General features: G+C 39.6%; 1 protein-coding gene across 1 annotated transcript; it reads left to right on the top strand.

Moving 5' to 3' along the window:
- Window positions 1–80,601: 80,601 nt before the first annotated feature.
- On the top strand, window positions 80,602–142,181 carry tusc3 (tumor suppressor candidate 3). The gene is made up of 10 exons (XM_026360549.1): window positions 80,602–80,736; window positions 103,885–104,054; window positions 109,839–109,956; window positions 113,337–113,477; window positions 116,285–116,425; window positions 116,696–116,785; window positions 129,031–129,094; window positions 132,174–132,248; window positions 139,578–139,668; window positions 140,994–142,181. Exons 1-10 carry the CDS (start codon window positions 80,632–80,634, stop codon window positions 141,007–141,009), a joined length of 1,011 nt encoding a protein of 336 aa, XP_026216334.1. The 5' UTR covers window positions 80,602–80,631; the 3' UTR covers window positions 141,010–142,181.
- The last annotated feature ends 1,998 nt before the right edge of the window (window positions 142,182–144,179 follow it).

The raw sequence follows: 144,179 nt of genomic DNA, 5'->3' as shown, positions 1-144,179 counted from the left end.
TTATTGTTTCTTTACTAATTAACTTTTGTGAGTTATCCAAAGAACAACAAAATCACTATGGGTCCCTTACCCAGAAGAAAGCATTTCCTGATTTGACACACCTATAAGCCGGATTGCATAATTTGTTTGCGTCTTCCCAAACAGTTCCAAACAACTCTGATGAAAAGAAAAAATGATGTAATAATGCTACAGTATGTTTGGTTAGGCTTGGTCACAAAATCTACATTCTCATTGTTACAGTACTAACCATGTGGTTAAAGTTATAGTTGTACATAATTGCATGTCATTAACTTTGTTTCTTCTTTCTCCCATACTTATGCTTCTTACTCTGTCTCCCTCTCTCTGTACCTTTCTGCAGGATCCCTGGAGCTGTATGTTTCCTATGTGTTACTGGCCCTACCAACCTGCACAGTGTTTTTATCTTCTACCCGTTGTTATTTTGTTGCCCGCTCTGTGCCAATCAGTGCCAACTCATATGATTATAGTTGACTGTATTGTACACTATAATAAGCATATTTATCAAAAGCCTATTGTAATGGGAACCAAAATAGAGAAAATAGCATTAATGCAATGCATGGGAATGACAATCTGACTGATTCAATAGCAGTACCCTAGTTTTAACCTCTTGCACATCTACTGGATTATTCTGTGTGCAAATTACAGCTATTTTTTTTGGAGTGCTTTACATGACCATGAGCAATTTAAATGTGTGTATAGCTGCAATAGCATATTATAGTGTGTGTGTGTGTGTGTGTGTGTGTGTGTGTGTGTGTGTGTGTGTGTGTGTGTGTGTGTGTGTGTGTGTGTGTGTGTGTGTGTGTGTGTGTGTTCAAAGTGACCATTTATATGTCTTTGGTTGTAGGTGGGTTGTTGGACGGGGACAGATGCTCCTGTGTGGATAAAATACAGAGGGACAGAGAGGCAGCTCGAGGTCACAATTGACAGAAGCAGAGAGAAAGAGCAAGTGAGAGAGGGACTAGGGATGAAGATGAAGTCATTAAGAAGCAGCTATACCAAGAAGCAAGGGTTCAACAGATCAACACTTAACTGCAAGTGTCAAGTATTAAGCCATCACCAGCAGCACCTTCACGGGTAATTGTTCTGTGTGTGTGTGTGTTTGAGTGTGTGAAATGAAGCAATTTAGCTGCCATTGCTGCTCATCCCTATTTCATATATTTTAAAGGGCTATTGAGGATATTTAGCTAGCAGACATCCAGCAGTGGCCAGAGATAAACACATAATTAAATGTCTAGATGGTGGAAAGAAAGAGCAAAACGGGTGAAAAAACAGTGGAGATCCTTTTGTAAAGCAGAGGAGAGAAATTGGTTGGTTGTTAAAGAGCCATAGAAACATAACTTGATAGTAGGCATGGGCTGCTAATAATAGTAACACTAATAATATTAATAAATAAAATAACCTAAAAAACACTTCCAAATAGAAGAAAATAGAATGAAGTCACTTTAATGAACTCTAACCTGCAACTCAACAAGGTGACATGTTCATTTTTCAGTCCTGCACAGAAAAGTTAAGATGCAGGAATGTGACCATATTCCCCTTACGTTTGGAGTCATGAGCTCGGAGGATGTGTCCACTAGAACTGAATAACATGCTGGTAGCTGGGATGCAGAGAATTGTTAGGGTATGGATCCACTGGAGGGGATTTTCAGCTGCCACAGCAGTGGATTAAAATTACATCAGAATAAATCTAGAGTATAGTACAAACAGACAGAATGGAGCAATAATAATAGTAACAAAAAACTATGAAGCATCATCAGGAAGGTGAGCAAGCCTTCAGTAGTGTTATAGCATGTTATTCTATGAGAGGCAACGCTAAATCAACAGGTGCCTCAAGCTCTGCTATCAGTTTGCAGTTGTCTGTGAAGGCCGAAGTCTAATCACTGCAGAATCAAAGGACCTGTGGTAGAATTCCTTGAGCAGCTTTGTTTGTCTGTCCGACCTCACCAACTGGAAACCATCCAGGTGAGCTGAGTTCTGAGGACTAAGTTCATTCTGGCATGTCCCATTCTGCTGCATGGGTGACTCCAGCGACTTTTTACTGTGGAGAGATCATCATTTTTTTCTCAGTGCTTTCTCTCCGGGTCTGCAGGCATGTGTTTTGCAGGGCTGGTGGCTAATAGCTGGCTCTTTCCTAGTATAAACAATGCTGTTTCTATGGTAACTTGTGCCTGCAGACACAGTCACAAAACGTCCTCAGACAAATAAACAGAGGGATCACAAAGATCCCAGTAAGTCCACATCTTCTGTCACCTCATAAAAACGAGCACAGTGAGTTGGCTGAAGACAGGCAGCAAAAACCTAACAAACTTCAGCTGGTTGCCACCCAACAGGCATCTTTCGAGAACTCTATTTATTTTTGATCTATTCTTTTTGATGGGAGCTGGAGGGATTCGGAGGGTCTCATTTGACCCTTTTTTGCTGATGTAATTTTTTCCAGCAAGCAAGACAGAGTTTTATCTTTCCTGCAGCATAAGGGGCAGTGATGTTGTTTCTGCCAGGTGTACACTTTCCAATAAAATAGACCTGATGGTGTTATCCTTGTTTTGAGAAAAGATGTCCTTCAGACAGGGATCATTGAAACAACCACCTTCTTGACTTTCTCAGAAGTGTAACTGTGTTGCAAATCTTCCATCATTATCTTTTTCATTTGTTCTGTCAGGGCATTATCTTCCTCCTTCGGGTTCATTGGGTCGGTGGTGTGTTTCAGGCTTGAAAGATAACAGGGTGGTCTTTGTTTCAGATCCCAGGAGATCTCTGATGTCATTTAGAGGCCCCATGAGCTGGCAGACTGTCTTTGGCATTAGATGCCACAAGCATTTTTACTACTATGAGCATTGTCTTATTTTTCTTCAACTCTCTCTTTTGTTTCCAGCTGTGTGAGAATCCCTGCACAAGGTGCCTACATCCTTGTTCAGCAGAGTCAGCTCTTTGAATTTTGAGCACTTTAGCTAGATTTGGGTTATCATACCAAAACAGACAAGCCAAAGACAGGGTAACCCTTCAAATGCTTTTTCATGTTAGTTGCATTGTCTGTTGCAATTCTAGTCAAACGCTCCTTCGCAGTGCTCCAGTCCTGCAGCATGTTTTCAAAGAATTCTAAGATGTTGTCAGCTGTTGTCCTCTGGGAAACAAAAAGACGTTTCGATGCAGAAGCAATTCAGTTCTCAATCTGGAGTGAGGTAATGCACTGTGAAGTAATTTATTGCTCTCCACTACTACTAGGGCTGATCCATACCTTAGTGGTTAGAGAAACCCACAGCCCTTCTTCCACTTGTGTCTGCACACGAGCCATAAACTCTGTGTATGTTGTGGGGATTGCATTTATTGAAAAATAACTTAACTGAAAGCACTTTGTAAACGGGCATCTTCATCAGTTTGACACACCAAGCTTTCTCTAGAACTTAAAAGGGCAACATACAGTATCTTTGCCAACAAAGTGTGCCACATCATTGTTCACTTTAGTAGAGATACAACTAATCATAATGGTATCACAGATCTTAAGTCACAGACTGGATACATTTTCAGATCAGACCGACCTCAATAAAATGTGAACTTTTTCCACAACTCAGTATTGCCTCATTTATATTTAAACAAATATTTTTGGTAAACAAGAATATATCATAAAAATAGGATACTGTATTTTTACAGCCTAAATATCTATATAAACATACTGAGTTGTGAGTTTATTAAGTACACATAGCTGATAATAATCTAGTCTAAGAAGTACTCACTTCAATAAAATACATAATGACATTTGGAATTGGGTGAATAAAGTACCGGTATAAAAACCAGTTATTATTACTCACTGATCGTCCTCTCTGCTGCTGATGGGATTTGCTGCAGAACAGCTAGCCTACACCTGGCAGAGGGAGGAGCTGCTGCCAGTCCACCAGAAAGTGCTCAGTTTTAGGTGGTGTGGTAGAAAAGGCTGCAATATCCTAAAATAGGCTCACAGCGATTAGCAAACAAGCTTGTTGTGGTTAATACGACAGTGGACAGAGACCACCATAGAGATCACATTAGCGTTATTCTAAAGGTTTATGCCTGTTTGGGTGTGAAGCAGAGGACGTGAGCAGAGTGGAAGGATGGGAATTTACGCTCTTCGCTCACAGAGCTGTTTGCCTTCTCCACTTCCCCGCTCCAAGCCCCACCAGGCCACTCCACTTAACATTGCTCAGCACTCTACTCAAATTGCATCCTGCTACATTCAAATTGCACCCATATAATCTAAGAAAGGGAACAAAATCTGCATGTAAGGTCAACTGTAGCCTTAAATCCAAAAAAATATAAAAAGACCAACAACTCGCAGTGGCTTATTTTTGGTTGCAAACATTCATATCGAGACAGCGTCACCTGGAATTTGTCAAAGAGGGACGGATTTTGGTTTTGAAGCTGTAATTTTGCCAAACCATTGAATACCTTCAACCTGAAATCTGGCCCATGTCAACTTGATAGTGAAGAAAGAGAGAAACAGGAATTAGAGAGATAGATGGAGTGAAAAGTGGAGGGCAAGATGATGAGATTAGACACAGGAAAGAGAGTGAAAAGGAGAGAGATAACGTTTGGATGCTTTTAGAGAGCACATTTAAGTCAATCGTATGACAACTATTGATTTTCCATTGACTTTAATGGACATTGTGGACCCTATATTTTCATCTATAGCCATTAAGCCGTTATCTGCTGGGACACACACACACCATTATTCAGGCATAAATAAATAAGTAGGATAACTTACTTTTTTATTTCTTCATTGTTGCCCCTTTTGCTATTGTGTAAATATGGACATTTATGATTATGTATTATGTGTTTCTCTGAGGTTTACTCTACGTCACTTTATATTCTTATCAGTGTGTTGTGTATGTATTTGCTGCTGCATATTCACTAACACACACACAATCACGCAAGCACCATGTATAGATCCAAAGACAGCAAATACTCACATAGATATACTGACACATCTCATATGCTTTCCCTATTTCTCTAACACACATTCACACACACAGACACTTCTATTCTGCTCTTGTCAAGTGTAATAGAAGACAAGGGGGAAAGACAACAGGATAATAGGATTATTATTCTCCTCTAATCTCTATGAGTCAGCACCACATTGTGTGTATGTGTGTGTACTGGCCTGGCTTTGTGTGTGTGTCTACATTTAACTACTGTGTGAGTTTGTTTCTGTGTGCACGCCTGTATATTTAGTGAATAAACTCAATTTCTAACCTTGAAGAATTATTAAAAAATAAACAGGGAATAAATAAGCAAGGGTATTTGCATCCTTTGCTTTAAGCAACAGATGCTTGTCATAATTAGAATTGAAAACAACTGCAATGTGTGGTTAAACTCTTAAACTTAATATTTGCATATTACAAAATTATACATGCATTAGTCCTACCAAAACATACATGAAATATATTGCATATTTTATCAACAGCACTGTGATGCAACATACATGGGCAGATTCCACACATGCTCAGTAAGTAGAAGTAGTGACAACAAGACTGCAGTGGTGGGAAAATTTAAATAAAGGGTACAGTGCTGCACACATGGACACAGAATGTATGAAATGACCTCAGCTAGAGCAGCAGAGGCCAGTCTGTGGTTTTACTGGGCAGCTTCAAGGTGTGAATATGCTTCTCTAAAATGATGCTGTTCGTTTTAGATGCGGTTATACTGATAAATCGGATTATTCCACAGGAGACTTAAGACAATATTAGCCGTCCCTACCTTTATTTGTATTATATTATGCAAGTTTACTAAAGTTTAGTTTTAGCTCAGTTTGAGTGAAGTTCATAAAGTTATTTATTTGTTATATTATTAATATAGCACAAAATCACATCAAAGGTCTTCTCAAGGTACTTTACATAAAAAGATCAAGTTTACAAACTGATATAGAACAACCCAACAAATCCCCCATGAGCAAGCACTAGGTGACAGTGGAGAGGAAAAATCTAATAGCTAATAAATTTGTACCATTTTAGTTGAAGAAATAATGTGAGCAGCTTTGGCCAAGTGAACACTCTTAAGGCCTAACAAATTAGTCCCATTTTATTGTAAGGAAACTCTGGCCAGGGGACTATTGAGGTCCTAATGAGTTCCACTTTTTTAACTGGAGAAGCCTCAAGACTGATTTGACCAAAGGACTGCTTAACTTACAAATTAGTCCTACTGTGAGAAAACACATACCCTAACCACGGACTATTGACTTCCTGATAAATTAGTCTTAGTTTAGTTTGAAAAAAAAAACAAAAAACACCACCTTTTGCTGAAGAACTATTGCACGAGGTCAAAATAAGTTACTAATATTTAAAAGTGAGGTGCTGCCTGTTGGAGCATGATATGTATGAGTCAGCATACCAGAGTTGGCGTTAGAATGAGTCACAATGGGTAATACTTTTATTAATAGAGGTAGCGTAGGAGGCGGCCGGTCACATACATATGCACACCCATGCATATATAGCAGTGCAAATACAATTCAAAAATATCTGCTTGTTCTATTGAGTTCAGTGTTTTCACTAACTGTGTACATATAATTTACATAAATTGGTACTTCAATGAATGCTCCCACATTGCATGTAGAGGAGCACTGAGTTAACAGTGCTCTTCTACTATTATGCAGAGTTCTTAATACATAATAACTATTTTATAATCATATAGCAGACTAGAGCAAAGAAAAAGAAACTGAACTGAAACTATTTATTCCCATAGTTTGTCCCTATGAACTACTTCTCCTCTGTTTTTGTTGAAACGTTCATTGTTTAAACCTAATACCCAATACATGTTTTCTAAGAAATTAAGTGAAAATATGATGTCTCTCAGCTGTTTTAGTTAATTTCCTGTTGCTGGGTTTTGTACAGGCCTTCTGTTGCTATTCCAGTGATACTGAGCCATAGTTGTTGCAACCTGCATTTTAGCCCACCATTTAGCAAAACCTATAAAAATGAAATCACACTCGAGATGAAGGTCACTTGACATTGTGCATGTTTTCACATGTACTGTAAACTTTGCACAATCTCTGGAAACTCAGGTCCTGATGTTGGTCAAAGTTGTGTATTGACACATGTAAAATTGTCTGAGTCTGATACATTCTCACATGGGGAGAAACTCCACTTGATTTCAGCAAAGTGTGGTGGCACCTGCGGAGAGTGTGTGGGAGACATGACACGACACCGCAGAGATTACCCCGATATGACAGCTTTGCACAGGAGAGTGGCTACGTGGACACATATGTAAGGAGTGACGTAGCTGCAGAAACAAGATGGAAGGGGCAAGGAGCAAAAGTGTGGCTAAAGTCTTGTTTTAGTTCAGAGTCGAACATGAAATTACTTATAGGGCCTTTAATTTCATTTTTTGTTTTAAGGGCAGTCGACTAGGACCCCAATGTTTGTGGGACAACTCCCAATTTCACTAAGTCCTAGCTCCAGTGTGTTCCTGGACAAGAGAGTGAACCTTGAGTCCTTGGCTTCCTGTTTACAAGAATTTAGAAGGCGATTAAGAAAGTATGAATTATTATTATATTATTATTGTATTAATGATAAATTATATATCATTCCATTACATCATGTGTATGTGTATTGTTCTTGATAATCAAGCAAGCAAATGCATTGTACCATTCGCTTACTATAGCTGCAACGGCAAATCACTTTTTCACCAAATCATGCAGCCCCAACAAAATGTCCTTCCAAAAACATGTAACAAATCATAGCATCAATACATACATGCATACATACAGAAACATAACACAGCTACAACTGCAGATCTCCGTATCTGCACTCGTTACAAGGCTCAACCCCAATGACGTCATCAAGGTGCTTTTTTAACTATGGAAAGCTGCATCCGGACCCACAGAAGATATACAATAATTTTCACAGGATGATGAATACTATGTCTGAACTGCGCGTGTGTCAAATCAGTAGGGATGCGTCTTAAAATCTGAGCAATCAAAGAACAACTAAACAGAACGATGAATCCAACTGGTCAGCTGATAGTGGCTTTGAGTAGCTGACAGATATTAATATTCACTGGAACACATTTTAATTGGTGCCAAACAGTGAGGTTCAACATCTAGCCCTGCTATTGCTTTTCCTCATTTTATTCATGAGAACTCCCCAGGAAATACACAACATGCATGCACATAACACACATTAGCTTTCAATCTGTGCCATTCCTTTGCCAAATGAACAAATGTAGGACACCCTCGGCAGCACATCAGTTTTGCAGGTCTCTCTATCTATTATTTGGGTATATTATCTATTATTTAGACCCCCTCTCGGTTTCATTCCTCTGTCCCTCCGCCTCTCTTGCTCATTGGCTACAATCCTCCTCATTTCTCTCTTCATTTCTCTCTCACATCTCATATCTCTTCGCCTTTTCCTCCAATTATCGCTCTCTCTCTCTCTCGTTATCTGCTGCAAAGCAGATATGCATCAGTTTTGAGCAGCGGGAGGAAAGGGAGAATAATACACAACATGATCGCGAGAGGTGGAGGGTAGCAGTTGAAGTCAAGGTCGAACTGCGTGTGGTGTGTGTGTGTGTGTGTGTGTGTGTGTGTGATTTACAACCCCATCTCTCCTGTCTTTATCTGTATCCCTATCCAAACCTTGGCACCATTTCCTCAGAGAGTAGACACAATATAAAAGGGTTCGCACAAACACACACACACACACACACACATACACACACACACACCACACTTGTCTGAGACAGCGGTAGATCATGAGCCGGTGAATACAGCATGATGCAGAGCAGCCCAGCTGACATGAATCACCGCTGCTGTTATTTTAGCGATTCCCTCTTTCTCATTTGTCTTTCTTCATCCACTCTTGTTTTGCCTCTCGCCGTCTCCCTCCTCACCTGTCGCTCCTGCTCTCTCGCTCCCTCATGTGTTTTAGATTCATTTCTCCATTAGTTTTATCTCTTCTTTGTTTTAGTTGGTTATTCTCTCCTCACTGTTGATTGTCACATCCCCCTTTACTGTTGTCATAAATACCCTTATAATGACTAATAATTAATAACCAATTAGTTACTTAAGACTTTTTCCCTGCAGGTAATGGACTAATTTAAACAAACTATCTTCCATAGCACATCGCATACTGCCAGCTTTTTCTTAACTTATTGTTTTCTCTCTCCACCATTATTTCATACAGGGAACGTGATTTGTGTGTTAGACTGGTTGTGTATATGTAAAGGTGTATTGACCTGGCCGCATTGTAGCTTATATAATAACAGACACTTCAAAGTAGCTGTGACTGCAACGTAAAATCTTGCCTTATTCTCACCAATGGATCAATGACGATCCATCTGTTTAGTTTCTCTAATAAATCATGAACGTAAACTGGTTGCAGGCATTAGCTTGCAGATTAGCCGAGCATCGATCACTCAGCCCCGCAAACTGCCTCACTGCACATTAAACCAGCAACAACATTAAAAATTAACACCAGATAAGACACTGAGCAGTCTCAACTTGAACAGATGTGTCTTATCTTCTCCTGTGCAAAAACATCCATCCAAATACCGCTTCTTTAGGGTTTTTGCAACTACAACAAGTTAAGCTGGTCGGGTTGGGAATGCGATTAGCTCGTTAAGATAAGGTAGCAAGTTTTTAAATAAAAACAAACTAATTTTCACTCACCAACTTGTTTGTCTTTAAAGTTTATCACAGCACAGTCATTCTCATTTTGGTTGATATAGTGTTCTGCGTCTTTCATAAATATAGTCTATGTTTTGTCTTGCAGCCTCTTAGTGTTACCCTCGTATGCTTTCTAATAGGATCAGTGGATGTTTTCCTACCTATTATCTATATACAGTTTCTTCGGATGTAGATTTTGTACATGTACTTTCATACTGTAGCTATTCTGTTATTGAAATTCTTTGCCAATACAAAGCATATAATATATATCCATTTTACTCAGGGGTACTGGCAGTGACTCTCAGTTCTTTCTTCTATTATCCACTTCTACTCTTCTCAACTTCTTCTTTCTTTATCTTTCAAACTTCCTCCTTCATTAGTTTCTTCACTTGGTGCAAATTAAACAAACGTATCCTTGAGTAATGATAAACACTCATGTTTATTTGAACATTACACAGTAGTTGTAAATTCTAGGCTATGAGTACATGCGACTCCTTTTCTTTTTTTTACATATAGTTACATTGTTCCCAGCGAGAACGTGTTCAATTGCAAAATGTCGGTGGTAATTTGGAACCAGGTTGTTTTTAGTCAGTGGGGGCAAGAAATAAAAACACTGGTTGGGAGCGTTCTGATAGAAGCACTCCAAAAGATAATGCTGATGAATACTGTAAAATTGTGAAGACCAAATTACAATCATTGCTTGGACAATCATATAAAATTATAGATATAAAGGTTATATGTAAGTGTGTTCAAAGAATAAGATAAAACACAAAAGCTTTTTTTTTTTTTTTTTTTTTTTTTTTTGTGAAGTGCCGCTGCCCAAGCTCATCTCTCAATTGCTTGGCATTTATTGAAACCATGGAAATTTCAATAAATGTCACTCATAAAGTGTAAATCCCTTGAAGTGTTAAATCTTACAGCTACTTTACTAGACAAATATAGCACACTAATGACAGCAAGGTTTCAAATTCTTAATATTCAGACAAATGTATCTATAAATGTCACTTGACTGAGAGCAAACCGTGGTATTTCTTCTGTTCATTGCTTCTATCTAGCAGGTTTTTCAAAGTACTCTGTTCAGTTTTATAGGAAAATCACTGTCGCACGTCACAATAGGTGAAAGAACTAAGACAGTATTTATCTCTCTTTTGCAGGCATTCATTGCAGAGTTGGTGACCCATATCTAAGTCCCCATGGTTTTAGAGGCATTGCAGTCCGTTTGTGTGTTTATCTGGGTGTTTGTGGGGTGAACACTGTGTTTTGAAACTGAGAAATGAAAAAGAAAACGAAAAAAAAAAAGGTTTTCACCAAGTGAGGAAATGAAAAGGGTAATGAGTGTGCATCTGTGTGTGTGTGTATGTGTGTGTTTTTATGTGTGAATCTGTGTGAAGGTATCCGTTTTTGCATATGCTGTGTGTAGAAAACTCACCACATGTTTACTCACTTTCTTATGTAATGGTGGGATTCTGGCCACACACACACACACACACACACACACACACAGTATCGGAGAGCTGCTTATTTAGTGATAAAAGGCGAGCCAGAGGGAACCCAGTAATTGAACTCCAGTGAGCGAAGCTTGGAAGCACCATGCCGTATCCAGGGTAATAAGAAAAAAGTTATTATTTACCTCAAAGACACACACACACACATATATATATAGATACACACTCACAGCAGAGTACATATATTGGAACATATACATGAGCAACACACCATTAACAGAACAAAACCTACAAGTGTGCAATCTATAGTTTTAGACGTATGGCCCTAAGGTACCGAGTTGGAGGGGTGATGAAGATCAGAGTATGGAGCTGTTTCATAAGCAAATCATTTTTGAAATTATTGACTTTCACACTCGCTACCTTGTGCTGTTCCACTGAATAAATTCGAATTCACTCTCTCTCACCCCCCTCTCGCTGGCTGCATCCAGTGCATTTGCAGAATGGAATCCACAATGTGTTCAGCTGCAGTACTGCAGTGCCGGTACAGCACGACAGCGAGGTGCTCGCTTAGGCTCAGCGTGCGTGTGCAGCAGGCTCGTGACCTCACTCTAATAACCAAACACACCAAACCAAAAAAATGTTCGGAGATGTCTCTTATCCTCTGCCCATTCTGCTCATCTTTTAATGTTTTACCTTATGTACTTGCACAGAATGCATACTTGTGTATGTCTTTTTTATGTCACTTAATGTCTGTTTATGTAAATAATTCTCTAACACTCCTGGTGGTGCATTTGTATCCCACTAAGATTGTTAGAAATGCAGCATAATGACTAATTTATTATATACTACTTTTTTATTTTCTTTTATTTTGCTTTACCTACCTACCTAGAGCTTTTTAAATGTAATGCTTTCCTATTATGTATTCTGTGGTTGTGTTCTGTGTTTACTTTTTTTGGTGGTATTCTCTTACAGTAAATGTTATTAGTTGTTTTTCAATTTAAACTTTTTATCTAACATCAGCATCTCTTCATAGTCACCCATACAAGCCATATTAATTTCTTTACTGTGTCATCCCATCTTCATCTACAGGCAATGTGAATAATATGTCTTCTTAGTCAGATAAGGAAGATTGTGTCCAGAAAGGGTTGTGGGGAAAAAGAGGATGAGAGAAAGAGGAAAAAGGAAGGGAAACTGAGAGAGGTCTCTTTTTGTTGTGAATCTACATCATCTCAACTCCCCTGTATTCATTCGTCTCACCTGCCTTCCCTTGGCACCCAGTGGCAACTGAAGTGGTCAACATACCACTTCAGGTGGCACACACACACACACACACACTAACATGTTACATGTCAATTGGAGCAAAACCTAATCCTTTCCCCAAGATGCAATCATCCACAGTCCACTTTAATCTCATTCCACCCCCACACACCAATACATAACAATCCCAGGTGTGATTATCCGATAGACTTATTGATCTTCCGTACTCAAACACCTTTGATCAATTACCCAAGACGGCTCCTATGTGTATCTGTTCATGGATGTTTCAACTTAATGATAAAAGGGAGAAAAAAACGTATCATAGCTGCCTGCTGTGTATGTTGACTCTCACAAATGAATTGTGTGTGCGTGAATCAAAAGCTACTGCATATTAACAAGGTCAACAAGTACAAGGCCTTTGAGTGATGAACACATGTAATCATGCACATGTGAGGGATATATGTGTGTACATGTGTATGCATGGTCATACATCAACAACACCAAATGACTATTTAAATAATATTTAATCTATTCAGGTATATTTCTCTCTCTCTCTCTCTCTCTCTCTCTCTCTCTCTCTCTGTATGTTTGTGACAGAGTGAAAGGCACTGAGTGACAGCATCCTTGTTTGGGATTCAAAAGGGTAACAGGCTTTCAGTATGCAGTGGGCCTCTTAGCAAGGAGGAAGCTGGAAGTGTGACATCAATTGCTGTTTAAAAGTACCATATAAAATAATTATACCCTGGTTCCAATTACATAACAACACTTGTTGCTACCTCATCCTCTCAGAGAGATGAAGGTTACATTTCCTTTTCTGTAGCCTGTAGGTGATTTCCCAAGCATAAATAAAATACTTAAGTATATTTTATAAGTATATATAAGTATAGTATATATAAGTATAGTTTATACACTTAATATACTTTCAAAAGTATAATTTACTTATAAAATACTTATAATTTGTGGTAAATTGTAACAACTTAAGTTGTACTTAATATACTTAAGATGTGCTTTAACACACTGAAGCTACATTTGATCACAATTCCATTATATTTCCACTTCCCACAATAGTACACTTATGTTAAAATATACTTGAAGCATCTCAAGTAAATTGGCCACTGCACATAATGCATATTACCAATAAACTTAGAGTGTATTAGAAATCCCTTCAAAATATGAAGCGATTTTACTTAAAAGATTATATTAACATACGCTGTTCGACTGTTGTTTTTAACAAATTGATTTCACCAAACATTTGAGTGCTTGATGTTATTTAAGAAATTAGAAGCTGCTCACTACAGAAGTTAGTGTTAAATAAGTTGTTGCCAACTGAAAAATAATCTTCAATGCAATAATTATCCAATAGGAGGCTCTGACCTATTTGCTTAGTTAAATCCAGATTGTGACTTTTATTTTTGAATGGGTAGTGTTTAAAATATTTTAATCTATACTAAACATGATTAAATAAGAATAAAAACAGAGAAAATTATAGTATACTTTATTTAGTCATGCACTAAAAATGTGCACTTCAGTGGTTTCACATTATTGCATTCTTATATGAAATGCAGTGGCAAGACCAAATGAGCCAACACATTAACTGAAGTCTGTTTATTTAAAATGTCTCCCAACAGATTTAACAAACACATTTTACCCCGACCAGGTTTGTGTTCAATGTAACCAGTTGTCAGGAAGGAAGTAGAATGTGTAGCTACAGAAAGTGACGTGTTACCTAAACTGTTGTTGTCCTAAACTGCAGCTGGGGTCTTTGTATTTAATCAGGGATCTTATTATCATTCTGTGAATGAAACAAAAATGTACCTTGTTCAGTGACTTTATGTTAAATGTTTATTAATCTGAAGCGTATTCAACAGATTGATTAATACTTTGTCAGAGGTCATTTAAACTCACTTAGTTTCTAGTATAACTTATCTGCAAAGCTGTTTCTTTTCTCTACCATGAAGCAGTGTACCTGAGTCAGTGTTGTACAGGTTTCCAGTCATCTCAGTAATGGTTTAAGTTACTTTTAAGAACTGTAGGGGTGCCTCTAAGCTGATACTGTACACCGTAACACCTCCATTGACATTTATTCCCATTAGGGAATTCCTCTGCTTTCCTTTATTAAAAGGTCATTTTTCAGCTACTGACTGACTGACTGACTACTGAGTCTTGCTCACTGACACTAGAGAGGGGTTGATGCTTTCTAACAAAGTTCCTTCAACATGAATCCTCTGAAGATAATTGCTCAGTAATCACTGGTCCACCCAGCTTCTTGTAACATCAGAAGGAGCATCAAATCCCATTTAGCTCTAAAGCTCTAATTTAATTATATTCATATTGAATTAGATGTGCTTAAAATAACATTTCTCAGTTTCTGCTTTATCTATCAAACCCTCTGTGTTTGCCATGGGCTCTTGGGTGATCCCACCGGGGCTTTCCTTCTCTTTTTTTTTTTCTGTGACATTAAAGAGCAATTAAAATTGAAGCTTACCTAAGAATGTTAGGACTTTGTCACACGCCGTCGCCACAGTAAGCACAACAAATAAGTTGAGTTCCACTGTGAACAGTCATCACTAAGGTCTTCAAGTGGGGGAAGTGTAATGGGTAAGCAGTCGAGGTTATACTGAACCGACTGCATTTGATGGAATGAAAATATGCTTAGACTTTTTTTTTTTCAATCAGTGAGAGCACCAGGGAAACATTACAAATGATATAGTGTCCGTTGCCACGTCAATGAAAGAGAGCTAGATTAAATGACACCGCATGCTGACAGCACGAAATGACAGAGACATTAGTAGAGCAAGTCATTAAAAGGGATGCGTTGAAAATGCAATCAATGCCTACGAGCTGACAGACCGAACTGACAACTGAAATATTGAAAAGGTAATTTCTGATGCAGGAAACACAACATGGAGCTATTTGGAGAAAATGTATGAGGAAATGAGAACACAAACAGGGATCTGGCGTGCTTGGAGACTGTTGGAAATGACTAATAGGCTTCGTTGCCGCAATCCTTCAGCTCACTATTTTTGGATATGCAGATAAAAGAGAAAACAGTGATTATCACTCCAGAGTTGACAACATGAAATTACAGGTGGTGGCAGATGAAAGGACAGATGATTAGTGGAAAGCATGTTCAGATGAATGGATGGATTGTAGCGCCATGTCTGCACAGAAAATGTAGCCCGCACAGAGTGTAGCGTGGCACTTACATTCGTGTCTACAGCAGGCAATACGTTCACCCAAGTATTTTGATTAGAAAGACCACACAGAGCTGCCTATTGGATGATTTACTGTACAAAGTGAGAAATCAATAGCCCACTGTCATTTTTGGGGAATGGACCACAGAAAGCCAAAGTGTTGCTCAGTATGATTATCAAGTGGGCTAAGGGCTCTTATGAATGATGCATTCACAGCTTAGTGGGATTCATGTGCTGTACATGTAACTGAAGATAGATGATTTGTTGCTGAGTCTGTGTTTCCAGGATAAATGTCACACGCCCAACACACAGCCACCAGTATGGTCATTGTGTCAGAAGCACATTTCTTGGCCTGCTTCTATGAACTTCCTGCATTTCCAGGCCCCACCATCCCCAACAAAAGAGTATTTAAGTAGTTTAGTTTGCTGTCATGCAACAGTTGCACAACATGGCTCTGAAGTGTGCCCGGATACGGTATTGAGCAGTCTATTTACTGTATGACAAAGAAAAAGTATAGTCAGCCTAATTATGGATACTGCTATGTTCGCATCCTTCGATCTCTGCTCAGTCTGGGAGGAAACAGCAAACATGTTCAATAAATCTGTAACCACAATGTGGACATAATGGAGACAGTGTGTCAGCTGAGGACCCTGTCCTGTCTCGACGCCAGTGGAGATGTTATGACAATTCTGAAGATTTATGCCGAGTATTCTCAATATATTGCAACTTTAGCAATATGATCTTACCTCTAATTGCCGTCCAGGAGCAAGCAGAGCGATGACTATTATGAGACGTTTAGTGCTGTCAGCGCTGACAAAGTGTAAAAAAGAGACGGCCCATATGGTCAGTTTCAGAAAGCTGTGCTCAAAGTGAAATAAAATGGACTGTAAAGTCACCTTTGAAAGCACTTCTAAAAGAAGTCAAGTGCATAATGCGGAAAGTACCATGTGTGCACGTATCTTGACATCTCTTGCTGTGTCAGGGGCCTCTGCTCTGATCCCTCTCCTCCTCCTTCGAGGGAGCGAGGGAAGGATCACTCCTTCTTCAAAGTCTCTCTTTCATCTCTACCCCATCACACCATCCTCCAGGGAAGGGCGAGGGGGAGCGGCAGAAACAGACAGGACTGGCTTTTTATACACCCATCTCCTCCCTCACTCCTCTCCTCCTTCTCATTCCCCTTCCCTCTGCATTTTTCCAGGGCACTGTTAGCCCTCTTTGACCTAAAAACTTATTTTTTCTATTTCAGTGGAGTTCTCTGTGTTTTTCTCCAGACTGTATTCATGTGTCTCATATGTTTGCTCTACTAACCCCACAATTTCCCCTCCCACTTCACACGATAGTTTAAAAAAGGAGCAGCACAAGCTCGAGGGCAGATATGATGTATTTATTAAGTATAAGAGGTTTATTATTTTCAGTGTGATTGGTTGCCATAATTACTTTTGTTATCTTTAGCAGCTATTTAGCATCCACCCGTATTGCTTTGAACTCAACACAAACAGTGAGTTTCATGAATTCCCAGTCTTGATTAAATTGTCTGTATACTGCTCAGCTATGGTCTCAGGTTAAAACCTAAAAGCTGAGAGGCACCCTTTTCAAATGTCAAACAGTGGACTACAAACTCTGGGTGGCAGGCTATTTTCTAGTGTCTCTTAACTTCCCAATTGAGCACCAACCCCACCTCATCCTCCTCCCTCCCTCGATTCTTTCTCTAGGGACAGGCTAAAATTTACTGCTTTTAGTTCCCAGGGGTTTGTGAAACGCTGTTCCAACAGACTAACACAACCTAGGGGATGGTTAACACTCAAGTCTGGGATTTACACTCTGCATGATCACTTTGCCGCTTTATCCCATGCAGACACACACTCATGCACACACACACACACACACACACACACACACACATGGCAGCGTGATAGTGCCAGTCTCATTGCTTTCCAAAGGGATTTGACTAGGATTAGTGTGTAAAAGCCAGTATCCACTTGATAATGGTGTATGCTTGTTTATGGTTCTGGTCTTCTGACAGTGTGTGTGTGTGTGTGAGAGAGAGAGACAGTGTGTTCATGCTTTCGTGAGCCTTTTTATTTTGGCCACCGGTCAAAGAGGACACTTCATTATCTGCAAGCAGCCTTTCATTTCATGAAAATCTCATTTACATCTCTCTGACTGTCTTTATTCCAGTATATTTCCTGTGATGCCGTTTCCTCTTTCTTAGATAAAGTAAAGTCACATTTTCTCTGCTTACGTTCTGCTGCTTGTGTTCATTCAACACACTTCTGATTTCCCCTTAGTCTCCATTAGAAGATTTAGAAGGGGTCAAATGCAACAAGTTCTAATTGTAATTGAATTGTATTTATTTGAGGTAATTAAGCACTAAGTGTTCATTAACATATTTTTCTGATAAATCCGGGTCAGCCAGAATTAAGACAAGCCTCAATATCCAGAGGATATCAAACATTACTTTGGGCACTTGAGACAATTTACTACAAATCACATCTATTCTTTAATGGATCTGAATCTAACTAATTAAAGGTAGTAAAAGTGTGGCTATGGCTGGCAGTTTTACCATTTGTAAAGCTTAACAGAACATAAACCCTATTCCATAATCCTCTTGAGTGATTTTATAGAGTGAACCATAAACACCACATCACTGTTACTGTACCATGAGCAAAAATTGTAGCTGTATACCCATTAGAAAGTTAGTGGTTTCCAGTAAAAGAAAGTGGAAACCAGTATTTTAGTGTAAAATTATTCCTACTTCTTTATTCAGAAATCACATTTTAAATATCATTGTGTGACGCTGTGGGATGAGAACAGTCTCTTTGACCTTCTTCACATGGGTCAAGAAGCAAACCACTTGTCCTACAATCATTACAGTAGCTTCAAGTAATAACAGAATAGGTGTACTCATCTTAAGTGTGTGCGTGAATGTGGAAATGCTTACGAATGGGCGCTCATCCAATAAAACCTGTATCCACCTGCATTTTATTAATGTCCTTCCTATTCTGGCAGTATCAGTACGAAATCTACACTAATACACTCATTAATCAAATATGTATCCTTACATAATGGTATTTATTGCTATTGGCTGCTACATAGAGGAGACCGGGGGTCAGTTGCTAGTGCAGTCACCTATAAACCCCAGAGTTGGTGGCTCGATTCAGAACAAGACACTGAACCTCAAATCCTTGGCACCTAAAATGCAGCTGCCTGTCCACAACAAATTCCCCCAAGGGGATTAATAAAGTATCAATTGCTATTTCAGTTTCTCAGTGATTAGTTGATTTACTAGCCATTTAATGCACATTACAATAATTTTAGATATTAAGAGAACCAGTGATTGGAAAAGCTTTATTAGAAATGTGCGCTAACACACTTGACTGAGTTATGATTAATTAATTCATAGAGAAAACATCCTCTAACTCCAACAGTACCAGGACAAATTAAAGGATCAGGTGTTTGTTTTTAGTGTTTAAGTGTTATTTGCTCAGTTTTAAAAAGTTTGAAGCAGATAGTAGCGCAATGACTGTGGTTTGAGGCCTCACACACCTGCTTGTCACCGAGCCAGTGAGCTCTCTTTTAAAAGCAAAGTGAAAAACGAGTGCCACGCAAGGAATTTAAGGGATCTAAAAGCTTGCTATATTTGAAATTGCTGATAAAAAATGTGCTTTCGTTTTTAACAGTGGATTGGTGACTGGATTTCTATTTTTTATAAATCAACAGAAGGTTGGCCACTCAAACCTTGCCATACCTTCTCCAACAATAGCATATCTAATGAATTAACTTCATTGCATCTCATCTTCATAGTGATCATGCCTTGTCTACATGACTCTGCATCAAACATAACAAAATAATTCTTGCCTCCAGGAAATGCTACACTGTGTCTACAGCCTTTTGTAGTGTAATTGGCAGATCATATTGTGTCACTTCCAACCAAGCCAAACAACTGAATCTCGCTGGATATTGTCAAAACATAAACAGTAATAGATGGAAGAGTCAACCTGATATTGTGTATTTTAACCGAGTTGTCATTTTAGCGATTCCAGGCTTCTGCGGGACAACACTGAAAAGCAAATATCAATCATTCCTTGGAGCATCTTGCAATGGAGAAAGGTTGCGTTTTATGAAATCTGCCAATTTACCCTCACACCAGCACAAGTTATTTTCATTTCCGCTATGATTTCTTGCCAAGGCACACAGTGTCTGTCTGCCTCTTTCATCGTCTGGGATTGTGCTTTCCACAGGTATGCCAAAGCCAAGGGCCGTGCTTTAAATTCATTATCAGCTGTCTTAAAGATGAGAAGCCAATCTGTCTGAGAGGTGTCTGGAAGGCTCTGTAACGCCGTCATGACAGAATGAGCTGTAGAGAAATGCCAACATACTCTCTGGAGTGGTGTGTGTGTGTGTGTGTGTGTGCAGACACAGACAGCATGAGTAAGAGGGCAAGTGCTTATTGTTTGACAATGTGTATCCGTGTGTGTTAGTGTGTGTGTGTGTGTGTGTGTGTATAAGATGGGTTTTTAATGCCAATGTTATGGCTTTAGCAATAAAGAGAATGGCAAAATTTTGCTGCCAATAAAAAATATAATTCAATAAAATAAAATAGCTAAACCCCGGATTATTATTATAATTACGTCCCGCAATGTACAGTAAATACAATTACTAATGGACCAGCTTGATAATAATAGCAACCTCCTTCCACTTTAGGAGGTTGTTTACATTCAGAAAACATTGTGGATTTATTTTCATGGATGGCTTATAATTTTTATTTATTTTTTTTACCAAAGTTATAGAGGTTTTCTTTGAGCACTTCTGCATGTATAAGCTCAGTGCTAAGGGAAAGTGATGACAACATGACTCCAAATGCTAATTCCATAGTTTTTTCTGGAAGCGTACAGTAGAAACTTAAAAGGTCAATGATACAGTAGAACAATGTTATGTTCACAACTTGCTTTCACTGACCCCACATGACCAAAACATTCTTGGACAATTTCTTTTAAATAGTGTTATAGCTTCATCTTTGTAGAAACACTTTGTGTCACACACCTGCTTTATTTTCATTCTGTTTATCACTCAGCATATTTACTCCTTCCACGTTCACGCTTTACCTCTGCTCAGCCCCTTCTTCTCTCATTTTTAACCTTCCATCGCTCTGTATGCAGTCACTCATTAGTCTTTCAGCAGGGAAACAAAAAGGGAGAGAGGGTGAGAGAGGCAGAGGAGCCGCACGAAATGACAACGGCTGACAAAATGACATTCACCAGGAACAAAGGGAGAAAGAGGGGGATTGAGAAGAGTACAGAAGGACAGGCGGGTATATTAGGAGATTGACGGGGCATGGAGGGAGGAGAAGAATATCGAGTAAAACAGAAAAGGCTAGAGAGAAAGAGGGACAGAGATAAAGAAACATAGACGGAGCGCTGTCAGCTAAGTTGTGCTTTCATTTTGTGAACAGGGATCCAAACTGCATTATGACACAGTAACAACAACCTGACAACAGCTTTTCACAGCGTGACAGCTGTGTGTCTGCGCCTGTGTCTGTCTGTGCGTTTCGCAATCAAACCCCCTGTATGTGTGTGTGTTCATTCTTATCCTACAGAGCAGACGATATTAACATCAGCATTGTTTTAAGTTTTTTTGGGAAGACACTAGCCTGCAGGAGTGCATTTGTTTGTGTGTGTGTGTGTGTGTGTGTGTCTGCGTCTGTGTCTGCATATCATGGAGTGTCTTTCTTGTACCTGTAGGGAGAAGACACAAGCAAAGATAAATCACTAAATCTAGTCAATGTAAAATAACTGCAGTAATCTGATTACTATAATTAGAAGGACTAATCCAGAAATCCCTAAACCGTCATCAAGTGTTCTATTATTTCTCTGAAATCATATTAAGTGAGTATACAGCATCATTTCCAGACAGAGAAGTGGGGATGCTAAAAATAGGATGTAGAAGACTGTAATCAGATTGGACTCACAAATCTTGTCAGTATGGCTGCCAAGACAGATTGGTATGCAAATCCGTTTATTTATTTAGCACCGAATCACAATTTTTCAAGGCACTTTGTATATAAAGGCCGAGACTTTACAGAGTTTTAGAGAGAGAAACTCAACAATCCCACTTGAGGAAGCACATTGGCGAGAAAAAAACTCTGAAGTGGAAATGGAAGTGGAAGAAAACCAAGCTCAGTGTGGTTGGCCATCTGCCTCGACCATTTGGGGTGAGTAGAAAGTAAAGGGAGAGAATAGCCAGTGACTTCCTGGTGCAGCCAACTAATAGGACCGTTTTCCTGCAGGTATCCTCGGCCCCTGAGCTGTGCAGTTACTGGCCCTACTGACCTGCTCACTGCTTTTGCTGCTTCTAGTTTTTTTCTTTTGTTGTCTGCTGTTCTATCCTCTCTCCTCCTCTCAACCAGTTGAGGCCGATGGCCGCCTCCCCCTTAGCCTAGTTCTGCTGATGGTTCCTTCTGGGAGTTTTTTCCTCTCCACTGTCGCCTAGTGCTGCTCAAGAATTGTTGTCTTCTATATAATTCTGTATGCAGTTATATTTTAGAAGGTCTTACACCTTAAACACTGTAAAAGGTCTTGAGAGGACTTCCTTCTGTCATTCTGCACTATATTTATAAAAATGAATTAGATTGAAATTCATTGACAGGCCTACTTAAACTATGCTGTAAAGAGGTTAGTAACTTAATTCAGCGACTGACCCAGCGACCAATGATTGGTAGCAAGTACAAACACTGCCACTAACTAAACGTTAGGGCATTGGAATTTGTTTTAAATTATTATTTAAATATGTACAGAATCAGAAGTGAACAATGTGCAATTCATGGCATAATGGACGGCATGATGGGCACATTATACATGGCAGGAAACTACAGAGTGAGTCAGAGTCGACATTCAACAGCACTACTGACGATAATGTCATGGCGGCTATCTGCAAGCTGAAGCTTAGAAGAAGGACAATGGCCCCAAACATCAATTAAATCCATTACAGTATGGCACAAAATTCACCTTTTATATTGGCGCAGTCAGAGCCTAGACCTAAATCCAATAGAGAAACTGTGGAATGCCATGAAGAGAGTCATTCACACGTGACGTGCTAAGACTACGGCTGAGCTGAGCTGGATGTTGTGCAGGTCTAATCCACAGCTGCACGAAGTGTTTGCTTGTGGTTATTACTGACTGACTGACTGTCCTAATTGCTGTGTAGGACTAGTTTAAACTGGAAAATGAAATCAGTTGAAACAGCTGCCTGGTGAGTGAAGCTAGTTTTACAACCAGCACCAAGAAAGCACTTGTATTTATAGGGAGTGTAAAACAAAAAGGTTTTTTTAATATTTAAGATTTGTGTAGTTTGTTTGTTTGAGGGGTGTTAAATTATCAGTGTATTGTAAAAGCTTGTGAGCTTGTGTGATACCTGTTCTGCTGCGATTGCTATCTTATATTTTATCCGACTGATGTAAACGGCCCCTGTTCACCGGACAATTACTCTAATAACGAGGAGCTGTTTACAAAAGCTTCGTTTCATTCAGAGTTTCATACAAATTTCAAGGTTACAATTTTATAGAGTATTCGTTCCTTCTCAGCAACTCTCAAGGTTTGAAGGCATTTTCACAGTGAGTCACATGAATTTCTCTGAATTTCAGAGCCTCTACAGTTACGAGGTTAGACAATCAGTCTTAAAGTCCAGTGGTACAGTAGTGATACAGTAGGCTGTATCTACTGATCACACACACACACACACACACAACTGAATCTCCTACCTTCACTAATGCAGCATGTGTGAGGGAGGAAACGCCCACTTTACTCTCTTTCACCCTAAGGTGGAGAGGACACAGTTGTCTGTCCCTCCACTTCTCGTACACAAACACACACACACACACACACACACACAGGCGCCTATATGGGCAGCTACACTCAAGACTTAAAATGGAGTGAGTGCAGAGTAGAGAGAGACCCCGTAATGTCAGGTTTCTTTGCTGAGAAGATGAAAGAAGGAAGATCAAACAAGTGGTGATACGTGATACAGGAAATGTCACCCCTCCACACACATACACACACACACACACACACACACACACACACACACACACACACACACACAGCAAATATAAACAGAGACGGACATCTGAATACCTTCAGGAGCGGATTGATGATGGAACACGTGTGGGTCCACTTGTTAGTAAATGTCAGCGTCTCTATCTGTTTGCATGTGTCGGCGTGTTTGTTTGTATGTGTGCGGCGTGTGTTTATCTACATGCGTGTGTTCGAGCATGCGAATGTTACTTTTACAAAGCAAAATCTATTGGAGTCTTTGGAGTAATTAATCACCTGCAGCTCGGAGCTCAGTCTTATTTTTTATGTACATATATATCTACTCCAGAGAGCACTGGGACCTAAAACAAGGTCACGATAATATTAAAACGAGTTCCTTAATTACAGTCACACCATCACACCCTAATGAAGACGAACTACTGCAGCCTTCACAAAAATGGGTGGTAAATATGACACTGGATGCACTTGACTATAATGCAAACTATAGATACAAATCTCTGTAGTGAATATTTTTAGAACTGAGTATGTATGATGAAGTTATGTCATGTAGCTACAGTGTACTGGCATCAGTACTGGAGTGAAGATTTGTAGAAGACCACTGATCATTGTAGTCTTACAAGCTACTTACAGGCTGATTCATCAGGTCCAGTCACCAAATCTCACCTGAAGCCCAACAGATCCTGCTTCACTTCAGCTGGGCGTAGGTGGGACTGGTGTCCATGGCGACACATGCTTACAGGTCAGCATGCGTCACTATTTGTTTAAATAAAATATACAAACAGATTAACAAAGGGCTGCTTTAAGGATACAAAGATATTCAGCCATCACTATCCCCCCCAAAAAAACAACCTCTTTTCCACCTTTCCACAGTGATGATGATGAACTTACAATAAAACTTCTCTTAGAATGATCTGAAGAAACTGCTTCATTTTTTGTTTTAGTTAAGAAAGACCTGTCGGATAGTTAAGGTAGCCCAGCTGTTATCCAACTAAGAATGATTTATTATTTTTCACTCCACAGCTTATTCCACAAGCCGGAGTGATGCCTACACTGAGTTGTACACAGCCCTGGAAAGCTAAAGACAGATTGCACTCAGATTTGTCATCTGGACAACAGAGACACATTTATTACATGGTATTTAATTAAACCTGTATTTTATGTGGCTATATGACCCTTTAAAGCACAGGTGGAAACTGAATCCAAGTGTTCTTAAGGTCTGTTGTTGCATATCTTACTTCTTTTCAACCACCTATCGAGGGTCATACAAACGTCTGTTGGTTAAATATAATACAACCATCCCTTTTCATAAATGTGGAGCACCTGTCTTGTTTAGTGAATATAACCCGCCCCCCCCCTGTTGCTGAATCTTACCCGAAGGCTTTGCTGAGTGAATGTCACCCGCCCACTTTATTTCACGAGTGAACCATATCTGCTTTCTTTCTTGAATATAACCTCTGTTGCTGTTTTTGGAGGATGTCTAGGATGAAGGGGTTTCCATCGCCACGTGCCCTCCACTGGGTAATCATCAGATCACACATGGGAATCCATGACAAATGGCCTGGGTTGGAAGTGGGGCAGGAAGGGTGTCAGGGTGCTACATCAGATCCCCCATAATCCACTTTAATGTGACTCTGTACATCAACATTCGGTGCGAACTGCTACGGGAACACATGCAGACACACGTCACTCAACACAATCCAGACGTTTTCTCAAGGTCAGACACTCACTGCTCAATATACAATAGCTATATCTTCTATTGAGTGTGTGTGCGTACGGGTTGGTGTGTGTGAGTGTGTGTTTGTGTGTGTATACAAATTGGATTGGCCTGTCAGGGTCAAGCAAACCCATTCAGCATATTCAATTTGCTTTCCCTGCTCACAGAGAAAGACACACAGCGAGAGAGGATGTTGACAGTTGATGAGCAAGACAATCCCCGCTTCGTCTTTTGTCTTCAAAACGTCTGGTGCTAATAACAATTATTCAATGCAGCCATACTACCATAGAAAATACTATACCATACATTTTAGCATTCGTTTATTCTCTTTGTTTCCTCCCTGTAACCAAATATCATTATAGAATAGAACTTATGTAGAATGAATGTGACTCAACACAATAAAAGAAGACATTGACAAAACTGGAAAAACGAAACTTCACTAATCCACATGTTCAACAGGAGCCTGTAAATAGTCCCTATGAAAACCGTTGACAGCGTACTCCAGCCATCTCAGAACCTAAACTTCACAGCTACATATCATTAGAAGTAAATTAACATGAGTGGAGGGACCCTTAAGTATAATGTGCGTTCGAGGACCGAGTTTAAAACAAAGAGAAACCCACAAATTGTCTAAGAGCACAGAGCATGACATTGCAAATGTGAAACTCAGGGCTACACTTTTCCAGCCTGATGCTGATCCATGTCATTTGAAAGTAGAGTCAGCAAAATATGACAAATGAGCATTCGATGGCGGCCGAGTCACGGCGGTTTGAAAAGGTCACCGTGTCTCTTCTACCTCAAGTACAGAGCTGTTCCGCTCGTCTCCTGCTTGTGAATTCTTCATCATCTGTCATTTGAATACCAAAACCCCCACTGTCTCCCGTAATGTCGGCAGCAGACATACCAGACAGACGTTTGGTGTCGCTCACTGTGAATTAACAAGGCGAGCTCCTTGCGTAACACATGCAAAACGCTCTGTGTGCTCAGCGTTGGCTCGGTTACTGAAATCATCAGCATGTTGTGTTGACCTTTGATTCTGCATCTGCGTGGAACATCGGAGTTCCACTTGCTCGACTCGGAGTAGAGCAGCGAAGTCACGTGTGACACTGCGAGACATGCGAACCCTCTTTTTCTTAGTGCCTGCGTGTGCGTGAGGTAGGGGATGCTGGTGTTTCTCAAATTTAATTACTCCGGTGGTTACAGCTGAGCTCACCCCACACACACACACACACACACACACACACACACACACACACACACATGCATCCCATTCCTTTATTACAAGAGTATAAAGTGTCAACTGCATCTGCTCTACATGACTAATGAGTTGAAGTGCTGGGCACAGTGTAGTCATTTTGAATGCGTGTGTTGGAGTGTGCAGTTCCCATCACTATGTGTGTGCTGCAAATTTCCATTTCCTTTTTGAATATGAGCACGTGTATTATACATACTGTATTGTAGTGTGTGTGTGTGTGTGTGTGTGTGTGTGTGTTTTACTGTTGCTGTGCAAAACGTCATCAGTCAAACAAAACTTTATATGAGGGATTCTGGGCTCATTGTCAAAATGTCTGTTCAGGAAATGTTTGACGGTGTATGACGAAGCTTTTGCCTTGACTGACTCATCACATGTTAGACATTCAATGCATGTATTATGAGAACATGACTAGAAATGATGCAGCCTCATCAGATGCAAGGCAAAGTTGCATGTTCGCATATTGTTACTTGAAATTACTTCATCGTGTTGCATCGTTCGTATTTTTCTGTGTGCATGGCAGAGAATAAGTAGGGAAAACCTCAATCTAACACTGTACGACTAAAACCCTGCAGTGAAGCCAGTGGTTATGAAAGTCCCAGCCTGCATTGTTCTTTTCTTGTTAGACTAAATTCACATCATTACATTTCTTTTTCATAATGTCCCCATAGAGCTGTATCCAATTAACTGTCACTTTTGATTAGGTATTACAGTCTGTACAATTTAGCTATTTTTGTACCCATTTATTAGCTTTGATTTTTATTTATGCCTTTGAAGGAGCTCCGTGTTGACAAATACTCTCATGACGGAGGCCAGAGTTAAAATAAGGACGTATCCATAGTGTCATTACATCACAGCTGGCACCCACTCCTAGCAGCCATCCATCATTTGGCATAGAGAGGGGGGTGAGGGGAGAAAGAAGGAAATGATGGAGAGAGGAGGGAGGGGGAGTTTATAGCTCTGTTTTATTAATTCTTCAGGCTAAAAGGATTGCAATGGTTGAAAAAAAAAAACAACAACTAAGAAGTAGCTGTGTGATGAAGTAGATTTATTCTAATGTAAATAGGCAAGCTTGGCTCGGTGGCAAGTACTTCTGGTAAGGAGGGAGAAGAGGGGAGGGAGGGAAGGAGAGAGGAAGAGAGTCATAGGAGGAGAGGGGGGTGTAGAAGAAGGAGAGGAGATAGTGTAGTGAGATGTGGTGGTGACAAAGGGAGATGGAGGGAACAGAGGGGCTGACATTGAGAGAATGAAGAAATCGATGAAGGAAAGGAGGGATGGGGAGAGAGGAGGAGTGAGGGGATAGTGTGATGGAGAAAAAAGGGAGTGGGGGGGGGAGTGACATTGTTAAATGAGCAGACAAAGCATAGGTGAGGAGAAAGTGAAGGTGAGAATGGGAAGGATGGAAGAAAAGAGGAAAGAAAGACAACAGAAAACAAGAAGGCAAAGCTCCGAACTGTTCATTAGAAGTCTGCAGCACAATGAGACTCATTCTTTTTCAGTCTCATTCATTAATACTTTAAAACTATGAAATTCAGTTAGATTAGATTCTTCAAAGTGTACTGTTTGCCTCGAGGGCAGCTTTGCACACTATTGGAATATCTAAACCAGCTCCATGTAGTCCCGATCGGAGGAGGAGGAGTTCACATCATGACAAGAACTGCTTAACTACGTCTAGAGAAATCATTACTTGAAGATATGCCATCTGGCGTGTGCTCGGTGAGGCCGTCATTTGTTTTTCAATGGGACAAACACACTTCTGGGCTACACAATGACAATTTGATGAAGAAGGAGCGTGAGTCAACAAATGAGCATTCGTGGGAACTCCATCAAGACCGTGGCAGAAGCGTTCCAGGTGACTACGAAGCTTGGGAAACTGGAAAAACATTAACAGGAGAAACAAAACTGAGAAGATGTGTCCAACCCTTTAGCTGCTACCGCACGTTAGGTGAATTGGGGCCTGAGAGAATCAAAGTTTCACCAGTAAAAAAGAAAGAGGATGAGTAAGCAAATTGGAAATGAGACTAGGAGAAAGGAGAAATGGCAAAAGGGAGTTAATGTCTAAACAAAATAACGAAACAAATGAAGTAAAGAAAACAAAGAGAGAACACAGAAGTAGTTTACAGACATCACTTTACATTTGACAGTGTGAAAACAGACCTCGTGTCCTCAGACACTAAATCCCAGTGCAGAAGAAGAAGAAGAAAAAAAAAAGGATTATCATGATCATCATTAATAAGCAAAATACCAGCAACCCTAAGCCTTCCACTATCTAATAAATCCTCCCTGATCCACACAGGAGCATAATTAATACAGACAGCGGGGGTACGAGGTTGGCGTCGACTGAGCATGAGTTAATAAAGAGGGAGTGATGGAGGTGTACAAGCCCGCTAACTCCAGATTGTGTCTTTTCCAATGCGGAAGAATGAAAGTTTACAAGGCGTAGCCCTGCGGAGCTCACTAACGGCGGGGTTTTTGCCATGTGGGTGGATTGGAACTGAACTTTCTGGAATGACTGTGAAAGCTTAGTTTTAGGTGACGGGAGAAATTCATCTTGAGGTCCACGGGAATAGCAACTTGTCTTTGGCACTGCAGAGTGGGATGAACCGGAGCGTGGAACGGGGCCATCTCAAAATGTTAATTGCACAAAACCAAAGTGGTGAAGAAAAAAAAAATAAAAAAAAAATAGCACAGCTTGCAAATTAGTCCTCTTGGCAACACTGATGGAAACACAATTGTATTTTGTGCATGTGAGTGCATATGCTTGGACGCTTCTGCGGTTGTACGCCCAAGTGTATGTGAATTATGAGAAGTCATTTGTGTTAACCGGCGTGGGATTTTTTTTCGCCGCTTGATTACAAACAGAATTAACATGTTGTTAACCTAACGTTTGGTAATAGATTTTGAACATTTGAATCATTTTTCTTTCAATATTGAATAATCAACGTGTAGAGGCTTGTAAAAATATAGAGTTCGACTCAATGCTTTTGTATTTAGTTATATATGACGTCCATTAAATAGCTGTGCACTGAGCTCATCAAAAAAATTAAAATATATAAATAAATAAAGTCGATTTTAGTGTTTTAGTCATTTAAAAGCATGGCTTTGAGTGTTTTTTCCTGTGTGCCCCATTAAATATTTGTTGAATTAAGGGTTCTTCTTATTTCGACTGGATACGCGGGTGTAGTGTAAACTTTGGAGGTATAAAGACACGATAAGCTCTGCACATTAAAACATGGAGCCCTTGAGTAAGAGCACTATGCTCGACACTCCCCGGAGAGAGATTAAAAAGGACTAAAATAAATCTGATAAAAATCCTCCCGGTAGAGTTGACCTTGACACGTTCTTTAATGAAAACAGATACTCTCTTTGGATGAAATCTCCTACTTCGCTCGGTAGGCCCACATTATCGGAGTAAGGTGAAAGATACGCCTAAACACAAGGGTCAAGGTGAACATCTGATCGAGGCTAAATGGAAGTAAAGATGAAACACGCGCTCCGTGACGTTGTGGGTTGATAATAGGGGTCACTTCTGTATGAACACAACCACACCTTTACAGTGAAAGACAACATTTAACAAAATGAATATCCCACAACTCAATTTATTTGGACCATTCATGTATTGGTTTAGTCCGTGACCTATTGTGAGCTACAGCGAGTGCATCAGCAGAATAAGCACGAATACCTCAGTGAGCCTACAGTAACTAGCGGTAGAGAGTATGAAGGCTGAGCTCTTCCTCCGTTTATCTTGAAACACGAGTGGAAACTTCAGCCTTTGTAGCTTTTCTTAAGGGCTGCAGGCGTTACTAAAGTTAAAACCCACAAAATCATGAAAATGATGCATTTTTATCAACAACCCCTCTAAAGACAATAATGTCTGAGTGTCAGAGCTGGAGTGCCCTGACAAAAAGGAACTCAAAGCACACTGGGAGAGAAGAGAGAAGGGTATGGAGAACTTGTAAAACTAAAACTTGGTTATGGTCTACTGTGGTGGTCGTGTCAGGTGTCCCCAAACATGCATATATCTTGTAACTATTAGAACTGGACCAGGCAGCAGCTGCAGTCAATTCTCTTCTCTTCAAGAAGTCGCTGTGGGGTCAGACGGAGCTATTTGCTTCTTTATCACTGGTGGGAGTAGTCTTAATGTTTCATCAACAATACCCGAGACAATTTCTAATATAGCCGTGCCCACCTGTGCGCGCACACACACAGGCAGTCACCTCCATCAGCCCACCAGGTTCGCTGAGAGCCTTGATTAAAATTTCCTCCGTGTTCTGCTTCAGCTGGTGGCGCGTTGAATGGTGTGTGTCCACACACAGATGGAGCGCTCTCAAAGCGGCACACATAAGACACACACACACACACACACACACACCTGTCACAAATCTTCCTGTGTGTCAAGCTCCTCATCTGCATGAGAAAATGGGAAAACACCTCCCAGTAAAAAAAAAAAAAAAAAAAATGCCATCCTGCATGTCCACTGAGCTGTAGAGAGGCTATGGAAATCAGCTCTTTTCTTCACAGGCCGCTGAACGGATAAAAGAAAGATGACTTTTGTCTTCTGCATGTATGGATGAGGTCAGGAAGGCGTCGCCGTGGACCAGAATAGCATGACGATACAAATGGTCCCCCTATCGTGAGTTTATAAAGAAGTTCCCGTGAATGAAAACATCACTGCGACGTATTTACACTATTTGCACGAATGCTGCGGGAAAAAATAGATGACGTTGATTAAATGAGACGTTTGGTTGTTACTACAGAGTCAAACCTCAGCGTGTCACTGATAAAAATTACCTTCCTGCAGTAAATATTTCTGGCTGCATACCATTACTCAACATACCAGACAGTTCCCCCCAAGGGCTTTCTATATTATATACAGTACAAGATACAGCAACTCCTCAGCTATTTAGATCCCCGAACTGATTCAATTCAACATCAACGCCGCGGCGAAAGCAAATTAACTGCCCCAAAAATGCCGTGCTAATTTGACTGTGGCCATGCAAGAGAGGATGGACCGAAATTACATTGGCACGGAGAGAAAGTGCTGAATGTGAGTTCATTTAATGAGCATTTAACAAGTTAAATGAAATAACTATCTGAGAAACACCAGTGTCACTTTTACAATTAATTATCAGCGCCCATCGTTCGAGCCGGTGGTGGGCAACCAGAGGAGCCACTGGAGAAGTGGAAGCGGCAGATAAGACACCCAGAGCTTGATTTTTAATAGGATTTATTGACAGTGAAGAGAAAGAAAAAAACTAAATTGATGATTGGCTGAGAGCGAGGACTGCGAGGTTATAGATGAGCTTCCTTCTCGCTTTCTGTGCGCGTTCCTGCCTCTCTATCTGTCTCTGTCTGCCACCGGGAAATGTTTCAGGGAATGTTTCTTTTAGAAATGAATGGCCGCCGCTCCAGTGGCCGCGTTGCGTTTTGCGTGGCGCTACGTTGTGGTGGAATTCATTTATTCTCTCAACCTGTGCGACTCGCTTCAGCCCGGGATAGGTCAGCATTGAACACAACCCACCGGAGATGCTCTCAGAGTATACGAGCGACACGTTGAAGTGACACTGTAATATTCTCAGCAGCTAGAAGACGTGTAATTAGTCAGATAATGTTCATATTTGCTGTAGATTGAACAGCTTATCATATGGCAACATGCGGTAACAGAGGCTGCAGTCATTAGATAAGGTTTCTGTTAATGGAGCTCCTCTACTACGCCTTCTCCTTTTCTTTCTCTGCCTTTGTCTGTTGTTACTAAGGGCGAGAGTCAAACTTCCCGCATCCCTCTGTCCCTTCACTCCCTTTTTTTTTTTAATTCTTCCTTTATTACGATTCAAATCACACCTCGTAGCTCCTGCATGCCTCTGATCTTTTTGCAGCTGGTCCTTTCTACAGTACTTATTTTTTCCCTCTTTCTTATCTGTACCTCTCTTCCGCTCCTTTTGTTCTTCTAAGTCATGGTTTCAGCACCATCACCCGCCCTTCGTCTGCGTTTGACCTTTACAGTCTCAGTTTCCTGGAAGAGATCGCGAAGGTGGAATCTGCTTTTATGAAACTTCCATTTCAAATAGGTCGATTTTGTTGAGCAGGCCGAAATGTTTCGAGTCCGGTGCTTGGTCGTCACATGCTGACTGTTCTGTTACAGTATCTTAACAAAATGAACCCCACAGATGAAAAGAAATATGAGCACAATAAATTATTAAAGAAATCAATAAGAGAGATCAGTGGTTATCTGCAGAAGGGACCATCCCTTCTATATGCAGCAACATTACACAACCTTTTGTCAAGTGACTCTCTCCATTCATCTCTTCCTCTTTTCATTTGTGATGATTATTAGCAGCTTCTCACAGTTCTTTTCCATAACATACAGTACCTGTTGCTGTTTCTCTCCTATTTGCCTTCGTAGTGTACTAAAGAAAAACATAGCAGCTGATGAAATACTGCTACACTATTTTCCTCTCTTTGTCTTTCCCTCTCTCCTCTTTTGTCTGTTTATACGGAGGTGGCGGTCAAGACTCTTTGTTCACAAGGTTTATTTTTCGCTGCAGAGATCTAACCGCAGATTCTTTCTGACCTTAAAACACCTGCTTTAAATAACCGTGGTTATAGCAGCCCACATGTTGGTATCGTGAGCCGCTCTGCATGAATTTCCTGTATTAACACATGCTAACAACAAAATAGACAAGGATAGAGTCTTGTTCGTGTTTATGAAGACACCATGTTGTGATGGGAAGACACCTAGTTCAACAGTTCTACTCTCTCCTCATATTAAAATGATGCTGGTTCACTTGACCAAGACACTTAACTCCCCACCTGCTGTGCTGCTTCTGAGTGGGTGTTTGGTTGTGTGCATTTAAACCTGCTCTACTTGTAAATGCATGAATACTTTATCTTGATAAGTATTCATGTATAAAAATAACCTATTGTTGTTTATTAACTTGCCAAACTAATGTTAATAGATCACAAGTTGCAGAAAAGCAGAGTTACTGTCTCATTACTGTTTTCATCAGTCCACGCCTTGTTGCCCTCCACTGACCATCTAAGCACACACATCCACCTGCATCGTGGTTTCAGATGAAAAAGACCGAGGTTACCTTAAAACAAACTGCACTTCATTGTTACTCATGATGCACACACACACACACACACACACGCGGTATGACTCATGGATTACAGCTTCACTGAGGCGTATAGGAACACATCTCTATCCTCCCACCCAGCAAGCTGACATACTGTTACACATCACAAGAGCCCATGTCAAAACCATAGAAAGGCCTCGAGCTGCCTCGTAGCGTGTAAATCGGTATCTGTGTGTTTGCAGATGCTTTAACTGTTTTCATTACTATTTTTTTTTTTTTTTTTGCTATTTGCTATTTTTCTTCACAGCTGTTTGTGCCCATCTCAGTTTGCAACCTGTGCTCTTTGTGTGTAGGACAGTAATTGCCCTTAAACACATGGTCCTCCCACTTCATCTGGATTTTAGTCTTTGTTTTTCTGGAACCATGTGGACCAAATGTTTTAGTTTTAGTTTGTACCCCACTAAGAAACAACACCGGTCAAAAAAAACAAGTGTGTGGATCCTGTATGTGGAAACTTCTACACTAAACATGGAGCCAGTTCAGCTCCTGAGGCTGATCTTGACCTTGGACCTCCTTACAGAGTCGTGCATGAGGAGGAAACAGAAATTGCTTAACAGTACCTGCACATAAAGAATCACATGAATGCATAGTAAGCCTCCATAATCCCTGACTATATACAAATAAAGTGCACACACATGTCCTCCTCTCTGTGCACAGGTGTTGCCATTTTATAGATTCACATTTTTACTGCACCCACTGCACACAGCAGTAAATCTGGGCAGCATGCGAGGACTTTTATTTCGTTTTTAACGGTGTCTTTTTAAACTTTTCAAGGGTACGTGTGGAACCGTGATCAACAATCAGAAGGTTGAACCACATGACACAGAAATTTAAAAAGGATTTGACTCTGTGTCTCCCATGAAGTAAATGGTCACAAAACTACGAAGGTTGTTTGACAATAGCTACACATTCCTTCTTGTTTTATTCTCTCCCTCTGTGTGTGGTGATGGTTTGCAGTAGCTCTTATTCAGAGGAAAGGATTTTAAAGTTATGCTTAACAGTTGCAACCAAGGTGCATAGCATGGCATACCTTATGAGTAAGTAAAGACAGGCTCATAACAGCTATGACAACAATTTCAAGATCATGACAGTCAACAAGACTGGTTCCTCTGACCTAAATGACAGCAAAAAACATATTCCAATGATAGAAGATGGTATGTACCAAAGAAGAGGGTGAAGTGTCAAAAAACATAATAAAGAAACATCCATTAGCAGAGCTATTATTGTGTCCAAGTCTATTATATCCCTTATATATACCTTATATATGCATACCCAAATGTTTCACTTATATTCAGAGAGCTGCTATACTCCGACCAGTATGATAGTTCATGGATGCTCATCTAGGTTAGCCTGAATGTGCCACTTGATTCAAAAACTCTAGTGGTTTAAAACAGATTTGGCAACATTCCTAAATGATGCTAGAACTCAAACTGGGCTCATCACACGTTTGCCAACAAGTTGTGTCTGCAGATGAAGTCTAATAGTTCACAGACCTTCCAGCCCACCCTGCTGCCAGTCCATCTACCCCACAGCTTCCATGTTGTCAGTGATTAGCACTGGCCATGTTTGTTGCCAGCTATAATAGCTGGTTACTATGGAGTCCAACAGAGAGAGACATCTGGCGCTGGGTCACCAGGGCAACATAGCAATATGGGTCAGGATTGCTGGGGCGATGGCCTCGATCGCAGACCTCAAAAGGAAGTGGGTTTGGCCCACGTTATGATGTTTCGTGTCCTAAAGTGGGGACGATGACATAAGCACTGATACCACCCCTCGTCTTTCACCTCCTGCCCACCCATAGATACCAAGTACCAGAACATAAGGTGACTGACTGAGGTCCAGCATGTGGAGAATGCTCATTAGTATGTTCATCAAAACATCACTTGAGCTGAGTGAAGATAATTGGTACTCAGACCTTTAAATGGGTGGATAGTGTCCTTCGGGTGTATTTTTGGAACAGAGAAGAAAGAAAGAAGTCAGCGCTAGACAAACACAGAGCACTGGAAGAGACAGAAAATGATAATGACAGATTTACAACACCACTGCAGAGAACTGTACATTTACTACCCTCAAATGGCCTCTCCACCATTTACACCTTACCACACAAACTTCAAGCACTGCATTAAGACATCTGAAGACTTTGCTTCTGGGAAGCTATAGCTCCAGCTCCTTTCCAGGAAGTCTTGATGCATTGATTTTTATTTTCAACTTAAGAGGGAAACCAGTATGAACACTTTCTGGAAGGCACACCTGGAGGACAGTCAGAGCGTTACTCCCCACTGCCACTTTAGCCACCGAGGGCATGCTCACTATGAAATCCTTAAAAGCTGCTGCTCTGCCCATCGCACCGTGTCCGATTAAAGCTTCCAATTTTCAGTCTTGCCAGGTTTAAATTCCTGATGGTTGACACAGATGCTCTTCCTCGTGTGGTGTATTTAATTAGTGTGAAATTAGAAAGCGCTCAGACAACATAAACCTCGGTAAACATGGCACAGATCTCCAAGTTGGTGTTACACCCGAAGACTTCAATCCGAGAATTTAGATCTTTAATGTGGATTGATATAGGATTTAGTGTGAAGCTGCTTTCCTTATTAGATCCACAATTACTGCTAAAAATCAATACCTAAATCCATGTCAGCATTACAGCTTTAATCAAAACATGTTTCCAACTGTTAAAAATATATTGAGACATCACACTGACAGAAAAATTATCAAAGACCTTTGACAGAAAGAAGAAGCTGATATTGGTTGATCTCAAGTGTATTGACTTACATAATCAATATCAATCCACAGACGATGGCTGAGTTTTGTTCAAACAATTCAAATTTATTAAAGTAATTAAACCGAGGAATATATTCTAGACTCGTTTCCACTGTCCCCCCCATCTCAAGTGTCTTGCTGTTGCGATGTCATTTTACGCTGATGAAAGCAACAGCAACAAATGCTATTTAGTTCAATTTGAGCGTTATCATCATTCCAGGTGACAAGAATGACAATTTATTGCAGTAATTGTTGCTCATTGAGAAGATTGCTTTATCACACAGCGCATATAAAAGAGACACCGGTGTATTGTGGGGCGAAGTTAGGTTAGTCCTGACTCCACCTGGTCACATCTAGTATGTATTTAGATACATATGAAGGTGTTTAACTTTCACATGCAGTTGGGTAAATATCCTATAGATCATATAAAACCCTAACCCATACCTCTTAAACGCAAAGCAGGTGTTTACACCTGTTCATGAAGAATCACACTAGTGATTCCAGCTAACATGATGCTAAACTAACATAAAGAAGCATCACCTATAGTATTTCCGACTGAGCTCTGTCCTCAATAAACCAATAATAGGGACATAGAAAATAAGATTGAGACTCTAACAAAACATATAATGATCACGTAGGAGTCATTATTTCAACACAAAACATTTATGACAGCGAGAATGTGGAGAAGATTCGTTTTCCGAGCCCCATTTATGTGATCGTGTCTGCTTATATATTCTTGCTGTTGCTGCAGCAAATCACTTTTCCCAGAGGAAGTACCATCTGATTAGTGTCAGTCCTAATAGGGATGTTGAGTGTGCAGAAAACCTAAAGGGCCCATATGGAATGATCAATTACAGGGCCGTTATTTTCTTAAAAGTGTCCCATAATGGAATACTTTACACTTTGTCCTGGGAACACCTATGGTACTCCTTAATAAATGAAGCACTTATGATGTACTTGAATGGCCTATTCAGACACAAAAAGAGCCTCTAAGGAGGACACTCCTCTCTCAATCCAGGATAAAGCCATCGCTGGTACTTTGCATTTGACATCTGCAGGTCAAACAAGGAGAAAGGCATGAGAGGAGGCAGTACCCAGACAGGAGGAGCGATGGAGATGAAAGTGAGGAGAGGAGGAGATTAGACAGCTTAAGGTCTTAAGACTGAGGAGGTGAGGTTTTCTCAAGAGTTGCAGGGCGAGGGGAGACAGAAAGAGTCAGTGGGAGGGGAGGGGAGTTTGAACGGGAATCCTTTATGGCATCCCATAAGCTGTCTCTCCTCACTCCTGTCTCCTGGACTCAACACCATGTCCCCTGACTCACACACACACACATACCCATCTAGACATACTCCCATATAGTAACTTTCCCTGAGGATTCAGCAGACCGATTCTCTGTATTGATTTTGATGGAGACCTGAGCAGCTGCTGAGAAAGACTCACTTAAGACTAAGTGGACCTAAGCTTTAACACAGAGAGACATGCTCTGTATGCGTGTGTGTGTGTGTCGAGAAAAGAGAAAAGGGAATAAAAAACAGGGCTATCACTGGCTTCTGTCATGCCTGTGCATGTGGATACATCTCGGTGTGTTTTCTCTCCTGACCCATGGCAACAATTGTATTAAAGCACATGTGGGACACAGCATTGTCTTGTGTTAAGCGAAGTCAGTGCCATTTAAACAGGCAGATGTGACATTTGATACGACGTGGGGAGAGAGGGCACTAGTAGGCAAACAGACACTCACTTGCAATCGTAGTATTTGCCCATTTACAAATGTGACATTTGAGCTGAGGTTGAGGAACAAACGGAAACGCTTCTACACTACAAGGGGAACATTTCTCCACAAAGGCAGGATATAAATAACTGTCACAAAATAGATTTGCATCTATTCTTGGATGTTTTAAAGCAGATATATAAACAGTTGAAAGGCGGTGGGACAGTTCGTCCGTCACTCTCCACGGCTGTGATGCGCTCAGACATGTGAGGTTTCCAGCTAATGGGCTGGTAAATAATGCAGACGCACAGCTTGTTCACTGGTTTCCACAACATACACCCCGAAGTAGTGAGCTTAAGTTGAACTTATTCATGTGTAAGGCAAAGCATTTCCAGCGAGGACAACACCGAGGTGGTGCAAAGACACGCTTGAATTCTTTGGTCTGTGTCTCTGTGCTTGATATTTCTCAGCCTTGTGGACATGGAAAGTTGTTTTAAGCGTTGTTATCCTGTACGTTACATGTGCATGTTGTCCTGCTGGTCGCCCTGTGTAGTCCGTTAATGCTGCTTGTCTTGGCAAGATGTGTCCTGTTCACTTACACGGTTTACTAACTTCCACGGGATCTACCTCGTAAACCGCAGGTTAAATTAATTCATTAAAGTGACGATAAACTGTGCGCCATGAAAGCATTTATTGAAAGCCACAACACTTTCACTCGCCATGGCCTCGCCTTGGATCATCCACTATTGCGACAACCCAGGCTTTGTGTTCTGCTCACGACACATGCAAAGAAGAGCAACAATGAACGCGTCCGTTGATTCAGCACAGTTTCTCTTTTCAAGCTGCTAGAGATAGAAAATATTGACCCTCGTACTTTCCTCCTCAGGGCCCCTCGGCTGATTCATACAGTGCTAACCCTGAGGTCTCAACAAATTTTTGCTGCTTGACAAAACAATGTAGTTTACCTTCCCTCGGAGGGCGAGAGACTGCCTCTTTACCTCATGCGCCGAAATGCTACAGCGCGGGAGACGAGTCACCTCTGCCTAAGCATGTCGCTTTCCATGCATTGTTACGTGTGATGTGCTTCAGTCAGGTGTTGATAGGTGTTAAGTGAGGATATCACTGGCTTATGTAATTATGCTATGAGTCATATTTAGTCATCGGCACGCATTTGCTTTTGGCATGAGTGACATGTCATTACGTCACTCTCTCCCTCGCACGCTCACACACCTGAGTGCCATATGGTGACACAGTGAGGATGGTGGTTACAGTGAGTTACATCAGACAGATAATCCAAACTAGTGAGCCAGCTGGACTGAAAACAAACACTGACTTCATAGTGTGAGACGCTGCCAAGTGATAAACTGAAATATACTATGAGTAACTTCAGCCGGGGGAACTGAACAGCGGGCGCAGTGTGGTAATATTTCAAACATACAGTACGATCAGCTCTCACACGTAAGCGTCAGTGCAGAACTGACCAGTGAACCACTCATTCAGTCCAGAGCAACACAAGTCATGATGGTGCCTGATCATGGAACAATTGTTTCTGAATGTCTAAACATTAGCATTGATCCTTGAAGCATTGTTTACGACGCCATTAACATTTGCAGCCAATGCATGTACCAGTGGTGCCAAACTGACTTCACGGTATCTCCCTTACACTCAATTTGTAATTTTATAACACACTTACTGCCAAACATTAAAACCGGACCCTACTTTCCTTCACTATACAGTAGTGGCATTTGACTGCACTCTGATGCTGAACTGATGAGTTCAACGACAAGTTTAAGTACAAACAGGCCACAGGGAAACAAGCACTTGGTGTGGACGGCGGTGGTCAATACTGGACAGAAAGGAAGAGGGTTGAGAACAACAGGAGAACGAGAAGGCAAAGAGGTGTTAAAAAATATATATTAGCACGCCATGCTAAGAATACACATCCAAACCTGGATCAGTTAACACAGAGAAATGCTGAATTCTTTGTCGTTTCAATACAGCAAAGAGGACAGATGGATGACAAACGGCTTAGCTCAGACTCTGGGAATAAAATAAAAACAGGTTTGCACTTCTCCTATTTTCAAATCGTACATCACCGCAGTTACTTTATGTGGCCTCTACATTGGCTCAGTGATTTTCAGTGTTGTTTCCAAATATTCCTTTATATGGGTCCATAAAAATAGCCATGTTTTTCACCACACCAGCTCTCTCGTTCTTTCTTTTCATTCTGTAGGACATTTTCCAGTTACCACCACTAGCCTGACTCCAGCGTTACAATATGAAGCCACAGGCAGGCAACTGTATTAATTTAACATTTGTAAACTGAAGAGGGGGTCAGTGACCAATTTAATCATTCAAAAAGCTGGTTTGGTAAAAGGAAGTTTCTCTCAACACAAAGTCACATTCAGTCGTAACCATCTAATGTGTGTCAGTGAGATATGGTGATAAAATCACTGTTTTATCGTATCTGTTCGCTCTGTGACTAGTTATATTCAGTCCTATAAACCCCTTCACAGGATATTTTGGCCAATGTGTTCTCTGATTCCAGCTTTTTTAGGCAGGTTTGGTGAAACTATAGTGTACTGCACAGTAAATAAACACTGGAATGAGGAAGTCTTGCAGCATCTTTTACCTGTCCTCAAGTAGCCCAATGGGGTCGCAGCAGCCGCTTTGCAAACCACTGCTAAAGTGTGTCTCCTGAGAGAGAGACGTGGGGCCATGATACTGCATGAGGTGAAAGGGCCAGGTGCATGCTGGTATTTTAAAATCAATTGGAAGTTAGTTATTATTGTTTGGCTTGCTGATGTGGCTCATTTTCCAACATAGTCAGCAGTTGTAGCAGCAGCAGCAGCAGCAGCAACGTCTGTGGCGCACGCCCCATGAGGCAATTAAGGTACTTTAAAACCTTTAGTGCCCAAATTGAATGCAGCATTAAAACGACCTCAACCCCCCCCCCCACCACCCATCCAGCGCGTCTCGTCTCAGCCGGGCGCCCTGAAGCAAGTGAGCAAGTAAGTGTGAGCTGACAGGTGAGGGCTGGCATTTATTTCCTGAGACACCCAACATTGATCATGGCAGCCAATGGATGTCCACCTTCACCTCTGGGACAACCTATCATATGTTCTCTCCCGAGATCACAAATGGGTGGGGGGGGGGGCGATGGGCTTGTAAAGTGCCAGGCATCAATAAAGTCATGAGGGGGCCTCTGGGTGAATGAGTTTAGTGGTGATTAATGAGATGGCCTCTTAATAGGACATTGACACATTATTGCCTGAGCGGCACAGGAATTCACCAATCACAGTACGGGGTTGTGTAAACAAAGTCTTACCCACCACACCATACCACACCCAGCCACCCCCCCCCCCCAACTCCTCCACAATAAGCATGTGAGTCAGAAAGATAGAGTGCTGGAGACGGGCAGAACAAAACTGAGGCTTCTGGGGAGGAAACAAGAGGAGAGAGGAAGCCATCGAAACATTAGGAGCCCGAGCTGCGAGCGTGGCACCAAACGAGGGTGAAGACTGCAGGAAAATAAACAAATCAAATGCACACAAGCTGATGAGACACATCCTCTCAACTGCTTCACTTTGTCTCTCAGCAACACGGCAAACACAAGCGGAATGTAACGCTGACAGCTGCAATGAAACCCTGAACAATAACATCTGGATTCCTCCACTTCTCGCTCTTCATTTATCTTATTTCTTCACACTTTTACTAATTTGACGTGAGAGAGCACGCCGAGTTCATGTTGCCATGCACGTGTGCGTGTGAACGCACTTGAACTGTACGTACAGTATGTGTCTATTTGTGTAATGTGCCTGTACTCCCAGTACAACCGGGCCGTGGTGTTTTATTCCATTTGAAGCTGCTCATGCTGCCTGGTTAAAGTTTGATGAGACCTCTGCAAGTAAATGAACACAGTTAGGAATTTGGAGAGAGACGCATTGCGGAAAATACATCGAATGTGTGTGTGTGTGTGTGTGTGTGTGTCTGTGTGTGTGGTAGAGAGGGGGGGGTCAAAATTTGCTCCCACCAAAACCACACTTAACACAGTTTGTTTGCTTGTTTGTGTGCAACGCGTGTGTATGAGCAGGCGTGGCTGTGCGAAACGTGTGTGTGCTTGTTTGCGCGTGTCGATGGCGGAAATGAGAGTGTGTGCGAGATTGGCATGTAATTATCAGAGTGTCAGCTCAGTGATACTCCGCCGGGTCGTTCATCCTCTGACTGTCATCACTCCACACCCTCTCGGACTCCACTATCCGGAGAGTAACAGTAGTGTTAAGCTCACTCATAAGAATAGCTGCGTGTCTCTGTGTGTGAGAGAGACTTGCCTTCACTGTAACACTCCGAGCGAGAGGGCGAATGGGCAGAAATCCTTGAGAAGAATGAAAAAGAATTAAAATCTAAACACGGGTGAAGTCCAGCGTTACTTCAAAGCCTTCTGCTGCCTCCGTACTGGGGCGAAAACTAACATTCGCTGCAGCCGCTCTTAAGTCGACTTAAATTCGACAAAGTCTGTGCAGTCGCATCACACTGAATAAGAAATGATGTAAAATCTTTAGGCAAACATGCACCAGCATAAAAGACGGATCAACTACAGTTAAAGAGGAGCACTGAGTTGTTTCATTTTTTAAGAAAGCCCATATTTTGACATATTTTACTTTAGTTTAATACGGATAATGTGGCATAATGAGTGCAAAGACAGAAAAGCTTCACTCCAATTAGCATACATGGAGGAGGGTGAACTGAATCTTGGTAGACTTCATACACATTCACCTACAGCTCTAAATAACCTACTAAACGTCTGTTCAAAGTCAACTTTGTCCTTGATTCCAGTCGTGTTTATCACTGCTGTGTAAAAAAAAGGACTTTTTGGTTTTAAGCCTCCGGCCTCAGACCATCACCGTAAATCGTAAAAACTAAAGTGGATGAAACTGGACGTAGCCCAAAAAACCTCCGACATTTTAGTCAAATGAAACCAAAAGTGGCTGCCAGAATGAATGCCACCTTATTAGTATTTAGAGTCCGACTTCCATTTCCGAAAGCCTCTTCATTGCTAAAAGTAATCGTTACTGTTGTTATGATTGGGTCAAAAGGACACGCAGTCGAATTCCATTGTAAAGGACGCGAGTTATGTGGCTTCATCATCTACATTTACAGAAGACACGCTCCCCTGCTGTAGCCGCCCTCTGTTTTCATTCTTCTTTTTTACCCCCTGACATTCCTCCTTTGTTTCACCTGACTCTTAAAACAGCCTATTATAGCCTCTTTTCACAGTTTAGGACTCCACAGTTGGCTGAGTTGACACACTACACCATATACTGCCCGAGCCGCCGTGCAGAACGCCGACAATCTCTCTCCATTTCCATCTTCTCTCTGCTGCCACTCTCCACTGAATACTGTGAAATAAAGCTAAAAGACCTTTTATGGAGGCCTTGTAAGTGAAAACCGCACTAAGTCACATTCTGTCATGCATACAATATAGAAAAAAAACCATATAAGTTTAGTGTTTTTCGCTTTATGTCTGATGCCTGATCTGAAAAGATGTGAACTTTAAGAGTGATATATACTTTATAACTGATGTTGAAAACTTTACCTGCTGAGAAAACAAGCCATAATCTTTAACTTGCCATAAAAATAATTGAATTATTTACCTGTCAATCATAAATAAAAATGAGTTTAATGTTGCCCGACGCCCGGCAAATGTCTGATACAGCAGTCTTTCTGGTAATAAAAACCTAAGCTCTTGCTCTTTGGTGCAAAGCTAATGAAAGCACCTGGCCAGCAACTCAAAAGTTCCTTATTGTCAGCATCAAGTATGCAAGAAAGCCGTAGAGCTGCATTAATAATTAAAACATATCAAGGTGCATTAGATTGGGAATCGGCTCCTTCTGTTTCTGACAGCTGCACAGTAATGACACAGTAATCACGCGGGGAGTCATGCATTAAACATGTAGCAAGAAGAAGTGGTTGGTACGTCCACGACACCTGTACAGAAGTTTTTAATTATGTCAATATAGCTAAACATGCAATTCACACATAAGCAGAAAGAGAAGAATAACGGGCTTTAAGGCTCACTGCGATGTGTTTTTTTATGTCGTGAACAATCAGCCAGCTCGCGCGCCCTCAGACTTTGTGAACCATGAAGAGTAAGTAATTACATAAAACAGAATCAGATCTTTATTGTTTGACTCGGAAGCATCCCTGTGGTCACGCCGGAGAGATGGATGTGTTTATTCATGTGTCAAACAAGTCTTATTAGAGCAGCAGGAACTCTATCAGGCATCGTGAAAAATAAATACAGGACAATTAAGCCGGAGTGAAACGAAAGGGTTTTCTCTTGTTGATGTGTCAGCAGCGCGGTGTATCTGGTCCTTCACAGCAGCGTGTGCAAGCAAATGCTCTGTCACACTTTGGAACAATCACGTGTAATTAATCAGAGCTTTTTAAAAAAGTGGGATGTTCTTTTATACTGTACAAAGTAGAGCGGCAACGCAAAAGTGATGGCTTTGCTCAATGTCTTCATTTGCATAAAAAAAATAAATCAATCTTCAAAAAAATGCTGCTGAGGTTCCTGAACAATACTGCACAATTAAGCAAAAAATGAAAAGCAATCAGCACTCTTTCTAAAAAAAAAATCATCTTTTTTCTTTTTTTAAAAAAGCTGATGCATTAACTGGTGTTTCAAACATCTATTAGTCACACAAAGCAAAGGTTGTTATCCTGCTCGATGAACAGCGAAACACAGCTAAGCACAAACGCAGCAAAGGAAAGAGTCGGTTGTTTAACCTCTTGGTCCTTTTGGTAGCCTTTGATTAGCCTTTGGTATCTGCTGTGCTGTTTTCTGTGTCAAATACGGCCATTGTGATAAATGAAACATATCACAGAGGGTGAACATAAGAGTCTGCGAGTCAATGAAACAGTGTTTTAAGTCATAGAATTCAGACTGTTCCCTCACATGAACCGGCGTCTCTGTCCATCTTTAAGAAACACCAATGATTTACACGGCTGGCTCTGATCCTGTTGATCTCCTAGTATACATACATATACAGTGAGGGAAAAAATTATTTGAACCCCAGCTGATTTTGTAAGTTTGCCCACTAACAAAGAAATGATCAGGCTATAATTTCAATGGTAGGTTTATTTGAACAGTGAGACACAACAATGACAAAAGAAATCCAGAAAAATGCGTTTCAAAAAGAGTTATAAATTAATTTGCATTTCCATGAAGGAAAGAAGTATTTGATCCCCTATCCGTCAGCAAGATCTCGAGCTCCCAGGTGGATCTTATACAGGTAACGAGCTGACATTGGCAGCCCTCTCAGCTCGTTACCTGTATAAAAGAGACCTGTCCACAGAAGCAATCAATCAATCCAGATTCCAAACTCTTCACCATGGCCAAGACCAAAGAGCTTTCCAAGGATGTCAGGGACAAGATTGTGGACCTACACAAGGCTGGAATGGGCTACAAGACCATCGCCAAGCAGCTGGGTGAGAAGGTGACAACAGTTGGTGCAATTATTCGCAAATGGAAGAAACATAAATTAACTGCCAATCTCCCTTGGTCTGGAGCTCCATGCAAGATCTCACCTCGTGGAGTTTCAATGATAATGAGAACGGTGAGGAATCAGCCAAGAACCACTCGGGAGGAACTTGTCAATGATCTCAAGGCAGCTGGGACCATAATCACCAAAAAAACAGTTGGTAACACACTACGCCGTGAAGGACTGAAATCCTGCTGTGCCCGCAAGGTCCCCCTGCTCAAGAAAGCCCATCTACAGGCCCGTTTGAAGTTTGCCACTGAACATCTGACTGATTCAGAGGAAGACTGGGTGAAAGTGTTGTGGTCAGATAAGACCAAAATCGAGCTCTTTGGCATCAACTCAACTCGCTGTGTTTGGAGGAGGAGGAAGGCTGCCTATGACTCCAAAAACACCATCCCCACTGTCAAATATGGAGGTGGAAACATTATGCTTTGGGGGTGTTTTTCTGCCAAGGGGACAGGACAATTGCACCGCATCAAAGGGAGGATGGATGGGGCCATGTACCGTCAAATGTTGGGTGAGAACCTCCTTCCCTCAGTCAGGGCATTGAAAAGGGTCGTGGTTGGGTACTCCAGCATGACAATGATCCAAAACACACGGCTAAGGCAACAAATCACTGGCTCAAGAAGAAGCATATTAAGGTCATGGAGTGGCCTAGTCAGTCTCCAGACCTTAATCCCATAGAAAATCTGTGGAGGGAGCTGAAGGTTCGAGTTGCCAAACATTGGAGAGGATCTGCAAAGAGGAGTGGGCCAAAATCCCCCCTGAGATGTGTGCCAACCTTGTGGCCAACTACAAGAAACGGCTGACCTCTGTGATTGCCAACAAAGGTTTTGCCACCAAGTACTAAAGCACGTTTTTCGAAGGGATCAAATACTTCTTTCAATATATATATATATATATATATTCTTCACAGATTTCACGTGTGAGCTTGAATGAACTTTCTAATTAGAACCAATAACTGTGGAAGTGGAGAAAGGTTTTACTGTGACAGAGATTTTTCAATCTGCAAGCAACCTTCATTGTGTGGCCTCATTGCTATTGGATGTAACCTTAAGGTGCTTTCAAAAGCTCTAAACGTCACGGCATGTCGGAGAAAGCACAGGGGGAAGGACGCTCACGGAAAATGTGGCGTAAATGTGAGTTTGAAAAAAAAAAAAAACGGCGTCAATAATTTATCTGTTAACTGGCCTGTAGCAACGGTAACGCCTCTGAAAGAAGCTACAAACTGTTTTCACTGAGGTCTCATTTGTTCAGAGTAATTATAGCAAGGTATCACAGATAATTAGACAATATGATGTTCAGAAAAGCTTCGAAAATCGGGTTAATGCTCCCTGTGGTGCAGCATTTCTGGCATCGGCAATACATTACTGATGATTTGGCTCCGTCTCCCGGGGCGCTGAAGGATGCTGCAGACACGAGAGATCATTTCAGCCGTACGTTACACGCAATACATTAGGAATTCATAACATAAAGAGAGAGGAAAGTGATACATAAAGAACAGAGACAATTCAACAGCAGTGGGACAGTGAATACACCCAGTTGTTTTTTTTTTTACCACACACGCATGGTAGTGTTATAAAGATCAGAAATATTGAACACATTTTGACTTGATACTAAACATGTCATCCACCATAATTTAAATATCTGAATTTTAGAGCGGTGGTGGTTCTAGTATTTTGATACAGCAGTAAAGAAGTAGCATTTTCAAAACTATTAATCCCATTTACTAGATATAATATCCAGGTCATAGAGCCTGAAGGGCTATGTGATAAAACTGGAAGTTTACAATAACGGAAAGACAAGAAAATAATTTCAGACTCTTTTCTGTGCATGGTACTGAGCAAACGTATTCACACTACCTTCTTACACAGCCATCAACAAGAAAACTTGAGATAGGAAGACGTTAGCTTAGTGATTTATACTAATTATCTCATGGAGTGCTGTGAATGCTGAACTGATGGCGATCAATATGAAACAAAAAGGGAAAAAGGGGGCTCTGAAAGAGATAACTGTCACTGGAAGCCAACTGAAAGTAGTTCACACACACACACACACACACACCCTCAATGAGAAATAATGTTTATGGCGAACGTGCATGAGCAGAACTGACTAATCACTCCATTACACACCGCCACATAGGTAGCAAGGCCATTTGCAGTGCGTTCATTAAAGCACGTATTCATGACATCGAATCACCTGTTGGAGAAGTGGCAGCAGGTGAAGGGAAAGTAGAGAACAGAGAAAAGTAGACGGACGACAAAGAGCAGGCGGAGGATGGTGGAGGAAGGACGGACGGAGGATGAGAAAAAGATGCTCTCACGCCCCTTCTTTTAAAATTTCTCCCACCGCGTCCTCTCTCTCCTCTAACCTCCACCTCTGCATCCTGTCTCCCTCTCAATTAACATTACTGCTGCAGTTGTTCTCACTCCGTCGGCTCGCTCGCCCTCCTCTTCCTTCCTGCTTCCTCTGCTCTATTCTTCCCTCTTCATGGCCTTTTTTTTTTTTTTTTTTTTACTTCTCTTCGATTCTTCTCTCTCTTCCCGGTTGGTCTAATCCAATCTCCTTTCATCCCTCCTCTCCTCTCCTTCTCCCCCCAATTCACTGCACGTAATGACAAGCTTGGCGGGAGGTTTTTATTTTGTATCCGGATTAATCAACCTGACTTCGGGATATTTTTAGTCAAATTACCTTTCTGTAGCAGTAGATCATTTTGCTAATCTGAATGAATTAAACATGGCGTGTGTCAGCAGAATTAACAAGGAAACAAACATTTGTTTGAACTGTTGGATGCGTTCGCATTCATACAGGAAGGAGCAGATACACAACTTGGCAGGAATTCACAACATTTTATTTGTAAGGAAGTTAATCAATCTGGCAACACTGAGGTCACAGCAGTGTGTCTTTTGTGCATTTCTAAATAAACGAACGAGTCTTTAGAATGATTTTTTTTTTTTTTTATCCTCTCATTCTTAACATGCCACTGCAAAATATCTTTGTATTTGGAAGACTTTCATCGTCAGTGGACCTGGTTTTCACCACTACACATGCAGAAGTAGATGATGGTAGCTTGGGGAGGGTTCATCATTGACCCTTAAAGGTACATTTTTTGATACTGGATCAGAGTGACATATGCTACCATCCGGTCCTCAAACTCCTCCAACCTTCCTTCCTTTTTCTTACGTCGGATTTCTCCTCTCCCTCTATCAAATCTAATCTCCTCCTCCCATCACTCTTTGTGCCTTCATGGCTTGTTCTACTTTCTCCACCTTTTCCCTCTCTTAAACATTTAAGGTGTTAAAAACACATTTGTCCAGAGGATGCGGTGTGCTTACCTAGCCATCTGAAAAGCAGACATAGGCTTTACCTATGCTTGAGAGTCTGACATCCCTCTAACTCATGACATTTAACATTGAAACACTTTAAACCACGAGTGAGACAAAAGCTGAGTGCTGGTATAACTACGGAAACTACGCTTTATTTTCATTTTATTATTCATTACAGCTAGTTTCCCCCGTGAACCAAAGGCCTGGAGCCCAGAGAGAAGTCTTGGAGACAGCCATACACTTGCTTGTACTTATCTGATAACCAGATTTTGGCCAGTATCAGACTAATAGCGATACTAAATATTGGGTTGGTGCAGCCCTAAAAAATTTGGTGGCAAAAAGGCCAATTCTGTCTGGCTTCCTGCTCAGAAATTAAAAATGGACAGAAAAGAATTGTTACTTGAAGTGGAGTCATGCTCTAGTCTCCTCCAGGCTCAGTCCATCCACCTGACTTCTTTCACTGTCTTCCATTTCCCTCCAATCTTGTTCAGCAACCCTCTCATCCAGGCTGTTTAATCGATAGAAGAGTTCTTCCTTGAGATCTTATTGACGTACTGAGACTCACCGTGCTCATCAATAGAAACAATGATCACAGGGGGAGAGCGAGTTGGAGTGTGAGAAAAAAAAAAAAAAAAAAGGGAGAACGTTCTTTGCTACCTTCATGTTTCTTCACTTCATCCTGTATCTGCTTTTGCCTTGAGTTATGCAGTATTGAAATACTATTTTGACTTACTATGATACTGCACCAAGGCCGGGTTGTAAGTTTTAAATTGGCTCCAACACAGAGGCAGAAACGTAATCGTTCAGTGTCTCTGATGCTGGAGCAACAGAGATGGTTCAGGAAGATTATAACGACTAAAAGTTAGCTACTAGTACAAATCAAATCTTCAGCAATGATATGTAATGCTAACACATCACACTGATAATAGTACTACTTATGTTGCAGTATTCTGGTATTTCATTCAATATAAATCTGTTTTTCCAAAATGGCTATTTCATATCACTTTGATCTCCCGAGCCTAAGGCGGTCTAACAGACAACCGTTATAAGCTGCCGTATGGTAGACACCTGTGAAGGAGGTCATTATTTTTATTCCCTTGGTCAACCATTTACATAAAATGAATGTGCTGAATTGCCCACAAACACCATACAGTTGTGATCCGATGCTGCTTGTGCTCAGAACAAAGACCCCGTGTCTACCTACAGCGCCGTGTCTACAACTTCACCGCCTGTCAATTATTTCCCAACAAGTGTGTTTAATCAAGCACGGCTCCAACAAGCTCGAACGTTTCCTCGTTAATTCAACACTTAACATTCTGTAACCACCAAATGTGCTGTTTGAAGGCAACTTGGAGGACACGCATTTGGATGTGTTACAGTTTTTTCTCAATAACTTTTGGCTTTCGCTCTCACTCTCAAAGCTTAATATGCACAATACTAGAGTTTGTCTGCAAAAAAAAAAAAAGACTGGCAAAAGGAAATCACTGTGTCAAAATGAAATGATATGAGTTAATGAGTTGTTTGTATCAATATATGCATATTTATTTATATATAACATGTATCACACACACAGTGTCTATACAATGTAGCGAGCTGTCACCAGCAGACTGTAAATAATAGGCTGAAGATGAAACTGTTTCCAAACGAAACTCACATGGCTTTGTGTGTATGTGTTGTGAGTTTGTGTACTGTATATCTGAATACCCTGTAGAGGCCAAGGCATTTGCTCAGTCCACTGCTCTTTCTTCCAGTCTGGCAGGCAGACAAGGGGAAGTGAAAGAGATCAGGTGAAAGAAGTTCCAGGAGTCCGCGTACGGCCAGGATATGGTTTGATTGAGATAGACACTGACTGATTGCTATTTGGAGCCTGCTTACATCATCAAGTCGTCCTCTGTCTCCACCAGGTCTGGGGTCAGTTCAATCAATTTAAAATGAAAATCAATTTAAAGTGAACATAGGAACAAATGACACCTTTCCAGTCTAATAGAAACTGGGTTTGACTGTGTGGTTCGTGAAGTATTCTGATGTTGCTAAAACTTTTTTTTTTTTATTTAGCTCATTTTAAAACAACAATCCATATTCTTATCAGGTGTATTTTATATTTACTGTTGGACAATCAATTTGATACAGTATTGATTCAACCACCAGGCTGATTATGTAGGTTGCTGAATGAATGAAGTCTTGATTTGGGGACTAGTTGGCACATTACAGCACAGTGGAGATAACCGTGACCAGGATCACTGAGGATCTTCACAAATACCCTCTCCCCTTACTTGATGTGTGTGATGTGTCTTACTAGTACCCGCAGCACGAGAGCCACTTCAACTGATGCAGGTTGCCAGGTTTTCATACCTTAACCCAGAAATCACTAAATTATGTTTTTAAAAAGCACCCCTTAAGTTCCCAGTAACTACAACATGTTTTTTGTCCGTATTTAACACAATTTGCTAAACGATGGACGCACAGAACGTGCAGATGTGCAGCTCTCTTCCTCGTTATTACTGAGTTTTAAGTGAGTCAGTGAAAAAAAGCTAACAAGGCTCTTAGTGTGGGATTTTATCATGTATGTGCTAATTACTCTCTGTGAGTACTGTGAACCAGGGATTCAGGTTGGGATTCAAGCATCATTTTCACACATTTAATGGGCATCTGTTGCCAGGTGAATAACTGAAACTAATGAAGCGAGTAATTCGCTCTTAAGTTCCCACATGAAGTCAGGTTTGTATACTTTACAGTAAAACATGTCTGTTACCTTAAGAGCAGTTTCTGATCCAGGAATATGAGTTTATCAAGGTAGTAATGTGTCTTCTCACGTTACACCTGCTGATAGTTATTATAGTTATTATAGACATCTGAGCTGAATTTACATCATTTAAGAGTCAATCTACAATTGATTTATGTGTTAGCTAACTAATATCAAAATAATTGTTATCCTAATATTTCTATAAACACAGTGGAAACCTTTTCTTAGTTAAAAGTTTTACCTGCTGTAAATTTCCTAGTGATGTTTTAGATGGCGGCATAAATGGCACCTGGGAGCTCTTTAACGCTCAAAGATGTTTGTTACTCGCAACTGAGCGTCACGTCCAGGTGCAAAATCAATCAGTTTGAAAACCTTTGTATGAGATGTGAATGAGTGTGTGTGTGTGTGTGTGTGTGTGACTTGTAGGTTTTGCTACTGTAAGCTAAGTATTGACAGAACAGGCAACTGTGGTGCGTTGTTACCAGCTACACTGTGAAAATGAACCAGGATGCGTAACTGAGCCCACGGGTGCTGTGTGCTCAGCGGAGGGTGAAAGACGATAATCTGCTACACACACACACACACACACACACACACACACACACACAGACACGTGCACAGCTATAGAAAGATTCCCTACATTTGAGCACAATGTGCAAGTGCACAAACAAACACTGTGTCACGATGCTGTTATAATGCCAGACACGGTCGATATAAAAGAGTTTATTATCACTAGATAATTTGTAGGATGATACAGGAAATAGACATGGGAAGCTAGGAACTCTGGGAGTTGAAATCATGGTTAACAAAATGGCGGTTGCCAAGATGGCATTCACCACGAGGCAGGGTGCTGAGTACAAAACACGTGACAGGGCACTAGATACACAAGTAACAAGGAAACATAAGCACAGCAGTGAGCTCAGTGCAAAAGGGAAGTAACAAGAATTCATGACAATATGGAAACCGTCAAGGAAACATCAGAAAGACATGGAGTGTGTTCACAAACAAACAAACACAAACACACCTCAATGGCATAAAGATATGAATAAAGTACACAAAACATATTCACACATACAACAGGGGCTCACACATGTGTGGAGGAACAACAGCGACCAGCAGGACAGTGCACACACACTGTGCGGCGCCAGCATACAACCTCACACACGCAAGCGCAGGTATATTGACATACACGCACAAGGACTCCCACACAGGAAGGCGTAGTGCTGCGGGGGGGTGGGCAGGTTTTGCCTGTGTGCTGTTCCCCTACAGAGCAAATCAATGGTCAGCTTCAATGTCTTTCATCAGCTTTGACAAAAACAAAAACCCACCTCAAGTCAAGTGACACTACAGGGAAGAGAGCGGCAAGGAGAGAGCGAGAGAACAGCACAGTGGCAGCGGAGGAAAGAAGAGAACTGTGGGTCAACTGCTTCAGATTCATCTCATTTTCTGCTTTGTCACTTTTGTTGCTCATTTACCGACCTGCGTCTTACAAAGACGGTAAGAGACAAGCGAAAACCCACATAAAAGGGGAATTACATCAATTTAGTCATTACTGCATATGTGAAAAAAAAGTATAGTGTATAAAGCCTTTTGCGGCTTCACACAGAGCCGCATGAAAACTGACAAACTGCAATAAAGCGTTGAAAAAACTTGTTTTTCTATTTTTCGGACGACTTTTCCCGTCCTTGAAACATATTTTTCTGTGACATTTATGTAGAAGTGCTTTGTTTCTGGGAGTCAAATTGTGCCAGTCAGTGATGTGGTTTGTTTGAGATGCGACCACCTACAGCCACTCATATCAACCCATAGAAAATCAAAATTAAACGATGTCACAGTGCGAAAAAAAAAAAAAACAGGATTTGATTGATGCCGCTGACGCACATAAGCTCCTGCTCCGCCTTCTCTCGTTTCCCTGTCTTCATCTTGATCTTTGTCTCCCTCAACTTCTCTCCTTTCTAAAACATATGCGTGTGGGAAGCGGGCCTCGCTACTATTGGGTGATGGAGAGAGATGGAATATGGAGATTGTACAGGAGGGATGGAAGGAGGTTTCCAATAGAAAACAAGATGTAGAGAGTCAAGAGACAGCTGTCTGAGATTGTTGATTAATTTTAATGTAGCCGAGCATCGCGGCATGAAGTGTGCCTGCTGGAGAGTGACTACTTCCTCCCAGTACAGAGAGCTGTAATGTTAACTATTAAGTATTAATATTGAACAGTCGTTTCAAGACACATCCTAATTCCTTACTGCTCCAATTGAGCTCGTTTTCGCCCCAAACAAACCGATGTTGAAGCGCTTGATATTCCTTTGACAATACAGAAAAAAAGAAGCGAAGAAGAGTTGTTGCTCGGCTTACTTTTCCTGTTACAAAACAGGACAGGACTCGGGCCCGCGTTTGATAATCTAGCAACCGGAAACAAAGGCGTGCTGACGTGCAGTTTGTACAGCTAATTAAAAAGAATACAAGTGCATTTTGTGATGAATGTCCTCACCTCCCCGTGAAGTACAGCTTGAAGGAGCCGGAATTAATGCGTCTTCCAAAACAGCTCCTTAGAGGCAAAGTGCCTTAGTCAGCAGCGGAGTGATACTGTTCCCCTGTGTCCCTTTTTTACACCACAGATTCAGCTGTCTTAATCAGGTGAAGACCGGGGAGGATGCAGCCTGCACCTGCCATGTCAGCTTACGGTGTCTAATGAAAATCAAGTTGGACCGCATCCCGGTGTCAGTACAAAGTAGTTCACCACATCCAAATGAATAATATCTTTCTTAGCATTAGTCTTTGCCATGTACAGTATGTCCTACTTGAGAATTATCAGTGAGACACAGATTCTCAGTACGAGGCTCGGGCTGATCTAGAAAAGCTCCAATCACATCTGCCGGTGAAACTTTTTTTCTTCATTCCACTGGCACAATTAGATTTCCCGCCGTGCATATAGATACATCCGTTATCTTCACCGCTTGTCTTCTTGAGGGTTGGACAGGTTGGACAGGGCCCACCTTGTATGTGAAGTACTTAAAATACAGCTGATGTCCCCTCGATGATGTTTCTGAACATCCAGCGTTGAAAACCAGCCTTGCTCGTGCCTTTCATTAAATTTGTCTTCAACAAAGATTTGATATAATGTGATCAGGAAAGTAGTAACACAGCTCTGTCTAGTGTGTGTGTGTGTGTGTGTGTGTGTGTGTGTGTGTGCGCGTGCCGTGCGGCCAGCTAGCTGCTCGTGTTGGTAGTTGGAGTGTCTATACTGTGAGTGGAGGTTGCTGGGTGTGTTTTGTAGCTGAGGTGAGCAGAATATTAATCAGGGTGGAGGACTGAAGACAAGACCAAGATGACTGAGAGTCCTGGATTCATTACTTCAGTGCGTCTGCTGGAATTTTCTTAGTCGGTGTAAAGAAACACTCGATAACCTGCAGGCAAAGACAGACATGCAAGACCCCGAGGCATTTGTATATGAGTAGAAATACTGTATTTAAAATGCAAATACTCTCTGGCTAATGTCAGTGGCCTAAAAGTAGAGTTTGTTTTATTATGAACAAAACAAAAACCATATATATATTGAACAACATGCTTCTTCAAGGGACAGTAGCTTTCTCCATGTTGCATGTCAAAAAGACGAATAAATTCCGAAAACATTGCCTGGGGCTTATTGGAATTCAAAAGCATAATTAAAGAAATGAGAGGTGGAAGCTGTGTCCCTCAGGAATAGAAAGAGAGAGACGAGAAGGAGCCGAGGAGCGAGATGAAAGCCAAAATGGATGAGAGTCGAGCCCCGGAGATGCCAGATTTCAGACTGGATGATCGCGGCCTCGTGTGACAAACACACTGCGGGCGTCAAAGGTACGCGCACGTGTGTGTTAAGCAGGGACTTGTGTGTGTCAGATTCTCCGAGCGCGGAGCCACATCATCATATTGTTGTGTCATTGAGAAAGATGGGAAGAGAGAGAGAGAGGAGGAGAAGGGAGGGGATAGAGGGAGGGAGTCTGGGTTGGTGAAAGAGAGAAAATGCCTTGGGCTAATCTTTGAATCTTCCCCCATCAAAAAAAAAAAAAAAAAAGGGGGGGGGATGTGAGACGTGAAAGTGTGTGTTAATGCTTTCTACTTTGTGTGTGTATGGACCAGTCGTCAGTGATTGGGGTTGTCATGTCTTATCCAAACAAGTGCTTTGATCAAACATCTTTTCATTTTCACTCATCCCTCAAAAGCACTTTAAATGGAGGACAGAGGCAAAAAGGGGAGCAGAGAGAGCAGTGAGGAACGAATGGAGGGAGCAAATGAGGTGAAATAACAGAGGGAAGAGTGTTAGTGGGGGTTTTCTAGCATGCAAATCCTATTTTATGAACTGAACGCGCCGGAGAAATGCAAACAAAATAAACACAAATGAACAGATGATGATGATAATTTCAGCGCTCGTGGGCACAGAAAGATAATATTTCAACTCACCTGAGTCTGTTAGACTTTATCTATATGATGCACCGTGTAAAAGACTCCCAACAAACTACTGACTCTGTGCTCTTTCACTTGACAGGTCACTGTTTTAGATGAAGAAGCCTCTGTCTGCCCCATGCAGCTGTTCCTGTCAAGTTTACAGTCTGTTAGCGTCAGCACGGAGGGGTGAGTTTGTTTTAATCACCACTTAGCACAAGTGGGTGGCAGGTTGAGAGCTTCTCAGTATTAACAGGACACAGTCGCCCTCAAGTGAGAAGGTAGCGGTCCCCCCCAAAAAATAGAGCGATCCAAGGATCTGTAAATAACAAGTAAAGTAAGTAAATAACTGCTGCGACAGGCTGTAACAGACTGCAGCTACGACCACCTGTTGAAGAGCTGTATAGTCTGAATAATGTCTGGTAACAGATATATTCCTGCAATATCCTTCATACTGACAGTGGGTGGGAGTTAAAACTCTAATCAGCAACTTTATAATCTTATTTTAGTAGAAATATGTTCTAAAGCTCATCTTAAGGTGGAGATTCGCCTCTAAACGTATTGAGGCTCAGAGCGCAGGAGAGTTGTGCAGAGAGCATCAGGTTTGAGTTAAGTTTGTGTTGCTTCACTTTGTGTCGCACTGCTCTCTTTAATCCTTGTCTCATGTTTTAATTTATGGTCTTCTTAACTTAAGAGCACCCATCAATTACGATGTTTGTCAACGCTCTCCTATGCAATGCATGATTTATCGGACACCGTAAGGAGCTGTAGAACATGAGACCGTTGTTTGAACCCGCGTCCAATGAAATCGTTTCAGTCTTGACAGTCTTGAGGAGATAACAAATTTTGCAGTTATGATAGCTCAGCCCATTTTGGAAAACCGCAGGCACAAATGAAGTCCCTGTAGACATGCTATAAGAATAATGTGGCAATGCTGTTGGACCATTTAATGAAGGCGAGAGAGGGAAGACGAGCAGAGACGGAGCGTTTATTTGCATTTCGCACTCTTCTTACAAAATGCTGAGTCTATTGAACAGCCGTGCCAATGAAGTTATAGAAGGGAATCAAGAAAGAGAAAAGTAGATTGTGTCTTTTTGTCGGAGGGCAGCCATGACAGATTAGTAATGCACAGAAATAGACTCCTGCCTTCAAGACAGAGAGAGGGGGAGCGGTGAGAAGAGAGGGAGGCTGTCTATCTCAGAGGAAAGAGAGAGAGAGGCTAGTGGAGGGGGCGAGGAGGTGATGAAGACAGTGATTTAAACCTAAAAAAAAAAAAAACTAGATTTATGGAATGGCAAGTGGCTATGGGAGAAGGATGTGGGGAAGGAAGCTGGCACCAAAGAGAGATAAGTAAAGGAGAAGAATAAGAGACAGGAGAGAGGGGAATGATTTACAGAAGGAGAGTGGGATTTGAAAAATGACAGCAGAGATCAAGGGTGGAAGGACAGAGAAAGTGTGAGGAGAAAGAGGGAATTCAAATGAGGGAGCAGGTGTGACGCAAAAAAGAGAGGAAGATGGAGAAGGAGAGAGAAACGGTGGGACGAGGCAGCGATGGCGCACGGAGGGAGAGAGACAGAGAACAACTGTGCACTGCTGACATATTGATCCACATAGTGAGCACCCTCCCACGTCCTCCTCCAGCCCCCAGCATGGATTACTGCTACAGGCCTCAAACCACATAGGTCACTGGTCACACGACACACAAGCACACAGTCACGCACACACACACACACACACACACATGTGGACACGTACGCAGTAAAAAAAAAAAAAAACACGACGACAGCTCTGACTACCACAGTGTTGACAGGAAATATGTTAGATATACTAGTTTGGGTTCAATCCAAGTTCAATTCAAACAAGAAGTGCACACACACACACACACACACAGATTCCTAGGGGCAGTGTGGGACACCATTCTTTGTGTTCATTGATCCAGAGCAAGAAAAGTCAGACCACTCAAGCTGTGACAGAATCTTGGCTCACACACATTTATACGTACACAGTCACACACACACGCGCGCACGCGCGCACGCACCTGACCTTCTTGTCACACTCTAGTGTGTGTGTGTGTGTGTGTGTGTGTAGGGTGCGAGGGTAAAGAAAAATATATGGCAAGAATGCAGAAAGGTGTAAGAGAGGGAAGAGAAAGAAGAAAGGGGGAAAGGAAGGAAGGCAGGCAGACATTTTTTTTTTTTATTCCCTTCGGATGGACGGAGTGAGGGATGTGAGATGGAGAGAGACAGAGAGAGGGGACCACTGACATGTTTACAGGACAAGACAAAATAGTGGGTCTCATTTAAATGCATGTTATATTAAAGCGGGACCCGCTGTAGATGTGTGTGTGTGTGTGTGTGTGTGTGTGTGTGTGTGTGTGTGTGTGTGTGTGTGTGTGCAGTCTAACCAGACAGCAATTCCTGCTCAAGGCCAAACCTATATAGATCATATCCGTATCATTGTATTATTGCCTTCAGCTGGAGCTGGAAGAGAGAGAGAGCGAGATGAACACAACAGTTTAACTGTCTCTCTCTCCCTCTCTCTCTCTCTCTCAGATAAAAAAACTACCTCCTTCTTCCTTAAATTCTTCCTTTGCACTCCTTGTTACCTGCCTTCACCTTTCCCTCCCTCCTTGCCTTCTCCCTCCCATTTTCTCTCCTTTTCCATTTTTGTCTTTCCCTCCTACATTCCCCTTTTTCTATCACCCACTTTAAATACAAATGAACCATGTTAATCCATATAAAGAATGTAAACTTACATTCACCCTGTCCATTAGTTTCCTATAACTATAGTGACAAGAGCAAATGGCAGCGGGTTGACTGAAGCAGGAGTTCAAAGACATGGTCCTTTGGGTGGTGCCTGAACAGGAACAAGGGAGTTGCTCCCGTATAAGTCTTAGATGATAGTAGACATATGTGCATATGCAGCTAACTAATAATAATAATGACATTGTTTTAATGGAAAGCCGATGACCTGTCCAGGATGTACCCCACATCGCACCCAGTATAAGCTGGGATCACCTCTGTGACCATGAACAGAATGGGTGTACAGCTTATGGATGAGCACATTATTTATTCAGTGTTCATACTGATATATATGTTTCTCTGTTATTTTATGTGCAGTCATGCTGCCTCTAGGATTTGAATCAGGGCAGAACCTACTTTTATGGAAAACTGACATAAAATCAATCATTTCTGTCAATTTACTATATTTTTCTGGAGCTTCCATCATACAGTTTCAAAATAGGTGTAAATCAAGTGTAAAATAAAACCTCGCAAATCTGGTGAAACCTTGGCCATTGGGCAACACACTCTGCAAATGAACGTCTGTTTAAGCCCACACATGTTGACGAGGGGTAGCTGCTGTACGCTGCATCCTTAACATTTTCTATCGGTGTGTCGCTTTGTTTTTTCCTCTCATGGTGTGTTATGATTCTTCTCTTCCACTTTTCTAATGTCACGTTGCTTCTGCCCATGTCTGCCTGCTTCGTCCTGGCATCTCCTCCTCTGCTTTGTCTTCTTCTTCCTACTTTCACAGTTGTTTGTCTGATGCTTTGTGTTAATAAGGAAAAGCACTGGGTTTGGGTCACAGTACTAAGTGATAAAGCATATACAGTAGAGTGCATGTCATACAGCATGTAAATGAATATAAAAACAAGTTAACAGGGACGGAAAGATAAAAGTGACATGTTGGTGTCAGGGCTCTGCAGCATAGATGACAGTCGGGTTTTAGTCTGCAGCTGAACTGCTCCTGTTCTTTCTGTCTGTCATTGTACCATTTTATTGTGCGTAAGAGTAAACAGCTTATCTTAAACACCATGTTTACTGAATTTTAATTGTAAACTTGTAACCCAGTCTAGGCCTCCAGTGAGAATCGTGCCGTGATGCTCCAAAAAGTGTAGAGCTGGCCCTGCCAAACGTCTCTCTCTCTCTCACTCACTCTCTCTCTCTCTCGCCCCCTCTGGTGAGACCAGCTGTCTCATAGCAACAGGATGACACTGTTCCTGACTGCCTGACCACCTCCACACAGATATGCAAAGAGAGAGAGAGAGATGCATATATACTTTATGTATATCCCACAGAAATGTGTTTAATTATTTTCATGCGGTGTCTGTTTTCTTAGATTTAGCAGAACTACTTCTACATATTGCTGTGATTAGTTCGCTCCACTTAACTACTTCACGTACTACTTCCTAAACACAGTGCCTGTGCAGGTATTGTGCAGAGTGGTGAGTCAACAGCATCCATGTATCCATGTTCAGTACGTGTGTTTGTGTTTTTACCGTAAGAAAAACAGATCAATAGACACTGCACAAAATTACAAGGTCCTTTTCAACCAATGCTAGCAGGATGGAGCAGTCTAGTGTTCTGCTTTTTATTTGTTCTGAGAGTTAAAGACCCTCCACTACCCTCCCAGACGCATCTAAAGTCATCTGTACTATTTTGTTCCAAGAACTTGCTTCTGAAAGGCGTGTAAAGTGTGCCGCTGCAATCGATGCCCCTTCACGACTGCAAAGGTTAAAAAAAAAAAAAGAAACCTCGTTAGGCTTTTTCAAAGGAGCCACTTCCTTTCTTGTGACATCGCTTTCAAATGGAAGGAAGAAGGTAAAGACAGCCTCTTCTTGGTAAAATTACAAAGGTTGTATGCATGATGCCCTTGAAAGGAGTCTGGCAGAAGTGTGTTTATTCAAGACACACACACACACACACAGATGCAAACTGAAAGTCTAAGACGCGTACACTGTATATAGAGACACAGACGCATCAAACCCGTCCAACAGTGATGCTCACTGCCCCCTCTTTCATGTCTGTGGAAAAATCTATACAGACAAAAAAGTATGCAAGGGGGAAGACAAGAAAGGACCGAAGAAAGCAAGAATAAAAAAAAGTGCCATTTCTTCAGAGGTGCCCCTCACAAGGAATAGTAGAGTATCTATTACACATCAAAGCCATTTCACTCATTTTTTCTTTCTTTGCTCTGTTTGCCTCCAATAACGAGAAAAGGTTTGAAAGTGGCAATGAAAGAAATGAGAGATGGGAAAACACGGTGCACAGAGTCATGGTGGGAAGAGGGTGAAACACACAGCGGAGCACTTACACCGCTCTCTGATGGCTCGCATACATCCGAAGGCATGCAGATACACGTACACACACGCCAGCACGCGCTCAAGGGGGGGTGGTGGAAAAGAGGAATTATGTTTCTGCATAAGTACATCATGCATCATGAGTAAATGTCTATGTAGACCTACGCAGAGAAAGGCATTGTGGGTAACCATAGGTCACACAGGTGGAGATGCTCACAGAAATCTGAACAGGGCTGTGTGAACTGCAAACTTTCATGAATCCATCCATAAATGAAATTAAAACACACACACACATATATATATATATGTGTGTGTGTTTGTGTTTTAATTTACCATTATGCCAATGCAAATCAGGCTTGGCGTGTATAAGTACACTTATGGCAGTTTGTCGACACAATCACTGCAGCTGAAAGTATTGTTCAACTGTAAACCTTGATAGATGCTTGGGTTTTTCAAGTGGCTGCCATTTGCCGCTCAGAGGGGAAAAAAATCACCATCTTAAGGTTCTTTCTTAGTTGAGTGCTCAGAGTGACTTTAGGACAAAGAAGTAGTCTGAGCGCCGAACACTCAAAGATGATGGTGGAGATTTTGATTTACAAGTTCAAATGTGTTTGGGGCATGCTGGGAAAGCCTTGAGAGGCTAGAAAAAGCTAAACCCATACAAAGAGAACAAACAACTAACATCAAACTATTCAGATGCAGGCATATGCCCACAAATTCACTAACGCGCACGCTCGCGCGCTCGTAGTCTGACGATGCCGCACATGCACAGACAAATGCACACAAAGCCTCAAAAGCAGGTATAAGGACGAGATCAAGAGCAGATCCACATAAAAAAGGAATAACACAATATCAAAATAACTCTCTTTCATGTCAAGAAGAAAAGAGAATAAGTTATTTTCCCACAAAGCACTCAATTTCAAGAATGATGGACACATGAGTTGCCCATCCTCTTGTGTGGCGCCGTCGGTATGTAAAGCCATAAGTGCACGAGTAAGTCAGCTCGGGCCGCAGCACAACACACGCGGTGACCCACATGTTTAACAAGCATCTCCAAGCGCCGCGGCCATTCGGCTGTGATGTGCGCGCCGCTGCTTTGCTAAATGGTTTTATGACATTTCTGTGTACGCACACATGCAGTGCACACCTAACAGTGAGGGGGGAGAACATGAGATCAGCTCGATTAGAGCTGTGGTGGACAGTCAAACACGCGTCTGCCGCGTCATCATTCTTCTCGTAAATATAAATACAGATGCAAAATATGTGAATTCCTCTAAACCACAGGGTTATGAACTTTTCATCTCGTTGTTTTACCTAAATAAATAGATAAATAATATGAAAACCTAATGTGTGAACAAACACGGCTCCGTCTACAGTCCAAATGTGAAGGCATCTAATGCCGAACATCCTCAGTAGGTGGTCTGATATCAGCCAGGAGTGTGTACACTCAGTACTCTGTGTTCTCAGCTGAGAAAGTCCTGCCTTTTAGGTAGAGGCCCTCACTCTGAAGTTTGCCAACCGCTCGCTGAGGAGCTTCTGCACAGTCTGTTCCTACCACTCCTGTGCTCTATCCTTGATGAGGAAACCGTGGCAGTCCTCATCATTTGATTTACGTTCTGGATTTTAGTTGCGAATTTAAACCAGGCCTAGGTATCGGTATGTTCATACCCTACACTTTGCATTCACACAAGCTTGCTCCTGTTCTAAATGGTGCAAAGGCAAATAAATACCAGCAGCAAATACAAATGCTGTGCTCAGACTGTTTATTAATCAAATAACAGATGCAGAAACAGATTGAATTGTCATAATAGTAATGAAGTGGGCTTCAAACTAGATACAAGATGTGGTAGTTGTCATTTTACCATGTTTCCATCAATCATCCTGATAACATCCACGTTTTGTTTTTATTATTTCAGACTGCTCGTGTTGCCTACCTATCAGAACCTTTGGACACACTATAGTTTCCTCCTCCTTTCTCTCTTCTCTCGTCTTCACATCCCTCTCTCTTCCTCTCTCTGTCTTTTGTCTGTTGCTGCACTATCATCACTCTCTATCTGTGGTTCTCTGAAGCGAAACTCCGCCCTGCTCTCCATCACACCATCTTGCTTTATCCTTCACTCCCTCACTCTTCAATGATGGTGACAAGGACCTTGTTCTATTCTGCTTCATTTCTACACATTCACGATGCTGTTAGGATTATTTTTGACAGTTTATATTTTCACTTCTTGCCCTGTCCACATCCCCATTTATAATTAAACTGTGCTATGGGTGATCAAAGTGTAATTATAGTAAATTCAGAGCAGGTATGCAGCCCAAACAACATCTGGACGTAATCAGATTAACAAGTGTTAGCATAGCTTATCCACCTATTCCTCGCGTGAATAAATATTAACCTTTATGTACATATTCAACCAAATCACTAATGCATCAGGCAGTCAAGGACAATGTTCAGGATATTGACACATACACAAACCAGATTAAGGGTCTGCACTTTCACAGGATGGGAATATTATAAAGACGTGGCCTCTGCATTTCAGCAAAGAGCAGAGAAACCCAATTTATGTATCAAAAATATGCCTTTTGTATACTTGTGTATGCAAGAGGGGCATTTCAATATCAGGTATGAATGTAATACAAGTGAATTAAAGAAGACACCAGATGTGCAAAGCATGTTACGATCATCCCATGTTTCTCTCGATCTCACATACATACAGTATAAAATGACTTTATGCGCTAATTTCTGTTTCACTCAATTCCCCTCTCATCTCATCAATTAAAGTTAAACTCAGCTTGAAAGCAACATGAAATACTCGCAAATTGCTGCAAAGGCAAATTAAATTACTGCCCTGCAAGTTGTATGTATGTCTCTACTAATCATTCATTCACCAGGCATTCCTGCTATGTTGTGTTTAAGAGAATGGGACAGACGTGAGTTCACACTGACCTCGACCTTTCGCCACCAAAAATCTAATCAGTTTATCTTTGATTCCAAGGATCCATCTTCAATGCACTTGGAGATGGATAACCCAAATATACAGTGCCTTTTGCTGGCTCAGAGGAATAAAAACTAATTAAAAATGGTTTTTAAATGTCACACGAAGGGATCACATGATCAATTACAGTTCACTTTACCATTACCAAGTAGGCATTTCTGTATTGAACGGCTGCTGGTGTTGAGGCACTGGATGCTTATTCATACAGCTGAGTTGAAATTACATGTGCAGCACTAGCCTTTTCTCTCTATGTCTCTCTATATGAACATCTCAGCATATAAAATTTGCATGTTTAATATTATAAACTTGGATTTTCAGGTAGAAAATCTTGCCACACCCTCTTTAAATGTGCTGTACCAGTAACAGTTAAGGAAAAGTTCATTACCTATTTTTAGAAGTCGCACAGACAACTTTCTCTTTTTGTTCTGCACTTTTTAATGTACCCTCCCACCCTCACTTGTTCTCTTCCTGTGCCTCCACATTTCCCTGAGTCTATTTCATGCCCCTCAAATCTGACGCCGGTTTCCTCACTGGCATATAGCTCCACTCATACCCTCCATATTTCTCCATTGTTCCGCACCATCCATCCCTCCATCTCTCCTTTTTTCCTCCTCCTCTCCTTGACACTCTTGCTTCATTTGGCTCATGATGAGGTGTCACCGCTCTGCCCTTGAGCAGGCGAGAATCCCCACTGACAAAAAGCGTATGTGTGTGCATGTGTGTAATGTGATTGCCACTACCTGCTTGGTGCTATATATGTGTGTGAGTACTGTATGTTTTCTATGTGTGTGGCCCAGCTTGGCCTGTAGAAGTGACAGACATCAGGACTGTGCTGTCACAGCAGGAAAAGAGATGATTTACTTGTCAGGGGGCTGTGGGAGAGGAAGGCAGATACAGCGCACAGATAAATGCACTGTGCTGCTGGTAGGATAATGTAAAGATGCTACGCTACACTTCTGGGACATATACAGTACAACTTCAAGTGCCATTGATTCAGAGTGAGGTTGGGCACATGTCGTCTATCTGCTGCAGGGAATGTTTTGTTTCTAATCATGATTCACATTATTTCACACCCTGTCCTTCTGGTCAGTCTGGCAGCTCTTACCCAGCAACGTAACCAGCAAAGATTATGTGTAACGGCTTAAAAATTATTCATATTAAATCGAATGTACAGGTAAAATGTGAGAAAGAAAAAAAAACTTAAATTAAATTAAAGGGACACTTTTTAAAACATCTATATTACCATAATTTTATCATGTCTAAAATACATTCCTTTATTGAGCACCTGACTGACAGCAATTGGAAGATAAGTCATGTTGTATGTTAACCCAGGTTTGACTCAGTTCTTAAAAGTTTAGATCACGTCTTGATCTTGTGTCAAGATAATTATTGGTAATCGGTCAGTCCCATCAGCCTCTATGGTACTATTTACAAAATTAGACCCATGTGGGACAACTTCCATCCTGAAGAGGTATATTTTCCTGTGATTATATGGTAGCTTAAAGTTTAGTCAAATAAGCTGATGTAAACGTACTAAACTAAAACTATCAGACATAGACACTAGACACTAAACCTATGTTTAACAATCATCTACCAAACTACAATAACCTGACTGAGCAAGTCTGGATTAGACTGAACCAAACTGATTTTGGACTGTTCTTGAATCAATACAGCTAAAATGAATGTAGTTTGGCTGAATTAGACTGAACTGACTTGTGTTCGTGGGTGACGGTTGAAAAGACGTTAACTATCATCCACGTTAAAAATCATCGCAGTCCAGCGTTCCCTTTGACTGTGATCCTGAGCACAGTTCATGTCATGAGTTACAGCAGAGACTGTGGTTTAGGAGGTGACAGACAGGACAAGACTGTGTCTGAGAAAATGAATAATAGCCACCTTAGTATCACTTCCACAGGCTGCGGCACATGATAGCTAGCTTGTGGCAGAGAAATGACAAACTAAATGTTATCAGGTAATAAAGGTTATGCCATGTGTGAGTTGCAGGTTATGGAGACAGGAAAGGAAAATGGTGCAACATGGCCTTTATCTGCTTACAACTATACTACATCTCCCATGTCATGAACAGCATTTTCTGCAGAATCTTTGGCTCAAAATGAGTAAAATACTGTGTGTAGTCTGTATAATGGTGTTCAAATGACAATATTTTCTTTGGGTTTAATTTATGAAATGTTCCTATCTTCTCTTTTGGTAAACAAAAGCTCCCAAAATATATATACGCTTGTATTTTAAGTTGAAATACAATGAGAATTGATGAATGTTAGTGGAAATATGCTGCTGCATCTAAAAAACAACTTTCATTTATAATTCCTGTAAAAGATGTTACATTAGCCTTTGTGTTTCTACTAAAGCCAAAATAAAGAGGCATTGATTTGTGTAACTGACACACTTACACAGGTGATCATTAGCATGTCATAGCTGGATCAGGTAATAATTACCAGATCATGATTACCTTGTCATTGTAATATAATTCAATGTTAAATTATAAGGTTTTTGACAAAGTAAGTCATATCGCAATAATCTCAAAATGATCAGGACAATTTGGGGAGAATTAAATGACTGAGATAAATAATGGATGTGAATCCCTGTTTAGCCCCACGGTGCAAAGCAGTCTATTAACTTGTCATTGCTGGACATGGGAACATAGCCTTCAGCAGGGCACATAATGACAAAGTGTCCCTTCATGGTGGGATACACCTCATATTAAAGTTTGCTACTAATACCAAACACAGGCCTGCAACAGGGGCAGAGATTGAGGCTCCAGATAAATATGGATAGGGAGATAATTATCAATTAGACTATATCAAAAAGACTGTAAGTAGAAAAGGTAGGAAAGAAGGTAAAAAGGCATATTTCTATGTTAATGTTGAAATGCTACAGGATTTACTGAATCAGCACACAAATACTGGTAATGGTTTTGAAGCATTTCCTCCTACTAATCAACGATCAAAGAGGATTTTCTACATTCCTTTGTGAAGTGAATGTTGAGGTACTAGAAATGGCATCAACATCTGACTCTTTCACCAACAATATCTAAATTAAACATCTCAACAACAACTTGGATTGATTGCCACTAAACTCACGTCACCATCCTTGAATCCTTTGAATTGCAATAACTTTGGTTACTGAGGTTACAATTAAACATTTTGTTTCTATCTTCTCTTTTGGTGAAATGATTGGATTTCAACCTGTAAATGAATTCCATTTCCCTCACTTGTATATTGTGTTTAGTTGCTCATTTCAGCACTCTAAGACATGATCTAAACTATTTGTGAACATGGTAAACATGATACAGATTAACAATAGCATGATGCTTTGGTATTATTAGAATCCTGCCCTGCTGGTTTTAGCATTTAGTTCAAATGCAAACTAGCACAATCGTACAATTTCTGAATTTACTTCGAGTGAACATTTATGGTAACAGGTGAATCATTCGATCGCTGAGCATTTACGGCATCTGGATTTAAGGTGTCTCGAGGCTCCGAGGCTTGTGCAGCTTTTTTGAAACTATCCAGGGGACTGATCTCACTAAACTTCACACGAGCAAGAACACCAAAGAATTAGAGAAACAGATTTAGTGCTGCTGAGCTGTGTTTTCTCTGTCTGGAGTGCTCACTCACTGCTGTGAGAACAGTGACAGCTTGTATATTACACTCAAGTTTTTTATTCATTCAGCTATTCTTTGTCGCAGTGCTACATTATGATTTAGGCGGGTAAGGTGGCTGTAATTGTACATCAAAATTTTGCCTACTGCAGCTGGAACCACGGTTTCAAAATGCCAAGCTAAAATGACAGATTTGGGTAACGGGTTTATTAAAGGAATAATACACACAGACACACACACAGACACACACCAGTCAGCACTTCAGGAGACAGTTCACCCAGGCCATGGATGGAAACTCATATTCTCCTAAAGTGTATCAACTGGTTTATTATTGTTGTTGTTGTTTTGCTATTGCTAGGACAGGGAGTATGGATAAACCACTCAAAGGGCTGATGCTATGAGACCACCCACATAAATACACACACTGCCTGGAGTGGAAAAAAACCCCAGCATAACTAAGTGGCAGCAGTAAATGTCAAAACAGGACTGTGGTGCAGATAACAAGTAGAAAAATCATCGTGTGAAAATATGACAAATGGAACATGCATTATATAGGCTCTGATTTGCTGCAGAGAAAGTTTAGTGCTAGATGATTTGCATTCGAACTACTACGCATAGGCAGGAACACACTCACACGTCAGCTCTGGAAACACACACATTTGCCTGCACTCATTCACACGTGCGAGTATCCGAATGACTGCAGTGCAAGAGGGACCATGTAGCCGCAGCAGTACGTCGGAAAACACGAGGCGGACAAAGCGTTTCCTCACATCGGGGTTGGCTAACATGGGAAATAAAAGTCCCACATACACAGACGTACATAAACACAGAGTGACACACACCCCGAGGCTTACAGAGGAAAGGCTGCCACTCAGCTGCCAGAAGGTAGTGAGGTGAGGCATCAGTCACTGTTAAGACTGAGTGCTCGTTTGGGAGCTGTAGGCTCCATGGGTATGTGTGTGTGTGTGCGTGTGTGTGTGTGTGTGTGTGTGTATCTGCGAGCACATGTGAGAGTGCACCATGTATTACTTGCATTGTGAGGACTAAAACCTGTATACACACTCACATCGCAGGGACTCAACTACCTTGTTGGGGACCGGATACTTATGCACATAATTTCATTTTAGGTGAACTACTTGATTTAAAATTAGGGCTAGGTCAGGTTTTTAGATTAAGGTTATAAAAAGAGTTGGGGTTAAGCAAGTAGTAATTAGGGTCAAGGTCAAGCTTCAGGAAAGTCCCCACAAGTAATGAAAGCAAACTTGTGTGATTATTGCCATGAGTGGTGTGCTAGAGCGCAGGTGCACAGTAAACACGCCTGAGGTTTAGTATTGGCATGTGAATGCAGAGGTTACATATGTTAATGCATCCACACACACTTTCCCCCACAAGGTATTATTAGCAATAAGTGATAGTCTGCAAGACTTTGTGTGTGTATAATTACTACCACAGTGCAGCGATGTGGACCCTGGAGCCTCCCCGGGGCCAAGTTCAACATCATCATGTTTTCTCTTGGCTTACAAATCACCTCTGCAGTCCACTCTGCCTTCACTTCCCCAGGTACACGTCTACTTTGGGCCACTGCATCCCTGCACACACCTTTCCTATCTATAATTTCTTCCCTGTAGGAAAGGCCTTTATATCAGTAATTGTGACTCTGAGGGTGCTGCCCGTGTCCCTGAAACATCTCGGATGCTTGAGTAAACTTGACTTGAATGTAGTAAAGCATTCGGTGTGTAATTTCACGCAGAGTGTGTTTAGCTTCCAACACCATTTACTTGCAGAGCACACAGCCTAACTGGCAACACTTACTGGTTTTTGTAAAACACTGGCTTGGCAGTGCCAGTCTTAAAATTAATTCAATTTGCCCATACCTCATTAACCTCTGGTTTTCCCCACAAAATCTATTTGATGCTATGCTAATATTTGTAATAGGTGGCATGTAGGTTTGTGGTCTTCAGCAGGGCATCTACTTACACCTGCTGCACCATGCACCACCTGCCTGCCCCCACTGCACTTTCAGAGCACCCATCTGGTCCATAACTGCACCAGGCCCTCCTGTTAGCTGGCAGTCGGTATTCTGTGCCACCTCTCTAAGAGTTTTGAATACAAACTGTACATTGAAACCAGCACAAGTTCAATTCACAATGAAAACCCCTTCTAGAGTTCATATGAGCTATGCAGATTAAAAGCAACCGCAGACCATGGTAGGGAATATGCTATCAAATGCAGATATATATCCAACAAAACTTTCAGTAAAACACACACATACACACTCACAGACTCGCATTTAATATAGTACTGGCTTCAGGCAAGATCCAAGAAGTAATGGAGCCCCTGGACGCACAGGCCCTTAAACAAAAAAATACTGGAAGTGCTTTTCGTGAGATTACACTAATTGTTGGAAATGTACTGACTGACAGATGGAAAGGAATGCATGCACCAGTTTAACACTTAATTGATGTACGTTTTGTTCTGCTTTTGTGCTGCCATGGAGCTGGGGTAAACACAACCCAGAGACACTTCTGCAGGAAACACAGAGAATAAAAACTGATCTCAAACTTACTCCAAGGAAGAAAGTCATTAAGTGTGCAGCACAGCCCAAAATGTTGGGATGCTCGTCTACACTAAATGTTGTGCAGCACAGCTGATTAATTTTATCATCAGCCACTTCATTATGTGGAGTGGTGGATATCCCGTGCACAGACAGGAAAAGCACACACACTCACACGATTGCGAGCAATGACAAGGTGAGGGGTTCCACAGTGCAAATTACTCCATTCTGTTTCACTGCAAACAGAACTAAATTGCTCTCACACACATTAATATGTATGCACTCACACACAGTGTAAAGACTGCAAGTTAACCTTTAGAAGGCCAACAGTAGCCCGTTAGCTATTAGACCTTTAAACACTGCTACTTGAACAGAACACATACACAAAAAACACATATATACTGTATGTACACAGAAATCCAGGGAGGAATTGCAACAACTACTTAAGTGTAAAATATACTAATATGTACAAAAAGATGCAAATAAGTAATCCTACGAATCAGACATGTTTAATTCAAACTAGGTTTGAATGACATTGATTTCAGGGTGTAGAAATCTAAAATATGTACTTCAGAAGATGCTTCTGAAATATACATTTGAAGTTGTAACTGCAGAATAGTACCAACTATATGCAGTATGTTTTGTTTTGTTCTTACATCATAACACAAACTAATACCAACTAAACTACTACTAACAAAGTTTGGGCCAGTCTAGAGAGTCAGAATATATGTCTCACACAAAATGAATTATAGATAACGACATTTCTGACCTATCTTATTTATTTGTTGTTGTAAATTACCTGATCATTAAAACATGTTTTAAAAACAGATTGGGTATAAATATGGACATTTATGGAAGCTGCACCATTACAGGAACAGGTTTTTTTTTTTTTTTTTTTTTTTTGGCTCTGACTGAGGCACCAACTCCTCAAACTGTGCAGCTGTCACACTGGCAGCTTCAACAAACACTGTGACCAAAATATAATGTATTTCACACTGGAGTACATTAAGTCATCACTTCACACATGCTTATGCTTGTGTTTGTAACATGGTTAAACTGAACTGGGGCGTCCTAATACACACATGAGGAATGAGGTGCTTGCCTGAAGGTTAAAGATGCAGACTTGCAGCTGGCTGGCTTAAATGAATGACTAATGTTCTCCCATCCCTCAGCAGCTACTGTTGAAGTGCCCTTGGAAAAGGCATTGAACCCCCAATTGCTCCAATTGAGCTGCTCGGTGGCCAGAAATGCAAAACTGTGGCTGCACTGGGTGATTACCAAATGGGGTTGAGTGAAAGAGTGCAACCAGGGTGGGAAAGCAGCCACCATGAGAATGCTGGCTCATTCTAACTAGGGCTTAGATCATACGTCGGCTTACTTTGCCAGCCACTTTGGCAGGTAACTAACCATCATTTGGAGGTTCTGCTTTGTTCTGAAATCTAGTTGGCCCTTAAAACTGAGGAAGTATTGGTAAATATGTCCAGACTAGTATCCACAATGTCTACTAGCCACAGTCCCGGCTCCAGAAGAAAGCATCAAGCTGGGCACTTTATTTTCACATCTAAATCAACAAATTTGACTTTTTAATGAATCAAAGGAGCTGAATAGTTTTATCTTGTGTCTGAAGTCTGAAATATTATATTTGATATTATTATTTTATTTACAAAGTGACACTATGATCCAGTCCTTTGTTATTTTGTGAGACACATTTCCAGTGTCTGACATCTTTTATTAAATGATAAATCACATAATGCACGATGCCTTTCCTGTGAATAGTCGGCCTGGAAAAATGTCCAGAAGCACATCTGTAGGTTTATCCACTCTTGTTCATCTGGAGCTTCGCAGCTCCACCAGTATGTGGGTTGGGGGAAGAAAGATAACAGATGCACAATTGCCACCAGAGAAAGTGGGAGAGACGGCACAGTGCCAGCTGTGTTTGTTCGGTTGCTAGCCTTGCAACAACATTAGCACTAGGTCCCATTGTATTAGAATCTACAGAACTGCTACGACATCTGCAAGAACAATAGGAGCCTAATGTTAGTAATAAAAAAATAAATGTGCATAATGTCAATAATAAATGAATGCTGGTTCTGGGCGGCCAGGCCTGGCCCATAATGCCGGGCCTGAATAGCCGACAACATTTTAGAGGTCCTAGTCCAATTGTCCAATCTTTAATTTTAGTTGGCAAGAAAAACAATTATTTAAAAAGTTGTTTTATGTTTTTTAAAATGTTGCCAGTTCCCAGCTCACAGCTCTGTGACTCTGTAACACGCTGATCGCTACAGTGACTTGTGAGCATAGTAGCAGCACTCTTCAGGTCTTCAATTGTCTGTGTGTTCAAAAAGTATTTTCTTTTGTGGGACCATATAGATTTGATGGGGACAGGTTACATGGAGGATAAATTAGAATTTTGAGCACTAGCAAACCCCCCCCCCCCTTTTTTATTTTTTGCTTTCCTGTTACAAGTTGAGAGCGTCTGGTTTAGAGGATGAAATTCCATCTGACTGCCTTTATTATACTGCATATAATTTATGGTGCAGCTATTACTAAAGATCAATAGCACTTAAACTGCTCCACTGATATTGAAACCTCCACTGATTTATAAGCAGATATGTCTTTGGTCAAATCCAAACGCACACAAACACAAACACACACACACACATACCAATTGTATATTTGATATAATGCAGTGTTGTCCTTGTTCACTGTTCATTTCTCGTGATTGCTCTTTGAGGCACACACACACACACACACACACACACAGAGAGAGAAAGACAGACACACATACTTGACTGAAAAAAAACTTTCACTAAATTGGATTACTGTGTGTGTGTGTGTGTGTGCGTGTGCGTGTGTGTGTGTGCGTGTGTGCGTGTGTGTTTGTCTCCAGTTTACTTTCAAAGTTTGAAAGGCCAGCTGGCCAAAAAAACCTGCACGCACACACACACACCAACAGAGTTTTTCTGTACTTGACGGGATGCTGTATTGATTTAGATTCTCTATATTCCACAACCAATTTAAGATTTTAAGGATTGGTCCTCACACACACACACACACACACATTACCAACCATCGCTACAAATAGAGCACACTGGAGAAGGCACTGTGTTTGTGTGGGTACATTTGAGTGCCAACTACAGATGCACTAGGACTCTGGGATTATCAGCACTGCCAAGGATATGACACCAGCTCTGCGCAAAAGCAACCAGCAGATGGACAGATTGACGGACTGCTGGAAAAGGATGGAAATCCTTTAAAGTCATCGGGCAGAGCAGTGCACTACCACTGCTTGTGAGATGACAGGTTGATCCTGGGTCCCACAGCAGACTGTGGGACAACATGAATTTGAATTTGAGCTTGCTTGGAGTTTATTTATGTAGGAGTTTAGGCTTGTGCTGGAGACGGTGAGTTTAAAGTTAGCTTTACCTGTGCTCAGGTTGACTACAAATATAAGGGTAGCAAACAAGATTTACTTTACCTGTGTTGCATGTTAACATTCAAATGAATGCAAACTAAAAAGCTCACAATATATTATTCATGGATATGCTAAACACAAGCTAATCAATGTAGGTGAACTTTTTCATCACAGCAGAAAAATAAAACCAATACATGACGCAAGCAGGTTATACCAAACACGAGGAAAGAACAGACAGTACATGAGACCAAAACATCAATACTACACACAGATCTGCAAGGCAAGCTCACTGGCTGATAGTTCAAATCATTTTCCATCTTCGGATTCTGCAACCAGCTGAATCAAAGCCACTTTGAAGGACTGCATCGGTGTGGAATAGAGGTCTTCTCTCTTAGGAATGTGAGCACCTAAAATGCTACTTGAATAGTCCAACCTGTGGGAAATCCCATTGATTTGCCCAATCGCCGGTTATCAGTGAGTGCAACAGCACATTGAAAATGAACGTTCCCTCATGAAAACTCAGTGTGATATGACACATGCCATTTGATGTCTGGCACAATAGGGACCTGCCTGAACATCTTGGCTTACTACGGCTAAGGGTAACACTGCGGTACTTCTTCAGCGTGTATTCTTGAAGTTTGTATTTCTGCACGGCTGTCTAGTTTCGCTATGGCAAACTGATGGGGTTATGTCAATTAGATGGTAAATCTCTCAGCTTGTGGATGGCTTCAAGTACACACACACACACACACACACACATACACACACATTCACACAAATGCCAGCATGCAAGGAAAATGTGAGCATAAATTTCCATTTGTCATTTCCCTACTGACATCCACATAATGCTGGCCATATGGGAACACACATAAACATAGCAGGAGGATGGCAGAAGCAGTTCACACAGACACAATTGCAGGCACAAGTGCCCGCTGGTAGGATTTCTATTTCTCTTGACTGTTAGGAATCGTGGACTTCACTCTAAAGCACTGACCTGGGAAATTAAGGCAGGGTTAGAATAATAGGAGGCTGAGAGAGATGTGGTAACAGGCTGGCATCTCCCCTCACTCTCTGCCCATTGAGGAGCGTCCCACGGACGTTCACAACAGCTCTGCAACAACTCTCTGTGCAGGCAGAGCATACTGAAATTCACCCCAAGTGTGTGGACACACACACAAACACACACACACCACCCTCACCATCATAGGAGTGTGGCACTGTGCGTGTGTATAAGGAGGAGAGATATGCTCCAGATACCGTTGCAACAACCCAGAGCTCATACATACAGCAGCTCGTTTATTGCGCCCTCCTGACGTCCCCAGCACCCTAAAGCCACCCATCACCCAACTAACCCAAACTAAGCACCCGGTCATCACCCATTCACCCACCCGATCATCCACACAGTCACTCGGTTGAATCCAGGGAGCCATCCATGAGCACCAGCCGTCCCACCAACCACCAGCCATGCCCAGTGGATCAACAGGCCGTCCAGTCACCCATACATCCACCCATCGAGGTGCGGATCGCAACTCTCTCCCCGGGAAATAGCAGATGATACCCCGGCGGGCTGCGAGCGTCTTACCTTTAGCGCTTCTATGTCCAAAGACGTCGAGCGGTCCATGGCAGGAGAGAGAGAAGCGCAGCGAATCAGTCACGAAAATACAAGTCCCACGGGCAAAAGAGAAAAAACAAAAAGAAAAATAAAAAAAAAAGGAAAGAGAAAAAGGAAACAAGAAAGGAGGAGAGCTGAAAAACGGAGACCACAAAAAGTTGGGATGCTCTCTAGAGTCTCAAACTCTGCTGCAACATCCTCTGGATTATTGGCAGGATGCTCTTATTAATATTCCAGCACGGCGACGGCTTCTCTCAGTTTCATTCCTCCCGGTGGGTCGCTTGGTAAAATCAAGTCTCCATGCCGTGGAAGAACCCCCCCCCCCACACCCCACCACCTCCGGTCCCCGGTTCGTCTGGACAGGGGGACAGAGGGGATGGAAAAGAAATAGACAGACACAATTCGCCGTGTGCGGTGTTTGAAGCTGCGTCTTTTTACGCGCCTTGGCGATCTAGTTTGGCTTGTGAAGTGTTACATTTGAATGAGGATTATTCCCCCCCCCCTTCCTCTGCTGGAATGAAGCCGGGATCTAGACTCTGCTGTCAGTCGGTCAGCGGATAAATGCCGTGATATCCCGTTGAATCCCGGTAAACGGGAGTGTGATGCTCTGTCTGCCTGTGCAGAGGTCGGCAACTGGAGAGAAGGAGTCCGGATCAGACAGATGATATTCTGCCTTTCCTAGGCGACTTCCATGCGGCAAACCGCCAGAGATATCAGGTCTCCACGAGAAAAGGGGGGAGAAGAGGGAGAGAGAGAGAGAGAGAGAGGAGAGAGAGAGGGGGAGTCTGTGAGAGAGAGATCTGATGGGAGCAGGGCTGAAGAGAGATGAGGAGAGAAGGAAGGTTTCTGCTGTATATTCTGACTGACGCACCGGTGTGTGTGTGTGTGTGTGTGTGTGTGTGTGTGTGTGTGTGTGTGTGTGTGTGTGTGTGTGTGGCACAGAGTGAGAGGGGGGGGGGGGGGGGGGAGAAGGAAAGCAGGGTTCTTTCTAATCAAGTAGATGAATCGAAACTGCTGCTTTGCTACTGAAGACAAGAAATAGATTTAAATGCAGGGGATGCTGGCTGTTGTTGAAAGTGTGGAGTAGCTGTGCTGCCCCCTCTCTCTCTCTCTCCCTCTCTCTCTCTCTGTCTTTCAGTGGTTGTGTGGACAAAGTTTTGTTCCAAACCCGGGGGCAGTTTGAGGGTTAAGAACTGGTTTAAGGTTTGGATTAACTTCATTGTAGAGTACATTCTTGGTCTAGGCATTTGGTTGTGATGGTTAAGGTTGGGAAATGTGTCTCTTATAGATATATCTTTTACAATGTGTGACTGTGGACAGGTCATATTTATTCAGGCGGACGAAAATGTTCCCCCTTCTTTCCAAATTGTCTCATCTTCATCCTGCATAATAAAGTGTCGCCGCCTGCCGACCACCAGGGCTTTTTAACATTTGTCACACTCCTTTTAAATAAGGAGAAGAGAGCAGAGCATGGAGAGAAGAGAGGAGGGAAATGTCAAAGGGAAAAGAGAGAAAGACAGAGGAGCAGAGGAGGAGTGGTGACTTGAGATGAGATTGGAGGAGAAGAGCGAAGGAAAAGAGACTGGGACGAAGGCAGGAGGTGATCTCAGCTCTTTTTGTTCACAAAAAAGACGAGATGAGATAAAACAAGTGGAGAGGACAGGAGACGCAAGGTTAGGTGAAAAAGGATGAGCGGTGAAGTGGGGAGAGGAGTACCCTCTATGTCCACCTCTACGGTGTTACTCTGTTAGCGACCTGACCAGCAATTCATCTGTATCTCATTTCATGACAGAGTCTTCTTCAGGGTGCATGGTAAATGTCCAAAATGCAGAATATAGTGAAGAACAATTAGCTGAATTACCTTGAAAACAAGTTGCACGTTGGACAGCGGACTGTCCTTAAATCATTGACTTACGCATTATTTTTTTGTGAGCCTGAATCACTTTTTTTGATGAAATATTGATTGCAGGGTTCAAATGTGCAGACCTCTGCTATGATCAGCAGTCGCATTTTACTCAATAAAAGTTTTACTATTATCTGCCTAATGTATAGTAATAGACACGATGACTGCAGGCGAGGCGAGACCCGTAGGATATGCTGAATAATGTTCTCTCGTAGACTCAGGCCTTCTCGGGGTAGCCAGGCGGAAAACACCTTGCCGTGCTGTAACAAGGAGGTATGTGATTATCACTTCACCCAATCCTGAGGGTTTGAATGGCCAAAATGATCCATTTCACCGTGTATTGACGTTCTCCATAGGCCAAACATTGTTGTAGTTACTTGCACTTCCACCAACACTGTATAATGAGCAGACGACAGGACATCCTAACGCTAACGGCTGCATAACTTCAACAAACAGAATTAGCTTCTGAGAGAATAGCATGCTGTATCCCGCCGATATACCTGCTCAACACGTACACATATACACAAATACACAGAGGAACGTTTGTTGAGGGAGCCGGTCAGAGATAACAAACATCGCATTAATGAATACCTCCCTCATTCTCTCTGCTGCTCTCTCTCTCTCTCTCTCTCTCTATCTTTGTGTTTGCCCGACTCCTTTCTTTCTGCACTCTTGAAACATGCGCCCTCCTCCACCTCCACTTCCCATATTCATCTCTATCTCTCTCTCTCTCTGCCTCTAATCCCACTCTACCCCCAAGATGTCTCTCTCTTACTTTCTCTCTCCTTCCCCTTTGACGTTGCACTCCTACAACCTCTCTCTTTTGTGCTCTCTTGCTATTTCCCGCTTCTCTGTAACTCAGAGACCCATGCCACCTCCCAAACACCATCTCTCTTTCTTTCCTATAAACTTTGTGCTGTCGGGCAATTAATCATTTTTCTGTGCACTCGTTATTTTCTATAAGGGAGCAGCTGACCTCGGGTTTGGGCACTCAGCCCATGCGCCAGCTGGAAATGACATCACCTATCTCTCCCCTCCTCTCTGTCTCTCTCTCTGCCTTCCTGTGCATTTTAAAGCACCATGCTCATTTACTTGTCTCCACTGTTGACTCAAATCCAAACATACAGAGTAAACTAAATGTCAGATATTTTTCACATACTGTATATGTAGTTTGCATATTTGAAAATGTGCATTTCACAGTTGCTGCTCTTTTTTCTATGTATTTTCTTGTTCCTTTATAACTGTATTGAGGACACTGAGGGACATTTCCTCAGTAAACCTTAAAATTGTTTATTCCATTGACTCCAACTCCACTCATACCCTAAATGCTCTTAGTTAATGAACTTAATTGCTTTAGGTTTTCTACAAAACAAGTAATTTGGCTTTTTGTATTGGTACATTTAAAATTATCTATACCTATAAAACTCTTAATAAAGAATAAGAACAAGTTAAATGAAAAACTAACCCGTCAGCAGTGCTGCTTTTTAAATGATTCAACATTCAAAGATTCAACATAAAAAACAAACTAAAACTGCAGCCCTATGAAAAACCACGTGAGGGAATAATTTGGCAAATTTAGCAACCAAGCCCAGCAAATCCGGGAGTGTTTCCATGATTGAGCTGCAATAGAGTGAATGAACTGTGGTTTAACAAGACTGCAACACGAACGAATTATTTCACGGTGCATTGGCTTTAATATTGCAACATGTGTTTCGTTTCAGTTCTGTGTGTGTATGTGTGAGTGGATGTGTTGAGTGTAAAAAATTTAAAATTCATACATATATAATTTAATTTGTCCTTCACTAATTTATACATTATGCATTCATTTATTTGCTTGTCTGATTTGTTTGATTTTGTGATTGGCCATGCAGTCTCACTTTAAAATTAAAGCTTTCACTTCTACTCGACAAAAGATTACAGAACACTGGATTTCTTTAAGTTTCTCATAGCAAGTCAGGCCTCTTACACATCTATTACTGGGCCATTAACATCTTACACCACCCCCTACTTGCTGGATGGATCCATTCTCACAAGTAGGTTTATACATTACCTGCATTAGTGGCATTGTCCTGCACTATGTTTATACCCTTTTGTATTCCAGCTGTGTGCATAATAGTAAGAAATTCTGAGACAAAGTAGTCATTGATCTATAAGAATGGCTTTTGGTACATTTTCAACATATATATATATATATTTACCTAAATAAGTCAATAGAGGTTGTCGAGCCAAATTTTTATTTCAAATTTTAGTCACAAATAACAAATTTGCCTGAATGGGCTTTCTAATATGTAACATAGTAGAGTTATACAATGACAACACCATCATTTGTAAACATATATGAAGAATGGCATATAGGAAGATTACAAGCAGTTTCAAGGTTTCGCCACGAGTGGTGTACCTAATACTGTGGCTAGTGAGTACTTACAAGAACCATGTGATTAGACATTTGATCTAAAAGACACACAGAAAGCTTTTTTTGCACTGGGGAGAGACAGAGAGAGTGCAGCGAAATAAACTAGATTAGCCACTTCCTCTTCCCCTTCACTCCGTGCCATAAAGCCAGGGAATAATGCCAAATGGCCAGAAAAGTAGCAAACTATGTCCAGTGCAATGCAATCCAGTACAATATCCTTTGTGATACTTACAGGCCTAATGGTCATATTTTGCTGAGAGTGTGTTAAGATAATAAAGGCTGTTTCTTGTAGTCATGCATTTTACTACATTACTTTGACATGTGCATATCATTTACATACATATGTGGTGCATTATATTTCAAGCATAAAAAAGACATCTCCAAGTAGCGCGGGTAGATTCTGTGCCAGATTTGATCAATTGAGCCTATTTATTCAACTACTTAATAAAAAAAAGGCAATTGAGTCAAACATCAGTGAGAAAACTATTTGTTGCAGCTTATTGTTGCTGCTTTGCTTCTGTTCCTCTATGTTGCAATCAGAATTAGATCTGTACTTTTCTCAACACACTGTTCAGGTCAAGATAAAATGTCAAGTGATACAGTATTATGTAGATAGAATACGTTATGTGTGTACGTTAATAGTTTCCAGCGGTCTGCCTTGCCCTCAAAATGTGAAAATGAATTATTCATGCGGTCGAACTACACTTGAAACGCTGACAGCCTAAAAAAAAACTACACAACCCAGAGGGCTCTGCGCGTCACACGTCTTTCTGCTGATTGGTCGACTCGTGGTCCAATCGTTTGGCGGAGACGTGTCTCGCAGTCAGAGCATCTTTCCGTCATGGCGTCTGTTTGGGCTAAATCCTTCGCTAACCTGTCTGTCCCGACTCTTTTCTTCCTCCTATTGATATGTCTGCCACCCGGAGGAGGCCAAAAGAAGAAGGAGGTAACGCTTCAGCCGTTTTTAATGCAATTTTCGGCGAATATTATCGTGTCTAATGAAAGGGGTGTGCAGGTTGAAACTGCCGGTGTGTCTGTGAAGCTAGTCAGGGTTAGTTAGAAAAGACAGGAAGTTAGTCAGGGCTAAGCTCGGGTCGTGTGGTCTTTGGAGGATAATCATTGCTACTCGTATGATGTACGTAATAGAAACACTACTTACAAGTTGTTATTTATGTTTTGCGGTGGTGCTTTTCTCACTTTCCCCGTATGACAAACGTAAACAAAGGCTCAGACACAGCGAGCTAACTAACGTTAGCTAATACAGGCCTACTGTACGTTACCTCCAGTCTAACGTTACTGTAAAATGTCCACAGCAACTTATCCAGTGTGTACATAAATATTCTTACACTGCTATGAGATTAGCCTCACTGCTTTGAGACTTGCATCACTGTCGTCAATATGTATTTTATTTTGATAATCGTGAATACAGGAAGTGTTTTACTTTTTTTTTTTTTAGCTTTATTGTGTCGTTAGACGATGCTGACGAGAATGTCACAATAATAATAACCACAGCTCTGTGGCTGCTAGCTGCATATAGGGTTTTGTGCAGCTCCAGATTAGCCGCATGCCACTTCTGCTGTGTCAGTGTAAAATTAGAGTGAATGTGGTTATTTCATTTAGATCATCAAAGATCTGTTGAGCTACACGGAGAGTGAAGAGGAAGCTGATTGGCTTGCTCGCTCAATCTTTGTCAGTGAACGGAAATGGTTTGTTAATCTACTTAAATCAAGTGGGATGACTTAATATTATGGACATTTTAGTAATGCAATACCCCTTTTACTCTTCTTTTATTCTTCCACATCTGACGTATTAATAGATCAAGTACTATTGTACAATATTTGTTTGGGTGGGAAAGTGTGATCAGGAGATCTCTGCCGCCTGTCTAATTTCACCACACTTGCATAGCTGCTGTCTCATTTAACAACTTACTTACAAAGTTCTACATGTGACACATTATGATCATTTGAATGGGTTATCATTTTTATGGGACAAACTATGGTAAAATACCAAGTCAGAGTCTAAAAGTCAAAATGTTGACTTTTTATCTCATAATTTTGACTTTATACTTTGGACCTTTAACTTTCCATTTCAGAATTTGACTTACCATTAGTATTATTTTTACAACATTACAAACTTTACAAACTCTTATGAGTTTTTTGTGTTGACCTACCATACTTTTTAATAGTTCCACATAGGAAATGAAAATCTGTGCATGCTGAACATGTTTAGTTTTGCAGATAAGTAAACAATTTTTCAAATGACAGCCAACAATTTCAATTTCAGGCTGTTTATTTGTTGCCATTTAAATAAACATTATGTAAAACTGAGAAGGCTCTCTGTAACATTACAGAGAGCGGTGGCCACTGGGGCTGCTATTGGATATTAAATATGTTATTTTCACATAGTCAAAAGAGATAAGAAATGTGTGTCCACACTGTTGGACACCTATCCTGCATTATTTGTGACAGTACTGTTAGCGGAATGGCACCCCTCTGTGTTCAGCTGGATCTCAAATCATCAATGTTTAGAGGTTAGCCTTTGAAAATCTTGTTTTGGACCATGTACTTTGTAAAAGGGAGCTGATGTAACTATACTGTTGAATTACATCGTCAGCACTTTTTTATCAGCCAACTTTGCATATGAATAGAAAATGGATTGAATTGACAAATTGTGGCATGAATAAATAAAGCATAAATAATAGTAATGTGTAGACAAATGCATGGCAGATGAACAAATATTTGAATGAATGATTAAAGAATTGAATATGCAAATCAGTGGATGAACAAAGAGCTGACTGAGTGGAAGTGATGAATAAATGGACAGATTAACCACTGGATGGAAAAGCATTTGAATGATGAAGGGAATGACTGCATAATTGAGACATAATTGAACTTGTAGTTTACTGTTGATGGCGTGCAAGGTGTATGTGTAATTAATGTACCATTATTATAATCATTATTTTACATCTTGTCATTTTAATATTTATGGGATGAACAGTAACTTCACCCTCCACCTTCAATCTCCAAATCAGTTTCATTGATTGGACGCAGTCATATACTGCCAAGACTTCCACATGTCATGGATCAAAGCATCTGCCAAATGACTAAATGTAAATATCATGAAAAACTTGAAATTTGTTACTAATGGAAAGTGAAAAAAATATTTTAAATAGTATAACATTATCTCATGCTGAAAAATGACTTTGACATTACCTCTATTTTCCTCTTCCTCCTTGAAAGGACTGACTATAATTTTTTAAAATGTATGTAATTGATATGGATAAGAATAATACAGTGATCTATGCACGATGAATACTCTCTTAAATTCCTATTTTAACGTTTTTTACCCAGGAATAGTGTCCTGACATCGGTGCTTATTTTCAGCAATGCCTTGCTTCACATTCAGAAAAGTACACAAGGGAACTGCCCATTATAGCCACAGTCTGCTGTTAGGGAACAAGCAGCTCAAGGACACCTCTACATTATCTCCTGAGTGACACAAAAAGCATTTCTGTCACTTACCTAGCTAATATTAGTTTGCTTCTCTGACATTAAGGTACCTGTTTAGAAAACCTTATTTTTTAAATCTTATTAAGTTTATTGTGAGTATTTTGTCTGCCAGCATTTAACTTTGGTCCATCCTGTCTGAATGACCTGACTCTGTACCAAGTATTAGGCAGGCACAAGCGTGCACACACAAATATGTTTCAGTGAGTCACAGGAGAGATATTGAAGGCTTATAATGTACTTTCCCAGTTGCCAGCCTGGGGCCATGGCAGATGAGGTGGAGGAAGAACTTATTTAGCTGGAAATGGACATAACGGTGAAGCAGCATTTTGTCTTGCCCAGGGCACTGTATGCTTTAACTCTAAACATGTGCTAAAAATGATAAATAATGCTGGCCCTAAACATGTTTGTTAAATTAATGTTTAAGCCCTAAGTTAGTTTTCAAAGCTTTGTTTGCCCTTTTTGTGTTCCTTCTCTCTGCTTCGCTTGCTACTAAATTATAATGGTTAGCATACAGTAGTACAGTAAATTATAATGTTATGATTGCTAAAGGGTTTTCTAATCAGTTATCTTTTTAAATGAAAAAACTTTCATTAGCAAACACAACATGCAATTGGAAGACAGTACAAATGTTAGCTAAAGATAGGCCTCAGTGCATGTATGTAAACATTCCTTACAAAACTGCTGTTTCCAGTTACAATAGTAGTATTAACATGTCTACACTGTAGTTATCATTGACCTTTGACTTGTAATGTTGGAACTGTTTTTTAACATTTGTATAATCTTTTTTACTTTAATATTATTATCATAGATGGGAGCCTAACAGTTTATTTCTCACACCTTTTTGGAAGCATATTTTAATACTTTTGTCAAGCAAAGAGTTAATAGTCTAAATATACTACATTACTACAACTATTATTTGATGTTCACTAAAATCTAATAGGATCAAAACACTGCTGGGATTCTAATGAAATTTTACAAAGGTGTAAAGTTGTAACACTAAAAACCTTCTACATCACGAATAAGCAAGGAAAGGTTTCACTACGGTTCAGGGTCACAGGCTTTCAGACTTTTCTCTGTGAAATCAGAAACAAAGGGAAGAAAAAGAACAGCACTGTTGACATGTTGGTCCTTTAACTAACAGTTAAACATCCTTCTTTAAATAACCTCTCATGTTGTGTACAAGTTGACTTACAGTAGAGTTCAGGTGAGAGTGGGTACTGCAGCAAAGTTTATTTTTTATGAAAGCACTTAAAATGTTCCTTTTCTTCTTTTAGAGCCAATCTGCATGTGTCTATGGGTGGGTGGAGGATAAAGATAAAATGAAGTCTTAAAGAGGAAAATGAGATGTTAAGGAGAAAGTTAAGAATCAAGACACATGGTGAGAAAGAAATAAATTAAAGAAAAGACGTTAGGGCAGCAGTGCTGGACCCCATCCTTCTTAAATCTTGCTATATGCCCCTAAGGGAGAGGAAGAAATAGTAAATGAGAGAGAGAGAGAATATTTATATCCCTTCAATACTTCCTCGTTCATCACCCTCTGCTAGATATTATATCTAGCCTATGTTGTGTTTCTGTCTTAAGGCTGACGACAGCACAAAGAAAGAACCAATGTAAGCACTTCCTGTACTAGGTATATAGAGTCAGGGGAGGTAAAGATAGGAAAAAAAGTCCAGAGCAGGGAGTCTGAGGCAAAGAGAATTATATATCTAGAGAGTTATACATCTATGGAGAGATAGAGATTGCAAACTAGTGGGCTTGCTACTGCAGCCGGGGACCAGTCTAATAAGTGGATCGGAATAATAAGAGCTTGCTACCTCTGCACACAGAGGTGCAATAAACTACAGATAGGCCCTTCAGGGCATAACCCAAGCCACTTGCTGAATTTAGACTGAAGCTGGACATTGTGTAAGCACTATTGACTCTTGGTTCTGTGTCTGACCTGTTCATGTTAAAATAAACTATAGTGTAGTGTTTATGCATTCTGCATTGTACCTTCCTGCTCCATTTTATAGTACAGTTAAGTTTCTATAAACATAACTTTTTGGCTCAGATTCACTCAATTAATGCATAATTATGTATGAGCTTATGTTTAAATGCATACGTTGTGCAAGAGTGACATTATAAGTAGACACTGGCATAGTAGAAATACCACCATACACACAAGTTCACACTTTTCAATACTGTATGAAATACTATCTGGCTCTGGCACTCTGGTTTGTGCTGGGTGGGTGGCTGTCCTCAACTAAGAAAGATAATGGCTAAGTAAAATTTAACCAGCTGTCTTCACCTGTGCAGGTTTTTACCTATAGCATATTATTTGAAAGTAAATAACAGTGCTATTTTCAACACCACTTCTTTTCTTGTATGTCGATGTACATTTTGTAAGAAAACATGCATCTTGATTATCACGTAGATATACTCTTGTCATGGAGTCTTGAATTCAGCTTACTAATACATATGTGTGGTGTAGGTGCAGGTATTTGCTACTCAGCTCTATACACATTTCTTTACCTTGTTCGAGGGAGCATATGAAATGCCACACAGCAAAGATCCAGGATTTTAATCTGGGACATCGTGGTATAGTATGTGTAGTATACCACAGGGCACAGTCAACATTGACACCACACTGGAATACAGTATTTAGGATGGATTAACATGATAATTGAGTAAGAGCATAACGTTAACATTGAAATTTCATGCCAGTACACCCATTTAAGGCAAATGCATTTTGATTCTTAGTTATTTGTAATTCCTACCTGTATACTTGCTCCTATTGAGTTGGCAGATGGTGTCCTACAAAATCTCCTTCCAGACCTGGATCAGGACAGTGAGTGTTGGATGCACTGATACCTAATATCCCTTAGGTGCTCCATTGGATTTAGGCCAGGGGAACATGACAGCCAGTCAGTGGAATATATGCTTTCTTCATCCAGGAACTGTCCTAAACACTGACCATATAAGGCTGGGCATTGTCCTGCATGAAGGGGAACCCAGGTCCCACTGTGTCAGCGTAAGCTCTGACAGTCGCTGTGAGGATCATCCTGATACCTCACAGCAGTTTGGGTACCTTTGGCTATGACATGGAGGTGTGTGTGGCCATCTGGGGATTTGCCTCTCCAGAACATTACTCATCCATCACCAAACTGGTCATACTCCATGATGTAACAGGCAGGATATTGTTCACAAAATCATCTCCAGACTCTTTCACTCCTGTCACATGTTCTCAGTGTGAATCTGCTCTCATTTGTGAAGAAAATGGAGTGCCAGTGGCAGACCCGCAGATTCTGGTAGTCTCTTGTGGATGACAGTTATGCTGCATAGTACTGGGCTGTGAGCACAGGTCATGTTAGAAGCTGTTGGGCCAACCCTCCATGCCATCCTCATGGTGTCTATTTCTGTCAGCTTGGACAGGAACATGCACACAAGTGTCCTCCTTAAGGCCGTTCTATAGGGATCTCACAGGTTTAATTCACTTGGTGTTAAGTCATCATAGTATAACACCAAGTGAGTTAAACCTCATTAATCTCATGTCAATTGTGATAATTTAGTCAATATAGTTATTACAGTTTATAGTAGCAGTAGTTCCAATGCATGATCACTGAACTACTGATCTCCAGTATTAGCAAATGGAGTTCAGGCATACTTCGGTGTGGTATCTATTTAGCAGCCACACTCTATAAATAAGAGCCAGTTTTCCTGCTGTGTTGGAAACATGGATTTTATTTTCAATCTTGTCCCCATGCTGCGTAGGTGCTGTGTCACTGTGTGTAGTTATGATAAACTAAGTTGTTTAGTGTTTGTTCCTGCATATGTGCAAACGTGTGCATTAGTTACAATCATTTGTCTAATGCCAGACACCATACTGAGTTTGATTTAGATTTAGTGTTGCCAAAAAGCACTAATTGGTTTTGTTTTTACTCTTATGTCTGCTGTACTACAGCCATTTCCACGTCTCACTAAGATGACAAATTCTTCTGTTGTTGATTCTTTTTCTCTTTTTACTCTTCTATTTTTTTTTTGCTCCTCCTTTATTTGAGCCTTATTTTTGACTTGAGTCTCTTGTTAATCAGATATTTCCTTTGGTTGGTCATTGCTTTCCTTCAAACTAAATATGAATATTTTAGGCTTCAAGAGAGATGAATATTTTCTCCAACTCTCTTTCCCTTGTGTGTTGCCGATACAGCCCAACTGCAGCTAAAAAGCAGCCATAACGGCACCATATGTTGTGCACTGAAATGTTTCAATGTTCTCCCAGTGAATTTAGGGGTGATTTGTTTGGATCTCGCTCATTAGCCATAGTCATCTGAATTATTGATGCAGTAGTGTCAGGCCTGCTTTCCCAATGACTGATGGCCTGTGTTCCCAAGTCATTTTCCTCCTCTGTTATTCCTTCCTCTTCTCCTCTCGCCTCCCCTCTTTCCAACATAACTAATTTTCTGAGTGGCAAAAGAATTTCCCTCTCTTACTCTCAATCCCCTTATCCACCCCTTTACCCTCCCATGCCACCTTCCTTTATTTTTTCCTTCTGTCAGGCTTCACTGTACACCTCTTTGACATTTCTGTAATTATGTGGTGTTGTTAAATTATCTGTTTTCTTTTACCACATTCTGTAGTTTTGTCTTTCATCGGGTCCTCCCCTTGTCCTCTGCTTTCTTCTTCCCTCCCTTTGTCCCTCCCTCCTCGCTCTATTGCCATTTTCCTGACATTTTTGAGGCTAATTTCTTGGCCAGCCTCGTCAAATCTGAAAGGAGTGCAGGGCGTTTCTTTGTTGTTGTGAACATTAATTCCACAGTGCCATTCATCAGAGGTGGAGGAACGTGCTCCTTCTGAAATGTCTTTCTCTCTTTTACTTAGTTTGCTATTGAGTCAATTATTTACTGAATCAGGTAGTAATTTACTTCCTCAGTAAAGTCTCCAGTCATTTGCACTGTAAGTCATTCAATCACTAACTTACTCGTCCACCATTCAGTCAGTCAGTCATTTACCTTGACCATAACCCTGAATATCACTTGATTAGATACAGTGGTTAAGTGAAATTCAACCAGTCTCTGTGCAGATTTTGGTGAGGTTTTGATCTATGGCATATTATTGATGATTTGCAAGTATATAACAGTGTCATTTTCAACACCACTTCTACCAATTCAGCATACTACAATGCTTATGTGTGGTGTATGTGCAGGAATTTGCTATTCAGCTCTATACACAATTTCTTACCTTGTCAGGAAACACAGGAAGATAAGAGATGCCACACAGCAAAGATCCAGGATGTAAATCTGGGAGATTATGATATGGTATGTGTAGTATACCACAGGGCACAGCGCTGCCCCTTGATTAATGAGGCACCTATTTCAGTCAACATGTCAAAGTAATGTTAAAGACTCTAGTAAGAGTAAAGAATAAAATAAAGAGTAGAGTGAAGACTCTTAAGTTCTAGTATGTGGCTGTCTTCACTTATAAAAAGATATTGGTGACTCAGTAGCCAACTTTCATTGAGTTAGTCTGTGAAACACTACATTAATATTTTTCCAATAGTGCCCAATAAATATCGAATAGCATTTTAGCCTGAAATGCATACCCCTAATTTCGGTTGTTTATTGTTCCTACAGATACAGTAGTACAATACTAACAATATAAAAGGAAAAAAATATATATGGAAAGAGACTGATTATCTACAGCACAAGAAACAAGCATAATATTTATGCAAGCTAAGGTTTTCAAGTAGTAAAATGTAAAATTGTTGGTTCTCTAGTAAATGCTGCTCCACATTTTAATGTACGTTAATGTTATCCTTCAGTTTTGTAAGCCATGTCTCCAATCAGTGTTTTTATCATTGCTTTGAACCTGTCATATGCTATGCATAGTGAATTGCACTGCATCCATAATGTTGCTCCAACAAATGCATCTTTAAGTGATTCCTTTGGCTACACTGTGCTTCACATCCGACCATTTTTGGTCTTCCAACATGTTTTCTATTGATGTGATAGAGTAAGATGATAGTGTTATTACTACTGAAGTATTCTAGCTGTTGATTCAGCTGCAGTATGTGCCAGTAAGGTGGTATATAGACAAATCATAGCGAATGAGATATTACAACCCAACAATCTATCCCATCTCAGTTGTACAGCCCATGTGATGTGGCCATGGCCATGGGTATGGGTAAGTCCACAAGTTAGTGACTGAATTGCTTATTTTCTTCTGTCTGACTTACCAAATCATGCTACAACCCCAATGTTGGTTACTGGAGAGTGTAACTGCTAATGACTGCCCTACCTGTTCTATGATTATTATAGGAATTATTATTATCCCCACCTTTCTTCATCACTGTTTATCTCCATAGGGAATTACAGTCACTCTCTTTCCTAACTCCCTCTGACTTTATCTTTCTCTTCTTTGTCACTTCTTTTCTTTTCTCATGTCATTATGCATTTTCCTTCTTTATCCCTAAATTTTCCTCACTTATCTTCCATGTCTATGTCTATGTCTACGCCATCCCTCCTTTGCTCCCAACAACAGTGACAGGCCTTGCTGTATAGCTGATATGAGGTGGCATATTATCCCACTATGTGTGTGCGTGTCTGTCTGAGAATGTGTGTTTACGTGTTTGTCTGGCTTGTGGCTGATAAGACATCACAGACTTATCCTCCCAGGCAGACCTGTGTCGCCATGATGGTTCACAGGCCACACACACATTGGCATACCTACACACAGAAACACACAAGTGAACACGTTAACACATGAGCACTTACATAGTTTTGACTGTGAACTGGCCTGTAAGATTGAAAGACTAATAGTGGCACTTTTCTTAAAGCTGTGTATTCTAGCTGTGTGCATGTGTGTTTCACAGTGTGCATGCACGTCTCCTGTCACAGATATCTGATGATTCTCTTTTATTAAACCCTTAGTCTTTGAGATTCACAGAAAGAAAGCCTGTTAACACTGTGCATGGGGCTAAAGACTGTGTGTGTGTGTGTGTGCACATGTTCTTTTGTATTTCTCTGTATGGTGAAGAGGCTGTTATAAAATTGCCTTATTGAAAGCACTTGTCATGAGAAAGTAACTACAGATGAGAATTAGGAGGAAGAGGGGGGGGGAAAGTGAGATTTCTTTCATATTACCTTGTTTGACCTGAGGATAGTGTTCTTGTGGCTGTAGTAAATCCTTGTCAGGTAAAGCTACACCTAGACATGATCAAACTTGTTATGAATTATTGAATTATGTTAACATAGCCTTTTGAAAGCATTTAGTTGTCCAGGGAATGTCAAGTAATCACTACGGCATGTCTAGCTCTTCTCCTGCTTGTCATCTGCTCAAACCTCACACCTGGGAGACTGTGAAGCAGTGTAATAGATGGAACTGGTAGAAAGTGTGGTGCAGGGGGCGGGGCTGCAATCTTTAACCTCTAGGCTAGGCGGTGGTTATTAGGGTAGAAAAATACATGTGAAAGTCAAAGTCCTGAGAGAAAAAGTTAGAGAAGTGCTCATCCTTCTCCACTTGGAAATGTATTAGTAATTACAGTTCTGTCTAAGTTTGCTTGTCTAACTGACAGGTTATTTATGGCCCCCAGATAAGTTATTTAACACACGCTACATACACACTCACCCTGATACGCACGCACGAAGCAATGCAGTAATGTAATGTGATGAACTGAAACAGTTTAGCATAAAGCTGTAGTCAGGATAAATGCTAAATGCCATTTAGTGTCAGACCCGATCTCTTCTCCCTCCTTCCCAGTTTCTTACTTTTACTATTTTTCCACTCTTCTCATTCATTCTCAACCCTTGTTTTGTCTATACTATTTTAACTATCTTGGAAAGTCACTTGATGACAATGCAACCTGAATGATAGCAAACATTAAGAACATAGCAACATTAGGGTGTTTTCACAAAAGCTGTTTTTGTGGGCTATTTTAAAGATAAGCATAAGAAAATTTTTACGCTTTTATTTAATTAAAATGATTAATTCAGACAAGTATATGGATGTCTCTGGGAATTTTGGATTTGTTGAGCAAACAGACTTGTTTTTTAATCAGGTGTTAACATAAATCCTTTGTGGTTACATAAAAATCAACACAAGTATGCATTCTCATTTATGAACACAAAGCATGTGCTCACATCATCAGCTCAGTAAGGTGCTTAAAGTATCAGATCTCAGCATCTTCAACAAGCCGCACTTATCACTGCAGAATAAGGGTGTGAACCATGGACTGCGACGGGAACACTACAAAAACATCCCCTTATCTAGAAAAAAAAAAAGAAATGTTTTTTGCATCATGGCTGACAGATCGTGTCTGTAATGAGGAGCTTGATTTGTGATGATTGTTTCAGCCTTTGCTTCAACTTAACAACTGGTGGTCACTCCCCTTCTCAGCTGTTCAGATTATTGAACTGCCAATTAGTTTACTGACTGAACTCAGAGATCCATATTATAAGTGCAACTGGTTCACTGTCTCCTTTGTAAAATTGACACCACTTTGCAGTAAGACAGCTGTAGCTTGACTGGGCTAGAAGATGTTACATTACTGTTATCACAGACTGTGGGCAAAGCTATAATGCATGTTTTTTTTTTTCCCAGAGGAAATAAGACAAATAAGGTTCTGGACACTAACCCTTTACTAATGGTTTCATTGCCATCTTAACAATAAAGAACTTTGAAATGAGTTCTTTATTCAGTGCACCAGCCCATAGAGGTCCCGCTACTTTATCAGACCAATGTCAGTGCACTATTGGCCATTATATAAGATGTTTACCCAATGACATGTGGTAAAGTGTCTTCTCTCAGTTTTTATTTTATGAATTAACAGAATTTAGCATTCTCTGCTATGCTAAATTCTTATAGGCATATCCATCCATATAGCAGTAGTCTTCATGTTAGTCTTCTTTATGTCAAATTTAACAAATTATTCCTAGTGAAAAATAACTACGTGCTATTAACTATAAATGTACGGTAACATTCTACTTAACCCATATGAGGAGTTAGTGTTTGTTGGACAGTAAAGAAATTCCTATCAGAGTTGGACTGAAAAGCTGGTTCTCTTCCATGTGTGGTGAGATTTAATGCTTACCTAAGCAGTAGCCAAAAAAAAAAGATGTGAGGGGCTTATAGAGGTAATTAGGAGCACATTAAGCTCACAGTTATTAGGCACTAATACTAGTGTTAGCTTTCAGAGGCTAATGAGGTAGCATACTAGGCCAATTACACTTGTGATTCTAATATGCTTATATGTGCATTGTGTGTTTGGCCCTGACTTTCACTATTAAAATGATTACTGCAGGCTGATTGGCACAATCTGTAGGCAGGTGCATACACTCAAAAGCTGCTTTCAGACATAGAGAATACAAATGTTTGATTCAGATGGCCTGGAGACTACCTAAACTTTATCCTGCGAGCCCCCAGTACAAAGTTTGGGCAATGTCAGAGTGTGATATCTGCTGAATCACATCTTGCCTCCCTCATGTTTTACACAGGTACCCCCACGCCAATCTGAAATCAACCAGAGTTTCTAATCCAATGTGTGAACGTGCTTGACAATCTTGTGCTGTGTCCTCTATGTGTGAAAATACAACTCTGCAGATAATTTGGACTTGATTCTCCCAACATTGTCCAGAGTTTATATGCGAAAAGTTCATATAGAAGTGTGACGCAGTACATCTGGGAAGCTAAAAGGAGGAAGGTAACTTACTTATTAAGCAGAGGTTTATAACTGTGACCTTTAGTGAGTCCAAACTCCTTACTTTTTTATTTTCCGTGTGTTTTGTCTCTGTCTTATAAACCAGCATTTTATAGTGCCCTTCAAGAAAATGAAATAAAAAAATGAAATGACAATTTTTGTTGGTAAAGTGTACATTAAAAGTTTTATAATACATACAAACATTTTTTAAAATAACTATTGTATTATAAGATGTCGTCAGGGCAGCCATAAGGCTTATATTATCAACACAGGTTCTCACCTGCTGAAACAGAGACAGTGATGAGCAATGACCTCATTTTACAGAGATGTGAATAATAAGGTTATGTTTAAATCCCATTGTGAATATGGTTAAAATGAGATATTGTAGAACAGGAACTAGTGTACTCATGATAATTAAGAATGTTGGTGGCCTGACACAGAACAGTAGTTGAAACAATTACATCTTAAATAAGAACGTATTATACAATATATTAAATATAAGTGGCCTAAAATATTGTTATGAAAAACTCAGATCCATCATTGACTTCAGACGTTGTCTCACCTAGGGCATCAAAATGTCCAGAAATGGTCCTGATTGTGAGGCATGCACAGGAATTATAATTTGCACTGACAAACACTTAACTTTAGCTGAGAGAGAACACTGGCTTTGCTACCTGATTGCTAATGGAGATTAGTGGCTGCGCTGTCAAGATCAGTTGAGTACTTATTTCTTTCTAATTTTATGTAAAATAGATTCAGAAGGATCTGGTTGTGCATCAAGCTGTGCCTCTCTTTCTGTTTTCTTTGCAGTGCTTCATTAAACCTTAAGACCACCCACAGTGGACCCATGCAACTAAAATCACTAAGCGAGCAGAATGCAAAATTTGCACTCTTTCTGTCTGACTCATTTGGTCGTATAACGCACATGCATAAATGTTTGAAAGGAATAACTTAACACACTTTGCAAACAGACAGCCACAATGAGTCCCACTCATGCAGAGCCTTAAATTTGTGTGAATACACAGGAACACTCAAAGATAATTCTGCCCAGAGCATCAACTTGATAAAATGTTCTTTTTCTTCTTTTACTTTGGCCCACTTCAGAGTAAGAGGGAGAGTGAGCTGAAGTAAAGATAATAAAGCATGGAAAGGTTTGATGGTAACATGCCCTCTCTATCACTCTGAATTAATCATGTGCTGGTGAGATGAAGGAACCATCCTATTCATTTTGTTTTTCTTTCAAATTCAAGAGAATAACTTTCTAGTGCTCCATTCTTCTTTTTTAAAGATTCCCAGTAGTTTTCAAACTTGTTCCAATTCTTTTTCTATATTTCTGTCTTTAATCTGCAGTTAATTTTGATAGTTTGGTTCTTTCTTTTTATTAAGAGTAGAAAAGTTTAATATTTGCTAGACTTTGGGTGTTTACTTTCTTTTGACCTGAATTAGAATGATTCTAGACCATAAAGGCCTAGAAATGCTCAGCTTAGACTCAGTGATGGTACTGTTTAGATTTACAGCAACCTCATGTATATCCCAATCTTGTGTCTCAATTCTACCATAACTTTCTTTTGGTTATAACTTAACAATAACTTTTTGAGTGCAAAAATCATAAAGGAGCTGTTCATTTTTATCATAAACCTTTGTTTGGATCTTATTTTCTGCAATAAGAGAGCCAGGCGTGAGCCAATTGGAGTCAATTTTCTGGGACAAAGAAGAAAATTTTCTTTTACTATGCTATAGTGAGGTATTTTGTAACACAGTGGAGAAGAAACACATTATCAGTCTCTGGTTTCTTAATTCTGTATATAATCTTTACCAAGACAAAAGTAGAGTATACAAAAAGCTCAGTGTGTAGTATGGCATATACATCAGAAGGCATCTGTCCAGTCATAGCATAACAGATAAATTATAAGCTTAACACAACACACCCTTTTCTTTGGTAATAGGATTTTGACCACTAAAGAGAATAAGCAAAGGAATTTAGTTTGATTTCATGTCATTACAGAAATGTAATGGCTAAGCATATCCAGTTGTTGATGCCAGTACAACCACTGGGTTTGTGACAGAGCTCAAGGTGTAGACACTATTGTAATGATCGATTCTCCCTTCAACTGTCTTGTTTAAAATACTAGTAGGATAGTTAAGAATTTTGAGTATTAACCAGACACTAATAACATTTTGCCCAGTACCTCCTAGCAAAATGTGCTCTAAACTTCTTTTGATTTGTTCGACCAATTTGCAGCTATAATTATGTTCAGTCATTTTAGTAGCATGAGACATTGTTAGGTACATTTAAAATTCCCAACCTTAAACAGTATCATTAGCTGCATGTCTGGCTGCTATTATATATTCTGTCTTTAATATCAATATTACTACTGTCTCCTTTTGTTCTCTCTGACCCTTATTTTTCTTATCTAAGTATTTCCCTCCCATTTTTTTCATTTATTTCCTTCCCTCTATCTCTTACCTTTATTGCTGGGAGCAGTAAAGTGACCATATGCTCCCTGAGTGCTTGCGTTGACTCCTTATTATTTTTACACTAGGACTGTCCCCCTGCCCTGTGTGTCCATCCCGTTTTTATTGGGAAGCTTTTATAACAAAGTCAAACGGCACTGATGGCCCATAAACCCAATTGGACCTCTTTGCTTTCCCTTGAGAAATGATACCTGCTAAGACAGGAAAAAAATAAAAATAAAGGGAGATAGAAGGGGTGAGCAGGGATCAAGTGACTAAACAATTCGCTTCAGCATTCTGCTTGTGACTAATAAAGTGAAACTACAGCTAGAATATTTACACATGCTAGTTTAGTGGTGATGCTTGGGCCTTCAATGCTATTAAAATATTTTTGAATGATGTGACTGAGAAAGAGGAATGATTTTATGATCTAATTATATGATTCTATATTATAACAAGCCATTGAGAATGGCAAATAAAGAGAAACTCTTCCTAAAATTGACCTTGTTGAAACCTGCAGGCACCCCAAACCAACAAACACAAAAAACTTGGGAACCCTGGCAAAGGAAGTGATAGAAGATTTAAAATGTCACACATATGCTTGGATGCTATGGGAGATACTGCAATCTGTAAGCAAAATGAAGAAAGCAGAACAATCTAGATATAGATTGATATTATTTAAATATCACAAAGAGAGAGGTGTAAGAGAGTAAAAATAAAACAAAACATCACACAAGAGTGATGGACAGGAAGGATTTGGACAAAAGGAAAGTGGAAAATGCATTTATTTCAAGTGTGTGTGTGTGTGTGTGTCAACAAATTGAGGCAAAAAGCATGCTTGTACCATGGCTGTTAGTGTGGAAAGAACTCATTGTGTTCCTCTGCTCACTTGTCCATCATCATCACTTCTCTCTATCATCTTCATTTTGCCTTCCTCTCTTACCTCATTGTTTTTTCAACATTTCCTGTCTCATCATGTATCAGTTCTTCAGATGCTGTTTTTTTTTTTCCAACACTATTTGTTTCAAAATTCAGTACTTTCTTTTAACTCCCCCCCTTCCCCTCTTTCTCATTTAATTCTCCCCCTGTATTCCTTTAGAATACTGATAGAAATGTAATAAAAACATTAGACTTATGAATAATATTGCTTTTTTTCTCCATCCTTCCTCATTTGTTCTGTCCTATTGAGTTCCCTTTGTGCCTTCTAATGAGTGGTGTTTTTAGTTTAACTAAACACAGAAAGTCTTAGAGACATCATAAGCACACTATTATTACCAAAAGTTCACTTGCAAAACGTATTTGTTGGTTTTACTCAAAGGGCACTGTAAAAACAAGAGAGATGGGACTTTGATACCCTTTCATACAAAGACAGTTTCTAGTATTCCCTTTTCAATGAGAGAATTAGATCAACCTGTATAGGAACCTGATGAGGACCCTTTCACCTCTAGACCAATGTTACAGTATATGTTGTGTCAAAGTTATTTGTTAGAAACACCTTGATTGATGGGGACGCAGCATGACACTGTTAGCCTTGCACCCTCACCCTGGACACTGTACAATGTAATAATATTCATCAATTAGTTTGGAAACTATATCTTGAAGATTTTATTTACAATTTCCTAGGTGGCTCTTGAAGACAGCTTAATAAACCGTTTTCTCTTCAGTGAAATTGAAATGTCAAAAGATTTCATATGCAGTCTTTCTCTTGTAAAGTCAGTGAAAATGAATTCAAGTAATTCAAATGGTGGTAAAATAGTAGTGATAGCTCTAGTATCTCTGAAACAGATTGAACTGAGAGTCAAGTACTCCCATTTAAAATATCTTGACTTACACCAGCTCAGTTAATGGATACTGGATACATTGGAATACATCTCATGATCTCTGTGTCACTGAAAGAAATACCTAAATTGTAAGACGTCTTCTTTACCCTACTTTATATCAAAGATTTGCAGCACTGTTTTAAATGTCTATTTTTGATGGCTGACAAGCTTTTGGTTAGTTTGTCCTGTATTAAATGGTGTGTTAACTCGAACATATCTACCGTATTTTCCGCACTATAAGCGCACCGCATTATAAGGCGCACCTTTAATGAAAGGCCTACTTTAAAACTTTTTTCATATATAAGGCGCACCGCATTATAAGGCGCATAGAATAGACGCTACAGTAGAGGCTGGCGTTACGTTATGCAACATTAGATGGAGCTGCGCTTAAGGAAATGTCAACAAAACAGAGTGTCAGAAGTTAGTTGGACCAATAATAAGGCCGAAGCAATCTACTCAGTTCAGTGCGTTCATTGCGGCACACAAACAAAACTACAGCGCAAGCATCAGCTGAGCAGTCTTTTCTTTAGGAACACAAAAGGTGTCAATATTAATACCTGGTGAAATCAAAGTCCTTGAAACATAGATAATCCAAATCCAATAGGAAATCCAAAATAATCCAACGAAAAACACCGGCATTCAACAAAACACAAACCGGGAAAAATAATCACAGTCCGTACTCCAAAACAATAATCCATGTAGCAGAATCCTCAGCCATCGAGTACTTTAAGTCCTCCACACTAGTTTGTCATGAGTTCGTCCGGTGCACAACAGGTGCAATCAATCGGTTTAATGAATGTCAAGCTGCTGCATGAACACCACTCCGCCCGGAAACGGGACCTTCAAAATAAGAGGTCAGCCTGAAAGGTAGTCGGCGGATCCTCACACAGAGAGGTCGGTCAAACTTTATTAATAGATTGCCATCATGCCTTTCAGTTCAAGTGATAAATGAATGAATAAATGATTTGACGTATTTTCTCCGTCGGTAAATTAAGCTAGTTTAGTTTCCACAGTAAAACCAACTGGTTCATGTATATGCTGAGTGTGCTTTATACGTTTGTGCCTTGGAAAACATTTGTCTTTGTAAGTATTAACATGTTTATTGTCATTAGAAGTTTGTTAGTTTTTACCTGTTACATGTGATAAATTACGTGTGCGTGTTATTGTAATTAGCTTCATTCAAGTCAAGCTAGCGTGTGCGAGTGTAACATACGAAATGTGTAACGATGTGTATTATTTGTTAATTTAGTTTCTTTCAGTTACATAAAGAAAAGATAGGAGTTTGTCCTCCAACTGTAGCCATCTCCCTTTGTTATAAGGCGCACTGTCGGCTTTTGAGAAAATTTAAGACTTTTAGGTGCGCCTTATAGTGCGGAAAATATCTGCTTATTTTTAGACTCCATAGTAGATATCTCTTAAAATGCCATGTGTCATTCTTTAGGAAGATGTTAAATAATGTCAACTTTAATCCTCAGTGGCAGTGGGTAAATGTTAAGTCAAATGCAAAATGTTGTATGTACTTTAGCACTGCAGATAGGTTGTGGTGTTGCATTTGCAGATATGTTTATTTACTACTGAGTGAACTATATTTTTCAGAAGGGATAGAAGAAGACTGACCTAAAGCAGGCAGGACAGCGTCTCTCTTGTAGGGCTGAACAAAAATATTTTAAGCAATATTGCAATTGCAATTTAATATGTAATTGCAAAAGTTGCCTCTGTATTATTTCCTGCAGATAAAAAATTTTGAAAACACTTCAGATCTTGATGGGGAAAGAATTCTGCTGTATATCTATACTGATGTGTAAGGTACAAAAGGACGCCACAACATTTGATGGAAACTACAGTAAAATCATCAACCTACACAGGACTGAATTTAAAGACACTCTGAGAGTCAAAGTAAAAAAATGGTACCCAGTCATTTGTATGTCCCCCAGATGCTTGTATACATGCCTGACAACAACAATCGGATGATGCCCAGACCTGGACCAGGACATCACTAAGCTCCCATTCAGTCTGAGGTGAAACCATCAGATGGAGCAAAACATAATGTCCCGCCTGGGGGCCAGTCAACGGTATTAATTCCTTTATCCTGCAGGAACTGCCAGCATACTTTCATAACATGAGGCCAGGCATTGTCGTGCACCAGGAGCAACCAAAGACCCACTGCACCAGTGTATGGTCTGGCAGTGGGTCCAAAAGTTTCATACCGATACCTAATGGCACTCAGGTTATTGTTTTCTAGCCTGTAGAGGCCTCCATGGATGTGCCCCAGACATCACTGACTCACCACCAAACCAGTCACACTGAATGATGTTAGAGACAGCATAACGTTCTCCATGGCTTCTCCAGATCTTTCTTGTCTGTGACATGTGTTAATGTGAACCAGACTGGCAATTCTAGTGTTCTTTGGCAAATGCCAATCGAGCTCCACAGTGGGCCATCCTGGAGGAGTTGGACTGCCTGTTCAACCTCAGTAGGGTCCTGGTATCACCTCATGCTACCAGTAGTGACAGCGAACCGAGCCAAAAGCAAAACTAGTGAAAAAACAGTCAGAGCAGATGGGGAGAGAAAAAATGTTAGTGGCCTCCACTTGTGATACCATTCCTGTTTTGTGGGTTGTCTCATTGTTGCCCCCCTAGTTCACCAAAGCAGCTGAAACTGATTAACAACTCCATCTGCTACTTAACTGCCTTGGTGACTTAATGCTATACTCTGATTAAAAAGTAATTTTTTGAGCAGTGTATAAATGATAGAAAGGAAACCATCCCAACATTCAATAGGACACCAGCATTATACACATGGCTCTTTTTATATAGGTGACACACACAATAGAAACATTGTCAAGACAAATGTTGATTCCACCATTCTCTTCTCAATCTTTCTCATGCTTTTATCCCTTTTTACTGTTAATACTCCCCATTTCTGTCTTTCCCTCTTCAACTCCATCCACTCTCCCTCTTCATTTACATTTACATTTAGCATCCTGCACGTGAACACAATTCTAGTTGGTGTGTAGAAGACTGCAAAAACCGGTCAAGTATTCAATGGAGTGATGGTCACTTCAGCCATTGATGCCTGCTGATTGATGCATTGCTGAGTTGACCTAGGCAGAGGATGGGGTTGTTTTTTTATCATTATTGCTTAAATTATGAACAGTCTGGTAGTGCTTCTGCCTGTTCATTACAGATAACTTGTCCACTTTCACTCCCTTTCCTCACTGTGTTTGCCCTGTGTTGCTGTCTGGCACCGGGACTGTGATTCTATAACTGACTAGCTGATCAACTAACAGTCTTCTGTGATACTCCCATAATGTCTTGGTGTGTGGTCATGAGTGCATATATCAGTTCTGCCTTAAACTCCAGGTGTCATCCTCTTCTTGTCCCTTATTTTTGTCTCCCTTATCATTTCCTTTTTTACTGCGCAAGCATGACAGGGGGCTGCTGAGAAGAAGATGATGGGAGAATCAAGTTAGGGAAAACAGGAGGAAAGACTACTGAAGATTAACTTGGAAACTAGATACAATCAGAAAACAGACATCTTTAAACTAGAGAGAGATTTGCCACCTACCCTGTGAACAATTTTCTGTGTGTGTGAGAGAGAGAAAGAGCGAGAGGTCATGACATTCATCGAATGAGTAACGGAAAATGAGATGCACAAAGTAGGATATCTACAGACCATTTGTGCATTTTATTCACTCTCACTCACACACACACACACACACACTCTCTCTCTCTCTAGATGTGATTCATTTTAGTGGCCTCTGTGCTCAGTGGGGTAGAAAATAAATGTTTTTAATGGTCCTAGGCTGTTTGGAGTGCTTTTGTAGTGTACATGTTTGTGTGTGTGTGGGTCAGATAAAGAGGAGAGCCATAACTGATGTCTGGGAGTCACCTGAAGGTCTAACATAAGGTATTTAGAAGTGTTTTTAACTACTATGCAGTTTACAGACATGGTTTTCTATGAATACAGACAGTTGTGAATATCACAAGCTCTCAGATAGTTGCCCTATTTACCTTGACTAAAGAGAACCAGGCCTTTTATTTGAGGTATTGTTAGTGGCACGTATTTTATTTCTAATTCTCTCTGTTTTTGTAAAGTCAAATGTTTTTTATAAGGCTTCCCTGTTGTCTTGTCTGCTTCTATTTGCCCTGATAATTTGCTGTTGATACTGTTTGTAGATTATGCAAATCTAACACTTTTTTGGTAAATGTTAAGTTCAGCATAATTTATTAATATGCACAGCATTCATAGCGTTATTGCCACAACCTGCTCGTTTAATATTTGATACTCTGTTTCTCAGGGTTTCTGCTTTTAATGAAAATACTACTATAATCAGTCAAAATGGGCAAAATAAAATTGAAAAAATAAAATTTAAATCCTACATTTGCATGGTTGGTTTTGTGTGTAGAGGCAAATATTGAGTTCCCCCCTCCCAAGAACTTTTTTGTTTCTTGCTTATATTTTTAAATGGTGTTAGCAGGACAAGAATCTATTTTAAGCTCCCAATCAAAAGCTTATGCTTTAAAATATGTGCTATAGCAGACATTTTCTCTTGCCCACAGGCCCACATTTCTTACACTTCCTTCACAAGTAGTACTTATAGCAAGTGTGTTTTCACCATGGTTGTGTGTCTGTGTGTGTAGAACAAGAGCAGTGCATCATTACTGCCAGCATGACTGGCAACCAGGGCAGACAATTCTCCTTTTGTGGCTGAGTGCACAAAGGCACAAACTGAAGAAAAACAAAGATTTGCACAGAAAGCACTTTTGTGTGGACCCTGGATGTGCACAGCAATGTATATGTTTTTGTGTTACTACTGCTGTATTTCTTATTGAATCTCCTCCCTCATTATACATGGCCCATTAGTGCAGGGGTTTGCGTTGTCTGAAGTGAACAAGTAAAACAGAAGAAACACTTCATACTGCTGTCTGTTCTGTCTCTCTCTGACTCACTCATCTTTTTTTAACCTCCTTCATTTGATCTGTTTTGTTTGTCTTTGTGGATCTTTTCTCTGGGCAGTTTACTGGATAGATGTAGTCTACAGTTCTGCTCCATGTCTGCGGCCAAGCCTGTGACCTGGTGTGTGTGTGTGTGTGTGTGTGTGTGTGTGTGTGTGTGTGTGTGTGTGTGTGTGTGTGTGTGTGTGTGTGTGTGTGTGTGTGTGTGTGTGTGTGTGTGTGTGTGTGTGTGTGTGTGTGTGTGTGTGTGTGTGTGTAAGAGAGAAAGAGGGAGAATTTGTGCCTGATTAGTATTAGGAGTGAGGTTCAGTACTACATTTTTAGCTACTGTCTACTTAATCCAAAGTAAAAAAAAAAAAACTACTGGGTAGAAAGAAAGATGAGGAGAAGGAGACAGAAAGTTATAAAGTTATTGCACATAGATTGGCCTAGGATGCTGCCAACATCAACATCTTAGACTTTCAAACTCTAAAGCTGTGTAAATTTATTGCAGATTGCAAAGAATCCACAGCCGCAATAATCCTACAACTGCTGTCTGCTATCACTTAGCCCTGCATCAAATGTCCTTCTGCCCAAATGAGATTTGCATGCATATGTTGGCTGGCAACTGAGAGCAGGAAGCATGAAAAATTATTTGCCCTAGCTGAGAAAGTCAGCACACTTAGCTGGCTCAGTTGGCAAGATATTTTAATAATACATTTTGAAGTAAACAATAAAATGGGCACAGCTATTTTAGCTACTTGTCAAGCAAAATAGAGCAAGCTCAGCATCAGTATTCTTCAATTTTTAATGGTGAAAGTATTCTGTCATTCAGTCGAAGAATTCCTGAAGAAGTACATTGGAAAACTTACACTGATAATGTTTTAACATGTAAACAGATTCATATACCATCACGTAATGTTAACACTTGTGTAGAGGTTTTCTAATCCAATGTGTTTTCATACGTGTGGACTGAACACCAGCATACTACACACATCTACTAACACTCATTCGGATTCATTTGATATGCAGTTCTATTTTTAATAAAATAAATGTATCAGTGGAAAGCATGGAATAAATATAAATAAATACTCTTAGAGTCAAAAAATTAAATATATGCACTATACCCTGTATTGCTTTTTCCTATCATTAAGAAATTGGTTGAGGACAGAGAGAATAAATCTGTATGTAAAACAGATGCTGGACCAAAGTATTTGATGAAAAATCCATGATAAACCATATTCACATGTTTAGTTATTTAGCTTAAAAAAGTGAATGGTTAAAAAGTTTATAATCATGATGTAAATTAAAATATGCATCTCGTTGCTGTATAATATGATCAGCAGAGGTTGGAAAACAAGTGTTTCATCAGTAGTCTCAGTATTTCATCAGCCATCAGTTCAGAGCTGAAGTTTGGCTCAAGTGTCCTTCAGTGAACCTATACACTTCAACAGTAGATTCACAGACACACATGCACAAAGACACAGTCACACCAAATCGTTACTGTACCACACTGTTTGACTTGCACAGAAACCTTGCAAAGGTCCTCCTGTCCTACAACAGAAAAAATAAAAACATTTTAAAAGAACTAAAATGCCTTTATTTTTAATTTATCTTCTTTAGCTTTGTTGAATTCACAGGAATCTTTTTAAATCTTAAGATTCTGATGAGATGTCATCCCTGCCCTTTTCTTGTCTGTATGTTCAGAACCTGCTGTCAGAGAAGGTTGAGCAGATGATGGAGTGGTCCTCTCGGCGTTCGGTTGTCCGGATGAATGGGGACAAGTTCCGTCGCTTTGTCAAGGCCCCACCCAGGAACTACTCTGTCATTGTCATGTTCACTGCCCTGCAGCCTCAAAGGCAGTGTTCTGTCTGCAGGTACTGTACATGTATGCACACACACACACACACATGCACACTCAAGTCCAGGGCACAGGTCATAATCTTGCATAGTTCGGCATCCATCTCTGTTGACTGCCAAGACTCCCATGTTGTCCTGCAAGTTTACTGTTTACATTGCAGTTCACTTACAGTAGAAGAGTCCATGAGCTCTCACACTAAGACATGCACACAGGCACAAATTCCTCAGAACTCATGATATTTCCTATACCCTCCGTCTACGTGCGCTTAAACTTGCACACCATTGGAGACAGCATAGGTCAGAGACTGTAGGTCACATTGACATTTGGATCAAAGGGACTTTAACCAAAACAGGCTGGATAAATTCCACAGGACAAAGCTAATGAGACCTACTTACCCAATTACAAACTCATTTAGAGCCCAATTTACTAAAGGTTTGCATGTACAAAAATGTGCCAACTTGATATAACCCACAAAAAAACAGCACAAACTGGTCTACCAAGGGTGTGTACTGAGGACTTCATCTTTCAAATAAGCAAAATAGCACAGGCTGTGGATTTTGTGACTTTGCCTTCATAAATATATGCAAGATGCAAAGTGGGGAGGGTGCCCAAAAAACAGGGAGGATAAAATGCTAATTGAAAAATTGACCTGATTTGTCAAGCCAGAAAGCAGTTGTGGTGACTTTAATTGCATCTGTATTTAATATATTTGAACGTCAGGTGCAATTTTCTTACTTCATGTGTGTTCAAGTCTGGAAATCCTTATTTACAGAGACGGGCCGTTACAGTTAGTTAAGTTTCTGCACATTCAGGACACACTGAGTCAGGCCAAATGTGGATTTCATGGGATTGCTAGTTTTTTGATAGTTCTCATAGTACAACCTGTCTTTTCATATAATGTTTCTTCTTTTAATACTGAGATTTTATTGCTGTTGCTTGTCAACATGATTATAAGGCTCTTCCATTAACACTTAATAATTCTAGATCAGATTTCCTCTCGTGTTTACACTGGAATTTTCTTGAAACTCTCCATGACAGACACCAGTAAAACACCACCAACTCCACCCTATTACCAGTCAATCTTTTTTTTTCACTCGCAACACTCCAACTAAAAGCGCAATGTTCAAAATTGTGCATGCAATTGACTAAATCAGGCCCCAAATGCATGAAAGGGTTTTTGAGAAATCCGTGTGGTAAGCTTAAAATTTGATTTTCATGTATCCTCTTTGTAACATAATAAAGTGTAAAATGGGAGGCACTAATTCTCTTAGAAATGTGATTTAAACTTTTACTTCTCAGTTTAAACTAAATCCAATCTGTATTAAATTATTGCAATTCACTATCAAGCACAGTTCCAACACCATGGAAAGCTGTTCACATGACACCAGTATGCATAATAGAGACTACTCTTGAGCTGTCTGTGGTGCTGAAAGCTTGTCTGTATTAGTCAGTGCAGCCACGAGAAAGTTCAGCATCCATCATCCTGTCCCAGATCAGTACATGTGCTACAGTGTTTTCTCTCCAATCCCCACTTCCATCAGTTTGTCCAACTGGAAATAATTCAGAAACTACTGAAGATGCATTAGGATGAGTAGTACAGTACTAAACATGACGGTAAATACAATTGTTATCACTCAGGTGTAATAAAATGTTTATTCCCGACATTGGGTTATAGGATGTTAATGATATGCACACTAAACTCTAAGGCATATAATGTTGACAAGAGAAAGACTGTGGAATGCATACAGCTTGTTCACAGAGGACCCCACTTCATTGTTTTTGTCATATTTATTCAGGGTCGTGTGAAGTTGTCGTCTTTTTCTTTTTTTTCTTTGGTTAAATTTGATTTGGTTTTATGTTCCTTGCTGGCTTGTTTTTTTCACTTCATTCTTACTTTTGATTTCCCTTTTGCATTAATTATTAATTCCTCTGTTAGGTGCTTTGTAACCATGAGTGGACATAGTAGCAACTAAAAGCGGTTGTTCCTCTGACTGTGTAAAGCAGGCTTGTGGCTCATTGTTGAGATATGGAACAGTACATGTCAAGCTGAGATCAATCACATTGCAATGCATGGCATGTTCCACAATCCAAGCTATAAAATGTCAACTCTTGAAGAATTTGTCACTGCTTAATATTGTGGAATAAATCATCCCAGACCTTTTGACTGTAGACCATATACCAGATGGCTGACCCATGTTCTGGTGTGTTAGGAGAGGTTTCTAATCAACTCCGACCTTCTCCATCTTGACCTGACCTGTTATTCTAATCAGACACTCTTCTGCTACAGTCACTTGATACTTGATTAGATAAGTTATTCATCACACATGTCAGCACCCCTCAGCTTTCTCTCTGTCTTTTTCTTTCTTTATAAAATCCATTTTTGTTGAAAACAAACTAAACACACAATGTGTTGTACTGACATGACCACAATTAAGTTCACAATTGTCAAAGCAGGTAGTAAATGTGGACAGTTTTGCTCACAAGCAATTAAATCATCTAACCATTCAAGAGGGCTGACCGTTGGCACAAGCACACTAGACACCTACTGTAGACATATACAGTGAAGCAGTTTGTTTATCTCAAAAGCAATTTCTCCCCCTCTTAACAGTTCAATAATGTGCATTTTTCTGTTACATTTTCAGAAGAATAACAAGTTGTTCTCATTCGACCTTATTAATTTCTTTTATTTATCCTATTATTTATTTTATTCATTGTCTTTGTTCTTCCTACTTCTTCCATTTGCACTCACACCAACTGATGTTTTCTCTCTTTCTATTTTCTGAGGCGTTTTTCTTTTCTTTTCTTTTCTTCTTTTTATTAATATGAGCAAAAGCATCACATCATTAGCAAAAGAGGGCACACAAGACAGAGACAGAGAGGAAGAAATAGATGTTAGATGGTGACCTGAGAGTGTATGTAGGAAGACACTTAGGCAATGAAAAAGATCATAATCATCATGGTCCTCACTCCCACATCACTCTTAAGCTTAGTCGCAGTTTTATACCACATGCTAATTCTAGCTGGGTTTTGAACCTAATATTTATTTTATTCTAATAACAAATGCAAATCTAAGTATACAGATCTGAATCTCAGAACCATGGCTTCCCTCTGATGGGAAAACAAATGACAGTACATCCATTTCTGTACTTTGGTTACTTGGTCACCAATTACAGTTTTCTGTAGAACTAACATGGTCTTACTTATATGATTTAATATGATTGTTGCTTAGTAACTACTAAGAAGAAAACTAGAGTTAGCTTTGTAGTGTAGAAACCCAGGCAATGCCTAAAGCATTTGGCTGCTTCGTGTCTTTGTCTGTGTATTCTCTATTGTTCTTTGTTGGATACATGTAGTAAGTAAAACAGCACTCCTTTTCCTTTTCCTGATTTAATTTTTAACAGAAAAAATATGTTGACCTACAACCATACTTCTAATGCATTACTTTTTGGTTCATTAATTCATTGATTTCAGGTTTTGCCAGTAAATGCTCACTATTGTTTTTAAGACGAGAGCCATACACACTTACACGCATACACACTTCATACTGCCAGGTGTGCAGATTCTGCTTGTGCAGCATGAACTTTGTTCATATAAAAATAGCATAACACATAACTGAATTTGCAAAAGACTCCCCATCAGCAGAGGAAAGGTTCCACGTACAGTGTGTACTGCATATTTTGCACATTTCTGTTCCATCATTGTTTGTCCTCTTACTTGTGCAAACTAAATGCCACAGAATGTATTTGTTTGACTTAATTATACTACACCTACAAGCATACAGAAAAACTAAATAAGCAAGATAATATGTACAAAACAATTTTGATAATTGAGAAAAGTCAAGTAACACAATTGTAAAGCTACAAAAGTAAAAAAAAAAAAAAGTCTTTATTACATTGTATATGTAAGTAGATGGAAGACATGTATCGACCATACACAGTCTTTCTTTCAAACTATGATATAGCAAAAATATCTTTTCTTTTTTTTTTTAGGCAGCATAATGCTTCATGTTATTTATTTTATCACAATTCTCTTTCATGTTGCTTTGTAAGACTTTTTTTCCAACTTTTGTTGCAAGGTAAAACCTAATAGTAAATTATAACAGACAAGTTGTGAATTAAATGAAGATGGTCAGACTCCATTAAAGATTAGAAGTGCAGCTAGACCATAAATTAACTGTGGAAGCAAACAACTTTATGTTGTACTCTGCTTAAAATTGCTGTAATTCGTAAATGATAAATGCTATATTTTTGTGGAAATTGTTAAAATATTTGATCACATCTTCTTAGTTTTATTTCAAATCCACTGAGGTGGTGTATAAAGGAAAAACTCCTGTCTCTGTCCAGATACTTTCAGGCTTGACTGTAAATGTCACTGCATCCGTTATCTCTTTTTATTGCCTCCCTGTCCTGTTATACCTTTCTCAAATACCGTTGCTAGAGTTATTTTTGCCTACATCCAGTTCCCTTACTACAGATATAATCAATAAATTACGTAACAGTTCAAGAATGATATACAGGTGTAATTGTTATATGTGGTTATATTGTGTTCAAACCAACATAAAGAAGTGTAGAATTTTTGCTATCAGACTTAAAATAATAAATAATATAAAGAGAATTTCTTTCTTAAATTATTTATATCACTAACTTGTTATGCTGGTTAATTTATGTTACCGTGGCGTCGCAGAAATGGAGACTACCTCAAAGGGTTAGTTGCACTTAGTACATAGATAAGATTAGACATACAACGAGAACAAACAGACTGAAAGGTTTTTGCATCAGCCCAGCTTTCAAAACATTTTTCTATGCAACATAGGTATGATGATGATCAGAAGTAGATGATAATAAAAAGTAGTTGAGACCAGTCAGGTCAAAAAAGCAAAAGTGAAAAGAATTGTTGTATTAAATGCATTTTAATAGGCAAAGAGGAGTGGTTGTCTCGTGATCTCAGGTTAAGCTTATTTACCTCTTGGAAGAATTTACATGTTAACATCCATTCTTATCTTAAAATAATCAGATAATTAAAATCCAGTTCACTCCACATGAATTATTGTGTAATAAATAACATAGAAACTATCATACAAAATTAGTTGAATATATTACATTCTGGCTGTAGTGTTTTAATTGATTTGGTTTGGAATGTAGTGGCTCTTGACAAAAATAATTTTCTGATATTATTAGGACAGATGTCAGAAAGCTGATTAAACAATTAATAAATAACATGGACTATCAGCACAGATCTCACTGACACCTAGACAGCTTCAGCTGAGTTGTGTTTACAGACAAAGATTAGCTCCACTGTAATCCCTGGCAGTCTGTTGGCTTGAGTTTCAACTTGATCTCTGCAGACTTTTTTTTTAACAATAGACACTTCCAAGGGACCATCCTAACATTAGCTACAAAGATAATACTGCAACATGACCACACATAACACATCCTGACAGACAATTTTCCACCAATTAAAGCCAACATTAAAAGCTTGCCTGATCACACCTCTACAAAATGTTCAGTAGAACTGATATTGAGCTTTTATATGTCATAATCATTTCAGCTATGAAAATTATTTTAATATGGGCTAGTGAGTGAAATTATGTTTCATTATGTTTTTTTTGTTTTTATCTTGACTGACTTTACATCTGACTTCATGATATCTGCTATCAAACCGATTAACTAGTGAGAGAAATTATAATATTGCATATAATCTTTATTTAAATTGGGAAATTGTCCGTCTTTGTTTTTTGCCTATTAATGTGGGATAAATTGAAGTATGACTTTTTTTTCTCTGGTTGATTGCCATTTTATAGGCAAGCAAATGAAGAATACCAAGTCCTAGCAAACTCATGGCGTTACTCATCTGCATTTTCCAACAAGCTCTTCTTCACAGTGGTGGACTACGATGAGGGAGCTGATGTTTTCCAACAGGTAAGTAGTAATCCGAAATGCCACAAATACATACAGCATTTTGCATCCTGATTTCACCCCTTGCTCCTATCTCTTCTTCCACATTGGTTTCACACTCATCATCCAGCCCATGGCATGACACACAGTCATTCGAAAATCCATAAAAAATTGCAGTAAACCTTTTTTTTCAGTGACATAATGGCCTAATGATATAATCTACTGGCCCAAAATTTGATTAGATTGGATTAGATTCAACTTTATTGTCATCTCACATGTACAAGGCAACGGAATGCAGAATAACCAGAAGGGCATAATATACAGTATCTGTGCAAGATAAGCACTATTATGGACGTAATGTACATGTGGAAGTAATCTCAGAAGAACCTAAAAAGTATTTAGAGGTCAGTATTTACAAGTCCAGTGTGTGAGATGGATACAGTTCAATGTTTGTACGTGCAGCAGAGCAAATTGTGACATTATAGGATTAGGTTTCTTATTAAACTCATCGGAATGCTGAAGGTAAGGTACTTCAATAAAATAATAGCTATAAAAAATATGTAACACAATATGTATTAGTTGATTTGAAACCCAAAAAAAAGTGGCATTGTGGGCCAAAGAGCTTTGGGTATGCCTTTTCTTTCCCCTATATTCCCCTCTTTCTTTCCACTGTGGTTAGCCATTGTTAAACAAGGAACGTCTGCTGCCACATTTAGTATGCAGTCCACCTATTCTCTCAGTCATATTTGCTATACGTTATATTTGTCATTTTGTTAAATCTGGTTTTAAGATTCAGGTTCTTCTTTTTACTGTTCATTCTCTTTTGTTCTGTACACCAACTAGCTGATCTTCCCATAGTAAGAGGCTGCCTCAGAACTTAGAAGTTTAACTTAACTTTAGTTTAGCAAACAAAAGTCATACATTCACACAGAAAAGAAACTCACTCACTCAACAGCCTGCAAGGCATACAAGGATGCACGCATAAAGGACAGCTACAAACATGTATGTAAGTCCCATCTATATATTTATACACAGAGAAATAGAACACAGTGCAATACATGACACAGGACACAGGCACATGGATGCACATGGGTAACATCAGTTACTTGGCATCAGTGCATCACCACATTGAATCTGAAATAAAACGCTAAACATGTGACCAAAGTCAAGATTTTCAGCTTTTATTCAAGGGCTTTGACAAAAGTGTGGCATAACCATTCAGGAATTACAGTCATTTTCATAAACACACACCCATTTTTGGGGGCTCATAAATAATGGCTGACAACAGTTGCATGGCCAGGTGTGGCCTGTTCCCTCTTTTCTCCATGACTAATCAAGCAGATAAAAGGCCCTGAGGTGGTTCTGAGTGTTACATTTGCATTTGGTAGCTGTTCACTCTCAGTATGAGGTTTAAAGAGGTGCTGGTGCAAGTGAAGGAGGCCATCATTACCTAACCATCAACTAGAAATCTCAGAAACAGGAAAAGACTTGGAAGACCACACATGACAACTAAAGTTGAAGAACGCAATGATATCCATGATGAAGAAGAATCACAACATCTAGTCCAGTCAAAAATACTCTTGAGGAGGTAGGTATGTCATTGCCAAGTCCACATTCAAGAGACACTCTGTGAATGTAACTACAGAGGCTTCACAACAAGGTGCAAAACACTGATAATGCACAAAGCCAGATTAGTCCTTTTCCAGGAAACACCTAAAAAAAACCTGAACAGTTTTGAAATAACATTATTTTGACTGATTAAATAAAGAATCATGGAAGTGAAGTGCATAGAGAAAGAAAGGAACAGCTCACGATCCAAAACACACCACATCATCTGTCAGACATGGTGGAGATAATGTTATGGCATAGCCATGTACTGTATGGCTACCAACGGGACTTTGTCACTGGTTTTACTGAAGACTTGATTGCTCATAAAAGTATTAGGATGAAATTCAGCCAAATTCATCCAAATGCTGCTAAACTGATAGGACACTGCTTCATATTGCAGAAACATAATACAATGCATTCTGGAAGTATCTACAGCAGAGCATAGTGCTCTCGCATACAACTGCCTATATTAGGTCCAACAACCAAGCCATGGAATCCAATGAAAAGTCTAACATCCAAGACAGTATTGTATTGAGGCACAGATCTGGGGAAGGGTGCAGAAAACATTCTGCAGCATTGAAGATCCCAATGAGCACAATGGCCTCCATCATCCATAAATGGAAGAAGTGTGCAACCAACAAACAACAACTCTTCCTAAAGCGGGCTGTCAGGCCAAACTAAGTGATTTTCAGCAGCCGGAACTGGGAGACTAGTCAGGATCGAAGGAAAAGATAAATTTACCAATGTACAGAGACATCCTTGATGAAAACCTGTTCCGGAGCGCTTTGGACCTCAGACTGGAGTAACGGTATCTATTAACAGGACAACTGTTCAGAAAGTATTAAAGTGTAATTATATTAATTTTATTCTACTATTTATGAGCAGCCAACATGGGAGTATGTGTATAAAATGTTCTGTAATTTCTATAAAAGCTGTAATTCTTGAATGGTTAATACAGACACAATACAGTCAAACTCTTGACTATTTGCCCAATACAGATTTTTCATAAAATCATAGTTGCATAGTTCAACTTTAAAACCAAACAGATTTGGGTAAGTTATTTTATGGATGCATACATATTTCTCCATGATAAAATATCATCTGTATGACAGCTGTTATTCACTGGTTTTCACATGTTGTTTTGAAAAATGTATACATTTTGATAAATACATATGGAGATGTTGTCGTTGGAAGGTTTGGAGAGGGTTCGGACAGCTCTCTCCACTCACAACAGAGACAAAATATTAAGGTTCAAATGCAGTTTGCAGCCAACAGTAGCACTTCAGAGGCATGCTGCACTGGCACAATGCTATGGACTACTATGGAACCAGAGTGAGTGTTTGCGGCTTTGCTGTCTGTCAATAAGGAATGCTGTCATTGAAAATGCTGGCTGTTACTTTTTTGTGTCACTTTGGGGATTACTCACTCCCAAAGCTGTGTATGTTGGCTATAGGTACTTAATGGCACACAACTGCAAAAGTCCCACGTACTGTGTCAACACTTATGTCATAACAGTGAAATACTTTTATTTATTGGAGTGTTGGGTTGTTACTAAGTATGAGTATAAGTTGAAAGGTAATTTTCAGGACAGCAAGCCATTTGGTGTTTATCAAAAGAATGATTAACAATCGAAACTGAAATTTTTAAAACATACTGTATGATGCAAAATATCAAGAAATGAATCTATGATACTACCATGACATCAATAAAGAAAGGATATTTAGATGTGTTATTTAAGATGTTTTACAAGTCAGAGATCACAGTAACTTGACATCGCTCTCTCCCTTTCTCTCCAGCTGAACATGAACAGTGCTCCTACCTTTATGCATTTTCCAGCTAAGGGAAAGCCCAAGAGGGCTGATACATTTGACCTGCAAAGAATTGGCTTTGCTTCTGAGCAGCTGGCCAAGTGGATTGCAGACCGCACAGATGTTCAGGTACTATACATGGTCAACATTTTCACTTACACACAAGCTCCTTTGCAAAAAAGTCTGTACACATTAGCAAGATACAGTACATCCCTATAGCTCATGTAGATTACTGAAGTTTAAAAGTGCAGCAGTGAAGAAATGACTGAGCCTCCTTAGTCAAGACTAAAACAAAGACTACAAAAGGCTAAACTCCTTCTGTTTTTTAAAATGACGAATGGGTGAAAACAGTGTCTTGTAGCATAATAGCTACACTTTATACACTATATAGTGATAACTTTCCAAATTCATGGAGCACAACTTTGTTTCACCTTTTTTCTTTTTTAACTTTATGATTGACCAGTTACCATGGTACTCAAATGATCTTGTTATGGAACATGTAGCTCAGTTGGTAGAGCAGTTGTCTATAAACCCCAGGGTCTGTGGTTTAACTCCCAGTTCTTCCTGGATCCCCTGGTCGAAGTGTCCTTGAACACCTTGAAATTTGGTCAACAAAACCCCACAGTAGTCAGAAGTCAGTCTTCTACGGCAGCTGTCCAAACAACAATTTCACTAAGGGTATTAATAAAGTACTCTAATTATTATTATTATTGTTATTATTATTATTAAACGTATTGCATATACTGTTGCTTCCACTTTCAGATCAGCAAACTCCAGTGGTGCTGAATCTCTGCTCTACTTATTTCCCATTTGATCATTTGATCAAGGGGGCTGCACAGTTTTATGTTTTATAGTTGAATTTCCTAGGTTTTCTGGTTAAATTGTTCATGAAACGTGACTTGATCTTCACCAGAGTCACAAATTTCTAAGCTAACAAAACACAGTCATTGTGTTTTATGCTTTAACTGAACACACCGATTAAACATACAAATTGATGGTGGAAAAAAGTAAAGGCAGCAATAACCTGATACTGCATATTAAATTGACATTGGATCTTATGGCCTTGTGATTAGATTTTCAAATTGCCTCATGTGATGTCACTTGAGTTAGTGTCAGTTGGTATTGAATTGAAGTGTAACCTATCCCATGTTGCTGTATGAATTTTTTCCAGTTAAAGAAAAATCCAAGGAACTAATCAGTGATTTTGATACTTTAAACTTCAAACTGTTCATCACAAGTCTGAAAATGTTCCAGTGCAATGCCAAACTGAACAGATGAATAACTCTTCTGTTAGAAGTACTGCTCTAACAAATTGATCTAAACGGGCAAACAGATGAAAGTTTCTTTGAACTGCATCCTTAGTCTTTGCAACGGCAGATTCATAGTTGACCATGTCACAGCCTTTTAAGCTTCAAGGGACACGATGTTAGACATGGATGTGAGTGTTGGATGCCCTTGCTTTGAGGCACTTAATTGACAGCACCTGAGAGATGAAACCTTCGACCATCAAACTTAAATTTCTGCAGCCTGTCAGCCAAGTACCAGTAGGTATAGTCCATGCACCCTGCTCCCATCTTGTTGATAGATCTGGATTCAAAAGGCTGGCTTTCAGAAAGGTGAGGGGGAGCACTTACACTAAGTGCTAGCTTTCAGGCACTTCAGTGTGACTTTAAAGAGTAATAAAGGACAAAACAGAAACAGGAAAAAGAAAGGGTATAAGTTATATGATGAAATAATTTGTGAGATTATTAGATTTGTGTGAAGGAGGAGCTTGAACAAACATCTGCAAGAGAAGTCAGTATTTATACTTAGTGCTGCTATAGTGTGAAAGAATCACCATAGGAATAGATTAAGGTTGAGGAGCGTGGACCATTAGCTCTTGCAGTGCCTCTCTGTTCTGTTGCATAATACATAGCTTCACAAAAATAAAAACCTAAATGTTTTAATGTAGCATTAGTTTCTCTCTAGTTTCTTTTTTCAGGAACTGTGCAAGGAAGCATGCAGGCCCTTATAACATTTCATAAAACTTACCACTTGTCACTTTATCTTTAATGTTACCTTGTTTTGGACTAGACTAAAACTCTGAGAAAATAAAGTCTCAATATTCAGTGAGTAAATAAATAATCTAATTATGGGCACAGAATTTATACTATGTATTGCAATCCTTGAGTTTATACTGTTGTTGTATATAATTGTATTTACCCACAAGAATATTAACAATGTAATGTAATGTAATTAAAAAGAGCATTGAAAGTTCTAGAAGTCAATTATGCACTGGCAATGCCTTCCTGTCTAGGAACGCCAAAAATCACTGTTACAGTTGTTTTTGAGGTGTTCCAGGGCTCATCAGTGTGATCTTATATTTTAGGAATATACCAAATTATAGATTGTTGCAATAAATTTTTGGATTGTTGCACAATTAATAGTTTTGCTATCCCTCTGAATAGGCTATTTTCCTGCCTTTTTGATAAAGGCTTGAAATTAACTTTTCTTGTATCGGCCTACTTTATGTATAAATGTATACACATACATAACGACTGAGGAAATAGCATACAGCTGGCCATGTGCATAAATTCCTAAACTGTTTATTTATAACTATTATTTATAACAGTTTATTTTCTTTTTGCCAAATGAAATTTGATTTACATGTTCATGTTTTTTATAAAGATGAGAGTTATTGCAGACCGAGTACAACATATCATTGTATTTTATCTGCATCCAACGTCATGGAATGTGATTATTTGGTAATACCAAAATAACCTGCAGACGGTTGGCCCACAACTGCCTGCTCTCATCTTTTCCAGGCGAGATTCAGTTCATCTCCAGTAATTGAACAAATTAGCGTATTTATATATTTATAATATTGTTTAATGATATACTGAAAAATGTAATAGCAATACTGTATGCTTACGATTTTTCTCTTTCTGTCCATTCAGATCCGTGTCTTCCGTCCTCCTAATTATTCAGGGACTATTGCTTTGGCTCTGTTAGTTTCACTGGTTGGAGGTCTGCTGTATCTGAGGAGAAACAACTTGGAATTCATATACAACAAGACTGGATGGGCCATGGCTGCACTGGTATGCCCCACCAACATGAACTGCATTTTAACTGGGAACCTATAAGTTCACTGAAAGACGTGTAGTATACACAAGTAAAACTAGTAGAGCAGACTAGCCTCATTTACCTCATATTAACAAAACATAGATTTTAATCATTCACAATTTGTTGAGTCGGTCCACATACTTACTAATGATAACAGTGCCAGTATTTCCAACCTAATGATGTCTAATTTTTATTCTTTTCTGTCTTGTCCTTCTCTTCTTTCTGTCTCTCTCACTCTGTGATAGTGTGTGGTCTTTGCAATGACGTCTGGTCAGATGTGGAATCACATCAGAGGTCCACCTTATGCCCACAAAAATCCCCAGAATGGACAAGTGGTATGAGTTGCCCATCCTATCTATATCCATGCATTCACCATCCATTTTTTTGTTTGTTTGTTTTACTTTCTACGACTTTTGTCCAACTTTTATCCAACCCTCCCTTACTACCTTACTAAGATTCTTCTTTATTTATTTTACTATGTAATTTGCTATGCTCTATACTTCTTTTCTTTAGAATGTGTTTTTAGGACAAAAAAAGTACTTGTAGGGTAAACGTAATCTGTTTTACAATAAGGTCAGTGCCTTTGTATTAGATCAGTAATAGGAACATCTATAAGGTTGTTGGCCACAAACAAAATACACTCTGTACCACTGCTATTACCACCTGCTAACAGGTCAGAGCTGGGACATTGTGTGTGTAAGTGTGTGTGTGTGTACATGGGCAGCTGGGAGCAGTCATTGTGTGTTAATATCATTCTAGAGACATGTCATAGTCGTCTTGGATGAATGACAGGTAGAGAAAAAGGGAAAGCATCTCTCTCTCTCTCTCTCTCTCTCTCTCTTTATTTTTTATTTTACCTGCCACACCTTTTCTGTTTTTAACACTTGCTCTGTTTTGTGCACAGTTGCCACCTACCACCAAAATGTGTTCAAACCTTCTCACACAGAGCATTTGCTGATATAGTTTTGCTGGTCATCATTTAAGTTTGTTCACTCATGTGTGAAATTAAAATAAAAATATGAGAAAACCTCAGAAAATCAGGGAGCAATGAGAGAGGGTGATAGGAAAAGTAAGAGAGAGATAGAGACATGGAAGAGAGGCAGAGGAATTAAGTAAAGAAGAAAATGTACTTTAAAAACATGTTATGTGTATTATTTAGTTTTCTGATATGTACCTTGTATTTGCACACATACATATACTTGCACAACTTGCAAGTGATGCAATATCGCAGACAAAATACAAAGCAGTGTGGTAGTATAGTGACTTGCACGGATTGGTGCACACAAAAACACAGCAGAGGAGACTACATACACACACATAGAAACACTCAAAGTCAAAAGAAAAAGGAAAATAACTTAAAAAGCATCTCTGCCACATCCCTTCTATATCGTACTGTATAGTTCCTCTCCCTTGTTCTACGTAAAAGGCACTCTATTTGTCAGGCATTGTAGACGGTCTCTGTCATTTTTAAGTCTCTTTGACAACAAATAGGTCACACCCTCAGCCAGTATAACTTTCTACTGTCACTGTCAGCCTTCTTCCCTTCTGTCTTTTTTCCTGTTCCTATCTCTCCACTCCTCTCTTGGTGATAGCTACTTGCTTCGGAACTGCTTTTATTCACGCTTGGACAAGGATTAACTGGCAGACAAGATGCTATTGTTGAAGTTCTTGAATCCTAATTGACTAAAAAAAGCTTATCAGTGCATACATGGTAAGATACAATTTAAGTCTCTAAATATTATGACTGACATTATATAATTTGAATCTATACCACAAACTTCACAGTATATCTGAGAATAATCTGCAGAGTCCTGATATAAATGATGTCACAGCCTGTAATTGTCAATCTGACTGCTCCCATCTCACTTAAGGCTCTCTTCTCAATGGTTCTCATCAGTGATGAATCTCCAGTCACTTTTTCAGGACTGGTACAATTGCAGAGTGTGAAATATCAAACCCTATTTGATTTTAGGATTAGTTCAATTCGATACAATAAGAATCTGGAGCAATTTTATGTCTCTTTGTATTAGGTGGTTGTATCATAGTTTCATTACTTTCTTCTACACAGTATTTTTTCTTTCATTGCATTTCACTTTTTATTATTTCCCATAGTTACATTGACTCATTCTTTTTCCATATTCCTCTCTTATTTCTTCCCTTTCTTCTCTATGTCTACTGAAGTCAGGAAGTTTGAAAGAAAGTGTAAACAGTTCTGAAAATACTGAGTTTTGTAAAAATAGTTGCTATAGTATATCTGTTGTGTTGAACTGCATCAGACTGAACAGGTGTACTTGATAAAGGGACTGCAATTATTTTGTGGCATTACATGAGAGTTGGCGCTGTTAAGTTTCCTGTTAAGCTCCACTCCAGGCTGAGCTTCTTAGGCCTCATAGCCTAACTTTAAAAATTTCTCTTGAACTGCAGTTGTCTGCAGTTGTGATAACCACAGTGACATGTAGCACATGCTTTAACCCTTCCATGCTCTGTCAAACTCCCAGGCCAGATTGCTGTTTTGTAGCCACTCAACCAAAATAGCAGAAAGGATAGGTACATTAGACCACGTGTAAATGGCGCTCATCTCATTCTTATTTTCTCCACCCTTCACACCTTTTACACCTTTATCATCCCCTGTGCTCTCTTTAAATCCCCCTTTTTTTTCTCCCTCCATCCCCAACAGTGTATGGCTTCAACTGGGCTGATAATATTGAAAAGATACCTGTCTTATCTTTCCTGTTTTCCTTTCCTCCTCTTTTCTTATTACTTCCTCTTTCCTCCCGCTCTAATCTCCCACTCTCCTCTCTCTGCCTCTCTCCCCAGACAGTGTAATTCCTTTAAAATGATGAGCTAGCGAGGCCAGGTAGACTATATTGAAAGGATTTGTCAACTGACGAATGGCACAACCAAGCAGATGAAATTGTAGTGAGCGTCTCACTGTGCAGCCAAGGAAGCAGCGCTAGCACATTTTTGCTCAGACATACACACACTTATAATGGAACTTACTGTAAAGTACAGTTATGTTGAATAAACATGTACACATAGTACAATAGGTACACACAAAGATCAAACCAAAGCTTGTTTATACAGGTACAATTACAAACATGCACATACAGTTAAGTCAAACTCAAACTCACACTAACTCACATCTTATGGAAGAGACTTGTCTGCTTTGCTTTTTAGCATCAACAACCACTTCCTTATTTCCCTGCTACTGGCTGATGACATTTACATATTTCCAGCTGGTGTCACATGATTGCTTGATAGGTTTTTGGCAGCTATTGGAAGCAGGCCATTCTACATTACTGCTAACCTTTCATTTAGAGACACTTCTGTCACTTTTATTGGCTCTCTGCAAATAGTAGTTTTCAGAAGACATCTGTGTGTTGTGTGTGAGTGAAGCAGTGAAATAAATTATCCTTTATGCGGGATATTTGCTCAGACCAGGAGAAACTGACCATTTTTCTCTGTCTTTACACTCAGCAGCTCACACCAGTACACATTTGCAGCCATATATAAAGTAGTAGGATTTAGCTGAACACCGTACATAAAAATCTTGCACATGCACATACACTGGAGGAAAGAGAGGAAAAAAAAGTGGACAGTGGATCCCAATTCCATTCAGCGATTGTTCCAAATCCTCACTCACTCCGGAAGTTGTTCCGATACACCATCTTAAAGGACGTCCCAAAGCTTCTTTTTTTCATTCTAAGGAGCAAGGATAAAGGATTGATTAGCGATGTTAGGGAGAGATAAGCAAAAAGACACACAAGTATTTTACTGGACTGACACACCCCTTTATTGGAAATCTTCTGGTAATTGGCTGCAGCTGATAAATGCTACAAATAATTGATTGAATCATTATTATTAATTAAATATAATCATAACCTGGATTAATGATTAATGAATTCAACAACAAATTTAATACAGATAATAAATAATTAATCATGACCTCCAAGTCTGAGACACCCTGAGGACAGTAAAAATATAAGTTTTTTAATAAATTAACAAATGTTGATATTTATGAGGGGAAAAAACACACTGAGCAGACAGTAGTATATGTGCATCCTTACTGGAATGTACCCAGGGAAGGAAGCTGGTGTACAAATAAATGATGGAACAGAATGACAAAAATGCAAATGTATAGATAGTGGTTCTTGAACGTGTGTCTTTAATGTCAAAAGTAATCCTATCAACACAGGTTTGTGTTGATGTGTCTTGGTTTGAATATAGGAGATTTACAAAGACCTCAGAGGATTTTTTGATGCTCAGCAGGTTGAAAAGCATTCGAAAATAATTTCTCAAGAGTCAAGACTCCATCAATTGGCTGTCAGGCATACTGTGACACAAATGTGTATGTGTGTGTGTGTGTGTGTGTGTTTTGAGTGTTACACCAGTGTTACCCTTCCAAGAATGGTCAACAAAAATCAAACCAAGAGTATGGGAGATCACAGGGATCCAAATGTAACATCTGTTCACTAGCCCACTATCAGAAGTACATTGAACAGCAATTGTGTGCATGACAGAACTGCAAGGATGAATTTGGTTGGCTTGAGGTGCTGTAGATAAACCAAATCTTCTGTGGATGGATGAAAATGAAGTAGAACCGTTGTGTGTTGTCAAAATGGATGGAACTATGCAATCTGATCTGTACAAGCAGATTATGAAATTCTTATGATTATGAAATATTTAGTAATAAGATATAAGATATTATTCTGTAAACGCAACATAAAATGCATTATGCAGCACAACAACAATTCTAAACACACAAGTTGTTTTACCAAAGTATGATTAAAGCTTAAGAAAATAATATTTTAAAATGACAGTCAAAGTCCTGACCTTAATCTTGCAAAAATGCTGTGGTGGGACCTGCTGTAGGAAGTTCACGCAAACCAGCACCTCTGAGTCGAAGTTGTTTTGCTTGGAGGAATCTGTCAAAATCTGTCCGAGCTGATGTACAGTACAGGGCTAATAAACATTTACCAGAAATTCTCGTTTCTTTCTGTAGATTGAACCTGCAAACTACTTTGTGCATGTGACAAAACAAATAAAAACCCCCACATATTCCAGAAAATAAATGAAACTTAGAAATGAAAAGTCATCTCATTTTACTGATTGACAACTTAAAAAAAACAAAACTGGCTTTAAATGGCTTTAACTGACTCTTGGGTAATTAAACTAAATTAACTGCATAAACAGTTTAGATGGGAGTAGATAATGAGATTTTAAAGCATCACACAAATCCCTAAAATAGACTACCATATTTGTTCAAATGAAGGGTTCAGTGAACCTGCCCATAGTCCCTCTGCTATTTGGAATAAATTGCTCCCATATGCTCTCAGATCTGGTTACTAAGACATTAAATTGTTTATGTATTGCAGCATATTTCTCTCAATCAGTCAAAAGTAATTTATTGCTTTTTATGCAAAAACAAATGATCTACAACTTAGGGCTTTCAGTATTTTTAGTTGACTCTACACTGTTGTAGGACATTCTTACCCAGAGAACCTACAGTACTTAGATTGATCCTAGATCATTATAACTATTTACAACAACACACACTCAAGCTTATGCCTTGTTTATATAAATGAAGCATATATTTTTACTCTTGCTCTCTGTTACTCTTTCTCCTCCCTGTTTTTTCTGCTTTGTTAACTTTTCATTTATCTCTCCTCCTGTCTGAGTAATTCCTGACCTTTACAAAGCAAAACATACACAAACACACATTTAAAAGACACTGCACACACAAACTTCATACAGGATAGAAGAGGATGAATATAACAATTTCTAAATGTTATATAGTCTACAGGTTGCAGATAATACTGTAGAGTTTGATTTAATATAGTTTAAAGAATACCCAAGAGAACTAAAATTGTGCTTCAATGATCTTGCCTTTGATTTTTTAATTCAATGAAGTTTGTTTAAATAGTGCCAAATTGGAATTTGGCATATTTGGCCAATATGGAAAACATACTACTATATAGAATTATTAACTACAAATAGAATTATATCGAAAACCCAATAAGCCAGCACTTGAGCCAGCACTGGGCAACTGTTAATAGTAAAAACCATCTTTAATGGAAGAAACCTTAAGCAGAGTTAAGCTCAGGTTGGGAGGCCATCTGCCTTGACTGGTCGGGGTGAGTGGAAGGTGGAGACAAAAAAGAAAGGCAACAACAAGCAGCACATTAAACACTGGGCATGTTGGTAGAGACAGAAACTGCACACTGGAAACTTACAGCTTTGAGGCCGGGATACCTGCAGAAAGGTAGAGAGAATGAGCGTCAGAGAGGAAGAAGCACAACTGCAGGAGAGAGAAGACTTAAAGGAGTAGTGGCATATAAATGTAGAGGACAGGAGAGAAGCTCAGTGCATCCAGGGAGCTCCCGCAGCAGTCTAAGGCTATAGCATCAAAACTAAGAAAGGTTTTAGAATTATCCAAGCCAGCTCTAACTATAGGCTTTTTAGACATTTTTCTTTAAAAGGAAAGTTTTAAGCCTACTCTTTAAAGTAAAGAGAGTGTCCTACATGTAGGAGAAATCAGAGTGGATTATAAGGAGAGTGATGACATCTTCATTGATTCTAATAAAACAGACCTTTTTTGGGGGACCATGGAGATTCTAATAGTTCCAAAACTGGAAACTAGGAGCAGTACTGCTGTTGAACTAGGTATTTTCAGCATTTTCCTGAGGTAACAAAATGAAATCAGCTAGGATTATTATGTTTTTGACTAACAACAATTTTTGCAGGTCAAGTAATGGCTTTGCAGCTGCTTTTTCAGGGATTATAAAAATACAGGCCACGTAGGGTATTAGCCTATAATTGCCTAAAATGCTTTTGTCATGAGTAGGGTTTTTGACTAGAGGTTTGACTATAGATGAATTGTTGTAATAACCTCATAGACGTCTGTGGGGAAGAAGCAGTCTAAGTAAGACTAAGGTCTTACAAGCAAATCTAGAGCTGTTGTACATTTAAATTTACCCATGCTATTTGCAGAGAGGATATGACCAATCTTTCTCAAATGGTACAATTTATTTATTTAAAAAGAAAGTCATGAAGTCTTTACTACTGAGAGTTAAGGAGTACTAGGCTCAGCAGAGCTATGACTCTTTGTCAACCTGGCTGCAGTCCTGAAAAGAAATCTGGGGTTCTTATTTTCCTCTATTAATGATGAATGTGGTTTTAGTGTCTACTGCCTTTCTAGGCTAGGCAAGATTTGTCTAAATTAGTGGAATGCCAGCTTCTTTCCAGCTTTCAGTATGTCTGCTTTAAACCATAGAGTTGTGAATTGTAACATGAAGCTAGCCCCCTCTGACTCACTGCTATCTGTTCAGTAGACTACCAAGTATCCTACACAGTGACGCTGCAGCATTAACAACAAGATAATCAACTGTAAGATGACTTTGATGCCATACATTTTATTATTACTTTTGTTCCTATCCATGAATATATATGTCCTGTGGTGTGTAGCAAGCTAAGATGGGACGTTTGGTAAACGTTTTAATCTTGATATTTAACATTTTTATTTTATTAGGCTTTCTAAATGATTTTTAATGCTATTTAATAAACAGATAGACTAATCCATCAGGCTACAGTAATTGCCTATAGTAGACTAGATTTGTAGCAGATAGCTCTACAGTGTGAACATATCTAAATTTAGGATGAGCCATATAAGGAAGGAATAAGTATATCTCAGCAGACTGGGGTAAGTTACATCAAAAGCAGTTTATATATTAGTTTTACCACAGAACAAAAATCAGATAAACAATTGAATTAATTAAATAGTTTCGCGGTCTTGCGTTATTGTAATTACAGTGTGTTGTTTAAATGTCTTGGTAAAAAACAAACTTCTGAATAAAAGTTTTTTTTTTTTTTTAAATACAATATATTACAATTTATAATTATTATTTTGTGTAAAAACCCAGATACTACTATTGCTAGTGCTGCTAAGAACAAAATAAATGAGACGTTTGATGGAGAGAGCATCGTGATTTGGCTCTGCTTTGCTGTCCTAGGTTTATTAAGTTATCCAAAAGGATATTGTCAGGGTTGAGTGATGCAGCAGGACAATGATGATGAATGTTAAAGTACATTGACTAAAGAGTAGTTTCTAACAAAACAAGAACAAAATTTGACTTTCATAGTGGCAAAGGCAGAGCACACACCTCAGCCCAATAGAGATGCAGTGAAATGACCTCCTTGAGAGAGCCGTTCACACTACATTATCATCACTGTATGTTTAATGGTTGTGTTATAGGAAGACATGAACATATCATGACTGTTTTATCATCTCACAAACAGTGCCCTTACATTTGCAAGTGTTGCCATTTGACTTTGCTTCCATTCTTTTCCATGTTAGAACAACAAGAGGCGGTTGTTTTTTACTTCTAGACCACCTATAAATATGTTCTTCTATTGAATACAAACAGTCCCACACAACTGTCTCATTCACAAAAACACAATTAGATTCAGGTTTTCAGTATACATATGCATAAGCTACATAGACTGAAACTCACACACTCTTTGCACACTAATGAATGGAACTCCTGCATTCTAATCCATCAGATTAATTGGAAGTGCCTGGCCATGGGTTGAGGAATTTTTCATCCCCCAAGCCCTGCTCTTGTTCATAGCCTCTAACTGCAGTCTTTGTTTATATTGAAAGAGTGGAAGGCAAAAGCTGTGTCTTGACAATAATATAAAGTAATGTTTGTTTAGTTTTGGTAACTCAACAGTTGCTGATGCACTTGTCACTCATTGTGTTGGGCTAGAAGTTATTTTGTGGTGTTTGTTTAATTTTTGTTTTTTATGTATATTTCCCCCACCCTATTCCATTTAACCCGTCACGCCTATTTAGAGTGTACTACTAATTTAACAATTATTTTTCCACAATGACTATCCAACAGCCTTCTGAAAAGGTGGCCGCACTTCGTGTACATTGCATTTTACAAAGATGTCCCTGCTTTTTGGAAGGGAAATAAAAGCAGAGATTAATTGACCTTATATCATGACATGTGAAAATCCTACCTCGTCATAAATTCTTGTTTCATTGATTGGAGTCCAGGTTTGCTAACATCTGACCTGAGTTGGTGATTGCCATCGAAGGGCTATTGTTTTACTTACGTTTTCAACCATTACTCTGTACATTTATTGGGTCTCTTCAAAAAAGACACGAAAGATCATAGCTGTGTTTTATCAGCTTATTAATATTGTCTGTTCTGATTTCTGACTTTGGTTAAAATCAGACCACATTTCATGACTAAATTTATGCAGAAAACCAACTGTATATCAGCCACCCCTATTTAAGACCATTTCACTGCCTTCATTCACTCCAACAAACACCTTATGCATGCTGGAGGAATTCAGGAATTTGCTTTTTGGTGGTTTGCTGCCTACCACTAAGAAAGATTAGCCTCTTTTATACTGTATGATATCTACATCCTCACCAAAAGGGCTCCATATTAGGCCAATTCGTTTCCCTTGGTGCCTTCTGAATTTCACTGACAGTGTAAAAATTAATTGAGACTGTAGGCACTGTAGTGTTGTTATTATTATCATTGGTATCATTATAATTACTACTACTACTGTTACTACTACTACTTCCAAATAACGGACAACCAAAATAAGTCTTTTTCATTATGCTAGAAAAGGAGCCTTGCTCTGTCAGGCAGTAAGGATCTTGATAAGGGTTGAAAAGCCCCAGCTAATGCTGAACAACAGGTTTGTGTTGAAGACAAAGCATTTGTTGTAGCCTTGTGTCTTGGTCGCCTTTCAAGTGCAAAAATTCTTCATTTCTCTCCACTGAAGCAAAAAAAGCTGTCCACCCTTTCCTCCTCCTATTTTGACATCTTCTATTCATCTTCCCATCCTTATTCCTCTCTGATAGGCAAAGAAATGAACACTGGGGCAATCAAGTGGAAAAACAGACCGAAGATGTGTCGTAAACCTAGATACTAATAATCTGCAGGGATTCAACAATGTGAAACATATTGAAAGACTTCCTTCTTCTCTTCCTTTTCTTCTATTTGTCTTATTTCCATAAGACTTCCACTTCGTCTTTCTTTGTCTGTTTCTCTGCCTCTTCCTATCAGTTACAGACAGATGTCAGTAGAATAACGGGGCGTTCACACCACCAATGACAAATTGCTTGCCTACTGAAAACAACCATTCATTGTTGATGAAATCCTAGTGTAGTCACTCAGTACACACCCCATTTTATGTGACAGAGAAAAAAGAGGACCCCAGCAAAGTGACAGGAAAGTTTAGAAAAGCTCAACTTTATCCAAATATGCTGTGCTGAACGACATGTTTTTTAAACCCCTATGCAATGCAAGTTACCTACACAGTATGAAGAACGACTTCAAAAAAAAAGTCTGACTTTGATGGATCTGGCAGTAGCTGAGACGTTATCCAGTATGTAGCATAGCATGTAAATAAACATGCTCAACAGAATGCACCTTCAAAAGAGCTTCACCACGGCCCAGCAATTTGAGGTTGGTGGGGTGAGTTTGGAAATAGACTTGAGACAGCAGAGAATCTTGCTTATATAGAACTTGAGTCTCAAGCTTTTTTCCTGTAGGACAAAGGGAGACACTGCCATTTCACTTTAAGAGCTGTGTGGCCTTGGTACTGGCTATAACTGAGTGAGTTATATGTTAAATCTGCTTATTCAGTTATCTTTACACATATATACATTGTTAGGTTCAATCGACACTGGTCGATATGTCTTTACAAAGATTATATATTATTATAAACTTGTATTCTATCCTAGTTGTAACACTCAATCATGAAAAAACTAAAATTTCCTTCATGCTGAACACTGTCATGTCATGTCATTGGAGCAGTGGTATCATGTGGCAGAATTAAAAAGACAATTGTTTGACATAAAGTTAGATGCAATAAATAAAAACAATTTGTAAAGCAAAGAGATCTATGACTAGATTGACAGGTGTTCATATTATTAGATTCTTTAAATCCCTGTTTCTAATCATCCCAGATTCCCCTCAGTAGCCCAGCAGTCTGTTTTAGAAACTAATTAACATACAATTTTATTTTATGAGTACCTATTCTGATTGCCTGTAGGTGTGGCCTTTGCACTGATCACCAGCAAATCAGAACACAACTTAATGAATATTGCAACTTAATGATTGCAGTAGGATATGCGGTAAGTGTAAACAGTAGTTGTATAGCAATCTTTGTAGCACAATCTGATCTTAAATGTGAAGAGCACGAACCTGATGCACAACTGACAACAACAGACTTCAGTTGTTTCAGAACACTACAACCATATCCTAATAAAGTAACCTAAAAACAACTGCAGCAATAGCGTTCAGTAATTTGACAGCACAGGAGGTCTTCACTCATCAACACTAATTCCTCTGTACAGGAAAACTGGTAAATGCTACAAATGTTCCTAAATCACCACTAAAAAAGAACCAGTTTTTACAAGTGGTTCTTTAATAGGATCCATTGTTCACGGTCTTAACTAAAAGGGTTGCGCCCTCTGCAGCTCTTCTCTTCTCTCTCTGCTCTTACTTGTCTGACGTCTGCCATCTCAGACCAGCTAATAATACCACCGGGTAGTCAGTGAAAGAGTGACACATGACAACGAGTGACTGCAGCATTACTATTTCCAGGTGAATGAATACCTGCCACCAATAACATTTCTTGTGTTTCTAAAAATAGAACAATCTAGATAAACGAATTTCCATGTCATCTGTTTTCTAGAAGAAAGAAATGTTAATCCTCATTCAGTTGATCTTGGTTACTTGTTTTGTCCATTGAGAGATTTGGAAGCAGCATAAAGGCAGGATAGATTGATTAAGTAGAGTCTGTGCATCTAAAGCATTGTACGGTAGAGGATGATTGAACAGTGTGAGCATTTAAAAATTGGGCAATGAATACAGGTTAATGCAGTTTTGTGTGTTTTTGTGTGAGTGTTGCTTTAGGGGTAAACTGAGCTCTATATCTACGTGGTGGTAATGTATATTTTCTTTTTCAATATATTCTCCCTCATATATTTGACAAAACCACTTGTGGTTGCATCAAACACACGCAAAGTATTTTTCTACTTCCATGCTGTATTGAAGACTTATCCTTAGTGAGAAAAAATACTGGCAATTCTGTTCAGATTTTTCCGTGTCCATCATGAAGGGAAAAGATCCCATTTAGCCACAAATTGGGCATAATTCTGCTTGTGACTAAGTTCAGCTTTTTTATGTCAAAGACAGTTATTTTATGAGGATGTCGGATGTCACTCTAGATTCATAAGCCATTTGTTTCCCTTTCCTCTTCTGTGGTAATGGGTTGACTCTTTTTTTCTCTAATTTTAAGAACATATATTTGTCACAAAATGCCTCTGCATTAATAGCAAATCTCTTTCTTTATTTTCCGTTTATTCTACACCGTTTTTTGTTGGATATCACTTATAATCTTGTTCGTCACCCTTAACTAACACAGCCATTAATTTCCTTACTGTAGCATGCTTCACTCAGTTTGTAGATATCACTGGTTACTTAAGTTAATGTGATCTTTTGTCAGCTGAAATGAAAACTGCTCTCTCTCCTTCTCTGTCTCTCTTCCACAGAGTTACATCCACGGCAGCAGTCAGGCCCAGTTTGTGGCAGAGTCTCACATCATCCTCCTTCTGAGTATCCTTTTAACAGTGTGTTTATGTGTTTATGTTTCATGTGTTGACATAGATTGGAACATTGTGCTGCAAAAATGCAAATCAATCAGAGAAAATTAACTCTCTTTGAAAAGTCCAACGACTCGTGTTGGCAGCACTTCACTTTTATTTACTTCTCAATTTGTTTACACTCGGCACACAGGAAGCCACCTTTTATATGAATGAAGCACAATCCAGTTTTGCGGTCAGCTACATTTATTTTGCCAACATGAAGCCTTTGTCACCTATATGCAGTCTCCTCAGGGAGGCTGCCTGCTGGACTGAACAGACAATACAAAGACAACAGATTGTCCTCTTTTAACTTCACCTCCTTGCCTGATTTGTTCCAAATTCTGTGTGACTGTGTGTCCATGTGTCCGTGTGTGTGTGTGTGTGTGTGTGTGTGTGTGTGTGTGTGTGCGCGCGTACATGTTTGGCAGGATGGATGTTTCTATTTGTGTTTGTGTACTCCTTTGTCTGCCTGACGCTTTTGTATTTGTGTGGTTAATGATACCGTTCATTCCTAGATGTTGTGTTCATCCCCATGGGAAATAGCAGGTCCAAGGTCGCACCTGCTGCAGAGCAATATTTGTTTGTCCACACTCATACAGTTTATTTTATTATTTTTTGCCCATCTGATTACAGCTATGTGAAACACACATTCACACCTGCTGAAACCCTAACACACCAATCCTTGTTGTCTTGCAGCTGGCGTAGATTTACATACTCACAGTTTCCCCAAGGATATAACCTTGCTTAATTACTCACATGCACCCAAGTATCAATGGTACTTGCATAATTATAGCATTTTAGGATGAGTCAAAAACAGAAATGTGTGGGGGTTTTTTCTTCATACTGATATAAAGAGAGAAAAATGCACCCTCATGTGTCTTTCATTATTCTCTAAGTGGTTGTGTGAATATAAAATGTAGCATTGGCCTTTCATTCCAGATTGGTCTGCCACATGCTGTGAAGACACAGTCAGGGTGGGAAACTAATATCTGTTCTCCCAAAACTATGTCTTCAATATTCTAAATCCTACCGGGTAGGAACTGGTAGCAAACATATAAATTCCTGATTGCTAGTATTACCACTTCAAATTTGAATCATGTTATACAGTTTAGTCACCAACCAGTTATGTCCATTTGAAATCAGACAGTCATATTAGTTGCAACATTTTCCAACAAGAGAAACATTTTACAATGCAGTTATAACAGTGATACCCACAAACATTTTGAACTCTGTAATCATGAATAAGCAAAATTTCCATAATGTTTTGTATCATTTCACTTTATGTCTATTCAGTATGCTGGTGACATGTGTAAACTTAAGCAGTTTTAGTCAAATGGAGTGGAAGTAACTTTTGTTTGCTCAGTAAATGAGCTTTCAGCACCTGATTTCATGTTTTGGTAATGTTGACATTAACTAATCGTGCTCAAAACTGTGCCAGCATTATAATACAATATAGTTTTCCAGGTTGTCATGAGTTGGGTTAAGTTGTCGTCTACAAACTCCAGAGTTAGTGGTTCGATTCCCTGTCTCCTGTAACCCTGTAGTAATGCCGGTATGTACTGTCGGGCAGCTGTCCAACCTCAAGAGGATCAATAAAATATGTTATTATCGCGTCCGATAAAATCAATGTTAATTAGGCAATGAGATGGACAGACAGGGCACACACTGATGCGCTTTGCATAATTATCATGGTCTTGTTGCTATAGACAGATGTGTGTCTTCTTTTTTTATTATTATTACAATTCATTGGAGTTGCACAGTCATATTCTATACACTGATAGGTCTCTATTTATCATCAACTTTATTATCACGCTGTGGCAGAGCTTCCTATAACCACTCAAACTGCAACCTCCAAGGTTCAGTTGGAGCTGCATGAGGACATGTCTGTAGTATTTGTCAGTTGTGACCATGTCTCAATTTCTGCTCGGTTTCTCCTCATGTGGCCGCCTTTGTTTGCGCACTCCGACAGGTTTTTCTCAGTTATGTGTATTGGTATGCACAGCGCACTGAGAGAAAGAATCTGTAATTAGGTCCTAAGCCAGTGAGGCTGTGCTTTGCAATGAAATTGGAACAGCTCAGCTGTTGAATAGAGGAATGCTTGCTTCTGTTACATTTATATGTCTGCAATATGTGAGCTGGTCTTTATTAAATGTTTATTATTTCAAAAAGTGTAACTCCACCAAGAGCTAAATGCTGTACTTGCACAGTAACACTGTATATCATAAAAAATGAAAACACACTGAAAAAAATATAAAATTGACTAGGCTGAAAAAGGTGATTTTTTTTTCTTTATCTCAGTCTAGTCAAACTATTTACTTTACTGACCCTCATCAGCAGTGGTTCCCCAAACAGTTCAAGGTGTCTATGTAAGGTAAGTGTAGATTAACCCTTCAAAAAATATAAAATATGAAGAAATGAAATTTAAAGCGTCCTTGGCCAGAAACACATGCAATAGTTGCCATGCATTTGCAATAGAACCAAATAATATTTGTCAAAATAGAATAAAAATAAGCAGATAACACCAGATCTCACCTAAAATTTTAATACTTACTGATTTGGCACAGTGATGTTGTTTTCTGTTTTAAAAAAATTACCTTTTCATCGCCTTGTTAACAAGATTTAGATCCAGATGTTGGAAAATCAGTTGTTTTGCCTTTTTGCAACTGTGTGCTGTTGTTGTTGTGCATCACAACTTACTTGGCTCAAGAGAATGATTTCCTACAGAAGCCAAGAATTTGATGGTGCCTGCCCAAAATAAGTCATTTTTAATTTTTTAGAACATTGTTCTAAGATGATTTGGTGGTGCCATGTGGCCTGTTGTCCCCTCTATAAAAAAAGATGACCCTAAGAAGCAACAATTCATGTGAATGACTCTTTATTGCAATAAATACTCAAGTAAATAGCAAATGTGCTTGATTACATCTTTGCAGTATATATGTGTATACTGTAAGTGCACATTAGCCCAGCAGTTCCTCCTGGGGCAGTGTGTGCTTCCAGCTTCTTTCCTTCCTGTATGCAAGTGTGTTACTTCCTTAACAACCTTGTCCCAGATGCTGCAATCACTATGGGAATGGTGCTGCTGAATGAGGCTGCCACCTCCAAGGGAGACGTTGGCAAGAGAAGAAGTAAGTAGAGAAGATTGTTTTCAGCTTTTTCTTCTTATTGTCATTTTCTTTTCAATTTTTAAGCTCCACCACCTCAATTATGGAGCATTCTCAGCAAAGCTATTGTCAGGAGTGTTAGCAGGACGTGTGTGTTTGTATGTGCACGTGTATCTGCGTGTGCACACATTCCTGCATGGCATAGTTGTTAGAGCCACCTTGCAACTATCAGGTAAGTAACTTATCCTAGCAACTCCCAATCTTTATGCATCACAATGCATGTTTTAAGAGAGAGCTCTGGTGATGGAGAGGTCATAATTTTAGTGCAAACAAAAGCACATGCAACATGGTTGGTTAAATATAATAAAAATATAATATAATGTTTTATTACCCTTACATTCTGTACATGTTTGCTTTGTAAAGTACCAATAAGATTTCTAGACAAATCTGTTATTGCACCAGAGGTTGCCAAGGTATTGACAATGTGTGCATAAGATTTCTAAAATTGTTAATAAAGACAATGGACCATTCAATAATCCAAGGTTAGTTAAGGAAAAAAACTAATTCCCACCTGCCAGCCTCTTATTGTTCTGCCAAGGTTTGTATTTTCATATGTTTCGGTGTGTGCACTATAGTAGTTACAGGAAGTGGTTGGTCAAAAAAACAAGAAAATGTTCTTTGGGACTTCTAGAAAAATACTCATTATTGAATCTGTAAAACACGTACTGTTTACCCAGCAGGGCTTGACGGTAGGCTTGATATGGGAGACTGCGCACACACACCAGGCATAAATGAATCATTATCACAGTACTTTCATTAGTGTGACATATATTTGCATAACTGTCAATTAACTGGAGCAGCTCTGAAAATGAGAACCACTTGTTTTGCTCTCCAGTTAATCACTAAGATGACCTCTCACCTGCCCTATAAATGCCTCTGAATACACTAGTACAATATTTATATATGTCTGGAGAATGCTTGATTAGGTTTATTTGCTTCCTTCATGATATGCTCATATTTAAATTTAGTTGAGCTGAGGTGGGTACATTTTGACCAGCAGGTAGATTTATGTGGCGTTATCAAAATTACTTAACCTAATTTGGCCTAACGAGAAACAATATTCAGTTTGATAGTAATTAGTCTAGTTAATCTTGAGACAATAAAAAATGCCTCTCATTTTTTCTGAAAAGTAGAATCTAGTATAGGTATCTGCATATTTGTTATTATTCTATGTAGCATGCACAGTAATTACATTTGAAATCCAGCTGTGTCTGTGGTCTAATATGATCAATTTAATAAAAAGATATTTATGCTCAACCTTCACTCACAATCTGCTTGAAATGAACATTATTTAGTGGAGGGGTTAGGACCAACTAAAGGAAAGAAATTCTTCACATTTTCTACAGCTGACCCATTAAAAATTCTTCTACATGCAACTTAATAATAATTATGGTTTATTGTTTAAATATTTACTTAAAAACATCAAAGCAAATGATTTAGGCCAAAAATATTTAGGCCATAGTGGTGAAGTTCTGCACATTACATCATATTAAGAGGTGTTTCTCCGGTATGATTGGCCTTGTTAATGTAAACAAGGAGGCCAAAACACTAGAAAAACCCCTAATACCCTTTATATGCATCAGTAGGTAATCACATAAATTCACTTTGTGCCCATTTTATTACATTTGAAATTGAATTGAATTGCTTTTTTTTTTTTTTTTTTTTTGCAATGGGAGAAAGAAAACATCTTTTCAAAAAATCTTACACTAAGATCTCTCCTTTGGAAATGCATTCATGCTCTTTGCTGGTCAAAGAATTGAAGGAAGGATAAATGCAGTCAAATAAAGAGATAAAATTAGATGTTTCCCATGCAATTTATCCTAAATTTTAATTATGTCATTTAATTATGTGAATAGTTTGTTTGTAGATGAATGGCAAATAATAGATTTACAACACAGTAAAATGTGCAGAAATTCTCATTTTTGTAATTCTATGTATCTCTGTAATTGCGTACCAGTTGGTGGGAGGGAATTCTCTACCTAAATGGACTCATTTGTAAACTCTGGTCAGTCCAATACAATATACAATTAACCATACAATTAGTAAAGCATAGAAGTACACTTTACTGATTGCACTGAAGGAAAGTGTCAAGTGTCTCATATGCTTTTAGTATAGACTATGCACTTTTTTAATGTTATAAAATATGCAAGTGAAAAACTCTGATTGCATGATTGTCATCTTACAGAATTGTTATTCATAACATTAAAACTAGATTTTCCAGCGTCTAGTTCCATCCATCCATCTCTTAGTGAACTTGCTTTACTATAACATACAGTAATGTATTGCACTGACTTGTGTGTAGGTCCTATTCTTTTATTTTTTGTAAGTAGCATAAAATATAAAATACAAGTTCAAAGATAGAGATGATTAATTGACGTCAAAGCTGTCATGTGGAGCTTCTGTGAAATATAAATTGCCCTCTTATATGCTAAGAGGCTCAACAGTACTGCTAAGATGACAGAATTTAGGAAGCTTGCCTTTTTTTTCACACACACATTTGTTTTGTTCCAGCAACACAGACCAGTGTACAAAAATATGACACATCTTTGATTGAAGGGCATCTGGCCCCTGGCACCTCCTGATGAGTCTTGTCTCAAGGTGCTGAGAGTGTTAACACAGTTGATCAATTCAGCTGGGAGGTGGTCACTTGACCATAATAATAATTACTGGCTTTCAACCTTTTCCTTTTGGTGTCCAAGCCAGGTTTCTGCATAATCTGTAGAATATGAAAGAGGGGTTAGATATTAGATGGCCTGTACTGGTAATTACCTCAAACACAGACGAAGTTGCACACAAGTGGATTTTAATTAGTCAGTGTGATGAAAAAGCTACTCGAGAAACCCTTCAGTCGTCTCTGTGAGGCCACACTCATGCATACAAAAGAACACACACAAAATCTAAAGGCAAGACTATCAACTTTTTGTTCTATTTACCCATGAGGTTTCCTTCAGATGTTAAAGCTTGGCAATCTAATGATAATTATTCATAACTACCTCAAGACTCATTTCTTAGTGAAACACATATTCACACATTTGCATGCATATGTGCTTAAATAATGATTCTTTGTAATGTGAACATATCACACAACAAAGAATACTTGTCAATTTTCTCCATGCTTCATCAAAACCAACATGTTTATTGCTTCTATTCTCTGTTCATCTTTAGCCTCAATTTCTCTCCCATTCCTTTCCATCTATTTGTAGGTGCAGAAACTTGTAATCTCTTTGATATATCAGCTACTTTAATTCAACTGCCGTCTTAGTATAATTACCAGCTGCTAATTTCAATAAACTGAACACATCATACAGATTACATTTTACTGCTGCACAAGCCTACTATTGTTTACAGAAACCTGTTAACGTAAAGCACATACAATGTCAACATATGTCAACATATAAGCATGAATAGAACAAACTATTTTTCTCTCACAATGCTGTCATGGTACGACAAACTCACATATGGACACAGAAATTAAATATGTGCATTATGAAACGGCACAGGCAATATTCAGTATTATCAGTAATGGAGAGATAATTAGGCTTGAATTGTAGTATAATCACTGGATTCGGGTGTGAAATCCCTGGTGTAATAGCTTCCATAATGCCAAGTGAAGCTGCAGTGCATGAAGTTATCCACTGCTTCCATGGGCCTCAGCACCAGAAATCACTGTTTCTCAATAAGGGAGTTACTGAACAAGTAAACAGTTACTGTGTAACAGTCACTACATAAATACAGTATCAGTGCATGGTTTTGGTGGAGGAAAACAGAAGATAGGAGATAGTGGATGAGATGTGAATTTCACATTTAAAGTTTATGTATTGGATAACTTATTTGATTTCAAAAATAGTTATTGTATTTTTTGTTTGCTAGGTTGATTTTGTTTTATGCTCTGCTTGAAGATCTGAAACTGTTGATAGAAAAAACACGAAATCAGTATTTTTGTATTTACATATACAGCACTCTAGATAAGCATACAGGCAGATATATATCTAAATATATTCAACAGCAATCAGTAAGGCTTGCTATGGCAGTTGGAATAAAGCAGATTCTCTTCAGTTTTATAGGATAGTTTTGAAATTTTTCAAGTCTGTCTTACAACAAATTCATGCGCTCTTATGTAGGTGAGAATAGGTCTTGGTCAATCTAATCGATCTAATAGTATTACAATGTAAACAGGACTATAATTAAATACTGAAGACAACATTTCTTTTGACTTATTGGTGAAATTTAGGTTGCTGCTTTACCCAAATAAAAAAAAACTAAATGAGATTAGTTTGGTTTATTTCTAGGTTGCGGCACTTACTATATCTTGCAGCCAGCTGGTGAACAAAGAATAAACAGTTAAGAACTATTTAGCATTACATTATCTATTTGTATTTATCCTCCTAATGAGATCATCTCTTTTTAATATGCTTATATGCTTCCTCCTGCTTTGGAAATGTACATTTAGTCAAAGTCACACAGTCAAAATGGGGATTACCACCTTTGTCACCAAGTGAGATTATTTATTTTATACAACATATCATTTAGCCAAGGTCAATGTGTGAAATATGTGTTTTTATGTCTTTATCCAAGAATGCATTCTAGGACATCTCTCAGTCATAATTGGTGAGCTACGGGAAATGCATCCCACTATACTACATACGCTGATGTTGCTACCCAGGGGACACAAGAGTATAGGGGCTCCCTCTGGAGACACACTCAATTATGCAGCACTCTCAATCAAGTCACCTTAGTCAATGTCACACACAAGTATGTATTGCAGTACTTACCAGGACTTTGTTTTGAATTAGTTATCATTCTAACCTTTCTCTTACCTCAGACCTGTCCTCTCGCCTCTCAGAGATAATGCATTTAAACTAAAGAATGACATGGTGTTTAAAACAGTTTACCTCTGTGGTTCATGTCCTTCATCCTCACAAGTGAAATAAATGCACATACAAACACAGTCAGGTTCATAACTGTAGTTGGTGCAAAAGTTAGCTCCCCCTCTTTGAATTCAATGTTTTTGGGTGAAAATGTTTAAGAATAAATACGTGAAGTAATCATTTCCTATATACTGTATATTTGCTCACACCATTGTGGACAAATTTTGGGTTATTGTTCTTTACAATAATGCTTCAATTCATTGAGGTTTTGGAGCATTACTAATGGACAGCTAACTTATGGTCCTGCCACAGCATTTCAAATTAGTTAAGTTCTGGACTTTGAGACTTTAGATCATTCCAAACCTTGATAATTTTTCAGCCATTCTGATTTAGATTTAGATTTACTGGTGTGCTTTGTCCTGTTGCACGACCCAGTTGTGACCAAGCTTTGGCCGTTGAACACGTGGCCTCTCATTCGCCTTTAGAATATTCTGGTATAGCGACGAGTTTGTGGTCGACTCATGGTCGATGAATGCAAGGTGCAGAGGTCCTGTGGCTACAAAACAAGCACAAATCATCAACCCTCCACCTCCATTAACAAACTGCACAAACCGATCAGGAAGGTTGGCTCTGTGCTGGGAACTTCTCTGGAACCCTTGGAGTTGGTTGTGGAGAGCAGGATGCAGCCATAACACCACATCTATTGTGGTTCACAGATGGGATGCTGTGCTTCAGATCATGAGAAGTTCATTACCTTCTTATTATTTTTCCCTTTTTTGGTTTGTACAGTATTTTTTACATTTTCTTTGCCAGCTTGTCTCTTGAGGGTCACCACAGTGGATCATAGTTCACACATTTATTTGGCACTAGTTTTTAAGCTGGATACCCTTCCTGATGCAACCCTAGACAGCGGGGGGTTGTCCAGGGACAATAGCCAGGAGGATTCGGGCCACAAGCCCTCAACCCCAGAGTTGCTGGATGCCTTGCTTTGCCAACTTAGCTACTGCAACCCCCCTATTTTTTAATTATCTACATTGTCTACAACTTAGTGCATTTCAAACATTGCCAAAATAATGAATGAATGTTGTGCCAACTCTTGTGGACCTAACCATACAGTGATTACTGATAGAACCTTCTATGTGTTTTAGTTGAAAAAGTAAGAATGTGTGCATGTGTTAGATGGAATAGGACTCTCACAAACACACACACATACACAGGCACAGCACAAGATACTCCCTGACGTGTGTGTATGTGTGTTTGTGTGTGTGTGTACCGTGCTTGTAAATGGAAGTTTTGCACAGAAAGTGAAACAACGAAAGAGAAAAGTAACAGTTATAGAACTGACACTGAGGGATGGTAGCAAGTATAGTGTTATACATACACTTAATATAAATCACAATATAAACACATGCGCAAACCACTCAAGCCCTGAAAAATGAATGTCACCGTATACTGCATACACAAAGTGACTCAGAATCTACATTTTCAAAGTCAGATTTTTTGTTGGCATTGTTTCTCTATTTCTCTGATACACACACGTGCACACAGATATCACATTATTTAGTCTCCAGGAGAGGTCCTCATCGTAATCCGTGATTAACAATATCAGTCGGTGGTAGCAGTTTAATTTAACACAGTGCTTCTCAATGATTAGCCAGTACATAGGGGGTGTGCATATACTTGCATACCCACACATATATACACACACACACACACAATTCTCCTGCAGTTTAAAGATCATAGTTATGTATGTTTCACTTTAGAATAGCCACTGAGGAAATAAGATGATAATAGCTGCAAACACAATTTTCTGCAACACAGCAGGGTTGATAATGAGAAAGAGGCAGTGGCACAGACATTGAAGGATTACCCAAATAAAAGTAACTATTAAGGGGTTTTGGCATGGTAATGAACATCAGGTTTTTAAATGTCCTTCCTAGTAGCATGTTAGGACGTTTGAATAACTTTCCATGTTATCATTTGACTGTGTAGGTGCTTCTATGTCTGCATGTGTTTGTGTATCAGCCACCAACATGAAGAAAAGCGGATGTATTCAGTGTGCGCTGTGCCTAAACCCTGCAGGCACATTCAGTTTGAACAGAGATCAAACAGAGTTGCATCAGCTGTTATAATGTGCATGAAATGATTTAAATGGATGCCTTCAGCCAGAAATCAAATATTCTCGCAGGCCATTGTCTAATAATTATTATGTGTATATCAGGGTGACTACAGGGCCTGGAAAAAGTTGGAAAAACATGTAAGCCCGAAAGCATCAAGTGTAGTTAAAGTAGCTTCACTTTTAGAAATCATACTGCAGTTATTCATGTACTATTTGTTTTAGCACTACAGTTATACTATGTTTTCACACTCCCCTTCTAACCAGCTGTTTAGCATGATGACATTATGTGCATGTGTCTCTTTGCAGTCATCTGCCTGGTCGGCCTTGGCCTGGTGGTGTTTTTCTTCAGCTTCCTGCTCTCCATTTTCAGGTCTAAGTACCATGGATACCCATACAGGTAACTATAGCAACCACATAGTACCACCTTACAGATATCTTGCAAACATTTCTTCAACATAATGTGCAGGCATACAATGAACCTTAAAAATCACTGAGGTTGAGATGAAATCACTACAAAGTTACTGTAGACATGGAAAGAATCCAGACCTAAACAGATCCCATCCTTAGTCATAGTTTCTTTGATTTGAAAACACTCCCTGCAAAAAGTTAAAAAACATCACAGAGCCAAATTTGTATCTTAAGATACCAATTTTATAGCAAAAACGTCTGCAGAAGTTTTGCAGTGTGACTTTGTTGGCTCATAAAGTGGCTTTGATGTTTTGCTGTTCCCTTATTACAGTTTAGTCACATTTTGGTTACCTTTCCCTAAATATTAGAAATCTCGGATCCATCATAAATGTTTTCTTTACAGTGACAAAGTGATTGTTTTTGGACACGTTAGCACCGCAGCTTAGTGAGCCACAACAGCAGCAATTTAGTCTGACTTTGAGGTAAAGGCCAGCACAACATAACAAAGATTTTATGTGTGACAGAAAACATTCTACAAGTCTGCACAGGCTGGGTTCAATTCATCGCCACGGGGGCAGCTGTAGGATATTACAGCATGTCAGCAAAACACCTCCAGCTGCAGAGACTCACCTTTGGAGCTAGAAAGTATTGAGGATGTTGAGAGCACTTCACCAGTGCAGATAATATGTTTTTATGGGGCCATGAACCCTGTTGTAACCTGTAGCTACAAATAGGATCGAGTAGCAGTGTACCAGCTCAGTGGAGGGCTTGAAGTCCAGTGACTGTAATCCAAGATAAAGCTGCCAATACTTAATATTAGAGCTGTGTATTTGCCAAACACGACCCTATCTAATTTTCCAGTAATTAGGTAATACTTATTTCAAATTATTTGCAAATTATCCATCCTTAAAACATAAAAAGTGTTGTGATGAAATCTACAGTATTTGAGGTGAGACTGCTGGGATAAGTCTCCACTTTTCTTTGTACTTTTAATCAATTTAACTACACAAAATAAAACAAAATAAAAATAAACAAAAGCAACATTCATGTGAAATGAAATGATGAAATGAAATTTGCAGAGCAGTAAAGTAGTTGCCTGTTCTTACTTTTAAACACATACATTATGAAACTTTAGGAAGCACTTGGGCAGTTTGTCAGATTACATCCATCTGACTCACAATTTGGTCAAAATGTGTTGTGCTGTCCAATACAAGCAAAAAACACTAAACGCTTTATTTATATCTACTCCTTCTTCAATCTCTATTCTCTGCTTTGTTGCGCTCTTTCCCTTCTCTGCTCTACCTCATCTCTCAGCTTTCTTATTAAGTGAAAAAAGGCAGAAGAGGAGGTCAGAGGATGGTGAAGAGGCGGTAGGTGAGGAGCAGAGTCGTCGAGAAGATACTTGAAGAGGAGGAGGCAGCTTTACAATTGAGTATTGAGTGTATGCGGGGTTTGTTTTTGTTTTTTTTTCTGTGTGTGTGTTGTTTTTATCGACTGCTGCCATCAACTCTGCAAGCTGAATCGAAGATAAATGATTTCTTCTCACACTGGAAAATAAATGTGTTTGCATGTATCTTTGTCATTCCTTTATGGTTCCTTTCAGTGGTTGAATATTCTGTGTGGGTAGATACACTGACCTATGACTGGTGAATGTTTTGTATTGGGTGTTATTTATGAAAACTGGGTTACAGGTGAATGGAGAGTAAGAGACAACTGAGGTCATGGATAATGAATTGACCTTTGAAACGAAACAATAGGTTAGATAGATGGTTAAACTGCTAAAGGTTAAACACAGACACAAGGCACCAACAGTTGTAATTAGCTAGTAGAGAAGCTTACTCACAGGGCACAATCTCATTCAATTTAATATTCCCAAGTGCTTGACAAATGTTTTTCTGGTATGATGGTACATCATGCAGCTTGTGTAGAACCACTGATAAAGATTCCGATGCCCAATTTCTGCATCATCTCATAGGGTTGGAGCTCGATCTTTAGGTTCAGCACATCAGACCATTTTGAATTAATACTGTAAAGCTAAAATACAGTTTTAAAACATGTAACTGTGTGGTCACAATACTGTATATTTTCATGAATTATGGCATACTGAATTATATTCTCTTCCTGTTTCTCAGAATGCTCATACTGTATCATACTTTGTCTGTCAAACACCAAATGCCAAAGTCTTGCAAGCGAACATACATGTAGTGTATACTGTAATTTCAACTGACAACTAAAGTGTAGCTAATGTTAAGGCGCTAAAACCTCTTGGATAAGGTAAGTGTAAACGTCAAAGATTAGAAGTACGCCTATAACTATTATGAGACAGAACACAAATCCAGAAAATTTGTTAAACAAAATGCTTTTTCAATTCAGCCTCAACAATCTTAGTGAGTGGGCTGGAGCATTGAAACCATTTATGTAACCTGCTGTGCGTGGGCAGACAGAGGAATGCTGCTGCACATAGACCAGTTTGGACAAATGTAATAAAAATATTCCCTCTCAGATTCCCATTCTTGTCTATTTCTGTTAGAGGAGTGAGCTGTTGTCTCTGTGCATGTGTGCAAGCTGCATATGTGGATGATTATAGCAACAACAACCTCTTTATGCTTAATCGCCATAGACTATAATAATGATAGTCAAGCTATTTTCATCTTTTGCAGTGAGAAGCTTGTGTTGCTTGAAACAGACAGTCAGCACTGAGAGCTGAATTGTTGAGAAGTGTCAGCAAAAAGTTGACAGATTTCACCTTCAGGGTTGTGTAAATATTGCCAAATGGACCAAAATCAATTGGATATTAGACAGAGGGCAGATGTAGAACACGGACATGGCAGATAGAATAGCCTCTGCACAACTTAAGGACTCACAGGGCAGCATACTAAAATTAGAATCAAAGGGTGTATAAATTAAGCGTGTTAATTAAAGGTAGGAATTTGACTGTTTTCCACTACTGATGTGCAAATTCTGCCCTGCATAAAAATATGTTCACCATGAGAAACTCTTTTCTGAATTCTAAACCTAAAAATATTAGCCCCCTTCATCAAGTCTAACAATACTCTTAACCTTTCCTTTTGGAAATGACCAAAACAAAAAGTCTTTTGTTATTACTTCCATATTATTACTTATTACTTCCAGAAGTTATTAGCCCACATATATATTTATTTATATAATGTAAACCACATTGGAGCTATCATTCAGCATTGAGCTTTACTGAGAGGGGCTACTCTTGAATTCTTGGTAAGAAGTAATGCCATCATGCCAAAAAGTAAAGAAATCAGACTGGAACTGAGATGGAAGATATTGGATGTTCATCCTAAGGGGGAAAGGTAGACTGTCATTTCCAAGTGTTTCACAGTGTCTTGAACAGCTGTATGCTGAGTCATTGCAAAGTACAAGGAGAAAAATTCTGAAACAAACCTTGGAGTGGTCAAAAGTGCAAGATTTCAAGAACTTTGGAGAGGAAAATAGATGATCTGCAGGTAACCCCAGATATCAGATGATATTGCTCCTGTTGGTCTTTTCTAGACTCGATGTTTCGAGGGAGACAGTCTTCATCACGTTGGGCTTCTAGATTATACATCTATCCATCTGTTGTCCTAACTGCTTGGACTCTTTAGGGTCACAGGAGTGCTGGATCTTATCCCACTTGTCTCAGAGGCAGGGTAGACCCTGGGCAGATCGCCTGTCCATCACAGGACCGACATGCAGAGACAGACAAACATACACACTCACATTCACACCTATGAGCAATTTCGAGTGATCAATTAACTTAACATGAATTTTGAGAGGTAGCTGGAGCGACCAGAAAGACAGTTTCAAGTTCACTGTCCAAGGAAAACGGTCCTTTGGACAAATTTGGGATGTTTAGGCACATGGACGCTGCTTTTGGTTGGCAAAAGAAGGAAGGGGCCTTTATCTCTCCCACAATTAATAATGGTGGTGGGAGCATAATGCTGTGGGACTGTTTTGCTGCTTCAGACACAGAGAACCTTGTTCACGTGATCATTAAGTAGGAATATGTTGTCGGTAAGACCATGACATAAAGCATACAATATATCCAAGTGGGTCCAAAGCTTTTGAAGGACACCAAAATTAAGGTCCTAGTATATCAATCTTTTTAACAATCTGTTGAAACTACACACTCATTGTTAGAGGGCTAATATTTTTTTATGCCTTCTACAACTGTACTGTTGTACAAATATTGCACAAATGTGAAAATATAATTAAGCCATATTAATGTCACTGTAACACAGTAAAGAAAAATTCAGTTTTTTTCCCCCTTTTGTTTGTGTCACAAAAGATACCTCACGTAAAGTAGCATCAAAAACAAATCTAATAATAAAAGATATTTTTGGGTGGCAGAGGAAACTGAATCACTGAATTAGACTTAATATTGTGGTTAAATCATGGCCATACAGCCACATCGGCTTACTAGTAGTGAGCAATAGCTCATGAACGAATCACTTTGTTGTTGATGAATTTAAAACTGATTCATGTCCCCTT

Source organism: Anabas testudineus, chromosome 1, assembly GCF_900324465.2.
Source record: "Anabas testudineus chromosome 1, fAnaTes1.2, whole genome shotgun sequence".
Classification (NCBI taxonomy): domain Eukaryota; kingdom Metazoa; phylum Chordata; class Actinopteri; order Anabantiformes; family Anabantidae; genus Anabas; species Anabas testudineus.
The sequence above is the reverse complement of the archived record's forward strand: the minus strand, read 5'-3'. Positions and strand labels throughout refer to the sequence as shown.

Bases quoted from the DNA above. Each gene is read 5' to 3' on its own strand.
- tusc3 (XM_026360549.1), top strand. From the start codon at position 80,632: ATGGCGTCTGTTTGGGCTAAATCCTTCGCTAACCTGTCTGTCCCGACT. The intron at 129,095-132,173 runs GTATCCTTTTAA...ACCTTGTCCCAG, and splicing joins TCACATCATCCTCCTTCTGA to ATGCTGCAATCACTATGGGA. The intron at 132,249-139,577 runs GTAAGTAGAGAA...GTCTCTTTGCAG, and splicing joins AGACGTTGGCAAGAGAAGAA to TCATCTGCCTGGTCGGCCTT.